Source organism: Tetrao urogallus, assembly GCF_951394365.1.
Source record: "Tetrao urogallus genome assembly, chromosome: 11".
In the NCBI taxonomy this organism is placed as follows: domain Eukaryota; kingdom Metazoa; phylum Chordata; class Aves; order Galliformes; family Phasianidae; genus Tetrao; species Tetrao urogallus.
Genome location: NC_136824.1, coordinates 13,570,099 through 13,688,889, shown reverse-complemented (window position 1 = coordinate 13,688,889; position 118,791 = coordinate 13,570,099). Strand labels below are relative to the sequence as shown.

At 39.0% G+C, this 118,791-nt stretch overlaps 3 protein-coding genes across 3 annotated transcripts; 2 read left to right on the top strand and 1 right to left on the bottom strand.

The window, feature by feature from the left end:
• Positions 1-14,955: 14,955 nt before the first annotated feature.
• SLTM (SAFB like transcription modulator) lies at positions 14,956-37,398 on the top strand (the record flags this gene model as incomplete). The annotated part of the gene is made up of 21 exons (XM_079541022.1): positions 14,956-15,150; positions 15,720-15,807; positions 21,731-21,804; positions 22,029-22,214; positions 22,645-22,692; positions 23,612-23,639; positions 25,003-25,471; positions 26,027-26,076; positions 28,055-28,173; positions 30,084-30,233; positions 30,322-30,431; positions 30,519-30,679; positions 31,013-31,104; positions 31,331-31,488; positions 32,480-32,654; positions 33,240-33,364; positions 34,378-34,545; positions 35,164-35,478; positions 35,922-36,063; positions 36,796-36,953; positions 37,290-37,398. 21 exons carry the CDS (start codon positions 14,956-14,958, stop codon positions 37,396-37,398), a joined length of 3,120 nt encoding a protein of 1,039 aa, XP_079397148.1.
• Positions 37,399-46,283: 8,885 nt separating this feature from the next.
• On the bottom strand, positions 46,284-74,999 carry MINDY2 (MINDY lysine 48 deubiquitinase 2; the record flags this gene model as incomplete). Its single annotated transcript, XM_079541032.1, has 9 exons — positions 46,284-46,403; positions 47,836-48,009; positions 49,222-49,395; positions 58,565-58,707; positions 60,837-60,939; positions 62,314-62,472; positions 65,690-65,754; positions 66,960-67,017; positions 74,391-74,999. The coding sequence occupies 9 exons, from the start codon at positions 74,997-74,999 to the stop codon at positions 46,284-46,286; spliced, it is 1,605 nt and encodes a 534-aa protein (XP_079397158.1).
• Positions 75,000-76,347: 1,348 nt separating this feature from the next.
• Positions 76,348-116,228, top strand: ADAM10 (ADAM metallopeptidase domain 10; the record flags this gene model as incomplete). The annotated part of the gene is made up of 16 exons (XM_079540865.1): positions 76,348-76,402; positions 87,219-87,369; positions 95,266-95,384; positions 96,348-96,506; positions 102,202-102,305; positions 103,663-103,812; positions 104,999-105,091; positions 105,644-105,827; positions 107,945-108,108; positions 109,656-109,839; positions 111,036-111,186; positions 112,877-113,060; positions 114,177-114,285; positions 114,594-114,814; positions 115,555-115,681; positions 116,134-116,228. 16 exons carry the CDS (start codon positions 76,348-76,350, stop codon positions 116,226-116,228), a joined length of 2,250 nt encoding a protein of 749 aa, XP_079396991.1.
• Between the last annotated feature and the right edge of the window lie 2,563 nt (positions 116,229-118,791).

Here is a 118,791-nt window from a genome sequence, read left to right as displayed (position 1 = left end):
ATTTTGAATTAAGACAGAACTAGCATTATTTGCATTGAACAGACGTTCTCATCATCAGCCAAAACACTATCAGTTTCACAAAGGAAATATCAATGTGTGTCTGTAAAAAGCTTGAATGATGTCTGCTTTACCAATGCATCAGTTTTACAGAAATTACATCATCTTTAGCTAGACAGCTCCAACGTTTCACCTTCAACCAAACTGTATTCTCAAGGCCTGCACCTTCCTCTGCAACTGTATATGGACAGCAAATACCTTGCACACAATTCAGTGTGATGAAACTGTGCTACAAAAATCAGTTGCTTAGAATTCATGATTATTTTCTGAAAAGGTAAAGGATAAAACAGGAGATATTTTGAGCCTTAGTATTTTGGGGTAATAAAAACCCTTTAGTTAATTACAGTTTCTCTTGCATATATCACATGTACCCCCTAATGGCTGGTAGCAGGCCACTTCCCCTCTGGGTCAAACTATCAGGCTGCCAGCACATAACAACATAAGCCTCAAAGACCATTTCCAAGAAAAATAAACAACTGTTCTACCAGAAAACTACTGAGAGACATCAGCAACAATAATGTCAGTAATGCATTCAGCTTCACCTGGCACCTCAGCCTTGTTTCAGAATTTGGTTCCCACTGGGATAACCCCCAAGCACTCTTTACAGCAAGAAATATCACTCTTTTGTTCCTCTGGTGAATAAGGCTATTGTAGACATTTGACACTTGCACTACTTCAGCAGCTCTTCATCACCGCCCACCTTGTTTGAATGAACATCTCCTGTGCTCTTCTGGCAGAAGTGTTACAAAAACTCTGAAACAGACTATGCAGCTGAACAAACTGAAAAACAAATCCCCCTACCAAATCAGACACCAACCTGATTCACTGCATGAGCATCCTGCCAGCAAAACCTGGCTGATGGCAGCCAGTGCTAACAAGACGGCTGCTGAAAGAAAAGAAACAAAACACAGAGAACTGAACCTTACATGGAAACAAGACGCCTTGGGCAGCACAGCTGGAATATCCACGAGGACACAAAAAAGCCTAAGTCAGCAACATGGTGGGTAGCACTGCATATTTACATCACTATCTTCTGCCTGAACCTCCAGATTAATTCTTCAGCATGCCGACATATGCTTACGTGTTGCCCATGTTTAAAGCTCATTTGTTTATATAGAAAGAATCAGTACAAGACTGGGACTGCAGAGTCAAACCAGCATGTCTGAGGTGGCTTCACAAAGCAACGCTGCCAGCAGCAGCAGTGAGCGAGGTGCTCCTAACATTCCTCAGAATGACTTACCTGTTTTTGCAATAGGTATAAATGGATGCGTTATTCCTGTCAGCCCATGCTCTCCTCAGAGCCATAAGCAACCAAATTCTTCAAGTGATGCACTCAGGAATAAACATCTTGCACAAGGTATACATGTGGAAGATGCAGTGCTAATATCTCAAGAAGCCACAAGTTTCACTGGATCTTTCTGCAGAGCAAGGATCCTGCAGGCTTCAGAACCCCAGTTGGAAAGATCCATTTGAATGTTCTCACCAGGAACCTTGCAAACATCTCCGTCAATTAGTGTGAGACCTATAACCTCTGTTCAATAAGAAAGCCTGCAGATGGTTATGCTTTCCATCAATAAATTGAAAGCTACTAAGAAATAAGTATTTTCAATGTCTAGGCGTAAGAAATATGCATATTACAAACAAGCCCAATGCCTCTACAAAGAATTTAAGACAAACTTGATGAAGAACTCAAAAAAAAAAAAAAAAAAAAAAAAAAAAGCAAGTAATTTGAACTCATTAAATTAAGATCATCTACTGTTCAACAATTACAAGATCCTATAAAAGCCTCCCACTAAAAGCAGCCTCGAGAAGCTTTTCCAGAAAGTAATAAGATGTAGTAAATGCTTCTCCTCCTTAATCAAAACATTTTCCTATTAGACAGTCAAGTATTCAAGGTGTAAGAGAAGCAGTATCTTCTTTTATGCCCCTGAAAGACTCGGACAGCTGTTAACAAAGCCATCTGAAAAACATAAATCTAAGTTTCTCTCTGAAGTGAATGACCTTCATTCACAGTCATCAAGTGTCCATGACTTATCTACTCATCTTGCAAAATAAAGGCTGCTGATATTAGCCACTTCAAGACATACAGCAAGAAAATTCATGCAGACTGGGACAGTTCCTCAAAGCTGCTGTATCAGTCAAAACTCAAGCACAAGTTGGAGATCTTCACAGCAGACAAAAGTTTATGATGACATACAAGCAAAATTTGAGTTATCACAGCAAGGTGTTTTGTCATGAAGAACTAATTTCACTAGTAGCCATTTAGAAGTACAACGGCACTGAAGCCAGCGCTATAAAAAAGTGAAACAGCTCATCACATATGAACTCAACCTTTTCTTGTAAACTTGATTAATGCATGTAATCTCTCATCATTTTGAAAATATGTTTTCACACAGGCAGTAAAATAGTCATCTTGTTTTACTTAATGAGAAATTACCTCCTTTTTACATGTTAAAAAGCACCTTGATCAACTCCCTCAAGGCTGGCTGCAGTAAGCACACCATGCTTTACACACATCCACCACCTCACAGAACGCTGGCCTATCTTCAGAACATGCCTCTTACACGACACCCAGTGATGGCTCTGCCTTGTCAGTGTCACACCTCAGCCCAGTTCACCGCAGAACATATCTGCCAAATAAACTATCCTCCTTAAAGCCAGCTTGATGGAAAGCAGAGAACAGATCTTCGTATACAGATGAGCAAGTTAGCAGTCGATTTCCTTGCCTTCTATTTCCTCTCCTCTCTGGTTACAGTCATTCCCTTCTGACTGTACGCACTCCCCACGCACTTACAAGCGATGCAGGTGTGTGGGGTTAAGCTTAGAGAACAGTGCAGCTCAAAGTCTTCTGAACATGACGGCTCTGGAGAGCACCAAGAGCCTGCAGAGCATCCTGCTATCATCACCTCTGACAGCATGCTGCAATTTCACTGCTGCAGGAATTCTCTGCTTACACCATTTGTATACCCACCTCAGTTGCCCGCGATTACAAAGCGACATCCGACAAGCAAAGTTATTTCACATTCTTTCAGAAAGGAAATTTCTATCAAGTCCTAACTTGTATTTTCTTTCAAGTTAACCAAACTTACCTTGTTAAAACTTCTAAAGTTAAATCCATTCCCTAAAACATGGCTTCTACGAGATTAACATTATTTTTACTATGATAAGCTAATATTGGTACCATCAACTTCATCAGGAAACTTCTCTGTTAACCCCTGATACATACACAGATCATTTTCTGTACACTGTTCCTATCCCAAACTTTAATGAACTGGCGAATGTAGAACAAGCCAGTAAATGGAAGTATAATACACATCGCATCTTGAAAAAACAGCAGCCATTCTTCTCCTATCATTAAAAATACACCTTTTTATTTTTTCAGCAAGGCTATTCCATCAGATGAATCAAGACACCAAAAAGTGGGTAAACAAAAAGCCTAGAATCTGTGCAAGATCTTGAGAAAAGCAAGATAACCTATGGGCTATTACTTCCCGTTCTCAAGGGCAGAGAGCCAAACCAGACTGATTCATGCATGACTCTGATGCAATGGGAGTTGACAGAGGACTTTTAGAGCCATTTGAGAAGCTGCACCCACAATGTAAGTCTATGAAAAACGAATCTCAGTGCTACTGTGCCCTGCTCCAATGAAAACAAAGAATTCCCTGGAGCAGCCCATGAAAAAGAAGCACCTATTAGCCTGGAAAGGGGAGTCATTCCCTATTCCCTCCTGCCTATCAAGTAGGAAAACAACACAAATGTAGTGTAGCAAGAGCACAAACATCCAATATTCAGTTCCACTGCCAGCAAAACAAGTGCAATCAGATTTCAAAACGTTATTGTGCTTTTGTTTCTTCATTTTAACCACATAATGTGGAACTCCATGCTTTAAAAATTTAAGAACTAGTTTTTAGTATGCTGTATTTTGACCTTCTACTCTTCACTCAAAAATAAAACAAGCAATTGAGAAAACAAATTAAAAAACAGATTGTTTAGGATCTATGCATCTTTACAAAACAGCAACAATCAGAAGGTAACCTGAATTTATGTTTGTTCTGATGCTATTGAGCACCAAACTGAAATTTTTATTCACAGGGCAATATTAAGTACTCCTAAAAACCACCTCCTTTTTCTTTTTCTTTCTTTCTTTCTTTTTTTTTTTTTTAATTATTATTATTTTATTTATTGCATCAACAGCAACACAGTTACTCGAGAATTCTCCAGACACTACTCTTCCCTTCTGCCCTTCAGGAAGGTTTATCAGACTCACACGCACAGCGTTAGTTAGCAACCACACGACAGCATTCTGGAGACAGGTTCCTGCCTGCAGCTTCCCAAGGATGCTCCCTTACACCCAGCCATGAAGACTCGGCCAACGCTTTGCAGTGCAGTGCTACAGTTACCTGCAGAGCAAGGCAGGCTGCTTACTCCAAGCAGCGAATTCCAGGAACCATTCCTGGCTCCACACTTCAAGTGAAACAATGTCATTTCAAGTACAAACTACTATTGATCTTTGCAAAGATGTCTCAAAGGCAAGTCAGACCACAGCAACTGCAACCAGCAGGAACCGGCCTCTGGACCTGCAAACTCCTTAATTTCATGGCTGACAAAGATTCCTCAGGGACCTCTCTAAGGGCTGTTTTCTCATACACAGCACAATTCAGATCAGTAAAAAAGTAATTTTGCAACAGAAACATCAAGCCGGCTATGAAACAGGCACAGGAAAGCTCTGTTATGCCACGTTACATAATTTACCTCTCAAACTTACCACCTTGGCCTCCCTTAGCTTTAATTTTAAAAGAGAGGGTACTGAAAGCATCTCGCTGTCTCTGACATCTTTAACAGAATCCAGCACAGGACAGCTACAGCACAGCAGCTCTTCCCAAGGACTGGATGTAGGGCCCGGTTCCAGCTGGAACACAGGGAATGCACGGAGCATGCGCAGCTGGAAGCATCTCAGCTAGATGAGCTGGCAGGCTACAACAATTCTGCACCGAGTCCTACCAATAACAAGTTCCCTCTCCTGCCATACACACAAGCTAGTCCCAGCCAGTTAAGGCACCCACAGAAATCCTAGCACCAATCAAGCGTCAGTAAAGCACCAGTGTGCACCTACCCGCTTGAGCAAGGAACCTGCTTGGCTCTGCACAAGAGATGCACGCAGTTGTACTGGACAAACAGTGTCCACAAGGCACATCCTTCAGTCTAGACATTTCTTCGCTCTGTCCTAGGCTTAAACTCAGTTAACTACACATAACACTGTATAAATCACAGTTTTAAGACAGACACATTATGATTTGGTAATCAGGAATGTTTCAGCTTCAGCAACTTCCAAGACAAACATAATTGCAATGAATTTGGGAACAAGGACTTGCAGTTTTATAAAAGAATGACAAAATAGGATTTTTTATTTTTTTTTTTTAACTGGAGCTTAAGATCTTAACCAGGAAGTCTGGTGAAAATCTGCCTTAGTCAATATTATGAGTATTTCCAAAGACAGTTAGAAAAACTCTGAATTACAAAGCCACCAAAAATTATTTGGAACATTCCTTTTTAGTCCCTCTGGCAGTTTTGACCTTTCAGGTACATGTACCTATTCTTAACATAGTATCATTTTGCAAACACTTTCCTGACAAAGCTTTCAGGAGCTAACTATGACACCATCTCTGCTCTTTGCAACTTCAGTTCACTAGCACATAACCTAGGCTGAGGCTGCATTTTGTTGGTTTAAACAAAAGCATGGCAGACTTAGCAGCTGATCACTGCTACTTGCAGTGATAAAACTTAGGGGACTATGACTAGAGATGATTATCCCACTCATATGCTGTGTATGTCTCTTATACTTCATTACTAAATGTACATTTTTAAAGCTTTTTACTTGACAGCAAACTACGATAAAACTGACCTCAAGGAGGCTGCGCATTAAATATAGCTTTAAATAACACCTGCTTATGCTGAATTCATCTCTCTGTACTATCCCCACTGTTAAGAAGTGAATTAAATTGTCCTGATTTTCCCTCACCCCAGTACTTTCCCCCCATGTATTCAAATGCCTGACACTTGAACCTGTGGAGTTCAGGAGCTGGGGTGAAGCACCCTTACCTGTACCTTCTCAAACAAATGGTTTTACTGTTGGAGAAAATATGAACAATTGAAACAAAAAATTATTGGTCTTGGCAAAATAAACATTATTGCAGCATGGACACCTCCAGTGAAAGACCCGTTGATACAACTGACCTGGTTACAAAAAATCTACAAAACAGTAATTTGCACAGGGAATGCTGTGAATCTTGTAAGATATATTCTTACTACATTTTACAAAGATGTGAAATATGAACAAATACTTTGAGCTGCTGGTCACCCTGTGCTCCCAACATAGTCACAACTGCAGCTCTAGCTGTGAGGGCTTCAATCTTCAATAAAAAGATGTTTCAACATACAGGACTTGAGGAGTTTTAAAACTGGAAGCTTAGTGTCATATATTTTTATTTAAGTAAAAGGAAAGAAAATAAATACACAGTCTTTCTGTCCTATTAATTCATGAGGAGGTCATGCTTTACTGTCTTCCCCCATCTTCCTCGAACTCACATCTTCCCCCATCAAACCTCGCACATCAACAAGAGATGATCTGAACTGGGAGTAACTTTGGCTAATAGCACTTCTTGGCCTCCATTAAGTCCCTCTAGCCAACAAAAGGGAGAATTAAATACATTTAATTTGCTGGAAAACTACTTGGATAGCAAAACCTGTATCTGTTTTTTTGTTTCTAGGAGTGACAAAAATATTCTAATTCTTTTTGTCAACAAAAACAGATCCAAAATAGTTCAATAGCCATAATTAATCTACCTTTGGAATTTTCCACTAGTTACAACAAAAACAACAGAAGTCTTGATCCAGCACCTGAAAGCCTAGTGTTTCTTTGTTAATTTGTAGTAGATATTCCCCAAGACATCATCAAGGCTCTCCGTGCCGAGCAGCCAGCTCTTCTATTTGTGTCACACACTGAAGTCATTGCATTAGAATTCAAAGAAGGTTCTACAACGGCAGCGAGCGCTCACCTTCTCCATAACAACTCCTTTAGGAGGAATACCTCAGCACGAGGGTGAATCGCACAGCTGAGGCTCCCAGCCTCCCTCATCGTTTCCCACAGCCACTGTGGGCTCTGGGAGCGCCGGCTCCATCCGACAGAGGGGAGACCTTGGGGGTGCCACAAGGTCGCTCCAATCCCCCACACGAAGCACCCAAACCAGCCTCTCGCTACCTGCGGCCCCGTTTCCACCTTACAAACCTTCACGCCTCCGCCGCTCCCGGCCCACAGATCCGGACGAGCAGCACGGCAGGCCAAATGCATCCGACGGGTTTTGGTTTTTCTTTAGGGGTTAAGCGGCAGAACACCAACTCGGCGGCCAAAACAAATGACGTTATAACAAACCCCACGGCACACGCAAAGAAAAGTCATTTCCGTCAGGGAAATATTCGTGACGGGCTTTCAAGGAGACGGAGCCCCGACGAGCGCCGGGGCGGCCGGCAGCGGAGCGGCGGTTCCCAGCGGCAGCGCAGCCCCGCGCTCCACAACAGCCGGGGTCTCCCGCCTCGCGCTGCCCCCACGCCCCGCAGCCCGCCCCGCAGCCCGCCCGAGCGCAGAGCGGCCCGCCGCAGGCAGAAGGCGGCCCGCAGCCCCCGCCGCCGTGCCCCGCGCCCCCGTACCTGAGCAGCGAGGCCGAGGAGGAAGAAGCGGCTGCCGCCGGCGCGCCGCTCGGGGCCGGAGGAGAGGAAACGGCCCCAACGGGCTCCGGAGAGTACCCGCGGCCCGGCACTGCCCGGAGCCCAGCGCTCGCACTCCGCCCGGCCCCGATGCCCCGCCGTACGGCGGGCGGCGTTCCGCTCTTGCGCGGCCCCCTCTGCCGCTCCCTCCCAAGGCGCAGCGCGACACTCGGCGCTGCTTTCCAGCAGTCCGCAAAGCGCAGCCTCGCGGCTTCCAGCCCCTCCTCCCGGCTTCCAGCCCCTCCTCCCCGTGTGCGCGGCGCCCCCTGCCGGCCGGAGGCGGCACCGCTCGGAGCCGGACGGCGCCCGGTCCGCCCCGCCGCGTTCCGCGGCGCTGAACGACGCTCGCGTCGTTACTGACGCCAAGGCGGTCACTGCGGAACGACGCAGCGGGACAGCGGGGCCTGAACGGCTTCTGGGAAGGATTTCCTCAACGCAGGAGCGGAAAAAACAACATGAAACTATGTCTCAAACAAGGAAGAAGGAGGTAAGGCAAGAGTCCAATAAGTGCCTCCTAGACAGCGCAGTTCGGCCGGCAGGCGGAGAGGAGCATTAGGGACAGCAAACAGCGGCTGGAAATGTCAGGGAGCGCAAAAGGTGCACGGCTGCGTAATCGGCACGGAAACAGCAAGTGCTGCGTCTGTGTGTAAGGGTGCGAGCGAGGGAGGAGCGCGCAGGTGAGGGCAGAGCAGAGCGGCTCCGGATGGGCTGCAGTTCTCAGTACAGCAGAAACGCAGATCAGCCAGCACTGCTTGCTGGGGTTGCCAGCAGGTTATTTGCTTTGCTCTTTTAGGCACACAAAACACGGCACGCTGCATCCCACCGGAGCTGAGTAAGCCCTCTGACACCGTGCCACGTCTGAAACAACCGCTGAAACTGGGGAGAATGGGGAACGGTGCAGAAATAGAGCATGAGTAACGCTGGGCAGAGCTGGGCTGTGCTCCGACGGCACGGCGCCCAAGGCTCAGTGCAGTCACCGCTCTTTGTTAATGAACATCGGAACTGACAGGCATTGAGAAAAATTCTGCTGGAAAAAAAACAGGAATCGAAATAATATGTGGTGAAACCTGAGTGAGCTTAAGGGGCAGAGTAATAGGAGCAAGGTCAAAAAGGCATGGAATTAAATATTCGGACTGAAGGTCTGGGTACACACTGGGTATTACCAGGCAAGATGGACAAGAATGTGAACGTCAACATGCTGTGCAGTCAAGATACTGAGCAACAGCCAGCAGTGTAATGCAGACATGGAAATACACAAACACCCTCAGTATTTCTCAGTCAAAAGATTTTGCACAGGGAGAGGAACAGTATAGCAAGGGGAAGAAAGCAATTTGGCTGATTGACTTTAAAAGAAAGGAGAGAAGGGAGCTGGCTAGAGCCTCCAAACAGCAAAGAAATCCACCAGCTGGTTTTGTTTGCTTACTGACTCCTCCTACTTAAACACTGCTTTGAACACTCACCAAAGATGGCACTGCCTAGCAGGGAGAAGTACAGAGCTGCTCTGTGCTCGCCAGCAGAGACATTCCTTCAGGGGAAAAAAAAAAAAAAAAAAGGAGAGAAAAAGATTGTCCTTTTCAGACTTGGTATCTGCAGAAACCCAAAGGTTAAACAGGTTAAATTGAGTCTTGCTCGATGTCTGAATGACTAATTCCAATTTCAGAACAGCTTGCAGCCTACACAGTTATCCATTTACACCAAGATCCTCAGCTACTTCTAACTGAACCACTTTGTGCACACCTCAGGACCAGGCAGAACTGAAGACAGAGACAAATCTTATCTAAGATCAAAATAATGCCAAAAGCAGGAGAGTGCACTTCACATTTTTGGGAGGGGGGGGAGGAGAAGGGGAGAGTAAGTAAACAAACATAAAAAAAAACAAACTAACCCCCTATACTGAGCTCAGCTTTAACAGCTCAGCCTTCCAGGTGGACACAGCTCTGCACAGAAGTGCTGCCTCAGTTTGCTCACAAATAAAGCTAGGCACAGCTTTTTCCCATGCAAACACCACCTTTTGGCACGCAGTCCCTTCCTGGCACTCAGAAAGAAATGTCCTTGCTCAGATCTGTGCTAAGTGTAAGTCTGGTCGTGTCCAGAGTGATATGAACAGCATATACTTCAGTTCACAAATACACAGAAATCATCCATCAAGGAGCTCAAAATCACTTGCAGTCAAGGAAGCAACCCAGCTGAAACAGCCCATTCATGACCCTTAGACCACCTGCAGCTGCATAGATTTAATATGCACCATAATAATGCAAATATTGAAGTGTTGCATCAATTTGTAGCTATGATTAATACTAATCAACTGAAGGCCTCTTGTGGTAATGTTGTGAGGATGAGAGAAAAAATAATCACACAAAATCTGTGGGATTCATATTCAGGTGATAAAAAAGGTTACAGCTCCCAGCAGCCCAGGTGAGGAGCTTACCAGTGAAAACCACAGACATGGGGATGATTGTAAAATCTGCATGAAAATTCATAATGTGAAAAATATCTAGTGGGAAACAAAAAAGAGACTGACGCACTTGCAGAGTCAAAAATAAAATTCTGCAGCTGGCTGTGAGACATTTTATGGGGATAAATAGAGGAATTAATGTGATTCAGCTTGGAGCTTTTGAAAGCTCTGGAAGATAACGTGCACCACTAGGAGCTGTTTGTATTTTAGACAGATGGAAATGTAAAGTATCCCATGTACCTGTCAACCTTAGATGCAGGAAGGCCCCTCTACTCACCCATTTCATGTTATCCAGCCCAATATGGCTTTGAAAGGTGAGATGCACTTCTGTGCAGCGCATTAGAACACATAATGTGACCAAATACATGGCTTTTAATTATGAATCAGCAGCTATTTTTAGGGCAATTAGATTTTAAACAAACAGAAGTACCTTGCACTCAAAGATCTGATTTTACACTAAGAAATTCAGTAGTCACTTCCTAGTGAGTTCATATATTTTCAAGCAGACACAGAAAGGAAAATATTGGCCTTTGATTTCTGAGTGGATTGTGTTCCTCTTCCCTTGCTTGTCAGTATGAACTGTAATGGGAGTGACTTAAGATCAAAAACTCACTCTTGAAGTCTTCTGACTGCTCATCATACAGTGCATCAATAATACATCAGAAAGAAAACTATACATCCGAAGTAGAAGAGCTATTTTTCTAGCAATTATGTGTATTAAATTAGCAGTGAGCCTTCATTTCAAAATGCACCTACTTGTCAGGTATCCACTGAAATACCTCAAATGGAATCATTCATTCTTGCCTTTCCCTCCCTCTTCCCCAGAAGACAGAAATAGTGCAGCCAACAATTTTTAAATGTAAGCTTGTTCAGAGGTTTAAATACAGACTGATACAAGAATTACTGAAAAGCAGAGTTTGAAATTGTGGCAATGTAGCACAGGAATCAGGAGATGGTGCCTTTCAAAGTAAAATGGACTCTTCCTGTTGATCTCAGTTAACTTACATCGCTCAAAAAAAGCTACATCCAAAAAGGAACTGAGTCACTGCATCATTTACTGCTGAAATAACTAGCTTTGATGAAGTTAGCAACAAACGCAGAATGCAAAATATTGCATTAGAGCTTCAGCTTTCTGAAGCAAACAAACAAAAGCCTGAAGCTGGAATGAAACCTTGCGTAACAAGATGGGCTTTTGAATGAACAGTGTGTTACACCGTATCTCCCCTCTCCACCTTTTCGTCAACCAACAAATTTTCTGAAAGGCATCCGGACAAACTGCAGCTGTGGGAAGAGAAAGCTGGGCAGAGACTGCTCAGCTCCAGGTGAGCACTCTGCCTGTGAGGCTGCCTTAAAGAAGGAAGCAAAGAGAGCGGCAGAAACTTCTGCTTGTCTTAAAAAAGTAACACTGTTTTTAGAGCCCAATCATTTGAACTGCACGGGACACCCCAAGTGCATTAAGCCATAGAAAATGCAAGAGCTGGCGTTTGGTTTTTCATTATGTTTCAGTGTGATGTAAGGAACTGATCAGTCAGCACTGCTGAAACTGAGATAATTTTCTATGCAGAACTACAAAGCCCATTAAAAAACACAATAAAAAAATCTAAGGGTGGTCACAACTCTCATGTGTCTCACATGTAAGACAGATAAAAATGAATTTACAGGAGCACAGTTTGGGAGTTTTATCATTGTTGCTATTTAAAAACCAACATCTGCAACAAACATTTCTCCTCTTTGAACAGATACTATTGTCTCTTAACCAAACTTGACCACAAACTTCAGAGCCTAACTGTACATAGCAATCTTCTCTTGAAACACCTACTGATTTTCAAAGAGACTGTAAAAAGACAGAGAGTATTTATACTTTTTTTTACAACCAACAAATCAGCCAACCCCAGGAAGTTAGAAACCAGCCAATATAGACTTAAATTCCTCAGCAAACTCAAATATACCTGATCATGAGAAGTATTTCTTGAAATAATATGAAAAATGCCAACCAACGTGATTTTTCATTGACAAATAAAACCAACTTTATTTTCAGTTATGTTATATGAATATGAATAAACTGAAGATCTCAGCTTTTATTAAGACTTTTGACATTCTGTTCCATCAACATTTTTATGAGGAAACTTCCTTTTATAAGCAACTTTATGAGGAAACTTCATCTGGATAGAAACCACATAAACCTGGTCCCAAACCTCTTGTACCCCGAGCATCGCTGCAAGTAGTTCAGCATCAAACCTGCAGTTTGTATCCCATAAAGACCCTCATATCTTTGCATAACAGCTTAGACATTGTAAATATAAACCCGCACCTAACACCATGTTTAGAGGTAACACAAACGGAGCAAAAGTCAACGATGAAGTCTGAAATCATCTCAAAAAATGTACACATGTAATAAACAGAAGTGCAAAGTTCTGCTCCTAGCAAGAAATAAACTGCAGAGAAAGTTCTGTAGTAAACGTTCAGGAAAGAAACCAACAGGTAGAGTGGATCATAAACTGCACGTGTTACGCCTTTGTGAGTTGAAAAAAGCACACAGCTCTCAGATGCACCATTGGAAGTGCTGTCACTAAGGCAATTTGAAGAATGGAGAAGAGCTGGGGGGGTGCAACAGAAAAAGGTCCTCTGTTCTGGAACTCTGATCAAAAAAAGAAAATAATGTGGATTTATACTCCAAAAATAAAGGAGTGAACAAAACAGTCATCACATAAGAACGCTGCAAAGCCAAAAGGAACTCTGTCCTTTAGAGTCAGAGTAAGAATGCAAAACTGCAGCAAAAGGGATTAAAATGAGGCATATGAAAAAGGATAGTTAAGGGCTAGACTAGACCGAGGAATTATTGGCATCCCTATTTAAGGCTTTAGGAACAGGTTAGACGAACATCAGTCAAGGCTGTTTTCCTAATAGCGTACCATGCCTCGAGGCAGGATAACTGAGACTATGTTTTAAGGTCACTGTTGGCTTTTTAAACTAACAGCTTTGACATCTGCGTGACATCAACAGACAAATGAAGAGGTTTAGGTGAGTAGAGATACTGCTGCAAAAGCAGGTGAGCACTGCAGGTGTTAACCTGCTGGTCATTCCCAGGACTGAGGACAGAACCGAAGCAGTGCGGTTTGTCTCTCCTGGTACAATGCTGCTGCAGGGGAGCTGGCAATCCTGGCTGAGATTGTGGTACATGGCTGAACTCAAAGCAGAACTGAAATAAAATTCGGACTTATTCATGTACTGTTTGAAAGTCACACGAACACGCACAAAATCTGTTTCTGTGGTCTAAAGTAAAACTAAAGAGCTCATCGGTTAACCTCACAGTCATTTCTGATAAATTAGAAGTTAGTGCAAGTGTTGTCACAGAGGACAGCATGAGCAAGAACATACACACATCTCCCACTTAAGACTGCTCTTTTTACTAAATCTTTACCATTCCAAGCTCCAGCAAGAGATGTTTAAAATACTCGCACAGTCACAGAATCATAGAAAGCCCTGGGTTGAAAAGGACCACAATGACCATCCAGTTCCAACCCCCTACTATGTGCAGGGTCGCCAACTAGCAGACCAGGCTGCCCAGAGCCACATCCACAACCTCCTTGAATGCCCTGAACGCCTCTAGGGATGCATCCACAACCTCCCGGGGCAACCTGTTCCAGCGCGTCATCAGCACAAATTCCGTTTTAGGCTTTAGCACATGCTTAACTTTTAAATGGATGGATGTCAGCCTTTGTTAAACGATATTACTGAAGTAATATAATGATAATGATAATACTGAAGGATTATGCACGCTCTGGAAACAGAGAAGATGAAGGCGTTACCAACCAGTCCGTTGGATTCCGGGCACCAAAAAAAAAAAAAAAAAAAAAAAAAAAAAAAAAGAAGTTCGTAACAGATTTATTAAGTGAAACGAACACATCCTTCCAGTTTTATCAGCACACAATTTCTGAATGAAGACAGCACAGAGGATCGCTGCGACAAAGCGAAAGGCACTCTGTTTACCGCGAGCGAGACCGATCGCCGCCGGACCCCGCGCTTCGCACGTCTCCACACCCCGACAAGCCGGGACACGGCGGAGCTCCGACCCAGCCCGGCACCGCGCGGCTAACAACCGCTCCGCTTTTGTCTCGGCGAACCCGGAACGCCGCTGGGGCCGAGCGCGGCGCTACGAGCGGGCGGACGCGCTGCGGCCCCGGCACGGCGGCCCGCGACCGCGAGCTCGAACCGACAGACGCACGCAGACGCCGCGCCGTCATCTGCTCCGGACCGAGGCTTCAAAACGCTCGGCGGAGCACGCAGCCCGGCTCCCGGAGGCGGACGCCCTCCCCGCCCGCTCGGCCCCGCCCTGCCTCGGCGCCCGGCCCCAAGCCTCCCGCCAGGCCTGGCCCAGCCCGCGCCGCCCCGGGGCACCTCATGGCTCCCAGCGCCGCTCCCTGAAGAAGCGAGGGCCCGGCCAGCGCCGAGCGCCGTCCCGTCCTCCTGGGCGGGCTCCGCGGGGCCGCACCGCGGCCCTCACCCCCGCCCGCCCGACCCGCCCGCCGCCAACCTCTCGCGGGGAGGTCCGGAGGCCAGGTGAGCCGCACCGCGCCTGCGCCGCGCCTCAGGTCGGCCGCGGCCTCCATCCGGGTACCGCGCGGCCCGGCAGGGCGGGGGGGTTTCATTGTGCGTGCGGCTCCGCGCTCAGTCGCTCTAAGATGGCCGCCGCCGCCTCGTCTCCCGCCGCCGCGGGGGCTCCCGGGGCGCCCACCGCTCCGGCGGCCGCGGCGCCGCCTCCCACTGAGAGCAAGAAGATCAGCGACCTGCGCGTCATCGACCTCAAGTCGGAGCTGAAGCGGCGCAACCTGGACGTCACCGGCGTGAAGACCGTGCTCATCTCCCGGCTCAAGCAGGTGAGAGCTCCGGCGGGCCCGGCCGAGCGGCGCGGCCCGGGCCGGGGGCAGCGCCGTGAGGGGGGCGGGGTTCTCCCGGCCCCGGTGAGGGGGGCGGGGCCGCTCCCGGTGCCGCTACTGCTGCCGGCGGAGGGCTGAGGGTCGTCCTGCCCGGCTCGGCCCTGCCCGCCCGGCGTCGGCACGCCCTGCCCGGCCGCGGGGAGCGGAGGCGTCAGGCGGGGCTCGGCCCGCGGCCTTGAGGCCCTCCCGGGCGGCTGCAGCTCGCTGCCTGCTGCCTGGCCCTTCGTGTCGCTGCGGCTGACCGGCGGCCCGGCGCAGTGATTCCCGAGAGAAACGTGCCGCTGCTCGATAAGTTGTCCTTCGGAATGTCACGCGAACGGCTTAAACAAACCGCTGTCACTGGCGTCAGTCTTTCCTCCCTCTCCCCCGGCTTTTGGTGGGAGGTTTAACGTGAAGTAAGACACTGCTTAGCTGAAAACGTAATGACTTGGCTCGCCCGTATCCTGAAGTGACAGCATCTTGCTTCCAAACGAACTCCATTAAGAACTGCCATTCTGTATCTTGTTCAGGCCATCGAAGAGGAGGGAGGTGATCCGGATAACATTGAAATAACTGTTTCTGCTGACACACCCACCAAGAAGCCAGCTAAAGGCAAAGGTGAATACCTGTTGATTAGATTTAAACAAGTTTTTGTTGCATGCAGCACCTTAAGAAAGAAGTAATGAACGGTGGCCTCACTTGTGCCTGTGCTTTACTGTTTGAGTTCTGTTGTACATAAATCCTCCGCACTTGCTTCCAGTCATGGTATTTCCTTCCTCATCATCTCTGTTTCCCCCATCACCACCTGTTGCACCAGCTTGCTTCCTTTTCCTGCAGCATGCTCTGTCTGTCTCCCTGTGTCACACATCTGCTTATCACTGAGGGTGTGGAATGCATTGGGCCTTGCAAAGTATAGGGGTGCTGTGTACGTATGGGATGTGTTGGTCAGGTGTTTTGTCATAAGGTGGTGGCTGTAGTCTTTGGAGCCCAGAGATTTGTGCCATGCTCGTTAACATTGTAAATGTTCTGTAAGATTTCTGGGGATGTGCCATAGAATGGGATCCTGAGCATGGAGTGTTCATGGGTGGGTGTCAGTGTAGTGGCTGAGAGCCTGTGCCAGGGCAAGGAGTGAGCTGGTGGGTTGCTCAGCTGTCAGACAGTACCTGGCCCATGTTAGTGGTGAGTGTGGAACAGTAGGTGGTCAGAGCTTAAGGAGGGCTGTGTGCTGTCACTTATCAACACGATTGTCACTGAAGGTTTATAATAGAGAGATTCATGAATATAATCAGAATGTTCAGTGTGATTTAAAATGTCATATTAAGAGACTTCTGTTCTTATGTTGTGAAAAATGATTATCTAGATTATAAACTGATATATTTGGCAGAGATTTTGTTGGCACTGTTTACTTATGCGTAACTATTTGTGTTTTGTGACCTTGAGTTTTGAGGGAGAGTTGTTTGTTTTCTGTTTCTGAGGGTGTCTGTAACCTGCCAAGTAAAACTGGGGAAGAAGGGAATGTCTGCTTTACACATAGTGTTCTTCACTGAACATATATATGCTATGAACATATATCTATGTTCATAGATACCTGCTTTGGAAATGGTTGACCTTATACCACTGTCACTCGTCTTAGGCTGGGTTCTGTGGTGGAAATGGTTATTGTTGTTTCTGTCTGGTGCTGTGAGAGGGCAGTTTAATAATAAAATGTCTCTATAGAGAGTTTGAGTGACATCCCAGCTGTGCTTCTGGCACACTAGAAAAGTGAAGGCAAATAAGCTGAGAATATGATTTCATTCTCTTCTGCGGCATTACTTTGTTCCTTACTCTAGGATGGTAACCAATGCTTAAGAAAACAACATGGAAGCTAAATAAGGACATACTTCCACAGTTTTTAATGTAGAGATCTGAATGGCAGTTCTGCTGTGATGAATGCTTTTCTAATCTGCTGCTTTTTATCCTCCTGGTCTCCAAACTAGACTGACAACGTTCTTGAACCGGCTTCTTGTGTAGTTGTACTGTTTTGCTTCCACAAAGATAGTTTGCCTGCTAGTGTTGCTGCTGCCTGAGCCAAGACTTCAGTGGCTGCTTGTTGCCACCTCTTCTGTGGAATTAAATTGTAAGGCTCATATGTATCACGTGTACAGCCTTAGTACAACTCAAAGCAAAACATGACCTTCATTAAGTTCTTATCTGCTCACTCTTGCAAACTCAAAACTTTCTCTTTACTTTTGGGAGTACAAAAGTCTAAGGAGCGTATTTTGTGCCAAAACAGAAAGGTTTATGCTTCATTAATCTTCCAAATTAAGAACAAGAAAAAAAATATCACTAATTGGTCGAGGGAAAATCTTTCAGGATCTCACTGGATTACTGCTGTTTTTTTCTGATCTGTACCTTTGAGCTGGAGAGAAATGCATTCTACCAAAGTCAGACTCTTTCTTTTCAGCTATGCATTCTTTGTATTAACTGCTGATTTTGATTTTGTCTTCTCTATCTGTTGTTATTTTTTTTTGTTAAAATATGTTGTTGATGGCCAGGACTTTTCCCCCCCCACCTGGAAATCTACCACTTGAAAAATACATTTCCTAACTAGTCACTAAGAAACTTTTGAAGGCATGTAGGAGATGCATGCTAAATTTTCTCTTAAAATGAAGTATCTTGATCCTCCTTAGGCTTGTATGTACTCTTGATTATGTGTAGTGTTGCATCCTTTACTGATTTTGCTCACAGATTGTTCCAAGCCTTGTGCTGATGTTTCACCTCCCAATAACTTGAGACTAGTTCTAGTGGGTTTGTAACTTCGATTATTTTACTGCTGCCTAGCAGTAAAATGAATGACATTATCAGTTCAGCAGGATTTTTTTTTGTTCACACTACTACTGCTGTACAAAGCAGAGTAGGAGGAGTATTGAATGTTTCTTGGAGTTAGAAAGAAAACAGAGCCTTAGAAAAGGTAAGAGAGTGGGAGTAATGGATAAATTTTCTCTCGGCAGACAGAGAGGTGAATAGGAGGAAAGGTTTCTCTGGGGGTGTGGGTTGGAAATCAGCTGTATCATCAATTTTAGATCTGAATGTCTTTTGTAGTCAAGAATTCTGCTGCAACTCTTAGGGTCTGTGGAAGAAGTGAGGTGGCTTTCTGAGCACTGTCTGTTAGGAAAACTCGATATGGAATATTGATATAGGCTGAACTGTTGAAGACTTGTCTGCAATACACTGTTAGGTAATTTTGGATATTCAGTCTCAGCTCCGTATGTAGAGGGCCACAAATGGGTAGGGCAAAGTTAAGCTACTGTAGCACTTGTAAATGGTAGAAAATAAACCACATATTGTTAAAACAATATTTTAAAAGATGTTCTAAATCTCCTACTTAGTTCTAAAGAGGATACCCATTCTCTGGGTAAATAGTCTGTTGCAATTTTATGGTGTGTATCCGTTGCCAGAAAAGTGATTGAGCACAGCTTACAAAGGAGTGCCATCATACCAAGGCAAATTACTGTTTGTGTTGTTAGCTCAGGAACCCACATTTGTGGTGAGTACTATTTACGCCACTGACATTTTCAGTAGCCACTGCTAGATAACCATACACAGGAGATGTTTCAGTTTGTTGACAGCTTGTATGAGTTGAGACTCACTGCGCCTGTTTTCAGAAGGCTCAGCTGTCAGGACAGTAGTTCTTAACATACCTTCCAGCCACGGTTATTTTCCTCTAAGTGAGACTGGTTCTGAGCACATTCACAAAGGTTGGTTTCTGAAGGACGCTTGTTACAATCTCACTTTGGCAGTCTGCAGTGAACCAACGGAGAGAAGTTTTGAATTTTAATGAATGCAGGTTTGGTTTTTTCTTTTTACTTTTTAGCAAGTCACCGTCACTGATGAGCCTGTGCCAACATCAGTCCTGTGAAGTAAGTAACTGATCAGGTCAAAGTAACCTGAAACGCAACTCTGTTACTGAAAGTAAACTTCCTACCTCCAGCCGCCAGTGCAGAGTGATGGGACGTAGTAGAGATAGCTGTGTCAGTTCTTTTTTATTCACTGTAAAGTTCACCTGCCAGATTTCCTCAGGCAAAACGAATGAATTTAAATAGTTTTCAAGATCATACATGCTAGCTGGTTGCTAAATGTCTGGCATCAGCTGTATGCGTTGGTACTTCTCCGTATGGTTAAGTGGGTTTGCACGCAGGAAGAACTTGGACCTGCGGGTTTAACAAACTGAAGAACTGAAATGAGAATGTTAAAGCAGAAAATAGATGGATGTGTCCTTGCAGTCTCTCCACTTTTTACTTTTATTGAGATTATCGGCAGCTATAGGTTATATTGTAGAATGGTGAAATATTAGTACAAAGTTTGGGATACTCTTTCTTCAGACATCAGCTGTGAAGCATATCAGAAACTATTCTTTGTCATGCCAGTCTGCATCTCTTTCTCTGGAAAGCTAGCTTTTCTCAGTATACCTGTGCTTCTGAGTTTTTTTGGCTTTGGTTTTGTTTTTTTTTTCCTCTGAAATCTCACAAATCTATTGAAATTTACTGCATTCCAGATTAAAAAAAAAAATGAGAATATTTTGTTGGTTTTCTCTATGCATTTAGATTGGAACTTTCTTATGTTTTGTAATCATAAACATAACTTCTGCCACGTGTCTTTTCCTGGAGACTACAGTATTTCTGAGCTGAAAACTGCAAAACAGTGTATGCATGCTGTCAGTGTTGCCTTTCAGTGAGAACAACTCATCTCATTTGCATCTTGAACTGATACAAATTTTCAACAGAATATAGCAACATTTCTTCCCAAAAGAGCTGTTTTCTAATTGAGCTGCTTAAAATTGTAACATAGGCTCCTGTTCAATAGAATGAATTGGACAAAAAGCCCTAAGAGGGGCATGTTTTGGTATGGAGGTGTCTGTATTTAGTGTTCTTTGGTCTTGTTTTTGTGAAGGTTTGAAGCTGGCAGCCATTGCTTGGACAGGTACGCTTCACAGGGTATGAGACAGGCTGGAGGGCTGGGCCCAGAGCTTGGAGTTAAATCCAACTGGTGACTGGTCACAACTGGTGTTACTCAGGGATCAGAGTTGGGGATGGCCCTATTTAATATCTTTATTGATGATCTGGATGAGAGGATTGAGTGCATCCTCAGTAAATCTGCAAATGATACCAAGCTGGGAGGACGTGTCAATCTGCCTGGCAGTAGGAGGCTCTGCAGCCAGCAGTGTGCCCAGGTGGCCAAGAAAGCCAATGGTATCCTGGCTTCTATTGCAGACAGTGCAGCCAGCAGGAGCTGGAGGTGATCATCCCACATACAGAGCAGCTCTGGTGAGGTCTCAAGATTTTAAGTAGCGTTTTCTGTTTTGGGTCCCTTCTTACAAGAAAGACATTGAGGCCCTGTGTCCAGAGAAGGGCAATGAAGCTGTGAGGGCTCTGGAGCGCAAGTGTTATGGGGAGCAGCTGAGGGAACTGTGATTGTTCAGTCAGGAGAAGAGAAGACTCAGGGGAGACATTATTGCTCTCTACAGCTCCTGTAAGGAAGTTGTGGTGAGGTAGGGTCAGCCTCTTCTCACAGATAATGGCAATAGGATGAGAAGTGATGGCCTTAAGTTGCACCTGAGGAGGTTCGGGTTGGATATTAGGAATAATTTCTTCTCAGGAGTGGTAAGGTATTGGCATGGGCTGCCCAGGAGGTGGTGGAGTCGTTGTCCCTGGAGATTTTCAAGAAGGGGGTTGATGTGGCACTGAGTGACGTGGTTTAATGGGCATGATGGCGATGGGCTGACAGTTGGGCTAGATGATCTTAAGGGTCTTTTCCAACTTTTATGATTCTGTGAAATGCAGTGGGTTCCAAAGGGCAATCTCTCTAGTTGTCATCTTCACTGAACCATCTTTAGTTGAAAAAAGCACGTGTACTGGAATTCTTCAGTGAAATGTGCCCTGTGTAAATTAGATGCATGACCCCATTTGTGCTGCTGATTATTCCCTGCAGTGATGAAAAGCTGTCAATAAAGGTGGCTTTGAGAACCTTCCAGACTTGCAGATAATCAAAACCATAGCTAGACGAAACCTTGAGCAACATGATTGTAACTTGGAAATTAGTGCTCTCTGCAGCTCTCTGGAGGTTGGGTGGCTAGACGATCGTCAGAAGTTCTTTTTAACTGAAGTTGCTCTGAGATGTTAGCTATCCTATAAAGACCAGTCTTTCCAAAATCTTAAGTTATAAGGTATACTTTAGCTCCAGGAATGCTAGATGTGTATACTTAATGTTCTCTTACATTTCATTGTAGCTAAAAGTACAGGACTTGATATTTTATCAAGTCACTAACTTGGATGTATCTTCTTGTTTATGAAACAGCATTAATTGTTCATACTCACTCATCTGACTTTTCTTCTCTCCTCATCTTAAAAAACACTAGACTTCAGGAGAGTTGAACAGTAGTGAACAGCTCAGATAAACTGGAGCACATAGAGAATAATAAAGTAATGCCCTACATGTAATCAGTATTGAAAGAAAGCACGCTATACGTAGCAGCTTTTGTCATTAGCCTGTCCTGTTTTGTCAGGTAAAAAGCAGGAGGCTGATGAATCAACTGGTGATGCTTCGGTTGAAGATGATTCCTTTGTCAAGGTAATGAAAGCATGTATTTTTTTTGTTTTGTTTTCAAAAATTGAAGTATATCCCAGTTTCTGTTTAAGTTCAGTGTTCGGTTTTAGTTAAAGCAAAAACAAACAAACAAACTTTGCAAATACACTGATTCTAATAGTGATTTTGGTGGTGGTTTGTTTTTGTGTTGTTTTTTTTTTTATTAACATATCCAATGACAACAGTAATGTCAAATATTTGTTGTTTGCTCCAAACAGGAAAGTGAATTGGAGACTCAAGATACAAGCGATCAAGATGGAAATGATGAAGTGAAGGACTTTAAAGAATCTGCTGAAGATGAGAACTTGAACTCTAAAGAACTCCCCTCTGCAGAAAAGAAAAAATACCTCAACGTGGAGCCAGCAGAGACAACAGAAGATGTAGAAAAGGATTCTGAAAATCAGGTACTGTGTATTTTAAGTGCATTGTTATCAGCAACATGTATTCATGGGAAGTCAGAACTAGTTTTTCCACTTCATCTTGCTTTCTTATCTCTAGAAGATAGTTGGGAAATCTTTTTCTTTCTGTTTTTATTTCTTGCTTTGTATGTGAATAGGCCTGAAATAAATGTGGTACTAATTGATAAAATTGTACCATAGTCCAAAATTGACTTCCCAGGTGATTCTTTTCCTTGTTATTAGTAATGACGTAGTTAGTCTGAACACTGAACTTGATTGGAGATGGAAGTCATGAAAAGTTCTCACTTTTCAAATGTATATTGATTTAGCTAAAATGTTTTGAGTTAACTGACTCTCTCAGCTCTGCTTGTTCTTTTTTTTTCAAGTGTCGTAAAGCAAATCTCTTGCTGAGCAAGTTCCTTTTATGTTATTATAGGAAAATGAAGGTCAAGACATGGAGGATTACACTTTTCCAAGTGTCCATGTGAGTTCCAAATAATTTCTAATTGTTTTGCACATAAGCTAACTTTAGACTGCCTTTTGTTTCAGCTTGAATCTTAGGATGTTTACTGTTTGTTCTCATCTTCATTGTGCTGCATTAACAGATCTTTTATTTATTTGTTTGTTTTTAATAGAGCAAATAATTGTGTCTTCCAAATAAGGCATCACATATAAATGCAAACTCCCATGTGTGATCTGGGACTATTCATTGCATAAACTTAACAAGGAATGTTTTCTAAACTGTCTTAAAGATGCTTTAGAAGGCTATGACAAATGATAACCTAGTATATACAGCTGTTAGGCATGGAACTTCTGGTTTAAATTGGAAATGTGTCTCTGGGGAATGTTATTGTTTTGTTTTGATTTTTTTAATGCTAACATTTGTAACATCTCTAAGCTCAGAAATACAGTCTGAGTTACATGGAACTGACATCTCAAAAAGGGACATCTCATACATCATGTCTTATTAGAGGGGTTAGATTTTGACAAGAATTTACTTATTGTGTTTCACCTTGAAATACTGAATGAAAAGTCTGAAATGAGGTAGGCCTCCTTCTCATAAGCTTTCAAAGCCAGTGATGGAGTACTTAATTTTCACTGAAAATAGTGCTTAGAAGTGTGACATCCATCTGTTCTAAATGCTATAGCAGGACAGGGGACAGTTTGATGTTGCAGCCAATTGTAGGTGTTGCAGACAGATACGAGTGAACTTTGGTACAAATTTTCAGTGATTTGACAAGGAAGGAACACAGTCTTAGTTTCTGTATCATATTTTCTTTGGAAGTAGTGTCTCACTTATTTAATTAGCCTTCATGTGATTGAAGTTTGATGGAAAATATGAATTGTTCTACCTTAAGTTCTAAAATAGAAGACATTTAGTCTTGACTTCCTTTTTCTTGCAGGATGGTGAAGATGAGGAAAATGAGAAAGGTATGTTTGAAGTTTAATATAGTTCAGAAGTCTTTAGCCTGGTAAGAGCAGGCAATTTTCTCTTGTAACATTTGGTCTCTTTACTAATCTTAGTCTTGTCTCCAGTATCAGTTGTTTCCTTATTAAGCTCAGCACCTGGAATCATTGCAGTCAATGGGTTTATCTCACTCTTAAGAGTTATTTTACTTTTAAGAGTTGATTACAGTACTTATCAGTTACTGTGGTGGATGTATAGTATAGTTGCAATACCATGAATCTTAAAAAATGAAAAACAAACACACAAAAAAAGCAACCATAGTATTCAAGGACTCTGATTCTAGTATACGGTAAGTCTTGATGCAAATGCTTCCAACTTGCACTGCAGTAACTGATGTTTAATTGAGTTGAAATGATACTCCCTTACACTGAACCTGAGCACCCAAAAATGTGTGGACCATCATATGCTTGGCTTACTGTCACTTGGAAATACCATTTGTATATGGAATGGTAAAACAAGTGTTTGGAAACCTGTGGAGTGGCTACCTTTATTTTAAAGCTGTACTCATTAGTGAAACTATGGAAGGAATATAATGCATTTGGGCAAACAGACTTTCTGGACAGAAGTCTTAAGGATTCTACGTACTGTGGACTAGAAAAGGACATGGAACATCACGTTACGCAAGATGGAATAAACACTGAAGTTACAGGATAAAACTACAGACTTCTTGTGTACGAGGGACCTACGACTGAAATACTTCCAGTGCAAGCCGAAGAACACCGTCTGAGGTGCCGGTGTAGGACTGAGATGGAAAATCTGTCCAGTGGATGAAGACTGAGAACCATCTGTCTACGAACTCTGGATTAAAGCTCACTCCTCTATTTTCTGCAGTAGCCTTGTAAGTTGACTGCCAAACAACAAGCTTGAAAAGGAAAAGCCAAAGATTACCAATGTGGAAGACTGACTGAAATTCTCCAAGACTGTAATACTTTTGGATTTGGGAAGGTTGGAAGTCTCAAAACCAGGAAGATCGAAAGCTGGATTAAACCAAACTGTGAGCATCCAAGGCAACTATTTTCTTATGACATGCTAAATCCTAAACTGGAAAATGGATACTTCTTATGAAGAACGGGTATCTCCAGGATGGAACCATATTCTGACTCCTAATATTTTGGTATTTGTCTCTAGGAAATGTGTTTTGCCATGAAGAATAAGTGATCCTGGGTAAAGGATTTATATTTGTGTTAATACACCTTGTGTTTTTTCCTAACCTTCCATCAGTGCTAATAACTGGCTTTGTATTTTCTAGGTCCTATTCTAGCATATGCATATGAAATTGTTTAAACTTCTTGTTTTGCCATATTTATTCCTGTTAAATCCTCTTAGATAAAGCAGGTTCTGGTGATGGTACACAAGAAGTATCTAAACCTCTTCCTTCAGAAGAAAGCCTAGCTGAGGCTGATCACACGGCTCACGAAGAGATGGAAGCTAACACGTCTGTGAAAGAAGCTGAGGATGATAACATATCGGTTACAATCCAGGCTGAAGATGCCATCACTCTGGATTTTGATGGTGATGACCTCCTAGAAACAGGTAAAAATGTGAAAATTACAGATTCTGAAGCAAGTAAGCCAAAGGATGGGCAGGATGCCATTTCACAGAGCCTGGAGAAGGAAAGCAAGGACTATGAGATGACTGAGAACCATAAAGATGGTAAGAAGGAAGACTGCGTGAAGGGTGATCCTGTCAAGAAGGAAGCCAGAGAAGGTTCAAAGAAAGCAGAATCTGGAGACAAAGAAAAGGATACTTTGAAGAAAGGTCCCTCGTCTACTGGGGCCTCTGGTCAAGCAAAGAGGTTTGTTTTTCTATGTCAGTTCTTTACGATACTGAGTGCCAGCATTCAATAAGATCACTCTACATTAAGGGGGTAGCAGCAAGAATCTTGTAATTAGTATCCTATGCTCCTGCCTATAGATTTTTTTTGACCGCCATAAGTTACTTTTTAAAATTCAAGATCTTCGTATAGACACTATGTCCTACTGATTGCATTGTCGAATTGTCAGCATTTATTTATTTTTTTTTTTCCAATTTGACAAGTTTTTTAAATGTCCTTGTGATGATGGTAATGAACAGCTATCAGTTCTAAGAACACAAAATGAAGTCAAGTCCCCGTCCTGAAATCTGGAGAAGATTGCCATATATCCACTGAATAGAGTTGTCAGAAAATCTAGATCTTCAGGCATCCTGGGGAAAATCAGTGCAAGAATCCATGAGGGAATCATTTGTTCAAATACACAGTCTAGCCTTTTTTTTATTTTTTGAAATGTTAACTTGTCTGTTAGTATAAAATGCAATGCTTAGCAAATTCTGTATTTTCAATTTTCTTCTGATTTTTAATTTGCTTCTCTAGCTCTACTAAGGAATCTAAAGAAAGCAAGACAACGTCGAAGGATGATAAAGGTAACTATTACAAGTTAGGGCAGCACTGTCTTGAAGTAAATGCCTTTCCCTTCGAGAACATCTTGCTATGTATTAAAATGGCTTATATGATTGAACTTGTCTGTAGTAAATTGTGCCAGGGGTGCAGTAGTCACCAGCTGTTTGTGTGTGTCCTTCTTATAATGTCAGATTTCTTATAAGATCAAAAATACCTATTCTGGGGACTCAGTGGAAATATATTCTTCTATTTCAAAATACTGTTGTGAGCAAACTCAACATCTCCTAGGTGTTTGTTTTGATAAGAAGGTATCATTGTCAGATATGCTTACTGTGACTGGACATCAGCCTAAAGGACTGATTGTATATACGCATAAAAATGCAAAAAAGCCACATGCATTTACTAAATGTAACACCAGTTAAATTATTTGTTCAGACCTCAATTCTTGCTCGGTTTTAAATAAAGTGAACTTTCAGCTGCAGTATAACACAGTTACATAGTTATACACAGTTATGTTAGCTGCAGCTAACATGCTGGCTAGCAAAATGGTGCATGTGGCTGTCAAGGCAGTAACGTTGGAAGCTCTTTGTATACCTTGGTGTTTCCTTCTGTTACCACAAAAACCAGTTTTACAATGAAAAATTCATATTGGAGCTCTGGTGTGCATTAATGTCGACAGTTATATGGATGCTTCAGAGCTGAGCAAATATATTCTTACAAGCTGATGTGCCTCCTTAATTTGCCTTTTTTGCTCTTTCCCAACAATCTTTACCAAATAATCTCTCGTATCACAAAGGATGAATGGAACTTCACATGAGAAATGAAGTTTTTAGGAGAAATTTGTGTGACAGACATAATTCAGTCATCTGTACATGCCTGTCTGCTCATGATAATTTTATATTTATGATGAATTAAAGAAATAGCAAATCTGTTTCCATGTAGCACTTACGACATCTGTAATAGTCACTGTCATAAGGCTGCCTTAAAAATATAATATGCAAAGCCAAGATAGTTGCTACTTAATGATAAACTTAGTATATCACAGTTTATCAAGATAATCCAGGATTATCAAGATAATCCTAGATGAAGATAGCTGAGGTTTTATTACCTTTTGCTCTTGGTCCATCTTGATGCATTGAAGAAGGAAAGCCAGCTGTTTCTGAGGGTGGTTAAACTACCTTTGAAATCTGCACACCATCAGAGTTTCCAGCTGTTTAACTGGAGCTCCTGTGCTTGTCCAGCCTGTACAACCAGCTATGTTTGAACAGAAGCAGTTCATACACCTAACAGCAAACAACAAGAAGCTGAACAAAACAGTACAAGAGATGTTGGGGATCTGTGTGTGACTCTTGGGTTCTTAGTTCTGAGTTGTTACAATAATGGCTAAAACATGTTTGTTTTTTCTTATGGATTTTTTTTTCTTTTTTCTATTTGTCCTTATTATTTTTCTTTATGCGCAAAATATCATTTGGTAAGCTACATCCAGCAGTGTGTTAAAAAGCTGCTCTGGATGGAGGGTGGCCACCAAGAAGCTGTGGAAGTAAACAGATTCTGGAGGCTAGGAAAAATGAGTTATGTTGAGGATTAACTGTCTCCTCCATTAACTCTTCAGTCATTGCTTTGGTAATTTGATTAGTGTAAAGACATAGTAACAAAAAGCAAATGTTGGGTGCGTTTCTAGATGGAAGTTACCAATAAGAACCAAAAGTTGAAGCTTAATAAACTCACCTAAATAAGAAGTAAAGCATGCCTAACAGAGTGTTGTATGATTTCCTAGCTCTGTCAAGTAAGCCAAGCTGTTGGTCTCATTACGTGGGTGAATGAATGAAATCTTATGGTGCATATTTTTTTTATATAGAAGTCTTTTCAAGAAAGGTAACCGGATAAACAGTTACTTAAAGGTAACAGGCTAAGTTTCTCTTGTCAGCAACAGTTTAGTTCAATATTCATTGAATCTTTGTCTCCTTAATTCTGTTGGCTGTTTTGCAAAACTTGTTTCAGGAAGTGGAAGCAGTGCTAGTGGTAGCAGTGGAAGTTCAACTAGAAACCTGTGGGTTAGCGGACTCTCTTCCAACACAAAAGCTGCTGACTTGAAAAATCTCTTTGGAAAATATGGAAAGGTATTTCACCTGGTGTGATATTGTGTGTTGTGTGTGCCTCCTCCCTCATAACCCCTTGTTGTGGTTTATCCCAGCAGGCAGCTAAACACCACGCTGGGATGGTTTTCTCACTCCCTCCACTCCCAATGAGAGAGAATCAGGGGAAAAAAGCCAACCCAAAACAACTACGTACAACTTGTGGGTTGAGATAAAAGCTATTTACTAAGAGAGAAGAAAGGAGGGGGGAGAGGGCAGGAAGAGTTACAGTTATTACTATATATACAAACCAAGTGATGCCCTGTGCATATCCTCACCTCCTGCCAACTGATGCCCAGCCAGTCCCCAAGCTGCAGCAGCTCTCAGACCAACCCCCCACTGTTTTCAGGCTTTTCCCACATGATGTCATATGGAGTATCCCTTTGGCCAGTTTAGGTCAGCTCTCCTGGTTCTGTCCCCTCCCAACTCCTTGTCTCCCTCAGCCTCTCTCACTGGCAGGACAGCATAAGGATCTGAGAAACTGAAATGGCCTTGGCTCTGTACAGCACTGCTCAGCAGCAACTGTAACCTGGTGTGTTATCAGCACTGTTTTTCTCCTAAAGCCAAAACACAGAATTCATACCATGCTGTAAAGGAGAAATTAGCTCTGTCCCAGCTGAAACCATGACACCCTTACTCTATGCAAATACAGAAATTGACTATCACTTCATTTAAACACAAATCTGAGATGAAATGTCTGACCATTATAACCTAAAAAAACCCGTGGTACATTCAGAACCTTAAGCTAGAATTTTTACTTACAGGAAGACCCATTACTTCATAAGTTGTTTTCCTTTTGAGGTAAGGTATAAATGGCACTAACATTGAGGTCAGGACTGATTTTAAGCCTTGAGATTTTTTTTTTTAGTCGGATAGCCATGGCTAAGTTCTTCTGCAGCAACTGTATCTAAGATTGAAAAACTTACTAAAAAAAAAAGTGTTCTAAGGGCTTCTTAGTGGGGGAAAAATAAGCCAAGATATATGACTGCTAACGTCTGCTCTTCTGGGGACTCTTCTGATGAAGTTTATTACAGACTGCTTAAACTAAGTCAGTTTTCCTGGATTTTGGGTTAGTATGGGAATTCTATGAATCTGATTTTTATAATAAATTAAGAAGGCAGTTTTATTTAATGACTGCATGAGTAGTGAAACGTAAGAGTCTGTTTTGTTAAAATTTCCAATTCTCTGCTTGTTTTTGCTTGATAAATGTTTAGCAGCTGTATGTACTTCTGTACCCACTTTTAAGTAAATGGGGAAACATGTAATGACTAAATGCCTGCAGGCTGCTAAATGATTGAATTAATGCACTATAAATTGCGTCAACCAATAAGACTTGCTCCTGTTGTTACTGAAATTCTAACAGGGAGCCACAACACAAAACTTCATGTTTTCTCAAGAGGCACATGTCTAAGAGTTGGTTACCAAAGCTGCTTGGTTGACACATTTGGTAGTTACCTTTTAAAGAACTTTTTGCCTCAAGGAATATTAGGCAGCAATTTACTATACCTTCTTGTGATTAATTGGCAGCGGCTGACCTGTTTCTTTTATGCATGTTCATCCATTATAGATGAAACATCAATTTTAGATCAGCATGAATTTTGATGGTGGTTCTCAAAAAAAAAAAAAAAAAAAGAGAGGTGAGGTAACATGTGTGAGGTTGTTACTGGCCAAAACATGACATACACTTTAATTTGCCATAATTTAAAAGTTGGGATAAAGGTTTTGAAAAGGTGTGGTTGTTTGCTTTACAAAACTTGTAGCGTTTTTCCTTCTAATAGGGTGAGGTTTTTGTTGTTGTTGTTCCCTATATACTAGGGTGAAAAGGTTATTGGCATATCATCTGTTCCTCACTAGAAATCTATTTCTAAAGACCTAATCTTCACCTGCTTACGTAGGTACTTGGTGCAAAGGTGGTCACAAACGCACGAAGTCCGGGGGCAAAATGTTACGGCATAGTAACCATGTCTTCTAGTACAGAAGTGGCCAGATGTATCGCCCACCTTCATCGGACAGAGCTGCACGGACAACAAATTTCTGTTGAGAAAGTAGGTTTAATAAGATGAAAAGCTCACCCAAATAGACCATCTTGGACAAAAATCTGTATTGACATATTTGCTTTTGAAAAAAATGTAGGTGAAAGGCGATCCCTCCAAAAAGGAGCTGAAGAAGGAAAGCGATGAGAAATCCAGCTCAAGTAGAAGCACAGGAGATAAGAAAACCACATCAAGTGATAAAACCAGCAAGTAAGAACATTCACATGTCTCCTAAAGTTGTGAAAATCCCTTAAGTTGAATTTCCTCACTGTGTTTGTGTGTTTCTCTCCTAACAAGAACACCGTCAACCAAAAAAGAAGAGAAGAAATCTGAAAAATCTGAAAAAAAAGAAAGTAAAGAAGCCAAGAAAACAGAAGGTAAAGATGAGAAGAGTGATAATGGAGCAAGTGGCCCTAATCAAGAATCCACTAAAAAAACTGAAGAAAAGAAAAGAATAAGTATGCAATATAGCCATGTTTCCTCCTTGTGAATCTGTGTCTGACTTGTTTGGGGGGCATGTTCTTGCTTTTAGTTGGAAGGAAAATAATTAACCACTGATTCATCTCTACAATCCAGCAATATCTATTGCTTCAGACCCAATGTGAAGTTCCATGCATCGTACTACTGCTTAGCTACAGAAATGTGCTGGCATGCTTCTGCTACCAGTAGCACTTCAGTGACATTTCTGAATCTCTAAGTCAATGAATATCTGTAATAAGCAAATGAAGACTCTGTTTGTTTTAAATCACTCTCCCCTCCCCCCCTTTTTTTTTTCCTTCTTTATTCCCTAGGTGGTAAAAGCCCAGGTCACGTTGTTGTTCTTGACCAAACAAAAGGAGACCAAGGCCACTCTAGGACAGTGAGAAGGGGAAGGTTTGAGAAAGTAAGTATCTGTTGATTTACTGGAATCCTTATGATTTGATGCTACCTTACACACATATCATTATTATTTTTTTCCTGATGAGTCTGTGAAGTATCATAAACTACTAAGCTTAGATAGAAGCTTTCTATGCTCAGTAGTTAATGGTATTTGAACGTAGCATCCAGAAATCTCCCTAAGTGAATGAGACTTCTGAAATAACCATTGTAATCTCTGTCTATAGCCACAGATATTGAGGAACAAAGAGCGTATTATTCAAGATAAAGTGAAATTCAGGGAATACAGGGGTAGAAAGGATATCTTGCCTTTTGAAAAGATGAAGGAACAGAGATTGCGAGAACACATGGTTCGATTGGAAAGAATACGACGAGCTGTTGAACTCCGAAGGTAGTAATTCAACTTTTTGCTAAAGGCTATTTTACACATTAATTGATCAGATACTTTATTTAGAAACCTAATTAGAATGTATTCCGTCAAACCTTTCACCCAGATGTTAAAGTCTGAGGTTGTGCCTAACAGTACCCTTATACAAATAAAATGACTCACAATTTTTTGTTTAATACTTCAAAAGCCATATGTGTATGTGCATAGCTTAGTGCTTGTTAGTGGGGGTGTGACTGCATGCTAGTTTGCTTTGCGAAAGACAAGAAGTTGAATAGGAGATGTGGTCAAAAATAGTAATTTTTAAGAGATCTATTACATGCCTTAATGATGAATTGAGCATAATACCCTCTTGTCTCTTACACAAAAGGACTAAATGGCTACTTTCTCTTATTCTGTTTGTTTTATGTGACAAAAAGTTTGCAGAGAATAGTCAAGTGACTTGTGCTTTTAATTGGATTTCCCACAACAAAGGAATTCCTATCAAGCATAGATCTTACAGGAGAAAATACCTTTCCTGCTTCCTGTAAGCTGTTCCATTGGAGGCGGGGATGAAGGAAACATACAAGAATACTATCTGTGCAAGTCAGAACAGTCATGTTTTTCTGTCTCATTTTTGGACAGAAAGTAATTAAAATTTTGTTAGTCTGAAGTGTGCAGCAGCTAGAAGTATTTTTAAGATCAAAACGGTATTATTTGCTAGGCTACTGTTGTTACCTGCCAGATAACAATGCAGCAGTATGAATCATGGAGGAAAAAAAAAAAAATCAGAATGATAATTTATAACTTAAATGTTTCAGTAGCTGTTGTCTACTTAAGTGGTTCTATAGAGTACAGTTTGGCTACTTAGGGCTAAAAGGAGTAGGCTTCTCTCAGTACTAGCCTTCTCACAAATAGTTTATGAATGTCTGTGCCTACAGTGATGTTAGTTTTAGAGGAGAAACTTCCAATTCAGTTTCTGCTACCTCTTTTTGTTGTTTTTATTGTCTTTCTTCAGGAGAAGAGAAATTGCTGAGAGGGAACGTCGGGAGAGAGAACGTATACGAATAATGCACGAACGAGAAGAATGCTTGCAGAGAGAAAGGGAACGATTAGAAATTGAAAGGCAAAAGCTAGAGAGGGAAAGGATGGAACGAGAGCGTTTGGAAAGAGAGCGTGTTCGTATTGAACAGGTATACTTACTTGTAGTCCAGACTATAATGCACTGTCAGTTGAGGACTGTAACTCACTTTGCACTTGGTATGAATTTCTCTTTGGCCGTCCACTCAGGCCTCAAAAGAACCACCCCAACAATAAATAGGCAACATTGCAAAACAGCAGCAGCAGTCTTTACCTTGTTTGACTAGTAATTTGATAGCAAGTTCTTGATACAGTAGTGTCTGTCAGAAACACTAATACTGAAGTTCAGTAGGTGACATTGCTTCTACTAGCTACTCTTAAATAATTTTACTAGCTTTTTCCTAGAGAACAGTGGTATAGCAAACTTAATGAGCTGTATTTCTGGGCAGTGAAGACATTAGTAACATGAGGAAGCACTTGGAGATTTTTATACCTAACAGATGCATTGTCTCTTCTTCAGAGAAATATTCCTTCATTCTCTTGAGTCTTGGATGCTATCCAAGCATGAATTGTATCAGACAGCCTTAAGTAGAAAACTGTCAAACGTTAGTTCTGTATACTTACTGAGTGTTTCATAGGAATCTCTAATTAGAGCTCTTGTGTCTGATGTGTTTCTTTACCCATCCCTTTCATGGTAGGAACGTCGAAAAGAAGCAGAGCGTATTGCTCGTGAAAGGGAGGAACTTCGTCGACAACAGCAACAGCTTCGCTATGAACAGGAAAAGAGGAACGCTTTGAAACGTCCACGTGATGTAGATCACAGGTAATCTAGTTCTGAAAGCGTTGTTTTAAAACCCTTACAAAGAGCTGGGAGCTGTTTGTGACTTGAAAATGTGGTTGTATCTGAAACAAGTCTAAACAGAAGAACTGAATTTCTGGTATTTATTTTTGACATCAGTGTATGTCAGGTGTGAAACGTGGTATCTGTATCAGAGAGCTTTGACATAGAAGCATCCCATTAATTAATTCTTACTGTACCAAAAGAATACAGTACAATTGAGTGCATTTGCTGAGAAAAGCTATTCTTCTGCCTTAACGGCCAAAATTTCCAGATTCTAATTCATTAAGAATTTACTTTCCTGATAAATTAATGGTTCAGAGGAGCCAGTGTGCTGGCTTTTTGTTTGTGCTGAAGTTGATGACTTGTACCACTGGCTGCTTGAGCCACCTGAATCAAAGCTCAGAAGTAGTTTCTATAATTGAGAAAATAGGTCTGAGATCTTAGCCATGAAGTTGACTTAAGGGAGGCACAATAGAAGGCAACTGTAAGTCTCATGCTAGAGACAATAGCAGAACACTGAAGTACATGAAAATGAAGCTGTCTTTATTCCCCACATGAAGTAACAGTGTCTTGCCTTCTCATCGTGAAGACTGCACCTGAGTGCTTCTGATGATCAAGGGGGTGATGCTTTCTGCACTGTTCCTTTCTGAGAAAGCTGTTTTGATTATTATTTTTTTATCTAGAAAGCTGCTGTTATTATTTATCCTGGAAGACTTTTGATGGCAGAATTTTGGTTGGATTCTTTTATACTGATGGTATCTAAAATCTAAGCTACAAAATACTGTTGATGGGTAGTCTAAAGAAACAAAAACACCAAAAACATTTTTCTTACATTTATCAATCTTACACAATCTTATTCCTTTAGAAGCTTTACAAGGGTTCAAATGCTTGCCTTTAAAGCAGACGACTGATGCATAATTGAAACTATTTTCTGTATTATTAGGCTGTGATTTGGATACATGTAATTGATGATGGGTCCTTTGTTTCTCTTAAAGGAGAGATGATCCTTACTGGAGTGAGAGTAAGAAGATGGCTCTTGATACAGATGCACGTTTTAGTCATAGTTCAGATTACAGCCGCCAGCCGAACAGATTTAATGATTTTGATCACAGAGAACGGGGGCGATATCCAGAAGGTTCTGTTCCATCGTCGTCTTTTGACAGGTAAGTTATGATAATGGGGCAGCAGGTATTGGACTGCCAACATCTTTAAATTTAGAATAGTTAAAGATGTCATTGTGCAGCAACAGAATTGTATCAGTGTCTAGAAATCACCTCAGGACTGGCCATTTATATGTTTTTTTTCCTGGAGATGTTACATTGCTGCATGGTGATCTTTTCATCATGTTACAGAAGAAATTTTGCAATTACTCTTCTTTTATACCTTGTCACAAATGGGTTCTCATGAATTAGACCTGTCCTGCTTGGTTAATTAATCTCCTTAAGAAGCAAGGCTAAATCTAGCATTCCCTGTGCTTCATACCAGGAAGGTAAAAAGGAGACCCTACAAGAGCTTCAATATTGTAGACGCCAAACTACACACAGAAAAATCCACTGAAAAATGTTCAGATGGATTTAGAACTCAAGCTTAAAATGCTAACTGTAAAGATAAATGTAATTCAGTGTGTAAGGATTCTTGCAATGTATACCATGTAAAAAGATGAATAGTATTTTTAAATATGATTATATGAGTAGTATCTCCTAACCTCTGAGCTTATATTTAAGGAGAAAAGGGAAGAATGGAAGACAAGCAAATGACTTTTTCCTGCTTTAACAACCTAGGCGAGAACGATTTGTAAATCAAGGTGAAGCAAAAAAGACTCGCCCAACAGCACGAAGAGAAGAACCAGGGTTTGAGAGATACCCAAAGAATTTCAGTGACTCCCGAAGAAATGAGCCGCCACCACCAAGAGGTGAACTTCGAGATACAGACAGACGGGAAGTGCGAGGAGACAGAGATGAAAGAAGAACAGTGATAATTCATGACAGACCTGAAATACCACACGGTCGACATCCAAGAGAGACTGGTTCAAATCCACCTAGGCAAACAAATTGGAAGAACGAGGGAAGCATAAGCACAGACAAACGTGATGGCAGGTAAACTTCCTGGATATACAACTAGTGAAAGTAGTGATTCTTGTAGAATTTATCCATGGTAATAATGCCTCAAGAACTGATGGGTAAAGAGAGAACAGTTTTCCTCCTAAAGACTAGCAAAGTCTCTTTCCAAAACAGTAGGAAAAACTTGATGATTACTCTGTCGCATATGCTAAACATCAGTAAACTCTATGCTGACACCTAGCAGTCTATTCTTATTCATGCATAGAGATATATAGGAAGGAGGCTTTTTATGTGAGAATGCTGATATAAACAAATACATGCAAACTTTTCAATATTTAGCGAGCCATGTAGATTTAAAACAATGTTTCCAAGAATCCAACTGCAAGTTGCTAGCAATATGGAGTTTTACAGGTCTGTTAGGTTTTGATATCTATTATATTATACTGAAACCACAATTTTGATAAAAGCAACTTTTACAGAGGTGAGAGGCCAGATCGGTCAGGAAGAGAAGTGTCTGGACATGTAAGAGGTGCACCTCCTGGCAGCCGAAGCAGCGCTTCTGGGTATGGAAGCAGGGAAGGAGAACGAGGAGTGATGGGAGAACGAGGTGGTGGAGGACAAGTAAGTAATTCTTTCTTTGTTTATGCACGAGGCAGGAAGAAACTGAGAAATAAAAAATCATGCTGGAAAAATCAGCTGACCACATAGCATCAGATAAATCATAACAAGCATTCTAACTAGCTTAAAACTGCTTGTTTCCCTTTTAAATAGTGTTTGTATTGCTTTTTTCCTTAATTAAGCTAAAGTGTCTGCAGAAAACATACCCAGTTCTTAAGTCTAGTTTCTTTCAGGTGGGTCAGAACAGCATGTGAATGAGTTGCTGATTAGGCTTTTCATAATGTGTTATGATAGTATTTTCAGGTTCTTAATCTGACACTGCATGTTATTTGCAGTGTTCTTCTTAGTGAGAAAACATTCTGTATGATTTGTCTTGAGAGCCAACAGCCTAAATTTTTCATGCTACTCTCAACTGAAGCATTTAACGTTTCTTTCTGCAGATACATGGAACATACTTATTTAGTTGTTATGTGCTTGGGGTAGAACTGGGAGTAAATTACAAGCTCATGAAACTTCACCCTTTGCACACTCATTACTGCAAAATAGTTCCATTTTGATATCTAGAGTTATTTTAACAAGACTTATTTTAAGATTTAGATGCTTATGGATTGAAAGCCCAAACTACTACATTTTAAGTAGTAATGCTGGAGAGTTCTGGGCTTAGCTTTCTTGAAAAACTCACATCATGTTGATGACGAAATAGGCCTTTCATTCTTAAAATAACTTTCTTGCTAGCACTACAATGAAGACAGACATGTTGTTGAACGGCACAGTCGTGAAACTGGACCAAGGAAAGAGTGGCATGGACCTAGTTCTCAAGGAAGTGGGTATCATGATGCAAGGAGAATGGGAGATGGCCGTGGAGGAAGTGGCATGATGTCTCCACACACGAGGTACAAAAATTGTTCCTTCCTTCGACTTCCCCACTGAGCTCCCAGTGTGCACATTATCCTTTAGAAGTGCAGTAGACTCAGTGTAGCAGCGAGGGCTTGCTGCTGTGCAACATGCAATCCGTCCTTAAATGCCAGAACTTGGCTCCACAGTTCTTGTTCTGCTAGTGCTGTTCAATTGCAAACTCAGAAGCTTCCTGTAAAGCCTCTTGTCTTGAATGGTTTGAAGATTCCTTTGAGACTTAACAGTTAAGTGAGATGAGAAGTATGGATGTTCTTATCTGTGCACCAAGAGTGTAGACTCTTTTGATAACACTTCTTTAACACCTTTGTTTCCAGTAACTCGTCACCAATAAATAGAGTTGTACAGATCACAGGGAATTCCATGCAGAGGGGCAGTGGCTCAGGATTTAAGCCATTTAAAGGTGGACCTCCACGAAGATTCTAAGATCTACAGCTGCTTGGTTTCAAGATAACTTATTGAAATTTCTTGTAAACTTTCTCTGATTAAAAACAGGAAATCTTGTCCAGAACTCCTGATTAAATTTTTTTAATTTAACATGCTTACTTTCCTCTCAATTTTGGAGGCATTTTAATAGTTACGTTGTAATTTTGGATAGTTTTTGTGTATCTTTGATAAGCATTTTCCCTGAGGCACTAGAGCTGTATAAAGACAAATTGGAACCAAAATATTTGTTAATCTTGTATAAAAGAATGGGTTGCAGCTGTGTGCTAGTTTGATTTACCAGCATTAGCTCTGTGGTGTCATGCTTTAAAGTTGGCTACTTCTCACAACATACACAGCTATAACCTCCGTTTTGAAGGTTGTCCAGGCTATTCTCTCTGCTTTCTAATTTGTAGAGAAATAAGATTGTTCTTTCATTACTGGGTATTATGTAACCTATTTTTGCAGAAGGTACTGTTACATTGAGTGCATTTATGTGTATTCTTGCAAATGTATTCTTTTGAAATAAACCTTCATATTCTGTATAGCTTCTATTAAGTCTTTGGAACCAGTCTTGGGGGAAAGAAGAAATAATGAAACTGACAAGTTGGCATGGCAAGTCAAAAACAATATTGACAAGCCCTTCTGAAGAACATGAATATTTAAAGCTCATTCAGTATTTATACATCTGAACACTGGATCTTGTAAAGAAAAAAAGTGTCTTTAAAGTAAAATTCAGATAAGGGCTAAAGCAGTTACTGGCTCAGACTGTCGTAAAAATATTTATCGAGTTTAAGGCAAGGGCGAGTAAGAACAGCCTGCTCTTGGCAATGCTGTTACTCATTTGGTGCGTGCAGGGACTGTTAAGCATCTGGAATGTTCCAGAAAACTGAAATAAAGTGAGTTACATTGTTTTCCTGTAAATAACCTTTCAGGAAAGGCGGGAGGGAATTGACTGGTGCAACAGTTTCTATAATTTATCTTTTATAAATATTCCTTATGTTTAAATAAAAAATGCTATATTAGCAAGTGTTTGGATATTTATCTAAAAAGTAATTTAATGCATCAATCTCAGTTCTTATTACTATTGGGTTTAAGACTTTTTACAGTAGATTATAAGTACAAGTTACTAAGCTAGAGAGTACTTGAAAATTATGCAATTTGACTGTAATATGTGCTTCAAAAGTGACAACACAAAATATGTAGCTACTGGAGGATGAGTTTGCAGTCACTGATGGATTGAATAAGAAATATGAAAGTTAAAGGCAAAGCCAGGCGAGCAGCACAGAAATAAAACTAGAGAGGTGAGTCTTCATCTTGCCTACAGTAGTCTAGACGTGCACTGAAGCCTCTACAGGCATAATGTTTCTTAGTGTTATTTTGCTTATTTATTTTAAAAACTGCATATGTGGATATGAACTGAACTGAAACTAAGTGAAAAATTAACTACAAACAAATAGGCTCAAACTTTGACTTTTGAAAGTATTTAGGTAAATTGAAGTCTGTCCTTCTGCACTGTGGCTTTTATTTGAATACTTCATCCAGCCTTGACTACTATGAATGAGTTTAAATACCTAAATGAAATTTATTTACAGATGATGATTTTCAGAAGGCTATTAATCAAAATAGATCTTATCAGGGTAAAGATTTTTTTAAACTATAGAGACATTCTTTAAAAAGTAACTTAGCAATATTGTTCTTGTGGTACAAAACAAAAGGGGAATTAAGTACAGAATTAAACTTTTCGAAGATTTAAGTGTTCAGAATTAACGATTTACAAGGAAAGTGTCCATTGCTTACCATAGTCTCTAAAAAATAAATACAACATAAACAATTAAGGCTTTGAAAATACAAAACAGGCAGTAGGTGATAGCATCGCAATACTGGGTAATGGTGCAGCATCAAAATGGAAAGGTTTTCCATCACATACTGGGGTATAAACGATAGTGTGTGAATGGATTTAGTTGTGTCATACTTGTAAAACACATCTTTACAACTTCAACCTTCTTCCCTTTTCCAGTGCATCGATAGTAGCTTCTGTATATTTCCTGTTAAACCAGACCATTTATATTACAGACAAGCTTTGAGCTCACAACTAAATCAGAAGTTTAAGACAGCTAAGCAATTGCACAGTTGCAGTAGGTCTACGCACAGCAGCTTGAACACAGGGATCTATTTCAAGATGGAAATCTAGTGCTTTTCTGAAGTAACTTTTGGCTTTGAATTACTTGGTTAAAACATAGTATCAAGACAACATGGTAAGAAAGTCAACGGTGGAGAATTCACCAATTCACAATTCACTTGAGTTTCATTCTTTTATAGGTTTTTAAAGAACATGGGCAAAGTCAAAGTATGTAAGAAACACGCAAATGCAAACATACTGCTGTAATTAGAGCATATAAAATGAATATGTAATTATTACAACTAGTCAGGATAAAAATGCAAATTGCTGAATTATAAGTAGTTTAAAAATTCCCAGGCAGGTTCACTGTGTCTGTAATAGTCTTTAAGACAACCAGCTAGTAAACTTTTGCAAGTGAAAGAAAAGTTTTATTTCCAAAAGCAGTAACTATTTTTTTTTCTGTAGTAAATAGAACTCCATTTTAAAGTCTACCACAGCTGTAACTGGCAAAAAAAAAAAAAAAAAAAAAAAGCAGAACATTTTATTTATTCACCTCATATAAAATCTGCTTTGAAGCTAAAGGACTCCACCAAAAGCCAGCTATAAACAAAAGCAGTAATTAACATAGAACAGCTCTTTTTGGCTGTAGTTAATCTGCCATAAAACAATAATGATGAAAAACCAACCTACAATTAAGAGAACAGTTGTTGCCTTGGCACTAAAATACTGAGGAGAAAATAAACTTTTCTTTGATATAGGCAGAGTACTGAATATGCACACTGAAAACACAAAGGGCAATTTGACAGTAGACTTACTTAAAAAAGTAGACTCTTGTTTACTCCAAGATTTCCCAATTGTAATTAATTGCATTACTGGCGTGCTTAAGCCTCCACTGAAACGCCATGGTTCAGTTTCTTCCTCATTCATTTCAGTATGAGGTTGGACTGGAGAGACAATCAAAAAATTTGGAGTGCTAGAAGTATTGAAATACTGCTCCTGAAGTTTAAAGGATCCAAAAACACATTCAGCCACCAGCAGTCACTGTAAGGTAGTTTTGAACTGTTAACTATAGCAACACACAATGATAACTAAAGTCGAAAAAACAGCCTTACGTATTTATAAATAAATCCGTTCCTAACTGTATTTCTAGAGCAAAGGCTTGTTACTGATGAAGCAATTTATCAATTCTAAAAGGTGATTGCAACATACATAAGTAAATACAACATTTTCATACAAAATTAAATTTCATAGTGTTTTCCCCCCTCAACATTATCATCCCTATAACTGTACTACAAAAGAAAAAACACTGTGTCAAATTTCATTACATTTCCTACTCAAAGTTTTTTTTATTGATTTCCCAAGACTAAAAATTCCAAAAAGAACAGTTTAAGGTCTTTTGAAAGTCTATTAAGAAAGCAGTCATCTAATTGTGTAGTTTGGTTTTTTTTCCCACAACAAAGAAGTGCACCTTTGGCATGGGCTGAAATATTCATGCTATCAGTCCAAATAATGAATTGCAGTATGGACAGTACAGTTAGATACTTGGATGTGACACATTGCATGGTGAAGCTCATACTGTCCTGTCTCCAGTAGCAATACAGTATTATTAGTGCTCCTTCATCCACCTCTCTGGATTCTGCTCAGGAGATCTCAGTTTGTGTGAGCTAAAGGCACTGTCTCACATCACTCGTAGATCACTTCCCTTGTTTAAGTGATGCATATTGTGAAATTCATAAACTGGACAGGACTTGAATTGAAAGGACATTCTCAATTAATTGAAATAAATGTAAAACTTGTGCAAGTTTCTATGCCCCTACCCAGCACCAAGATTTGGCTCGGTGTTTGGCTGTAGCGCAGTCAAATTCCACTCACTTTTGGCCTCAGTAAGGCTGTTAGCCACAGCACCAGCACCTACTTCCTTAGAAGTGTGACTCAATTAGTGACGTGAGCACTGACAGTGCCTTTTCATATTGTTACAAAATAGTTTGTTCAAAATAGTTTGTTGTTAGGTACACTGTTTAAGCTAAAACATGCTGAGTACTGTTGCTAAGCTGAATCATTCCCCCTATGCATTTCCCAAGCCTAGCGTCTTGTTCAAAGTTGTTCTTTGCTGCCATGTAGAAGCACACATGGTATTTTGACTTCTGAAGATAATTAGGTACTTCAATTTCTCAGAAAATAATGAATTGTTCATTGCAACCTTCAAGAGCAAAAGTAAAAGTATAAACCGGAACAGTAACGTTAAAGGCAGTAAAGAACTTAAAGCAAGTTCTCCAGAGGTAATTCTTCAGGTAAGAGAGCTCAAAGTGGCACAGCTGACAAAATCAAAATTCACCAGTAGGCAACAGACGTTTAATAAAAATTCTGAATCATCAGAGGGGTTGAACAGCTAGCCTTGGCCTAGAAACACTATGACAGTGAAGAGGAGATGAACTGGGACAGACATGGAGCAATTATGCTGGTCATTACTTAGGTGAGAAGATTTGGCCAGTCCATGCTGTACTACAGGTATTTATTATGCTACAGCAAAATTAGGGATGAATCCCTTCCCAATTTCAAGAAAATTACGTGGCACAGAGAACTTTATGTTCTAGTCACTTCACTCAATTTCCCCACCATGCTTCTTCATAGGAAGTGGTAACTGAGTGTCAATACATTGCTCTTCTACTGGACAACTACAAAAACAAGCTGTTAACAAGACGGAGCTATATAAAAACACAGTGAAAATTAACATCAAAGAGATTTCTGTGTAGGTGGATTTGGATGAGTGTTATTTATCTCACCAGATCATCCTCCTCAACATAACACTGCAACCAGTCTAGTGCTGAATATGCTTAACAGAAAATAAAGTAACTGCACAAAACAAAATACATACATTAATAAATTGACATTTGTTATCACTGGACTATGTGAACACATATCAGTGTCAGGTTTTTCTTGTTACCAAAGTCTTAGAGGATAGATGGAGAACTGTGAGCATTGCATTTCAACCAAACTAAAGGCTGTTATTTTTGCTTTTCTGCAATATGCTTTCTAGCAAGGACACTGCATCAATTAGCCTGCATTTGTTGAGTCATCTCTTTAAGACTTTAACCTCTCAGAGTCTGCTTCTGTATAAAATACAGTTCTTAATTCATTATGTTGTATTTAAAGATTTACATAGTATAAATTTCAGCTACTGCAGTAAGCATCCTGACAGTAAAAAAAAAAAATTGCTTTAGGCAATCAGTTACCTTTGGGTTATAGGACTATCATAGCAGGGAAAAAGGGTTCAGTTACAAGTATATCAGCTTCACATTTTACTGTGGTATTTCCTGCTGAATACACCAGAAGATGCAATTTCAAGAAGCTGAATTACCTTTTATTGCATAACTGGAAACTTTTTTCAAGAACTTGTGTATACAATTTTGAAGAAGTATTTGACAGTGATGTGAAATACCGAGTGTAGAGACTGACTATCAATCCAATGCAAGTGTATACAGAAGAGCATATGCTGCACTTTTAAACTCTCATGTCTGTGATGCACAAGAAGAGCTCTGTTAAGACAATTTGAATGCATTCTTTGTTATATTAAGTGGATTGCTTGCTACAAAAAAAATGGTTTTTGCATTGTATTTTCAGGAATGTTAATTTCTCTTGTTACAATCTTCACTTGGATCTGCTTTGTTGGGCCTCAGATTACATATTAATGTCACTTAAGAAAAGTGATAGATTTGAGCATTTATAAAGTGCCTTTTAGAACAACATTTAACACTGTGGCAGTGCTTGACTTTTTGCTAGTTTCAATACTTGTACTGAGCTTTATTACACAGCTGTAACATAACAAGAAGGAATTCTATGATTCTGTTTTCTGTGCTAGCTTTTATCTAGTGGAAAACAAGTTCTACTCTACTTTTATGACACTTTCATACACATTTTGTAGGTAGTTGTAGTGTGTACATGCTAAATTCTATAACAAAGTTAAAGTCTAAGTCAAGGATAACTTTTTTTGCCAGAACATGAGCTTTGAAAAAGAGCATAAGTGAAGTAAATAGAGCCGGAAGTACACAGCATCTTTGCTGGTGCTCCCTGCTTACTTTGTGATACTGCTTTCCAAGTTCACTACTACAGATAAGAGGTTCTGTTCAGCTTTTAATTCATCACATATTGTCTTATATACCAACTGTGACAGTTACTTTTGAAGTAGTTAGTCACAGTAGGTATTAATTAAGCTTCCAGATGCTTAAATTTTGGATGTTAACAAGCTCACCTTACTTATAACTTTTGCCACTAGCAAACTCAACCCATGCAGAACGATGCCCTAGATCTCAGGAGTTCTTTAGCTTTTCTCCAAAGCCTTGAGTCCTGTAAAGAAAACAGTGTATTAACAGAAAACTGTTTGAATAGCATCCCTGTCATCTCAAATAACCTGAAAACTTTACTCTTTTATTGAAAAAGAAACGGAATTACTGGGGAGTCCAGACTTACTTTGTGATGAACGATGACATTTAACTTTTCTTTCATTGTGACCAAATGGCACTGTGATCACTACAGTACATAAGGCTTCAGGCGCATCTGTCTGAAACTAGAAATACTACAAGAATTATTCTAATGCAAGCAAGTATTTCAGGCAAAAAGCATCTACGACAGCCACAATGCCTGTTCAAATCAAATTTGTTACAGAACTTAAAGTGGCAACACTGTACTGAAAATAAGAAGATAACAAACACTTAGCTTGACATATTTATTTTTCAAGGGTAATAAATAAATGTAAATACACAAATTTGGAAAAAAAATCTTAGTAACAGAATGTTTTTAAACAACATTCTGCCTTTAAGTCTTCATTACTGTCACTACTGAAATATTCTGTAATTTGCTTAATGTAGACAAGTCATTATGTTGGTGATCCTCCATCACACTAGTTTGTTTGAATAAGTTAAGCTGCTGCAAAGGAAAAAAAGTGGTCAACCTTTGCTTTGACGTAGAAATTTATCTAAACTGCATATATTATGTGTTAAAATGACTTTTCTGGGCATGACTTTACTAGAGAATATAGAGATTTTTTTTACATTTACAATTTACATATTAGAGACCTATCATTCATTACTTCATCTTTATAAAACAAAAATTATAACAAAATTGAAAAACAGAAAAGAAAAAAAAACATGGAATAAAAAAGTGGTAAAAACTGGCTCTTCATTTAATAAGACATTCTTCCTTTAGACATCTAATTTTCATTCTAGGATCATCTCAGCAGTTCTGCTTGAAATAGTTTTAAAGCAGCTTTTGTTGTCAACTTGTGTTTAGACAGCCTCTCTCTTACAGACATTATCCAAAGCCCTGCTGCAGGAATGTCATATCCCACCCAGCTACTTCAGCTGTCCCAGACTCGTGCAAGCAATTGGCTTGTCCAGGAGAAGCAGCTGTTTTCAAAAGTATCTACAAATTGTGAAATACAAATTTTATCAAAAAGGTTCAGCAAGAAGATAACTGTTACTGACTTAACGTAAGCGGAAGAGGAGTTGTGGTCCCCTCAAAATTCAGTGAGCATCCCATTCCTGTATTCTATAGATACCAGAAGATGCAACATCTTTGTTTGGTTCCCATAAATTAGAAAAACCTGGTTTCCAAAAATCCTAAATTAGCTATTTAAAACAAAATATTACACCTGGCCGCCTTCCCAAACTATCTCAAGAGATTAGCCTAGCTTTTCTCTCACCCTTCTTAAGTGTGCTTTGTAAGGATATATGATTTAGAAAACAAAGTATGTATTTAATTACATTACACTTGCTCAACTGTACAAGTGAACGTGTTAACGCCATGTTAAAGTTCAAGGTACTTCTGGAAAAAAAGGCAGATAGATAGTTATTTTAACTCTGCATTCTTAAACAGAATAAGGATTATTATGGACCTTCGTGCCCTCTCGCTGTTTACCTATCATATGGAGAGGTCAATAAATAAGTTCCTATCTGGTCCAGTTTACCTACAAGAGGAAAAAAATACTTAAAGGAAATGACCTATAAAATTACTTGTTTAACCCTGATAACATCTGAGTTGTCATAACCCAGTTTGTAATTGCAAGAAAAACAAACAATATTCATCTTGCTCATTAATAAATGCCCCATTTTTTAATAACAATTTTTGTATGTGATCAAGTCAAGTATTCTTGGGGCAAGAAAGCTGGCAAAGAGATGCAACAACAGCACTGACACAGTATAAATCTGGGTTCAAAAAACCAAAGATACTAGATCCAGAAGCAAAGATATCTGGACACATTGAGGAGGCAACACCCATCTGTTATTTGGGTGCTGATGTTGTGAAGACTATACCCAGCCTAAGATATAGTTTCATACCATGAAAGTAACACAAGATTCTGTTGTGCTAGTGTACATACTTTAAGAAAAGAGTCTTAAACAAAACCAGTTACCTTCTTTGTTTAGAGTGGAAGATAAAATAGCTTACTGATGTAATATGTAATGGATGTCACTATGACACAAAACTTGCCATAACTTGTGTTTTCAGCTACAAGGTGCAGTATTTCTTATGACTAACTCAAAGCACAGCCACATCCAACTGTGATTTGGAATTCCATCTCAAGCAGCATACACTATGACTTTGAAGAAAGTCTATATGATTGTAACAAAGTCACCCATCTTCTCCTGAAACGTGAACAAAATCTGTGGGGTAATCAGGCACAGGCGGCATGTAACGGGTTTGTCTTCCTTTGTACTCCTTGTTTTTGCTTCTGAGGACATGCACTTGGCTCCATGCTGTCATCCATTTACTGTTACAAGAGAACACAGCTATTCTTCTCTTTTTCTCTCTCTTTCTCTCGAGGCTCCTTACGTTTGCGTTCATTGCTCCCAGATTGCCTTCCACTTGCTGGAGAAGGAGCACCTTGCACCTGCTATGTAGAAAACAAACAAACAAACAGCATTCTGAATAAAACACGATGCTGTAATTATAGTTTGAACAGTTTCAAGTATTACACTTCCATGAACTTGAATGTAACTAAAACGCAAACAGCAGAACACAGATAGAAGGTCTTTCAGTATGAATTCTACAAAGCCCTCATGGAAGCTTATTTCTGAAAAACAAAATCAATTGAAAATACATTTAAAGTCCTGTGTGTCTCTTCTATTGTGCTTATATATTCAGATCAGTTCTTCTAATAATACAATTTAGAATCAAACATTTTATGGCACTTCAATATTTACTATACTGGAAAATTTTCCCCATTTCATTTATAAAAACATAATCTACATTTGAGAAGTTGTGGAGTCAAAATGCTGATTGATGACTAAATGTATTAATGCAGAGTTTTTTTTTTAGCCCATTTCCAGAAAGGACTGCAGAAGTTGGTGGGTGGTATACAACAAAACACAGCAGAAGTTTTGCTACTTCATTTAATTTAGCTACTATCCACTCACAGCTGCAAATGCCACTACATCCTGTTAAGGAGATTTTTTCTGCCATTCTGCAATCAGCAGAAGTGAATCTCTCCTTGGACCCCGTTCACATCTTACGAGCAACTACTACTACTGATATTAAAGCAATAAGCTTAATATAGCAGAAATAACAGATCTTTTAACTGTCAGAAATTCTCGTTGTGTGTTTAACAATTAGTGGCAACAGAGGGTTCTGAATTGGCACAGGCCATCCAAAGATTCTTCAGATTGCTTCTATATACAAATATGTAATGCATATATTTTGATACAAGAGTGTGTGTGTTAAGAAAGTCTCAATTAGTTAAGAAATCCCTGATTCCAGAACAACTTTAATATTGTCTCTTGCATTAAAGTTCAGTTATATGACAACTTATACGCTTGTGAATGACATTTTCCAAGCATTCTGAATGGAGCTGCTCATGGAGAGGGGGGCTGGGAAGGCATACTACTAGCAACCGTTAATTTCCTATTTTCAAACAGGACAGAATAAATTGACAAGGTGTCACAGACTAAAAATAGTAAAACCACAACCTTCCACAAGACAAAATGAAAACTATCATTGAAAAGCTTCTGCTTGAATACTGTTTTATAAATTGTGTATTTTTAATACAATCTTTGTAACCTAAAGTAGTAACGCATCCCATCATTTTAACTTAAACTGCATAAATGCAACTTTGATTTAGGTTAGAAATAAAGAATTTAATTAGCAGCAACTGCCATATCTGTGTGCATGGTCCTAAGTTCTAAAGGGCTCTTAACAAATACTGCATATAACGTGAACAGCATCAGTCCTAATCATCTGAGACATTTACAATGCAGATGTGTCTATATAAGTATGAAGTTAATACTCATTATAACTAGTGGTCATATTCTGTGATAATGCTTCCTTACCTGGACCTGAGCAGCTGCTTGCTCTTGTTCCTGATAGTACTGAGAAGCTCGCCTATCCTCCTCTTCTTGGAGCTTCTTTGCTAGCTCTAGATCGCTGATTCCTTCTGGTATCTGTTCCCAGTTAATCTCTTGATTTTGCTGCTCTTGTTGTAGAGACAAAGCCATCAGATAATCCTAAATAGTAAACCTGTATATTAATGCTTTTTCATATAGAAAAGAACCAAGTCATGTCAAGTAAATTTTTTAACAAGGGCAGCCATACAGTACCGTTCCCTTTACCCTAGCCATCTACAAATGAAGTTCTGTTTCAGAACCTGATTGTAATCTGAACTGCAGAAATGCTGGGGGAGGGGGAAGGAAGAATAAATACAGTTACTTTACAATTTTCCCCTCAGTGTTCCTATGTCTGAAAAAAAAAAAAAACAAAAACCACAACTGCTTTCAGGTTTAAATTCTTTTACCTTGACCACAGTAAAAGGACAGTGTTTAGCTCATGCTAGTTCTAGGTAGAAGTAGTGATTTGAATGCTGTCACAGATAGAGCAAATTACAAATAAGAACTCTGTGATTTGTGACCAATACATCATCTGTCCCCATTGGACTGAACAGTGTTGAGTGAGAATCAATAAGAAACACTGATTCCTAAACCAAGAAGAAAATAATCAAAAATCTTTTTGATATGTTCAAACAGACAGACAGCACTGACTACTCAAGATACTACTAGCCCTGTTACCTCTACTAGATTTATTCCACAAAAAGATGTACAGTGTTGGAGTCTTTTCAAAAGCATTTGCTTATTCACATCCATTTTAAAGTATTTGATAAAAATAACAGGGATTATTAATTCATTTTCCTTATTTAGAATATAAGATTTACAAGTGCTCTTGCTATGCATTTATGTGTTAGCACAAATAGGTCTTGTCTCAGACAGGACTTCCACAAACTACTACTTGTTAAAAACAATGATCACCATGTGCAACCTGCTATAGCTCTGACCTACATTCAGCAAAGCGGGCATCACAACACAAAGTTCACTTATGACAACGTACTGAAATGAATTTATTAGGCAGGCTTATAGTTTCAATACTTCTCCTGTTTCCATACTTAAGGCAGATGTGACATTTCTACTCAAAGTTGTTTGAAGAAAGGGATTCTCAAAGATTAAAAGCAGGTTTTCCAAACTATTCATGGTTGGTCCCAGTCCTCCTCTCCCCTGAAGTCACGAGAGTACTACAAAGCAGCACTTCTGAGAACCTCACTGTAGGTGTATAAGGCATTCTTTTCTAGTTCATAGGTTCATAACATGTATGGCTAGAAATACATGGTATTTACTATGTATAATCAGAAGAAAACAGAAAAATACAGTAGAGAGGCACAAATCCAGTACTTGATCTATTTGATCCTGCTGCCCTCTGTAGACAGTTTCAGGGTCTGAAGGAGGCCGTAGGTGGAACTCAGAGTCACAGAAATTTCCATCACCATCCACATTGTGCAAGCTTTCCCAGACAACTTTCTCTTCTGTGAGAAAACCTTGGTCTGTTACCAGCAGGTAAAGTTGACCCTAAGCAGAAAGATGGGAAAACATGTAAACCTACAGAAATGACTTTTCAGTGTGATAAATTAGCTAATAATTTTTGCTAATTATAACTGTTTCATTCCAGTAGAACATTAATTTTGATTTTTTTAGTGAAATATAAATTTAAATGGCTCCATATATAGCATTAAGAGACTAGATACTAGTATTCATTGCTAAAATAGCAACCATATTTAATTTCTGTATTACGTATCTTACATTTTTTTCCGCTATTACATTAATTTATACTGAATATTGAAATTCAATGTAAAGAAGCAAACATAACCCTTGTCAACTCCTTGGAAACACATCTGAGAAATAGGACTTGAGATTGACAATGTTGATTGTCCCAGGACACATCAAGTTAAATTTGAAAGGCGAGATCTGGAGACAAAGGTGATCTTTCCAAATAATCCAAGAGGCATTGGCTCAAAATGGCTTTATCTCAAAATGTGATTGTGTCTTACGATGATTTTTGTTTTGCTTTTTTAAATGCAAGCTGGGGTATAGTTCAATTGGGGGAAAAAAAAACGATTCTTGCTATCATTTGTCATCAACAACTGCTTTTGTTGGATTTTATCCTTTTCACAGTTCCACAAAGTGAAATTTCTCTATTAGTTTCGAAGTCTGAAATTATAAAATGGGCTGGTCTGGAAGTGAGATGCAATACTAACAAATCCAGAAGTTGAAGCAGAGGAAGGATGAAATACAAGCTTAGGTTGAAAGAATGGGAGAGGACTGAAATCAGATAGGAATTTCAAAAGCACATTTTGAGATACTGTGGCATGTTTGAGGGACAGCAAAGCAGCATGAAAAAAAAAACAAGTTAAAATTCAATTTAGTTGGATTTGAATCTAATCCTAATGCTTCTAAAGCTACATGTCAATGCAAGATTGTTATTACTGAGTATACAGCACACATGAAGATCAAAGTTTCCATTAACATTACCTAAAATATTCAAGTAAATATAGCTAATTGCAGTATTCTAGCTGCAAAAAAAACCAAACAAACAAAAAACAAAACACTTGATTGTGACATGCATGTAAGTTTGCTGTTTGTACTACAGCACCACACAGAGTAGATTAAAGATCGTGTCAAAAATGTACTGAAGCAAGAAAGGTGAAAAATGAAATCACCACCTCTGTTCAACGAGAACAGAACTATCCCACTGAGTTCTGCCAGGACACAAGAAAAACTGGATCTGAGATAAACATCTCCAGCCCCAGTAAGACTCTTCAAGCTTACAGCCATCTCTTCTGTAGCTGAAGAGTGCTACACAACAAACACATGGTTTGAAACCCCACACACAGCATCTGTTTTAGTATTATTACCTAATACCACAAGACATGCTTACACAGAAGGCCCGACAGAGCAGATTAAACGAAAAAAAAAACCACCACAAAGGGCACTATGAGATATGTTTTGGAATACTATATGATATAGCATATATAGATACATGAGCATATATGGATATTCTAAAGTTTTGGAAAGCACACGTAGGCTTACAGATAAAACTGTCAGTAACAATTCTGATCACACAGCACGATCCATTAAATCATCTTTCCCTTTGAAGCCAACACAAATTTGCTTCCTGATGTTTAACATCATCCAAAGAAATTGAAGAAAACTATTTCACACCACTTCCAGTTCGCACAGAACACCTATTTCACAGCATTCAATGTATGAAGTGCATAAAAGTAAGAAAATAAAGATGACAGAATCTAAGGTAAGTGTATTTGAGTCTTTAACGTTTTATTTTTATCAGTAAATTGATTCTAACAAAAACAGAAGAAAAAAATAGATCAACTTTTCCTTTAAAACATGATACTTTGAATGAATTTTTAAACAGTTCATAAACTGTTTTTTAATCATACTGAAATTGGAAAATGTTAAGACTTACAATAAGGAGTTGGGAGATCATGAAAGCTGAATTTTTCAAAAACTAATATTAAAATGTATTGTTGCCTTCATGGAATTAAAATCTACTACATTATTTAAAAATACCTTGAAGCTTTGAATAGAAAACAACTTGAATCTGAAATAAATTTTAATAGTCTTACCTTCTAAGTCTTCCTCAGCTGCAAAACTCAAACTGAACACTGATTTAAAAACTATTATATCTTAGGAATAAATTAAAAAAAAATAAAGATTTCACACAGCTCTCCAATGAAAGCCAATCAGCTTATTACATATCACCATGTTACCTAAGAACAAAACCATTACAATTCCAATACTAACTGCATTATTCAAAAACATGCTGCTTCACACTACCAAAAGGATGTCCACCAACACACAGACTCCCTCATACTTGTGAGGAGACAGAATACCTCATCCCGTTATCTGAATGAAAGCAATGGAAAGCACAGATCAGAGATCAACTCCTTCCCCATTTCTGATCTGTACTTCATATTAGGATCATTTTTAACGACATTGAAAAAAAAAAAAAAATCCAGCTTCCCAAGGCTGGCCCTGTTACTGCTCACATTCACATCACTTCTGATGACAACTGGAGAACTTCCAGTTTTATACAAGAAATAAGTCAGTTCTTTGTGCACTAGCTGCAATACAGCCACTCGTTTCTAAAGAAAATCAGTCTTCCCAGAACTTGATTTTTGTGCTCTTTCTATTCATAATAAGCATTATCTACAGACTTGCTACAGGCACTGTTTTAATGCCATGTGCGTTTCCTTCCCAATCCTAAATGCTTCATCAGCAAGTCCACTGAGGGCAGCTGTGATGCAGGAAAATATGTTTAGTCATAGACTGTTATACTGCCTGTACATTTCAGCTGTGCTACGTACGGACATGCACGGTGTCAGGAACCAGTCACCATTTTCCAGCACTTACTAGATGATGGATGAGATCAGTCTGACTGCATAGCTCTTCCTCAGCCTTGTGAAGTGCATAGAGAATAAAATGGCTACAAGACAGGAACATGCAACCAACATAACACCACCAAGCTTCATGCAACCAACAACACCAAGTTTTTGTGTCCAATTGTTTTACACTACACTTGTTTACTGAACAAGATTTCTGTGCTTTTCTGAGCTCTACTCAATATAAATACAAGGAGGAAAAGAGAAAAAGGGAGCACAGTCAGAGGATCAATAAGAATCATTAGCTAGAAGCATTTACAATGAACTTAAAAGTTAGGAAAGAGGCTCAAACAAACAAACAAACAAAGGTACAAAACAATGTTTCCTACCTAATAGATCATGGTCCTGATTATTTTGATTATTTGTTTTCTAGCCTGTAAAATCAACACAGAATGATCTGCACTCTGAGGTCATTCAATTCAGCTTGCGAACATACTCAAGTATGTTTGTCAAGTACACCATGCCCAGAAAACAATATAGTTTATGAACTAAGATTTTTATGAAGGTAGAAATATATTTAATTGCTTACCTCTAAAGTATTATTACTTTTAAGTGTTTTTTCACCTAAATCACAGGTGATTGTTTATAAACAATCTTATGGACTAATACTGTCCCCAAGGAGGTTAGTCCGTACTAACAACCACTGTCAACAAGAAATACAGCAAAAGAAAGCCTCAAATGCATAACTGTTCAGGTAAGCTTTGCCTACACTAACATTACAGACAATTAAACTATCTAACCTAAGAATCGAGACCCACGTATTGTAGACCAATGCCCAGATTTTATAGTTTCACATGTAAAAGGCTTAAATAAAGCAAAGGATAAAAAGATTACACTCCTGCATGTCTCTATCAATCTTCTGGTGTGCACAAAAAAAAAAAGAAAAAAGGTATTTGAAAGGCTTACATATGTAGGCTGCAGGTGTCACTGGTTGTTGTGAAACATCATTTTCTAGGTTAATTTCATGATCTAAAAAAGTGATTGAGATGAATGCTTTTAAACTACCTCTGAGGCCAATTACCATGTTTTCAGTGGTTTAGAAAGCTGAAAACGAAAGCCAAAGTGTATTAGCTTCATTCTCGCGGACTTCTGGATCAGAACCTTTGATTTTTACAAAGATGTTTTATGTTCATCTGCATGCATGGGTTGGTTGGTTTTTTTTTTTTGAGAATAACCTATCTGAATATTGTAACTGTTACTTTCTTTCTCTTTTTTTTTTTTTTTTTTGTAATAAACACCAATTGATTCAAACTGCGTAAAAAAGAATGTTTACTCAGAATAAAATCTGAACACTTACCATGAAAGGGACAGAATGTTAAAACCTGTTTTGAAAAAGCTATATTGCCCCTAGTATCCCAAACTCATGCCTTTTCCACAGGGAAAAAGTGAAGTTATTGGCATGAAATATATCTAGTACTTGAACAGAAGCCCACCTTGAGTTCTGAAACAGAAATCCAACATTTATAAACCTAGAGAGCATCACTGCAACATACATACTTGACAATCCAAACAGGCAAACTTCTTGTCACTTTTCAGTAAAGAAAACAGACAGATTGTATAATAGTCACATCAGTGGGAGAAGAGTTCCAACTGAACTAAGATATTCTTACCAAACTGATTCCCTCTTTACAGTCCTGTTTTTTCTTGATCTAGGGAATTATCATTTGATGTATTTATTATCTGTGCAATGAAAAGCAAAGGCAAAAAAAAATCACATCTTTAATTGTTGAAAGTGATTACTGTATAATCACAAGAGCTAAGACTATTAATATGCAATTAAATTGATAGGAAGTAGGTTAAGTGATTACTTGGGAAATGGACAAACAGCAAAAGGGATTAAGTATGTGATAACTGAAGTGCCATTAACAAACATCCACCATACTTTGACAGCAAACATATTAGAACTGCCACATTTGCTTTCATTTTATATGAAACAAACTTTAAAAAATATGCCAAATCTTCCTATTGACATCATCTCAATACCAAAACCTTTCCAAATTAAGGATGACAATTTCATATTGCATTATGCAATTTTTATTCACCTTTTGGAAAAGTAAAATTATAATTATCCAACACTATAATAAATAAACTAAAACTGAAGAAATGGACTGACACTGTGTTCTAAAATGCATTCAGTGAATCTTCAGTTACACTGTAATATCACCTCAGCAGCTTTTTAAGAGAATTGAAGCCTTAGAGGAAGATCATTTCTTCAAAATTATTCACATTAACTTCCAAAATTTAAAAAAAAAAAAAAAAAAAAAAAAGCATTGTTAAATGAGCTCTTTCCATTTAGCACTTACTCCCTGAATAAGGAATGAAAAGAAAGGTAAGTAAAAATCACTCCGTAATTATCTGCCTGCAGGTGAACATTTTAGAGCTGTCTATATATATTACACTGAACAGGAATATTTCAAAACACTAACAAATGTTTCTGAATTCAGTAACAGACCAAACTAGATAACCATTCTATTTTGCTTCTCTTCTTGTCTGCAAGTCAAGTATTCTTCTTAACACAACAGATCTTTTAAAAAGCATTCTAATACAACTAGTCACCTCCTGTTGCCTACCTGAGAGCCCAAATTACTGCCTTTATCCCCATATCTAGCAGAGAATCGCACTGTACAGACTGAAAAGCAGAGCATTAAGGAGCTTTTGCCTACAGTACGTAACAACACTGACACTACACCCATCTACACCAGGCATTCAGAATCATTCCGAATGTTGCTTTATGTTAGTAACAGCCACTTTATTTCTGATGTTGCAAGAAGTACTTCACAGTAATAAGAAAAAAAAACGGATTTGGAACCCATGCTGCTACTGTTAGCTTAGTAGCTGGAAAAAAATAAAATAAAATAAAAAAATTAAAAGGAAAGCCAGGCAGCAAGGAGTCACTCCCTTCCCCTTCCTTACGTGCAATGAATTCCTTCACTACACATGCAAAAATTTTGCTGCTGATAGGAACACTGGATGAAAAATAAGGAGATTATAAAATAATGTGTATTAGCTGGCCTAACAACCATACTAGTTGGGCACTAGTATGTCCAGTAGCTCCAAGAAGTTCTTGCCAATATCCAGTATCTTGTAACATAAAATATATATAATAATAATAATAAAGGCAGGAATTGAGAGCACTGGGATGTTTCTTCATATTTCCCTAAGTCATTTCAGTAACACAGCTCTCCAAAATAAGTAATCCAAGAATAAGATGAAGATCTTTGATCTGACACTGCAATGCCACTCTAAACTCAGAATTACTGGGTAAAGTATTGCCAGCATTAGTAAATCTGTTCTTAAATTGACAACGCATCACAGAACAATAAATGCTTTGTACTGAACATAGATGTTCAGATTATACAAGCTAGGGATGTCAGCAGTTTCCAACTCTCCCATTTCTGCATTAAAACATCCACAAAATAATTCCTTATTAGGGAATTACCTTACAATATGCACTTAGTGATAATAAATGTAAGACAGAACACATCAATTACCTCTAAAGCAAGCTCACTAGATCGGATGTGGAGAACATTAATGCAACTGAAAAAAAAAAAGGTACCGAACGCAGCCCCAGATAGAATACAAATTTCTCAATCACTGTCATTATCATCTATGTGATAACAACACAAATCAGAATTAAACTGATTTGTTCTCAGAAGTTTTACTCCTTTGTCTTTTCTGGCATATGTTGCATTTTCTCTTTTCCTGATTAATGGACTTCTCACCTTTATCCAGCTACTGCTGAAAATGCCAGAAACTGAAACAAAAGAAACCCCATTAAAACTTGCAGAGCTATCCATCTACTAAAAGCAAAGTGTAAAGAAACTGATAAATCTCAGCCCAGAGAACACTGCACCTAGCACTCATGAGCATCCTATGATCCAAAGTCTTCAGATAGCTAATCTTGGCTAAAAGCCCAAGTCTGTTTCTGACTTCCTAGTTAATCAAGAACATATACTCAATATAGCTACTGCAAATAACTACAAAACAAAGGAAAGGATACTGCTAACTTTTAAAAAATAGATGAATGAAGAACTTGTCTTTCTTAATAGTTTCCTGATATCTGATATGCAGTAACATACAGTGCAACAGATACAGAAGGAAAATTGAACGCTGACTGCAAGTGAGGTCATAATAACGGTTATGAAACACTTCTGACCCGTATTACAAAATTTCTAATTTCAGAGGCCTAAAATTTCTCAGAAAGGACAAGACAAAACCAATGACTTTACTGCTTCTAAGATGCTAAATTGTAGAACTAAAAAATAACACTCAACTTCAAACAACTGTACTTTGTAGGACCTGGGTTTAGCTTTTACAGTTAAAGTTCAGACAAACTTCTACTCGTTGTCTTAAGCTGTTCTGTATTAACAATATTACTTAAGAACAGAGCACATGAACTGCCATATTTTACTTCTTTAAGTAAAAATATCTCAACAGAAGTAAGCAGTTACAAGTATGAAGGTGATGAAGCACTAACTACACCCAAATTTTGACCTCTGTCCACATACTGGGTGCAGCAGAAGACAAGCAGTCCATCCTCTACAGAAAACTCTGTACTCATAATTCACAAGATTGAAGTGATCCACTGACCTTACTTAATATAAACAATACTTTAGTATTTTAAGTTTGCAATTACAGCACAGCAGTGAAGTGTTACAATTTCCAAGATTAAAATAATTTATCTGGAATATTTTCCAAATTAGAAAAAAGTTTCCTGCACTTCTACGTCCTATCTAGAGCCATAAAGTACACCTGTACTTCTATTGACATTTCTACTTCTATTTAGTCTTTTCCTCTTATGAAAAAAAAAAAAAAACACAAAACCTGTCATTTTTTCCATCAAGAAAGCAAATATAGAAATGACATATGGCCTCATGTAATAAAACTACTAGCAACTATTCCAAAAAGTAGATTTAGAAAATAAAGAGAAGCAATACAACAATGCCTCAAGCATTCTTCAAATGGGGTGGGGGGGGAAGGAAGAGAAGAAAGATAATTTTCCCAGTCTTATTACTTTAAAAATATAACTGCCTCAAACCACAGACACACTCTAAGCAGTTATTAGCAAACCAACTGTGTTACCTCCTTGTGGAGTTAATCCATTCTTCATCAGACATAAACTGAGCTAAAGCTCTGAATAAAATAATTATTCAAAATGCTAAGGATAAAAATACGACAGTCAAGGTTAACAGATGGGGGAGAAAAAAAAGGGCCGGTACTGACAAATGGAAAAGTACACTTCACATATGAGATATATGATGTTACAAAATAATAGGTAGTTTAAAAAAGTGGTCTCTAAAACATTTTTTCCCTCCAGTTATTAGCATTACATACAAGTGCAAACATCATGGAATTAATTTTATATTTCAATTAACTGTTACTAAGTAATTTCAACAGTTCTATAAAAAAGGTAAGAACTAATTATATTTCTGTTCGAGAGGAATGTCCAACCTACACGTTATTTGGTACTGTAAACCTAACAAATTCTACCTCAGAATATTTGAGTTTTTCAGTGAGAAGAGATTGATTAAACCTTAGGATGCAATTTGACTGAGGCCTTTTCTGCCTAACACTCATACAGAGATACAGAGAAATAAACTACCACTTTACAACAAAGTTCTGTCAGAACAAAGCCATTAAGAATTTGCCCATGGTAATTTGCCCAGGTAGATTTTCTGGCCCATGGAAGGAGTGTGAGAAACATGCACCACACAGCCACCTGCTTCCAGCACTCTGCAATACTCCTTTCCAATTCACACCATTTTGTGTTGGTCCAGTTTCAGATTTAATTGCATTCCTAAATAAGGGACCCAATACTACAGTTATCTGAACTTCTCCAGATATTTGGTATTTTGAGCACTAGGATACCTATAGAGCTATCCACCTTCCGGTCCAAACAGGAAACAAAATTTTTTGTCTTCAGAAACAAGAAATTAAACAAATCCATTAACTTTATCCTTGCCAATTACATAATGCAAATAAATTTAAACCACATAAGAAGTTTACATCATTCCACACAATTACAAAGGGAGTTAAAACAGGGAAGAAGCTGAACATTAAGGGAGACCTACAATAAGGTTTAAAATGATTGTAGACTCTGACACGCTAATCAATAAAACATAAGTGGTATTTGCTACAGATCTTACGTTCACCACAACCCATACTTACAATAATAACAAATTGGAATTTACTTGTATTTCACGACAAGGAAAAAAAAGCTTCGCTTTAAAATGTGAACATAAACCATAAAATACAAAAACCAATAAGAATGTGGAATATACCTTATATTTGGTCATGGTGCTAAAATGGTTGTTCCTGAAGAACACGCAGAGCTCTCCTTCCTGGACAGCTGAAGTCAACTCGCACAGCCCATGGTACGTCAGCTGCGTAGCCGTATTATTTAGGAATTGCTCAGCTACAAATCCTATAAAAGCAATACATTTGTGTGCCTATTACATATTCCTAAAAATACAGAAACCTGACAGTCCTCTTACTCCAGTTTATGCCAAGCAAGAAAAATATTTTTAATGTGTCATCACAGCAAAGAAAGAAAAAGCCTTACAAATTTGTTCCTCATTGTATTGTCTAACTAAAACTGAGTTAAAAACAAACTCCACTTTTAAAGCTCACTTGCTAAAGTATTTTACTTACTCTTCATTAAAACAGGACTTAAGGAGATATTCATCACAACACCATGCTGTTAACATGCAAAACATCATCTAATTTATTCCTCACAAGCGATCGTTAAATGCGATTACAAAATAAGGATGGGAGGTTGATGTAACAGGTTGACTGAAAACAATGGCTTAAAAAGTAAAGCAAAATACCACATTTACCCTAGCAAGTTTCAGTAATCCACATCCCCTTTCTTCTCAAGTACAGGCAGAAATTACATAGTAACAGAGAAAGAACCAAACATGAGAAATCAGAGCAACAGATGTGGATTGGAAGCATGGAAGGAAGCTATTGCCATTTAGTACCAAACTTCTCAAAGATGGGAGAATGTATTCTAGGCTGTATCAAAATTCTTAATGAAAACTGTTATTGAAAGAGACCAGACGTAGAATGTCAAAATATCAAACTCTTTTTATGCTCACCTATACATACTCAACTACCAAGTCCTCGTGTCCTTCTAAGCCATGTAAAGATTTTTAAGAACTTCAGACCAAGGCACCACTTCAGATCTCATTCACCAATATTTACGATTTATCAGTTGTTAACATCTGCCAAAATGCCTCCTTAACTACAAACCAGTCAGACCGGAAGACACTTGTTTGAAATTTATTTTATAAATGAATTAGTTCAGAAAACACCACCACAGTATTTATGTGACATATGACAACGTGCTCAATACACTTCTCAATAAACTACAGTAAACATGAACCTCTGCAAGGTAGAAACTCTCACACCTTGGGTATTTTCTCCACAGAACAGCAGCCAAACACATAACTTTACATGGCTCAACAATACCACATACTAGCCTTTGGCTTCAGCTGTGGCTTAGCCTAGAGACCCAGCATTATAACTGCTGGTAGTGGAACATAGGCACTGTACAATATATAAAAACATACATATATGTTTATACATATTATTTTTATATATATTATTTATTTATTATTTTATTATTAAATTTTATTATTTAATTATTTATTATTTTAATATATTTTATATATTTATATTATGTTTATATATATATATATATATATATATATATATATATATGGGTCTGCTATCAAGAAATATGAAAACAAAACAAAAACAAGGCCAAAAGTGAGAGGTTGAAAGGGTTGCTTTTTGTACGGTGCAGTTGTACAGTGCTGTAGGACTGCTAACTCTCTGCATTGATAAGCAAGCGGGCTCTGAATGTTGAGACTGCATTCACTGCTGTGCAACTAACAGCTGTAAAAGCAGCCAAAAGAAAATACTCCAAGAGCTGTCATTTGGATCACATGCCAAACAAGCAGAGAATTCCTCAAAAAAATCATGTCCTGCATCCTTTAACTATAAAGTGACAAAACACAAGGAAACTTTCTCTTTGATTTGTAAATATCTCCAATCACCTTGCTTACAGATTGATCTGAACAAAATAACAATACTATCTTCCCCAATCTCCTCCCTGCTTATTACCACACATCTAACAGAACACATTCAGAAGGAGAAAATGATTTGAAAGTTCCAAAGCCTTATTACTGTAAAGCACCAGTACATGTTTAGAAATGCTATATCCATGTCAAGTATCACTGAGATCTTCTTTATCATGTAGGAGATAATACGTAGCTAAGGTAAAATCTGATGCTATTCATAATACCTTTTCATAAAAGGAAGCTACCTCTATTTTTTAAAGGTATAATTCACAGCTCAAGAGAACGAGGTTGACTGTCGTTTCAGAAATTCCATCAGAGACATTGAGACAAGCACTGTGCTGTCTGCTTACACAGCAGACACCAAGCAGCTCACCACACCTGTATCACAGCATACCAGGAACCACACACACAATATGAAATGAAGTTTAGATAAAGTGGATAATCAGACGATAGAAAAAAAGTTACCCACCTTCACTAACCAGTTCACTGTTGTCAGACTGCTTACAAGAAATTATCTTCTCCACGAGCTGATTGTAACTGCAGTTACCAACTGCTTTTACTATGTCAGCAACCTGGAACAGGAGGAAACAGCATAAAAAACAAGAGAACTTACTCTTATAAAGAACAAAACTGCAAGCTGAGAGTAATATCTTGGGAGAAACAGTCTCAAACAATGGAGGATGTTAACCCCCTAACAACACTAGACCAAAAAGCTTTAGCCAAGGCTGTTAAATATTTTCCAACCTCAGATACCATTTAGAATCCAGAAAATAAAGCCCAGCATCAAAAGCTGTTGATAAGCAGGAAAGAGAAGAGTATGGGGTGCAATTTGTAATAGGAACGTTCTCTCTCAGTTACTTCTCCTTCCTGATGCTTAGTGCTCAAATTACAGAACCCCTAGAGACTAAGGTAACTATCACTGAATACACTTGATACACATCAATGTTGTTCTCTTTGCATCATACTTCCTTAGAAACAATGCCACACTAGAACAAACTCAATGAATATATAAGATTTTCTTAAAAAGCAGCCATCTTTTAGGCATCTCAATGGATCTTAACATAAAACATCATTAAAGTTCTTAATCCACAATTTAAAGAAATTCCAAAACTACTCTGTGTTTTTGGACTACAGCTATGATATATGATCCACTAAGGTATAAGTCACGCAGAATATATCAATATCAGGCAGCCCTGGACACAGCCCATTTGCCTACACTCATCTCTTCTTTATTTGCACTTCTACTCTAAATTAAGAGAAAGTTACTTTCCAGCAAAGAAGGATCAGGACAGATCAGAGAACAGCAGTTTTCAAGAACAAGGCACGAAGGGGGAAAAAAGCCCGAACAAACAGGAAAAGAAAATTGAGGCACCTTATTCCAGGCAAACACTTCAGTTTTACTATTTGCATGAGGTGAAAGATATCATTTCACTGCTTAGTTAAACAACACCTCAATACCATGAAAAATAAGTCTTCAAGATGTAGCTGCCCCTAACTGGTTTTAATGACCTCAGTTCTCAAAAACTGCGTTACCGGTAGATGTAAATCAAGAAAAGAAAAGAGGGAAGAAATCCTGCTTTCCTTTCAGGTGTTCTTTCATGAGCTTCCAAAAGCATTTGAGTGGCACACCCCAGGGCAACTCCCTTCATCCTTCAGAAGGATGCAATGAGTACAATGTATTTCAGCGTAGCACATTTTGAACCTATACAAAGTTGCTGTACTAAAAAAAAACAAAAAAACAAAACAAAAAAAAAAAACCAAAACAAAACAGCCACCATCTACATTCACTCCTCTGAGAAGTCATTTTTTTTCTGAACAGATTTTAAAACATCAATTACCGTATTCATTATTATTGCCTCCAGTGAAAATGCTGCAACATCTTCCCTCCCCCAAATAAAACGCGAATAACTTCTGTTTGATTATGGGAGGAAAAAACAAGAAGTTACCTGGGGATCCACTAACCATCCGTGGTACAAAGGGATGTCAAGAAGGTCAAACACTATGCATTCCGGTGTGTATTCAAACACTCGTACACCTGTAAACTTCACATTGACATCCAGACCTGTCTGTAACTTATGCAGAATCGCCATTGCATCGCTCATATTCTGACAGCAGAAAGAAAAGAAACACCAAATAGAGCTTTGTACACTTGGTGATTATGCATTAAGTCAATATTGCTAAAAAAAAAAAAAATTAGAAAAGGGGAAATTTGCTAGAGAACCACTTCAATGCATATTTGTGTTACTTGTGCCACTGAAAGTAATATCAGAATATCAGACAGTACATGAGGTGCTTGCAGAAGATTCAGAGGAACAGAGCAATTTTTGTTTGCTTGGTTTTGTAACATTTTGTTGCTTAAGAGGAATTCAGAATTGCAACAATGTTTTAAAAAAGAGCACAACAAAATGTAGAAGAAGAGACTGAAAAGAAAATGAAGACTAAAGTTTCACAGAGTCAACTCAATTATTATTATGGAGTTTCCTTTGTGTTATATTCCTTTATAAGACAGTTAACAAAAAGAAGCACAGTTAATGTAGTCATGAAGGGAAGAAAAATGGATGTGTATAACTGAGAACACAGGACAGGTTATGAAAGAAGTATTAAAGAGCTCGGTAGGCTAACACTGTAATCAGGGTATGGAGAGATGACATTTTATCACTTGGAAAGTACTTGCTGACTACAAAAAAAATGGAGTCTATTACACAATAACATAACCAATATGTTAATCTGAACACTCCTTTCTGCAGCACGTTAATGGACAAATTAATCGAGGAGAACGTAATTGGCAGTGTATGGCAGTCCTCACTATTTGTCCAAAATCTAAGAAGACTGCCTGTGCATCTTGTGACTTGGTATTCTAAAGAACATACCAATTAAAGCATACAACACTAATAGATTAACTGCCATCAGCAGCTCTAAATAATCCAATTTTAACAGATCTGCATTTATCAGAAAGATGAAAGTTGGTTATTCTTGAAGAAGTTTCAGACGTTCCTCCTTAGATGATGGAACCTTAAAACAAAAGGCGTGCATGAAAGCTGTAAGCAGACACACGTCAAACACCGCTGCCTACAGATCTCTGCACATTGCGCACACAGCAGCAAGGTTTCATTACAGCACAAAGCAGGAAATCCCATACTTGCCAACCTCAGCACTCACCAATTCCTCAGCTGGAGGAATTAAGCTACACTTGATGGTATGCAAGTTTTAATGTTTGGTTGGTTGTTTTTTGTTTTTTGTGGTTTTTGTTTTGGTTTGGTTTTTTACCAAAATTACAGTAGAACAAATTGGTTCTCAAGTAATATTTTAGATGCAACTCCTGAAAATTCCTCAAGTTTTTTAAAAAACAACAAGCATACAGTATCCACATTTGGAGAGTTTTCTATGAATCAGACAGACCTACTGCCTGAAGCACTGCTGTGTGAACTTTCTATTACCAGGAAGGCAGCAGCTCAGACTACTTGAGTACATCCTGTTGCATCCTTTTGTCAACTTTGCAATGTCACAAAATTTAGAACATAGCAAGTTTCCTAAGAAATTCTCAGGATCAGGCTCAGACTTACACTGTTGCTTGTATTATTATAACTGCAGACAAAAACATCTTACTTTAGAAGCATGATTAATGAGTAGAGACCAGGTATCAAGTGCTAAATCCCATCAGAGGCGTTTTGTAACAAACAATATTATTCTGATTGTTGTAGAACAGCAAGAGCCTATGGCAAACCAGCACCAGTCATTCACACACATCAGATCATACATCCACAGCAATTAGTTGCACTTATTTTGCAATGTTTACTTTATAAATAAAGCAAAAATACATCAAGCTGTCTGAAGAACTACACATTTCTCACTATAATTTGAACTGTACCATTTCAAAGTAACAGATTTCTAATAAATAAATGCAAATAAGTAAGGATAGAACTACACAACACCAGTGCATTGAGCAGCATTAAAACTTGATGCTTTACTGTTTTTAAGATCCATCTTTCATTTAAATACTTAGCTAATACTCTCAGGTACGCTGTTACTGGCAAGACAAATCACAGCTGCAACACAAAACAAAGCATCACAACATTATGCTAAAATTACCCTAAAATCTAGCCTTACAAATCCAAGCATCCCAAAAAATTTCTTGTATTTCTTTTAACTTGTAAGAAAAAAACACAACATTTGGGTAAAGAATATTTCCTGTTACGATGCGATAAACACAGAACTATGATTAATGCCAAGACATAGTTCCAATGCTTGTAAAACGTAATGATTTCATAAGACTTGCGGCCTAATTGGTTTCTTTTTCTCCTCTTATGCAGCATGACTTGTGCAACTAGAAAACACATATGAATGGGAACACTCCTAGAACAGTGGTTGTTTTTTAAAATTGCACAGTTGCACATTTACTGAACGTATCTGTGACATTTACTTAGTAAACTCATTTATTTGAGCAACTGAAAGCCATACAGGTTGTACTTTCATATATATTTTTCTTTAATGTATAATTTTCTTCAGCTCCTGGAAGTTGATTACTGCTATAATCTTTATCAGGAATACACGTAATCTTTTGTGGAGAGAAAAATAGCTAATTCAGTTATCACAAGCAGAATTCATGTCACTTGATACAAAGCATATATTGTATGATTCCAAAAACAATACATTCAATCTTCATTTTAATTTTAACTACCCCACGATACTTAGGTTGCTCCGAAAGTAATGCCTCCAATTTACTTCCAAGGAAACCATAACCAATACATAGAGCACAGTGACACTGCTTGACAAAGCAGACTCTCAGCTACAAAACACTTTTTCCAACAGTCAGCACCATTAGGTATGCATTTTCCAGCAGTGAACAAGAGCCTGCGTCCTGTGCTCACAGAAATCGGCAGCAGTGAGAAGAATATCGCTGTTTATTAATTGAATCAACCTCATGTTTCTCCATCACCACTTAAAAGCAGGTCTCTTGCTTTGTCTGTACCCTCAGTTACAGCCTAGCAGAGATCACAGAATGCAGCGTGCTGAAGAATGCAAAACAGAAAATTTCAAAGTTACACACAAGTGTTACACACTTTCATGTGTCTTTCTATATTGTTCTTCATCAAAGGAACAAGATTCTTATATTACACACACCGCAAGAAAAAAAAACACAACAATTTGTGTGTTGAGATTACAAATTTTTCTTCACTAATAGGAAATACTTATAACTAATACTCCACACCAAGCCTATAGAATTGGAAAAGTACTAACAATGGTTTGTAACAAACTGATAAACTTCAGGTGAGAAAAAAAGAAGCAGACACAAGCAGTTGTATTTTAGGAGTAGCTTCTTACCTGCTCATAATTTAGACGCTGAATTTCAGATATCTCTTTGGGTTTTGCATCAAGAATATAATCTCCTAAAAAAGGAAAAATAAAATCAAGCTTATTCAAGATTTCTGTGAATACTTATGACTGAAGCTAACTGATCATAAGTATTTTTTTCATTGAGTGAGATGCCACTGTTTTATGGCCTGGATTATAAGTATAGAGTAAAATACAAAAATATAAAATAATAGTAAGGATATATATTGACAATTACAATTCCAATGACAAGTGCAATTACTAAAACAGCATTCTATAATGACTTGACTAGCATCCCAGTCTCCTGATTATTCAGAAATTTACGTTCCCTCTGCGCCTTAAGTTAAAAATATAAATTCAAACCATTCACAAAAAGATATGGGATTGCATAATAAAATTTAACAAACACAAGCACTCATCCTGACCAACACTACAAAAATTTTGGCATATGTTTCCATACACTAGTAACTCTGAAAGGCTTGTATTCCACCTGTGCCTACAACATGAAGGTTATTAATCAGCTATGGAAGAATTATCAAACATGTTGACTCAACAGGAACCTCAAGAATTTGAGACAGTGATTCTGAAATTTGACTAAGATAATTCCACAAAGTAATATACGACTTCAAAACAAGACACTTAGAGATACATGTTTAGCCAACTATGATTATGCACTAAGTTCAGACAGCATTATTCTATCAATATAACTAGAGTGTTTAGACATGGGCAATGACAGTTCTTATTTAAAAAAAAAAAAAGCAAACATCTTTTTCTGCCATTGAAAGATTCAGTGATACATTTTTGAAAAGGCTACAAGGAGCTGCGGTGCATATAGTTTAAGAACTAAGGCAAATCCACTTTTAACACCTGGATCACTGTGGACTGCTGAAGTTACAGACTTGTCAGATGGAAACAGTTGCAGCTTTGCTTGCAGACTGAATCTGGTAATGGAATGATGCCCACAAAGGAGAGACCCAGTCACCATGACAACTAAATTCATTTTTCATGTTATTTTAATTGGGTCATACTACCAAGGATTAACATTACTGCTGACAGTTAAAGGCACAACTCCCTCCCTCACTCCACTCTACAGTTAAGTTTAGATTTACCAGCATGTTGGCATACTAATCTAAGTAGTTTTCTTGAAATATACATTCAAATAAAGCGGAGTAAAAATAGTCAGTAAAAAAAGTAAGAGTCCTAATACTCACTAATAAGCATAATATGCAACAGAAAGCAATTGTGAACACTGGTCACTAACCTAAATATTCCATCAGCTGTTCAGCCGTTATGATTTCCATCATTGGTGGCAGTTTAACCTGTGAAAGTAAAAGTACGTTGCCTGTAAGATTTCAAAACAACGCAATCTAGAACTTAAGAACGACTTTTTAGCCCGAAGCTTTCTGATCACATTTGGCTCACTGATTTTTAAAAGCATTAGCCTACTTGGACTTCATTAAATAACAGCTGTGAAAGAGAAGACAACACTTGAGTATTTGGAGGAACCATACACACACAACCCTTTCTTTCACTTGCAGGTCTGTGCACGGTGTTCCCTTCTCTCACCAAAGCCTCCCACCAGCAACCCCCTGACCTCATGGGAGTCTGCACTACTCGTGCTAGCTCAGCTAAAGCACCCAGGATGAACAGACAGAGAACTGTGATCACAATTTGTTAAGAAAGTCACTTCTTTATATCTCCTAAGTGGTCTTAACTTGAAAGTTTCCTATGAACAGACAAGAGGCTGCAGAGAACCTAGCAGCAGCAGTTGCTGGAACAGGAAAGACAACGCTCATGCAGATTTGAGAAAATGACCTCCCAGCCTTTCATCCCATGCTCACACATCAAGGGTTTGATTTCACTCCAACACGGAGGAGACCAAGACCACACAACTCGGTAGTTGAACCTTCCATTCTCCCCGATCCATTCCTGTCACCATCACTTGCTGGAACTAACCACTGTGACAGCAGCTCAGACCTTCTTAGATACTCATCTCATCCATCCAGCATCCTGGTTAAATGCTTTGGTTGCTCACCCCCATTTAGATATCTCCCTGCAATAAGAGCCCAAAAACACATAAAGCTGTGTATATCAATATCTGCAGGAGTAACATTAGAGTCTTCAGTCCTGATGTTTTGGGTTGTTTTGTTGTTTTTTATTTCCATTTAATTCCTCAGTATTTCATCTTCTCATCTTCTCCTCTACATCATACTACAGAAAGTCAAGCAAATCTGGAATTTCAAGTACTAGGAGCTCTTTCAAAAAGAAATTCCTCAACTCCAAGCACAGAACTTGCAAGCATCTGGGGAAGAAAGGAAATGAAAGGACAAACAGAGAAGGCAAGGGAATTAAAGATTAGGGGGTTATAAATTGTTAGTAAAGCAGGAAATTAGTGAACCATAACTTCACAAGAAAGAAGGCTTAATTAGTTCTGCTACTTGAAAAAAACTCAAGACGATATGAATTAAACAAGAAGAAAAATCAGTCATGCATTCATAGGCATACAAACTTTTGAAAACATCTTTTAAATGAGAAACAACTGACTGTAACTTACAAAATGCCTTAACCTCTTCCCCAAATATAGGAGAGTTTAACTAATCTTTGAACCTGCTCATAACATTCATTTTGAGTGTTCACATAAACAGAAAACATTGTGCCATGTTGATAAGAGGATTAAAGATTTAAAAAGCTGATTCTTACACACCCAGTTCTGAAGTGCAGCATTTAAGCCTGAGCAACCATCAGCTCTGCATGCTCTGGAGCCAGATAGAGCTGGGCTGGTTCACTGCTGCATGTCTAACAGCCCAGAACAGAAATACTTGAACCACCTACACCCAAAATGGTTCCAGGACTGTGAAAATTACAGCTACAATTAACTACAGTTGTATCTGCAGCACATGAAGAAAAACTAGCACACTACCTCAGCTATTAGTAGGATTAGCGTGATGATTTCTTCAGGACTGAGGTTAGCATTTTGTTTGACTGTTTTTTTTTAAACATAGATATCAACTTGGGGATTTCTGCTCCACACTGCTCTGAGGGACCTAGAAGCACACCTCCATTACCCACAGCAACTATAAAACATCATTACACAGTTTGCTGTTAAGTTCCACATATTTGTGGCATAAATATATTCATGTTTCATACTTCATTCATTAAATGAGATATTTGTATTATAAGTTTATAAATCTTGATTTTCTCTCAAACAGCAGTGGTCAGCAATTTCTTTTTTACTGAAGAACCAAATTAAAGTAATTTTACTCATGTCTGTACAATTTCCCATGGTCAGATGATTTAACAAGCTAAATCCCAACATTAACTGCTTAATTAAATGCTAAGCAAATCTTTCACAGCATAGTTTTAGACCTGCCATATTTCATGGGACCTCAATCAAACCTCTACAGTGGTCTAACAGGTTCCAACATGGTCAGAAGTACTTTGGAACAGAACTGATCTGATATACAGAAAACGTGACAATGCCAGCTGCTCAGTGCCTCACTGAACATTCTTAAGCTATAGGAAACATATCAAAGAGAAGAAAAAGGAAAAGATACCTCCAAACTGCAATGGAAATAGAAAAACCACATAGAGCCAGTCACTCTACACATTTATTAGTAGAAGAAAGCAACAATAGATAAATCTGTTGTACAAAATAATCTGAAGGACAGAAAATTTACCAATAGGCCCCAAAGCATCATTGCTAGAGTAGGAAAAAAGCACTTCCTCAGCTCCCACCCATTTCCCATACTTTTCTACTGCTGTTTCCTTGTCTTTCTTCCTAACACTAGCTAATTCTCTTTCTATTTTCCCTCCATTTCTTCAGAGTAAGAAACTAAATCTTCATTACCCAACTATGTGAGGTACAGATGAGTTACCTATGTAATTAAAAAGCAGTTGATAAATAAATTTTCATATTGAAGAGTTAGTTTGACAAAGCCTATATAGCTTCTGTGCATTAGACAATGACTGGAAAATTAAATTGTACCTTTAGATAATCTCCACTGTATACTCCAAGCTCTTCAAAAAGGCTTTAAAAATTAAGCAACATAGTCCTGTACTGAAACTAACACTTCCTAACAAGTTTGTGTTTGTGTATAGAAAAAGGGACCATAAAAATTTCTACTTATAGTTTCTAGTTATAGTTACACAGAATTACAGGAGTTGGAAGGGACCTTTGGGAATCACCCGGTCCATCCTGCTCACTAAACCACATTCCGCATAGTAGGTTAATGGGAAAGTAGCCAGGCACTTATTTGCTACTCCTGCAAATTCAGTGTTTGGGAAGAGGTAAGCACAGCTTCAACCCACCCCAGCAAAAGACGATTCATATTTCTTGCAAACACTCAGACTCATAGAATATCCTGGGTTGGAAGAGGCCCAAAAGGATTGAGTCCAGCTCCTGGCTCCACACAGGACCACTCACCTTTTGCCTTGCAGAGAAAGCTTCATAAACTTATCACGATTGCCTGATAGCTTTTGCTATCACCTGACAATTTTAGTATCTTCCTCCCCAATCAGGTTTTCTTCAGTCCCCCAGAACAGTCTTCCTACTCTAGAAAACACAATTATAGGGCCACTGATTTGTAAGCTCAGCTCATCTCACAGATGCAGGGAGGAAAGCTGCCAAGGCCTCTGCTGAGCACTCATCAGAAGCTCACTGGCATCTTGTGCTTGGAAGCTGAGTTCATACAAGCAATCTGTGCAAATTCTGGCCATCAGGAAGTTCAGCTCAATAAAAAGCAGATCACACATATAAGGCCAATGCCAGGCGTCAAACTAAGCACTACCACTGCAGACTCCAACAAACCAAATGGGTATCAGCAGGAGCATACTTCGCTGAGCTACTCTGAAAAGCAGGCCATTTTAGGAGAACCTCAAACAGAACATTTCCAGCAAGAAATTTTTTTACTCTACCTGTTCCTGCACCTCAGTTTGGATACATCTAAGCATAAGTGGTTATATAACGTTTACTTACGTAACTGTTAGTCATCTAAAGAGGCAGTTCATAGAGTTCTAAGTTACCAAATTTTAGAAGAACTATGTTCATGTAGGGAACATCATTCCCAAAACCTTCCTTTTCTTGGTAAGACTGTGATCTGCATAACTTTGAAAGATACTTTAACGATGTATACTACTGGAACTATTTTCCTACACAAAAACCTGTAACAAGAAGATATTCCACATGTACTTGCTTTCCAAGGCTTCAGTAATAATACTATTAATTCTATTTGTATTAAAATGTTTTCCCTTAGGCTTATTTTATATTCCAAAATGATGTGTCCTCTTTTCTCTGAATGTTTCAGGTAAGTATTTTCTGTGCACATCCCACCTCAGGAACACAGAGCAGAATTACACTGCACATTCACTAAGCTTTTAGCAACTGAAGATCACCACGCAGTAGATCTTAAGACGAACACAGAATCGCAGTTTAATGCAATTTCAGAAGGTACCAGAAAGCAACGAGTGGACTACACCTAACAAATACCACAAAAGCAAGCTCTGCACTGCAAAGTGGAAGCACATAGTTGGAGCCGTGAAGAAAAACTGCAAATCTGCAGACTGAAGTGAGCTGAAAGATGGTACTCAAAGCTGCTCTATACCAGAAAACCCTTTTTATTTCAATATTCTACTCCCATTTTCATTTCTATTGCAGAAGCCTATATTATTACCACACTACTTTGCACAACAGCTGCTTATCCAACTTTCTATCATATTGCTTTCGGTTAATTTTGATTCAGAGCATTTCTGTAACATTTCATTAATAACCCTTCAGCTCTATCTCCTAAGGGCTCCACAAGCAGTCTGCAGAGAGAAAAAAAAAGGTTCCATAATTTTAACATTTGGAAGTACAGCTTGCACAATCTGACACCACAGAGCTGTATGTCCAGACTCCCTTGGAAGCGGTGGATATGACAGGTAGCAATTTTACAGGTTTAGTTTCAAAAATCTGGTTCTATTAAAAGGTTATTGAAGAATCCCAATGTGTGCTACTACTTCAGAATTTCCAAAAACTCACTGTCAAATCTCACAGGTAAAAATATACAGGTGCTGTACACTCAAAGAAACAATTATTTTGAAGCGGTCTTTAAACTTACATCACGAAATGAGGATGTTAAATCTAATTTCAAAAATACCTCCCAAAGATACTTTACAGTTGAGTAGTTGCTAAGAATTTTGTTCACTTAATGATCAAGATCTTCAAATTCACTAGGAATATTTACTTTGAACGTGCAACACACTTACTTCAAGTAGAAGAGATCTTCCTACATCCAGTTATTGAGATAAGCAAAGTAATAAACTACCTATAGCCCTCAGTAAGAGAGACAGACAAAAAACTCTTCCAGAGGGCAAATGGAACACACAAACAGCAGATCACAAAGCTGTTAGCATGCAGAGGTAAGAACTTGAATTTTGTTGAGCTGAAACATCTGAAAAAGTGAGTTCTCAATATATCCAAGCATTTCACGTTTTTAAGGCACAAATGTTTCCATGATGATGGCTAAGACTATTAAGAAACAAATACCAATTTCAGTCCTAAACAAATTGACCACGTGCAGCTCAACACAAGCAATGTGAATTCAAATTTCACTACTGCACAAGCACAACTAGTACACACAGTGATGGATCTCAAAGTTATCACTCCCATTCTGGGATAAGTAAAGCACGTGATTGGACATTCTATTGGAAGTATTCATAAAAACCTAAGCACTAGTACTGTAATCATAATTTTTCAGCTCTGAGCACTCGCTCATATCATCTGAAGCCATATGAGACTTTTAGTCATCCTGTAGGAAAATACTAGAACTCCATTCTGATGGAGCTGTTGAATTAGGAAGGCTAGGGGCAAACACAGGGAAGAAGCACCAAGATGAAACTCTCTACCTTGCTATTCTCTATTCCAGCTTGATTTCCCGTCCTCCTTTTCACTACAGTCTTTTCCCACAGCCAAGTGGCTCCTCTCACGTGCCGCATGCTCTGGTAACCCTACTCTGCCTTTGCCTATTTCTATCTCCTGGTTTGCTCCCTCATTCCCAATTTACGATTACATGACCTGATCTAGTGTCCATTTTGGTTCAGGAGAAGCGAGAACAATGTGGAAGCCAATTGTCAGCCTTGGTGTATAACTGGCAACTGACAGTGATGCACAGGTGAGCTGTCAAAAAGCTTGCCTCCGCAAACCATGTCAGTGTGGTTCTTGACTGTAAACTAGGGAAAAGAAAGGACAATTTGGAGAGGCCCTAAATAAGGGAACCAATTATAAGCAGGGGTGATATACAACCAACTAATCAGAAAATCCCAAAGCGCATAAATAGTCATATAGTGGCAGCTCCACCTACAATGGTGACTTCCTGGCTGTTCGGAAGTCATATAAATTCTGCTGAGGTTTTACATAAACAGAATTATAGAAAACCCCTTCTATAATCCCAGCAACTAGAAATGTAAGAGCACTCCAACGAGGCTTTTTCATTTTGCTTACAAATTTTGATGGCACATTCATTCTTGCTAACATAGCATTTGATCAAAGCAGAACGTCAGATAAAGTTCTGGAACGGAAGGCAACAGAAGAAAGTAACTATATATTTATGGAAAGAAAGGAAGAACACTAAGGAACAAAACCTCTTAAAAATTAAGAGCAAACAACAAGGACGGTGATGTCCCATTTATGTCCTTTCATTAAATGAACACTTAAAAAGGTAAATCCTGGGACCAAACACATCTAAAACACCACCACCACAAAGAATGATGCTGAACCAGTTCTTCAAGGCCCTGCACTCACCTCTGTACATTAAAGAGGAAACGCACAAAGAAAATATTAAATACTGAAGTCTACAAAGATCTATCCATCCTCCTGAGGTAGGCAAAACTTGCAAAAGACAACAGTTTTGTGCCATCCACAGCTCCCCTGTACTGCTCTCAGAAAGGTCTTAATAGCTACATCACGTACCCACAGCATTCCTCCTGACCCACAAGCTGTTCTGCTCAGGAAAACGTACAGAGACAAAAAGCCCAAACTAACATTAACCTTCTGAAAGACTATCTCTGTGAAAAAATGCTTTCTTATTGGACAAAGGTCAAAATGAAAATACTATATTACCTGCTATATCTGTGAAAAGCCTCCAACCACTACGACACCTCATTTCCTTTCCTTTGATTCTACAAGAACAAATACTCCCACGAAGTTTCCCTATTCTGAGGTCTCATCACCTCACCAATTCTTCAGGGTTGCATTAGCAACAGTTCTTGAGACCCCACTTCCTTGTCTTGTAAGGCACACATCTGATGGTACTTCTTTTACATAAACATCAACAGCTATAATATACCTCATAGTCGAGTTCTCTATTTTAAAGATTTAGAATTTACACAGGATTTGCTCTAAGACCCCAGGAAGTCATATGCACAACGACTACCAGACCATAGGAACTCCCAGGCCCCAAAGCACAGCTCGATTCACTCATCACCACCCTGCCACACAACTCCACAGACGGATCCCTCTTACTCAGCAAGTTATTTGTGCAAATCCACGTTTTGCAAAAACCCGCATGTATTTTCCTTTAATATTAACCTAGTTTCCCAAAGCATCGCTTCAGTTTCCAGCGCTACCGACGCACAGAGCAGCAGCTCGCCCCGCAGCCAGCCCCCTCCCCGCAGCACACGGCCGCAGGTGCCCCGGCCCTCCGCGATGGCGCCGTACCTTCCAGGCCAGCAGCAGCACGTTCATGATGGCCAGCAAGGGGCAAGGGCCGTTCTCGTTCTGGGTGATGACGGGAGTGTTCTCCTCCTTCCAGCGCACCCACTTGATGTGGTACACCGACTGCCCCGGGAAGCGCTCCTTGGAGGCGGCGAGGAGCTGCGCGCCCGCGGCGGGCCTCTCCGCATCATGCCGCGGGGCCGGGCCCCCCGGGGCGGCCTCCACCGCCTCCTCGGCGTCGCTGTTGAGTTCGGAGCCGCTGGGGCAGCAGGAGTGCAGGTTGGAGAACGACTCCAGCGAGTCCAGGCTGCGGGACTCCTCCCCCGGGGGGCTGGCAGCCCCGCTGCTCCCGGAGCCGGCCCCCGCCGCCGCCCCAGGGCTCTCCGGGAGCGTCGGCCCCGCGCTCTCGGCGCCCCGCAGGGGAGACGCGTCCCGAGGGCCCGCGGGGGCCGGCGGAGGGGACGGGCTGCGTCGCCCACCGCCCTCCTCACCGGGCCCGTCCCGGCAGCCGTCGCCGGCCGCCGCCTCTCCCGGGAGGAGCCGCTCGGTGGCGCCCCCGCCGCCGCTCTTTAGCGGGCCCGGAGGCGGCGGGGGCTGCGCCGGGCTCTCCATGCCCGGACCGGCGGCCACCCGGCTGCTCCGCGCTCTATTGGCACAGCGGCGGCCGAATCTCCGCCGACGGATCCCGAGACGCCATGACAGCGGCGGCGGCTCCGCCCCGCCGGGGACGCGTGGGCGGGAGCGGGGAGCGGCCGCGGGTCACGGCGGGGCCCGGGGCGGGGGCGCCCCTAGGGCGGGGCCGCGGCCGCCGTGGGCCGGGCCGGGAGGAGGGCGGCGGAGGGAATCGAGGGGGCCGAGGGAAGGGCGCGCCGCCCCAGCACGAGGCCGGAAGGGGCGGCAGGAGGCGGGGCGGCCGGGCCCGCGGCTGTCCTGAAACACTGCACGGGCCGCGCCGGCTGTCTGAGGCGCAGGAGGCCACCTCGCCTCGTCCCGCCCCGCCCGTGCAGCCACGGCCCCGCGCCTGCGCAGAATGGGCGGCGCGCGGCGCCCTGCCCGGCGGGGCTGAGGTAGAGCAGGGCGTGGCCGGACGCTGTCCCGCACTGCCGGGTTTCGCTTTCTGTGGGGGTGTGGGAGCTGTTTTATTGCGGCTGTTAAGCGTCTCTTTCAATGGTGAGGGTGGCTGTAGTGAAGATGACGATTTCAGAGCTAACGCAGTCACACAGAATAACGGAGGTATTTTCTCCGCCCTATAGCTGCCCACGCCCTTTGGTCGCTCGCACAGTGTGAGCGCACTTTGGGGAGGGCTCGCCGTGCTCCCGTTCTCGCTGTTCTCACGCCTGGCTCCGAGGTCCGCTCGCCGCAGCGGGGTTTCTCACACGCAACTTTCCTGGGGAACCGAGAAACCGAGTTCCGTAGATCCGGTTTCATCACAAACTTCTCCCGCGTCGTGGGAAGGGCGGTTCTGAGGAGAGAAGCGGAACGGAGATGGAGTAGGGGAATCTTTAGGGCCACTCCCGACCTCCCCGCTCCGCTGCGGGCCACGCGCGTTCAGCGACGCCGCGCCGAACGCCGAGAGGCTTTCAGCGCCGCGCGGCGGAGGTGCGGCCCGGTCCTCCTCCCCCGCGGGGGGGCGCCCTGCGTCTTTAAGGCGGGCGGCGCTCTCGCTCTCGCTCCTGCTTGGCTCCGCCCCCCTTCGTGTCGTGTGGGACACGCCCAGAGCGGCGGTGGCGGCGGCCCCGCCGGTGGCGTCTCTCGGACTGGTGCGGGGAAGGAAGCGGCGCGGGGGAAGCGCCGGGTGCGGCTGCCGCTCGGTCCCAGAGATCCGCGGGCGGAAGCCGAGCGGCCCCCGGAGCGTGGGGACAAAGCGGCGGGAGGCGAGGAGCTCGCCCCTCCCTATCCCGGCGCCGGCCGGGGCGGATGCGTTGCGGGTAGGCGGCGGTGGGGCCTGGGCCCGGCGAAGATGGATCTGGCGAGGACGATAATCCTGCTGTGCTCCTGGGCGGCAGGCGCCGGAGGTGAGGGGTAGCCTGGCCCGCTCGGACCGCGGGGCCTCGGCTGGGACGCGGCCTTCCGCCTCCGCCTTTCTCCCTTTCCTTCCCTGGGGCGCCGGGCCCTCTCCCCGGGGCGGCGGGCCGCCCCCCCCCTCGGCTGGGCCCGCTCTGCTCATTCCGTCTCGGCGCTCCCCCTGCGGCTGGCCCGGTGCCCGAGCCCCGCTGCCGGCACGCGCTCCGGGAGGCCGAGGCGGCCGTCGCCTCCTTTCTTCGCTGCGCCGTTCTCCTTTCCCTCTCCCCGAGCTGCCGCGCTTCCCCCGGCGCTCCGCTTCCTCGGGACTTGGCGGTGCTGTGGGCCGCTTCCCTCCCGTCCGACTGCCTCCTTCCGCCTCGCCTTGGGGAGCAGCCTGCCGGGCCGGGCCGTGCGGGGTGACGGACGGAGGAAGCGGCCGTGCCCTCGGGACGCTGTGCCCGGCCCTAGGCCGGGGAAAACCTTGTTTCTGGGTTCTGACACAGAACGGGAAGTTTGGACGGGCTCCCGCTGCTGGTGCTTCTCGGCGTTCGGGAGCTGTGGGGTAACGTCCCGACCCGTTCTGATAGCCTGTAACCAAGGTCGAGACGCGATAGGAAATACTTTCGGTTTTTCACGCGATTAGATTAGTGAAGTAGATTTCGGGGCTGTTTCCTGCACAGGATGGGAGGAGCAGCTGCTTATAGGGTTTCTTGTTTGGTTTCCTCTGTTTGGCTTGGCACTTCTCTTTATCCCGGCTTTCTGTGTATCAGCATGTCGGTTTGTGAACAAAGAGTTGACGCTGAATCTTGGCTTCTGCACGTTATCATAAAGTAACATCAGAGCACAGGAGAAGTTCAGCAGGCTGTGCTTGTGGCAGTGAGGTGATGTGTGATAATGGGCAAAGTCGTCTGCAGGAGCACAACTCATCCCGTTATTTATGTTGTTAGAAACAAACAAAAGATTTTCTTCATGACTTTTTCCTTGTGACTCCTATTAAATTATTAAGAAAATTATTAGCATGCTTTTCAAGGCCTTCTTTTCTAAACTAAACTCCTGGCACTATTAATTCAGTGATTCATTAACAGTTGTGAGAGTTGTAGGCAGGCAAGTATGCTTCAAAGTTCACAGCATTTTAACTTGTCAGCTATGCTCTGCATATGTAGAAGTGACTTCATGAAATATATTTTGTTCTGGAAGTTTGCATTATAGTTATTTTCTTTGAGAAAACAATGGGCACCTTCAGTGTTCTTGGCATTAGGAAGTAATCCTTGTTTTAGTTGCATTCAGTGTTTAACAACACAGAGCAACCTTGAAACAGCTTGATAATGCTGGGTAGGAGCCTAGGAATGATGGCTGATCTGCATCTTGGCATAAAGCTTTCCTGGGGGAAGTTTATTGTGACTGTTGAATTGAAGTTCTTTTAATACTAGAAGTATCTATTAGCTTCTAATTATATTTCTATAATTTCTTAAGTACTGCAAGTTATTACTGAAAAACAGAGTTCTTCATTTAAAAGACCTTCTTCTGGGAGTGTTAATCCTGGGGAAAAAGAAAAACATCAGGTTCATTGTTGTTATCAGTGTCACTGTGAGAACAATTCAAACTGGGAACAAAGGATACCTGTGCTCAGTTGTGTATGGCTCCTCGTGTGCTCACTGGTTCTCCTCAAATCCTGAAGCTAAGTAATACAACTCTTTGAAGGTGTGTAGTTTGAAACCAGGCAGGTATTTGAAATATAGAATTTTCAAAATAAGTTCTTAGTCCATACCTTTTTCAATTGTTCATCCGTACATCTAGACTGTGTTGTGATAGGAACATTTTTCTGAGATACCCGAGCGTGTTGAATCCTTTCAGAATTACTTAAGGCTTTGTCTATATGCTCTTGTTTGTGCTCTGTTTTAACAGTCTTCAGTTAATGTTAAATAGCACTGGATTAACAGGACTTGTGGCAAGCTTAATTCACAGTTTGTGCATCGCAAAGTCAAGCTCTTAAAATATTAAGATACCGTATAACTTTTACTTGTGTACTGTTTTATTTGATGATTTATTTGAGGAGAAACATCAGAGTCATTTAATGCCTTAAAGAAACGTGTTTCAGTTAATTGGAAATCTGGAAGTCAAGTTAAAGAAACTCAGTCAAAAATGATCACTGTGTGAGTGAGGTGTACTGCAGTGTCTGTTATGTCTGTATAACCATCAGTTGGGGTTTATGGTTAGAACAGGAGTTACCAGCAGGTCAGTTGGACAGGACCTGAAGCACTTCCTTGATCACATTCTGATATTAGATAACTTTGGGGGCTGCTCTAGAAGTTTGTTTCTTTACTGTCACAACTTTCATAAAGCTGGAATCCCAGCTGGTCACTTTGAATACCATTTCAGTAATGTGAAAAGAAATAGGAGAAAGGTAGAATTTATCTTAAATAGATGCATATATCTTATGCTTCTAGTACATAGTGCTTGGAAATTTTAGGCTTGCGTAAAACAATATATGAAGTGAATCTCTGTTCTTCTTTGACACTCTCAGACTGTGTGTTCAGAGATCTGTTCTCTGGCTATGATCTGTAATTTTGACAGGTATGAACAAGTTCTTAGTTGGGGGCAATGTCCTTTGTGACTGTTTCATTGAACGCAACAAAAATGCATGCAAGTGTATTAAACAGTACATCACTGTAAATGGTGATGCTCTTTAAGGAATGGAAATAACTGTAAAACCTGTCTGAGGGTGATTTTTAGAAGTGTGGAAATAGTGCTAGGAAATGTGAAGAAAAGAGAGAATGAGACCCCAGAAGGCAAGAGTGGCCATGCTCTGGCCTGGCTGGTCAGATGCTGATATGATTGCAAATATATTTGAAAGATATTCTGATACGATATGCTCCTCTATGTTTTAGGACATTTGAGCTTTTGTGTTTCAGTGCCTTGTGCTGCTGGATATTGAACAGTCTATTTCCTGCTGTGCACATGAGAAATTCTTTTCTGAACACATGAGGGAGTTGTGGGAAGGCGTTTATAAACTGTCAGCATCTGAGTGGTTAAGTCTGCATCCTTGCTATAGATGGAGAAGAACACCAGCCTTCATTAAAATGGCTTTCAGCCTTTAGCACGTATCTGGGATTTACAATTAAAGCACTTGAGATTTTATATGGCTGCATGAGATGGTATCTGGTAAAGGCAGCTGTCAAGTTATTTCAGAAATGCCCGTGGCGATTAAAATTGAATAAGATCAGGTGTATATATAGTAGTTTTGAAATATTGCCACCCAAGAACCTACGGCTGCAGTGTATTATTGCTTTTAAAAGGATCTGAAGGTTCAGTGATGCAATAAGAAGGCGCCACTCTATTGAGCTTCTTACTGAGCTGGTGCCTGGTGGTCTTTCCCTGGTCATGCACTTCCACTGCTCCTCCTTTGCTCCCTCTGCTGTTTGATGGCATGAGGAGCCAATTCAGCCTGCTAACTGAAGTGGAAGAAATGACTACTTTCTTGCCAGACGTTTAACCTTGCTGGTTTATGGTGCAGGAACAGGTTCAGGAAGAGCATAGGAATGGGGGAGAAGGAGGGTAAAAATGAAGCAGACATCAGTTACTCTAGTGATACAGTGCTGACTATGCCTTAAATGTGAGTTTTGAGTGAATCACTTTTGGTCATTCGCTTCACCAAAAACTGTCTTGAGCAAAAGAAAGTACATTTTTCAGTCCAGTCAGTTTTAGTGCCAGCTCAAGGGAGGGGCAAAAATGAGATAGATGAAAAAGAGCAGCAGGACCTGCCCTTCTGCTAGCAGTTGTGAAACCGCAGCCCAGATTAATTGCTCGGTGAAATTCTGGTTGGGAAACAGATAGTGGGGTTACTGGCTTTTGATGCACTTCAGCACAGAAGTACTGAGTTTGAATGCTACGTACATTTCTTAATGCTAGTTACATATAAAGGGTATGTTTTTAAAGAGACAAACTATACATTTAAAAAACTTGGAAAAGTGCAACTTCATTAAAATTACAATAAATATTGTCTTAAGGATATTTATCACAAGCTGAAACTTCGAGTCTGTGAATCAGTGATGATGCTTGCAATAAAGAGTTGTCTAGCAAGTTAGCTTACCCACTGCACAGTGTCTAGCAATATTTTGGGTTTTTTTTCCACTAACAATCTTGAATTGCAGTTGAACTATTTGCTATTGTTGTGCAAATCTTAATCTGTTTGTCTTGACTTCACCTTTTAGAATAGTGCATGCTTGATTTATCCACATACTTTATAGACAGTTACCATCTTCTACTATGATGCAGAGAAACTGTTCACGTTGCTGATTTTCAGTACTGTGAGTTTCTATGTGTATTTCCTCCATAATCTTTGCGGGTACTGAGGTTGGTCTGACAAGTGTAGATCTCCAGGTCCTCCTTTGAGACAGGATGACACTTGTCTGCCAGTTGTCAGGAACCTCCCTCTATCTCAAAGACTTTTCAAAGCTGGTAGTCCCTGAATCACATCAGTCAGCTTCCTCAACGCTCTTGGATGCAGCCCGCCTGGTCTCATGGATTTCAGGATGTCCATTACCTTCCTTGCTTTACTCCCACAGACTGCAGAGGTTTCTCTAGAGGGGAAAGAATTCTTAGTGGGCTGGGGGGAAGGCGAGAGCACAATTAATGAACATCAAGTTGTTCAGCATTGACCACCAGATAACGGTTATATATAGCTGCTCAAAGTGTGCCAAGAGGCTTACAGCTAAAATCCTTTGTGTAATGTGTGGAGCTTAGGTAGAAGGTGAGAAAGTACATCTCAGGCCTGTCCAAGTGGGGTCTGTGGCTGCTCAGCAAGTAAGACAACTGTAGATTCCTGGAGCTCTCTATTGGTGCTGAAGCACTCTAGATGCATACACACAAGTCTTCAGCATGGACTATCACCTTGAGATGTGTAGGCAGAACCTTTGGATGTTTTGGCCAATCTTGTTTAAATTAAGTCCTTCCTTTCATTTAATTCTGATTCCAGGAATATAAAGCTTTGTTCTTGGAGGATTTTTCTCTTGGGGAATACAACATTTAATTTACCAAGTCCATGGAAGGCTGAACTGTCCAGTTTGAAGGCTGTTCCATTGGTATCTGTATCCTAAAGTGCTGCTGTCCTCTAGCTTAGCAGTTTCCCAAAGTATAACATTGGCTTATTGCATTATAGTGCCTGGAAAGGCGGTGTGCTGTCTTTGATGTTCAGCTGATGCAACACGTGACACTTGTAGAACAGCTGTTTTAAGCTTCGTCTGGTTTTTCATGCTTCAGTATTTCCTGCTGCAGGCTGGTTGCCAGCTTTTTTTCGTAGATATGTCTTGGAGTCCCCATTCCAAAACAACAGTTTTTTCAGTGACAGCAAGGTAGTCACAGGATCTCATCACAGTTCTGTATCTGTGTGTGTGCCATTGTAACCGGTTGTTGGGCTGCACTGCTCTCAGATTCTTCTTCCTTCTCAGTGCAGAATCCTGTAGCTACAGAAACTGTAGCTAGTGGAGGTACCTGCCTTGTGCACCTCTGTGAGAGGCACCTAGTGGGTGTCTGAAGGTGTACTTGCAGTTCTGTGGGGGTGCTGTTAGTATGTGGTCTGGAACACAGAACCTGGCAAGAGTATTTGGAGACATCCTTGCACCAGTATGTATGCTGTATTGGAAATAAAAATTGTTTTTTCCATCTCAGCAAACTGCTATTGGCATCTGTCTCAACCCAGTCAGGTTGAGGTTCTTGGTGTTCTGAAATTCCCTTGGGCTAAATTAAGGTGAAAATGTGCCAAACAATTGGTTAATTGTTTGTATCTTGCTGCAATATTTAGCACAAGACATGGAGTAGGTATGTATTTATCTATACCTTATTGCCAGTAAGTTATGATGATATGTCTAGCATTACATTCTAATATAACCTGAAAAGGGAGACAGAAGGGAGAGGAAGACATAAAAAAGAGATCAGATAGAGAAGGAAAATACAAATTTGTTGGTTTCAGCATGGCCTCTGTCAGACAGTGTTCAGATGGCAGGTGCGCAGCTGACCTTTGAGTAGTATTCCTTTTTATTTATTGCAAAAAGGGGAGTTTTGCATATGTGTCTGTAGTTTGTATGTACGATGGGAGTAGGTGAGATTCAGCATTTGCGCACGTATGGAAGGGAGAATGGTGGCACCAACCCTTTCTTCCAATGGATTTGGTCATAGAGACTGTCCCTTACCAGGTCGGTAATTGCAGGGATGGCTGTCCATCCTCCAAGGTGCTCCACACCCTGTTCAGCAAACACTTGGAGTTCCCTGTTCCAACTGCAAACCAAGTACTCCATTTCCATTCCTTCTTTGCACATAAGCAGCGCTCCAGTGCTTGAGACACTGAAAAACAGTGCTGGAGTTTTTCCATGGCACTTTGCAGCACATCATGGAAGGTTTTTTTATCTTAAGAAAATTTATTTTTTACAGAAGTTGAGTTACTTATTAAGCTCCCTTTGTGAAGAAGAAAATTATTTTTGTTTTGTAAATGGTTTTATTAAAAGGTTATGTATTGGTTAGAGACTTTGGTTGCTACAGCAGTGGTAGCACTTTGCTTGTTTCTGCAAATGAAAGTTAACATATATGTTGAAGTTTTCCATTCTACTCTGACTGAAGTCCATCTTCAGGAAAGCTCTGAAATGACGTATGTTCCAGGTGGGATGCAGCTGCTAGGGAAGTGTTTGTGTCAAGTGCTGGTTGTGAGGGTCCTTAAAACATAAGGGCTTGGGTAGCTTTGGTGTTTGTTACAGTTCTGAGGAAAGGGAAAAGAAATAGCACTGCTTCCTTTTGTGATCACAGGGAGCGTGTAACTTCACTTTGGCAGAAGGAATTGCTTTTTGATTTCTGAAGGATTTAACTTCAGCATAACACAGAGCATGTTGCAAGGCTTTTTATTATGAGAAGTCTTTTGCTGTCTTATTACAGCATGAAGCATTTTAAAACTATTCTTTGCATGACTCGGCTTAGCTTTCCACCTGCTCACAAGATCTGAAACAGGTGCGCAGCATCGTTGGATCTTTAGTAAGTTGTTATGCTTGAACACTTATTTCTGGGTGTCTGAAGCTTTTTAAAGAGTACCTTGCCTAACTGAGAAAAATGGCCCAAAGCAATGTAATGGATACATTCATAGTATTTTCCTACTGCAGAAAAGTGGAAGATAAGTTGTTGAATAGTCTTGGGATTAGAGAACACAGAAGTCTGCATGTTCTGCAGCATACTAGCTCCTTTGTTTTGATGAAGTTTTAGAGTTATTTGTCGTATTCTAGCCTGCATTTCTTTCAAAATTAAAGCTTCAGTTTAACTGGCACCAGTTAATTCTGAAGTTTTTCTTTAATGCTGGTATCTGGAATGGAAATCATATACTGGCAGTCAGGTAATTACAAGAATTGTTTAAAGTCGGTACGTTCATCAGTCTGATAAAACAACTGGACCCAGGCTAATGGTGGTTTGTTTATTGTAGCTCTTTTGCACAAGGAGGTGTTCGTGCTTCCTTGTGTGGGGGTGTGCCCACACCGGTTAGAGAAACACAGGCGTGGGCAACTTTCTTCACCCTCAGCATTCTTCATGCTCGCTGCTGAAGCTTTGCATTTATTTTGTCTCTTATTTAGAATTAATGCAGACATGCTTAAATCACTAATTTTGTGAATGTTAAAGGCACCTGAGAAGCCTCTGTAAAACCGAGTAAGAATTGGCTTGTATTTGGAGACCGAGAGGAAATTAGAATGAAGTTTTGTTATTGGACTGCATTTGTCAAAGGCAGCATTTGCCTGCAGTACTCAGAGTAAATTTTAATGCATTTATCTGCCATGTATCATTACCTGAATTTTAAAGAGAGATGGCAGTATCATCTTGTGCATGTTGCTACTGAGTGCAAGTGATGAGCCTGTGAGTGTTAATTTATTTAGTCATTTTCTGTATCGCTTATTGAGGTGTGTGGAGGTGAGACATCAATCACTTGGAAAGGAACAGGAGCACTGAGAAATTTATTGTATTAATTTAAAGAAGACCTCACAACAATAAATACATGGAAAGGTAGATTTGTACTTTTGCTTCTGAAATTGTGGTGTTAGAACAATAACTTTTTTCCTTGTGAAAATGTAACTATTTGCTGTATATTACTGAGGCAAAGCTTGAGAAGGCTGAAGCGTAAACTAAAGAATGTCTGTTTCTCTGTAAGTAGGAGGTTGAGGAAGGAAGGCTTTGAAGCTCGGTTTGGAGCCAGGAACAATGGAGCAAATGTGTACAGAACAACATTCTGTGTGAAAAATAACAAATAGAAAATGGAGAAGGAAAAAAAAAAAAAAGAAAAGGAAAAAAAAAAAAGAAAAGAAAAAGAAAAAGCTTTGTGCAACTCTGAAAGAGAAAGTGATGCCTGACATACCACCGATTTGTGGGCGCCCAGACTTCAGAACACAGTGCTAGATACTGCTGTGCGAAGTAGGTGCTATGATATTTAAGCAATTCTTGTATTTCTCCATGTGGAAAAAGTAAGGATTCCAGGCTCAACCTGGAATTGGAAATCATTCTGCTTGTGTTCTGCGTTCTAATTTTATGTTGTTAGTGTAAGATTCTGTTTTTGTGCTGTAGCATTCAGCAGAGACTATTCAGAGTTTGTATCAGCTTAATCTTTTCACTTTTCATAAGTGAAGTACAAATGACCTTTGGTATCTTTTTGTGGAAGGCCATGTGCTCAGCTAGTCAAAGTGAGGCTGGTGCATTTGGTGCACTCTGTCACCTTGTGACTTCTCTGATCACAAAAAGGATGGGAATGATGACCTTCAGCAAAAAGGCAGTTTTCCAAAACACTTGTTCATGTTTTGGAATGTGCTGCAGCAAAGGGGTTGTGCGGGGAAGAACTCATGGAGATTTTTACTGAACACTGACAGTTGTAAATGCTGCTTCTAGAAATAAATTGACAGTGTATTGATTTTTGCATAACCACTGGAGTTGGTGCTTGCCCTTGGGTGATGCGATCCCCAGAGTAGTTTCTGTGATGGTAATGAATAGCTCCTCTTCAAGAACAGTTGCTTCTTTGGATCAGCTCTTTGGGGAGCTGATGATGCAGAGGCATTCTGCGAGCCTGTTTCAGACCCGGTGGATGTTTGCATGCTGGTATTCTGAATATCAAAACGTGCAATTACTCTGAATTTTTGTAACATTCTGCTTTGTTTGATATGTTTAATTCCTTCCAGCTTAATGTTTAGTACAGTAAGAAACATATATGACTTGTCATATATAATCTGACTTAGAAACCAGATCCACCGAAGTGACTTGCTCTTGAAAATGGTAGATTGCAGGTATCTAAGTAATTCCTCATGATTGTACATTTAAAATGCTCAAACTATTTAAAAATGTTTTCACCAAACAAAAATAATCTTGTATGTGCTACCTGTACTTCAGGGTGGTTTGCTCCCGTGTTGCAATCTTTTTGTCCTCCATGTTATGTTCTACTGCTTCAACTTTGTTTTTTGTTCTTTTGATCACAATGGATCAGTTAATGAATCAGTTTCTCTTAATTCTCTACACAAAGTCTGTGTTTACTTTTGGCAAGTAGATGCAATGTTTTTCAGGTAGTTCACTGATGGCATCTGATTTGGGAGTGCAGTAAATCTTCTTGTGAAGAGTGTCTGGAGGATGTGCATACAGGGGATGGGGCCCAGGGGGTTGTTGAGATATGAAAATATACTTCTCATTAAATGAGTGCTCTGCTCTCCATTTACTGTGTGTGTTTCTATGATCATGTGGGCTCTGTTAACTGTTAAGAACATGAATCCTGGATGGAAACTGTATCAATTAGGGAGAGCTGACCAAAATCTGAACTATCTTGAAGTCAATAATATGTATAGTGGCTCCTTGCCTGGAGGAAAATAGTAGCCTGTTAGCTTTTTCCTTGATCCTGCTCTTGTGATTACCAGCCAGCCGGTAGGCTGTTTGGTAGGCATCTGAGCAAATCTCAGCAGTCTATCTGACAGGTGTCTGGGCAGCACAAGAAGTTTTCTATGGTGTTATTGACCTACTAATGCTAACCTTGGTGTGAAAAATACTGTGTTGAAGTAAAAATACCTGGTGTTTAGTGGAAATACAAGGCTGATAGCATCATCCTTTATGAGCACGTTTCTAGATCTGCAAACAGCTCTCAAATGCTAGTGCCTGTGATCTGTTCTGTATCTCTCTTCCACCATGAGGATGGGAGGACAAGAATAGTTTTCCACTTCTGTCATTCATTCTTAAGTAAATCAGAAATAATATCTTAGAAGGAAATATTCAAAATAGACTGAACTGAACCTTTAACAAAACTCTCCCACATGATGGAACATTCCATGTTATACAAATATTGTATTTCTGGATGGTATGATTTGCTATTAATTTTACTTGATGATCTGGCACGTGGAATGTATACCTTTTGAGCAAGTACTTCAGTGTGCCGTGAGAGCAGAGTGCAAATGGATGTATGGTTCTTTTAGGGAAACAGAAGGAAGATGTGAAGCTGTTGAACTTGGTGTGTTTGGGTGTGAAGCACATCTCATGCATAGCATTCCTACTGACAGTTACGTAGTTTGCATTGTGGAGTAATTTTGATTGAAATGAAAGCGGAAGGAGTCCACCTCTGCACTATAACTGCAAGTGTTTATTCGGTCTGTGGAACCAGAGTAGAATGAATCTGAAGTATACAAGGAACTGAAAAAGATAACTAAAATGCATGTGGAGTGAAAATTGGGTTCTCATTGCCAGCTGCTGTGCTCCAAGATATCGCACCTCATAGTGTGGTTGTAACGTTAGTAAATTCTTAGGCATGCTAACCTGCTAACCTTTACTTCTTTCTCTTTTCAGGCCAGTATGGAAACCCTCTAAATAAATACATTAGACATTATGAAGGATTATCTTACGATGTGGATTTGTTACACCAAAAACACCAGCGTGCCAAAAGAGCAGTATCGCATGAAGATCAGTTCTTGCACCTTGACTTTCATGCTCATGGAAGGTTAGTGATGTTTCTAAAAGGTATTTGCTTTAAACAATTTAGTCTTATGTTTTGTTTTTTTTTTAATTATAGTGATATATAAATGCTGAAATACAGTTGTTCATGTCTGAGAGAATATACTAAAATGCAGTATTGGCAGTTTATAGCAAGTGTTTGCTCTGGTGTCCAGTGTAAACGTCAAATTGCTGCTTGTAATCAGTCGTTCAAACCTGTGCTTGTAACTGTTAACGGACTTCAAAGATTCAGTAAGTAGAACTGGGAACAGAATTTCATCAGATTCTGACTTTATTGTGCAGCCATGGCATATTTGTTTACAAAAACTGTGCTGAACTTTGAGCGAATTTGGTTTACTTGAGGAAATGCACAGTTTCAAATTGCATTCCAAACCACAGATTTGGCCATGGAGTGTTCTGTTTCATGTGTAGTGAAATGGCGTTTTTCTGTGTAGCTTAGCAATTATTTGACATGGAGAAAACATAATTGCTGTTACAAGATTGCTTAGCTATACATTTAATTTCTGATTGAAACTTCTTCAAATAGTGAAGTTAGATAGTCAGTGTGAGTAGTGGAAGTATTATTTGTGGATTTCATTTAGAAAGTGTTGCTTCCTACTTTTTTTTATAATTGAGAAGAAAGAGAAAGTAAGTTAAACTATTTCTGTCTTTGCTTTTCTGCTGACTGCATCCTGTGCAACACCATTATTTTAATATTTTTTTAGGAATGTGTAACACCCTTGCTTGTCTAATTATTTAAATTACAAAGGAAATAACTAATGCTTGATAAATATTTGTTATCCTTATCTAGAAACACAGGGAACTTGACAGAGCAAAGGTAATACCACATCTTTTGAATGTGTTTGGAATGTTAATTTGAGTAAATATTCTCCTTCTGCACTAGCTTGTAATTTCTTCAAGGACTGAAGTGTTGCTATTGGCTGTATATGGCACAATGATTGAATTTCAGTGCACGTTCCCAAAAGGCAAGCATTAGGGTTGTGTTTGCAACTGCTTTAGAATAGCAACCAAAGTCCTAAATTTGAAATCCTGTCCTTAAATCCATGTTTTTGGGTGTGTTCTTAGTCCAATGAATTTTATTATTTGGTGGATAGTCACGCTGTTGATAACTCTGCCTTATCTTCACAGGCAATCAGTAGCCTTTCCAGCTAAATTCTTCTTATAATATAGGTCTTTGTTTTGAGTTGGCTTCTGATGAAATGGTTGCCTTATGGAGATAGGAAACAATGCAGAAGCTGTCTGAGTATCTACTGCAGTTCACTGCTGGAAGTAGCAAATGGAGCTAGCTGGACCACAAATGTTTTTATGTTCATCATTGTTCTCAAACATTGTTTGAGAAAACTTTCCTTATTTAATCTCCATCTGAAAATCAGAGTATATGGTTTAAAAACAATCTTTTCAAAATTCTTATTGTTGGAGGATCTAGAATAAAACTGTCAGATTTAATGCCTGAATTCAAACAAACCAGCTGCTATTAGATGCTAAAATACTAGCTCCATATGGCACTTTAGATCCCTGAAAGTAGGCTATGAATTCTTCTGAATTATCAACTGTGTACTGTAGATGAGTTGGCATTGTTGCTTCAAGAATGGTGCAAAATGTGCTTATTCCTGAAAGGCCTGAAGTAAGTAGGAATTCTTAAAACAATAAGGTCTTGTAGTTCATGTTGTTTTAAAGCAGTAGTTGTGTATCTCACACATGCCATTTTACATTGAATGTTTTAGTGTGAATTAATTTAAGGCCCTTTGGGCCTGAGGAAGATTCACACAAAATTAGTGAATGCAGTGTTAGCATTATCCTGGGGGGGAAAAAAGGTGCGTAAATGGAGTAAGCAATGCTTATGGCACTAGGCTGCAATACAGTGAAAGAATTTAAGGTGATCTAACTTCATTTTGTATGTCAAGGTAATGTCAGCAATTCCAAAAATTTTGTTGGAACATGACTAAAATTGAAAGGATGTATTTGCCTTTGTATGCTCAGTCTTGGTTGACTAAACCAAATGTATACTAAATGCATGCTTACTGTCTTTCACTTACTGAGTATAGCAGAACAATATCTTTTTCAGTATAGGCATTTGCAGTATATTGCAGAATATCTTGAACTGAGCTCCCATCAACTGCAGATGTCAAAAATATGCTGGATAATTCACTATTAGAAATTACATTTTGAGGACAGAACTTGAAAACCTTGCCTGATGTCAGATGATCTCTGAGCTTTAGAAAATAAGAATTCCTGACACTCAGAAGAATGAAGAAACTACCTCTATGCAGTATTTATCTGTGCTGTCAGCCCTTCTAATAACTTGCACTTTTTTTTCCCCTGGTTTGTCCTCTGAGTCACCAATCTGCAGCCACTTTGTCCCATCCCTGTTGGCTCTGATTGGTCAGGTTGCCTATGCAACATGAGTGAGTGAACAAGTAGAATTTTTCAAGCAGTACTTAAACACATAATAACGTTTTATTTCTAAGTTAAAGGTACACCAAGAGCTTTTTTCAGCTGTTTTGCAATTTAATTACCACTTTTCATAGTGTGTTTTTTTTTTTAACCTAAAATTGTATTTAAAAGAAAAAAAAAAGTTGTAAGTTGTGAAGTTCCAAGCTGCTACTGGAACATCTGGTCTCTACATAGTACTTATAATAACTGTTACTGGAAGTGCTTGCAATATACCTGCACCATCACTTCTTTGTAAGCAGTAGAGATAAAAAGGCCCTTCATATGGTTACGCTTGGAAATACTTTTTTAGTTGTTCAGTACTGTTGGATTGTTTCTATAAAATCTGGAAAACGTGGACTTCAAGAGTAAAAATTCTTCTCTGTGTTTAAATTTGTGCTTAGAAGTCATTGCAGCTAATTCCAGGGTTTTTTAGCTCCACGGATTCAAGTCTTAAAAATCAGCTCCATAGGAATAAAATGCCATACAGACTGAGGCTATGTCGGTTATGCAACTGGAACAACCTGTTCTTTAGGCTTCACCTGAGATAGTTTATCTGGACTCAGAAGTTCTTCTGCTGTTTCAGCTGCTGACCATCATCCGCGATTGTTCTTCATAAATGCTTGTAGGGGCTTGCTGTGTGATATGAGCTGTGCTGTTTCTGCTGTAACCATTTGACTTTTTTATTCTCTGTTCTACAGTAATTTGTTATCCATTTTATTGCCCTTCATTATTCAGAGATAACAAGTTTGTTCTTTAATAAGATAGTTATTGGCTGAGCAGGTTATAAAAATAAAGGGAACTGCCCGAAAGGAGCTGCTTAGTTTGGCTTTTTTTTGTCCACCTGGTTTTTAATTGTTAGAACCTGGCACAGCATGTATGTTGTCAACCTTATAAATAGAGGTGGGAAGGTTATTTTGGATAAACAGGAAACCAGGTGACACAGAATTTGCATTTACTACTAAAAGTTTTTACTGGGGGGGGGGGGGGGGGAGAAGAGTTTATTTTCAACCCTGGGTAAAGATTAATCTGCTCTTAAAAACAGAATACTGTACTCTTCAGGACAGAGAAATCATTGACCTAAGTTATAAGAGTGTAAACTAAACATGTAGCTACATGTTAACTGACTTGAATGGTTTCTGTTATCTGAGCTGGCTTATGTGTTGACAGCTATGTATATGAAGAATAATCAGTGGCAAATTGTCTAAAATGAGGGCTGCATTTCCTTAGAATGTTATCTTCTGGAATAACAAGCTTAGCAGGTCTGTCTTCTGGAGATCTGGAAAGAAATGAGTGGCAATCAGAAATGCTGCTATAAAGGCATTAACCACAGACCTTAGCTGTGAGGTTGGGATTGCTCCCTATTTTTATGCTATAGATACTGATGTACATTTTTAATATAAATACTTACCAAAGGACAGTTCCCTCTGTCCGCATCTGGATGGCTAATAGAACGATAAGTGCAGAGATTCCATCACCTGCTGTTTCAGATATTTTCTTTAGGACAGCTTGGGAGTTGTCAATTGATGGTGATGGAATACATTGTGTGGGTTTAATAGTAAATGGGAACAGCGTAAAATAAATGTCCTCAAGAGTAGATACAGCTTATGAGTGGGAAAAGAAAAGAAAAGAAAAGAAAAGAAAAGAAAAGAAAAGAAAAGAAAAGAAAAGAAAAGAAAAGAAAAGAAAAGAAAAGAAAAGAAAAGAAAAGAAAAGAAAAGAAAAGAAAAGAAAAGAAAAGAAAAGCACCTAGTTTCCTTTTTTCAAGCTGCTGATTATATCTTTCTTCATTAGTTTTGGAAAGCAATATGCTGGCTTTCTACCAGTGTCCTAATATATCAAATGTTTCATCATGGCAGAATCACTGACCTTAGAAGGTAACTCATAATCAAAACAAATGGAATAATAGATCAAGCATTAATTCTTACATGTCTACCTTTTATATTCTTCTTGTCAAATGCTGTCAACACGTGCACATAGCCTTCTTAAAGAAATTTATTAATAAAAAAACCCTGCTTTCTCTGTGATTAGAGCACAGAATTGAAATAACTGGAGCCCATGGGAAACTCATGTTTTTTAACTAAATATGACACTGTCAGCTATTTTTCTGCAGTTATCACTGTGTGCTTGTGAGTCTGATAGTCTCCCTGTGGTAAACTAAGGGAACATCAGAGTCTGTTTCCTGATAGTCTCAAGGTACTGCAATTAATGAGTAAGGCATGGCAAAATGTAGCTTTTAACAAAGTTGATTATAGAACAGTGTTAACAACTCTACCAAAAATTTCAGCTTCCATTGAAGAAGCAGCCATGCAGTAACTAAAGAATGCCTTGTTACTCTATCAGTTACCAGGTGTATGCAAGACAGAAGCAGCAACAGGAAAGGTCAAGTCGTGCTCTTAATTAGTTTATTTCTATCCTAGACAGTCCTACTACTGTGAAATGTCTTATGCAAGTTAGTAGATGTGGAAAAAGCATTATTTTTTCTGGGAATAATTACCTTCTGTCTGGTATCTCACTGGCCTAGGGAATACTAGGCTACAGTGTTCGGGGTGCTAACACAGAGAACTCTATGTACACAATAGAAATGGGAGCTACAAAAAACCCCACAAACACCTTCTGATGCCTCTTACTTATTCCACTGTGGCTAGTTTTGGAAACCAAGTTGATTAATGGTGTGGAGGAATCAGTGGTTCTTCTCTGGGACCTCCTCTCTATGGAAGAATTCATCAAGTTATGGATGTAGACAGGGAAAGAAAACTGAGACTTGTTCTCTTCCTTATCATTTTGAGAGGGATAGAGATTAGTTTACAGAAACCTTAATAAAGAGGAACAGCTAGTGACTTTGAAGAAATTCACAGTAAAATTTAAGTAAGCTTCTGTATCAGATAAGATACTGAAATGGATTTTCTGTAGGGTCTTTGGAGATCTCTTACTGACAGATGGGAAACGTTACTGGAGTTGATGGATGCATTCTTGATATTGTCTTTGAAAGAATGATGAGCTGGATTTTTGGGGGGTTCATGCCATACATTTGTTTGATGCAGTCATTACAATTTGGAGTTTCCCCAGCTATAAACTGGCATCTTCTTTCAGTGTAATTAATTTAATTGTAATCTGTAAGAAGCGTACTGGCTATTAGAAATAGCAATTTCTCCTGTATCTTTTTGATTGAGTTTTTTTTTTTTTTTTTTTTTTTTTTTGTAGTGGTATTCATTTAAACATAACAGCAAAGAAACCTTTTTGCACTTTGCTATTTTTTTTTCTTTTTTCTGGAGGCATACTGTGTTCACCAGAAAATGCCATCTTTGGTGCTCTTGGTGGGATTACTGTTCCAGCTCACCGCCGGCACACAACTATAGACTTATTCCAGAACAAAGTCTCTATCAGATATTAGGGAATGGAGGAGAGCTGTTCTAAAGTGTTGAAGATCTCTGGTCTTTTAATTTCAGTTCAGACATCCTTGAAGAGAGTCTGATCCTTAGTAACTATGGGGGATTTGGTCTCAGAGAAAACTTAAACTGAAGTGCATTTCAAACCTTTTGAAGTTACTGAGCAGGGTGTTACAAAGTGAGCGAAACTTGGTGATGTACTTGAGTGAAATTTGAGTTCTTATTGCTAGTCTTAATTTTGTCTGCCTGTTCATTTCCAATTTCTGTTTTGAAGAACCGTGCAGTATGGTTTAGCCTTTTGTTGCTTTTTTTCCCCTCTCCTAGAAAAATGCACTGCCAGAAAAATTCTGGCCTGGGATGCCTTCTGGGATGCTCATGCATGTTATTTTGTCATCTTCATGATCTGTCAGCAAAAAAAAAAGCATTTCAGAGATAGTAGAGACATTACTTAGTGGAAAATTATTTTAAGTCTGTAGGTGATAATATAACAGTAGCTGTCTGCTGTAGGCCTTGCTAAGTGGGTGTGAATTGCTTTTACCTGTTTGCATTCTTCAGTGAATGATTCTAATATTCAAATGCATCTGTAGTGAATCATTTCTTCATTTTAACAGGAGAATCTGCCCAGTTACATTACATCCATGTTGGGACTCTGATATGGGCACTGGCAGTCCTGGCTGTAAGCCTGAGCATCTCAAGGAGTGCTGAAGTAATCTTCCACATCTGCTAGCCGCATCTCAGAATTTCCTAACCTTGTGGGAGATGCTCTCCTTTGGTGGTGTGTTAGTGGTGAAGCTTCTTGGAAGTTTCATTTTCACTGTGACAGCAATAATAGATAGAGGTAGTTTGATTGTGAAGCAGTGTTTGCATTGTGGAATAGTCAGCATGAGTCACCAAGGAGCCCATACCATCTTTCAAGTATAGGCATGGCTTTTTCTTTATCTACAATATTGTGTTTTAATATACAGTTCTGAAATATTTATTACTGTAGTGTCATTATAATGTGCAAATGAAAATGGAAGATATATTTTGAGTATGTTTCAGATGCATTAAAAAGTTACTTTATTTCTTTTGTTATGAATGTTTGGGTTTCAGGTATAACAGTAATTAACTTCCTTACATTTTGTTTACATTTTATGTAGGTTGCTCTGAAAGTAATGCCTCTTATTTATTTCCATGGAAACTCCAACAGCTAGAAAAAGCAGAATAACACTAGTTGATAGAATAAATTCTCAGCTACGAAACACTCTTCTGACAGAACCACCATCATTAGCTGTGTGTTTTTGCCAACAGTGTACACGAGCCTGCATGCTGTGCTCATGGGAATCTGCACCAGCGCAGGTGACCCACTGTTGCCTCTGCTGAAGTGTGCCATCTGCTGCCTCACCGTGCTGACATCCACTGCTTTGTTTCCATACACATTCAGCAAGTGTCAGTGAATGTCAGTGGGTGCCATGTTTTCTGCATAGTGGAATTGAGTTTCTCACCTTCGCTTCATCCACACTTCCATGTCAGAGGCCATTTTGTCAGACTGCCCTTCTGCTGCCATCTGTTGTATGGCAACAAAATGGAGTGGAATATTGGTAGCAGCGTTCAGCCTCTACTGCCATACCACCAACATCTGCCCTGAAGTTGTGGGCCAACACAGTAAAACAGGAGTGTTCCTTTTGGGGCAGTGCTGGTACTTAAATATTGGCAATGGAAATAAAATATACTGATAATTCTTGTTTGTTCTGCTTCTCAGTTGTCTGATGGTAAAAATTTCCCTTTAGTTACCTCTGTGTCTGTCTGGAGGAACAGAGCAAATCAAAGTCAGCATTTTAGATTTGAAGCCCAGTGTTCTTAAATCTTGTAGATTTAACTACTTTTATCAAAAGCATCAAAATAGTCTTGCTTGAGTGAATCTTTCTAGGCTGTAATCTAATTCTTGTACAGTATAAATATTTTATATAGATAAAATTCACAAATTCTGTAAATCTGCCTGTGTGAAAACATTGATTAGAAGTACTTTGTGCTTTTGTAGTTGAGGCTTAAAGACAGTTTACTATCTCTTTTTTTCATTTTAGACAATTCAACCTTCGAATGAAGAGAGATACATCTCTTTTTAGTGAGGATTTTAAAGTAGAAACATCAAACCAAGTAATTGATTATGATACCTCCCATATTTACACTGGACACATTTATGGTAAGTACTGCACTTTAAAATGAATTAAAGTGCAAAACATTGTAAAACATGGTTTTAATAGTACGTATGCGTACAAGTGTATATCCATATTGTTAGGTTATCTTCATTATTAAACTTCAATAATGCATCTAAATAAAATTCCCTGCACTTTTATTCTCTGACAAGGCATACTGAAATGATTATTTTTACCCAATACTTAACTGTACGTCCATAGAAATTGAAATTCAGCTCTGTTTGTGAACTTGTATTGGACTTTTTCTATAAACAATATTTATATATTTAAAAAGTTGCATTCAAAAAATAAATAAAGCAAAATTAGGTACTGTTCTTAGTTAAAGGAATTGAAGGGTTGTGAATGTCTCAAACATGTATTCAATCCATCCCACATTTAAACATAAGTACAGTTTTAAGAAAGCTATGTTTGAAAAGAAAATGAATGCCTTGAAACAGATATTTTCCTGTGAAAGCTTTCAGAATTCAGTGTACACTCAGTGTTTTTTTATAGTTGCATGAATAGATGTATAAAAATAGCACTTGAATATCAGATTAAATGCTGTATGTCTGACACCCTTAAGATACGGAGTTCAGTTCTCCGCTGCATGCCTCTTAAACTTGTCCTTTATGCATCTGATCCGTGCTGAAGACTTCAAAGTTGTTAAACAGAGGAACTATGATTTTGGGACAACTGCATTTCTTACTGCTGAATACTCTTAGTCTTTAAAAGTTCAGACACAATTTTCTCTAAGAATGTCTTACTCCTGTCATACAGTATATTACTATTTTATAGTTCATAGGTTTTAAGAAGTTGGAAACTGCTTCACAGTCAGGATTATTATGCCTTTATTATTCCTTGGCACTGTCTGGTTAACACCTTGCATAGAGTGTATGCTTGAAGTTTGCATGGTACTGAATGCCTTTAGCAGGGTTGGTTGGTTTTTTAAAGGCACTTTCTGTCATTAACAGGTGAGCAGGGAAGTTTTAGCCATGGGTCTGTTATTGATGGAAGATTTGAAGGATTCATCCAAACTCACAGTGGGACCTTTTATATTGAGCCAGCAGAGAGATACATTAAGGACAGAACTCTACCGTTCCACTCTGTCATCTATCATGAAGATGATATCAGTGAGTACTTCATTTTTGTGCTACAGATGAAATAATTTTTTTTCTATTAAATTTTTCTACCAAAAGCTGTAAGCCACTTGTAAGCATCAAGTGAGACTTCAGCTTGCACGTCACAGAGTGAATCGTGCTGTCCTGGAGTGATTCATATCAAGTTATTTTGTGAAAGAGATTTTTGACAAGCCTAAGTCCTTATTCTGCCATTTTAAGAAATTCTTAATAGTCAGGTTTAAGTGCATAAGCAGTGTATCTTCTGCAGTGGATGCATTTCTTTTTGTTGTTGTTTTGAAAAATGCCTTCTTAAAATGTCCTGTCCCGATTGCTCTTTCCTAGGACCTGAAAAAGAAAGGGTAATTTAAGTTCAAGTCACTATGCACTTAAAAAACAACTAATAAAGGTGATGCTTGTGAAAAATAAAAGCTTCACCTGTGTGTGTATGGGTTCAGAGGTCTTCAGATAGCTCATTAGAAGATGCAGTATATGTCCTGCTTTAAAAAGCTCTGCTGGGAGTTGAAGCTGATGGAAACATACGGGGAATACTACTTGAGTAGTATGGCCCCATTAGCCTAGCTTTGAATGCTAATGCACAGAAAGACAATAAAATACCATGGAAACCTTATTATGATCTCAGAACTGATGTATCAGATTTCTGCACTCTAGCTACCTTTGCATATATGATGTGTCTTCAGCTGGTACAAGTTACATAGTATAGAGTTTTTCAATGAAAGCAGTTACTGATTTGGTGTACATTTTGAACACCACATGTTTTCTGACTACCTAAATGTGCATCTCCCTGCTACTTACAAGACTTGTAATTGGGAATGAAGTAACAAGTGGGCAACTAAGAATGCTATCATCTCTGATAGCAGCTAGCGAAAGAAACCAAACTGTACTTTGTGGGAGCAAATAATTTTATTTATGAAAATGACTGTCTTGTAGAAGTGATGTCTGTTGTGAATGGATTACTTGAAAGCTGGAAAAGCTAATAATGAACTTGGTTCTTATTATTTTATTAAAGTGGATGGAACAGGAAATATGTAATTTTGTTTATTTAGATGGTAGTACACTGCCTCACTATTTTTTTTTTGCCCTTGAATCTAGTGTTATCAAAGCCTTCAGTTAGGAATGAAATCAGATTGTCAGAGATGTCTCTGTCTATTCCAAAGAATCACACTTAAGGAGCAGCATAATAGGGCTTCCGTATCACCAAAAGAATGGGCATTGCTGCTTGCTCAGCTTGGTTGGAAGTAGCCCATCGTGCAGCTAATTCTAAGCAGTGCTGTTGGAAAATGTGCTACTCTGATTAGTTGTTGTGGGTGCGGAGTCAGATGTGCAAGTCTTCTGATTGTACAGCTTGGTATGTTTTGCTTTGGTATCCCAGACACCTCTGTGATTGCTGTGGTCTGAAGCACCTGAAGTGTACAGCTGCTTCTTTTGCTTTCTGAATAGTGCTTTTGAGAATACATTTTTATGCCTTTCATAAGAGCTATTTTAAGACTTTACAGTAGCTTTAAAAATGAAGGCAAATGCTCTGATCTGTTACTGTATTAACTTGAGCTAGCTCTTGTGAAATAGAGGCAAACTTTTAATATCTTACACAGGACAAAGGCAACAAAAATACTCACATTACTAATCCGGGAGAAAGGGGGAGGGGGTGGAATCTTTGCTTTTATTTGGGATATTTTTTGGTCAGGAGCATTTTAGCCTTTTGAAACAATATGCTTTTTAGTGCCTTTCAGAAATCACAATGCAACATATGATTAGCATCTCAATGAGGTCTTATTCAGTAGTTAAACAAAAGGGTTTTTTGTAAATGGGGATTATATTGTCAACTTTATAAGGCAGCTTTTGTCTATGTTACAGTGGATATGGTGGAAGGCAGCCTTCTATTCATGACTTGAAACACAACTTGAATGATTTCAGTATCTAAACCACTCCTGATCAAACAGTTTTATAATCTAGTGCAAGAAAGATGCAAACTGCTATTTTCATTAAAATGTTTTGGAGGCTGCTTTCTTTAACAGTTAAGGTTTCACTGGGACTTCTTTTTCTGTAATTAAATCCTGTATGCTGTAAATGTATCCCTGAGTTCATGCTGTAAAATACAAAACTGGTTGCATATTTCCTCAAATCAGCAGTAGACAGGAAAGCCCGTTCAGAACTTCAGGGAAATGAAGTTTGTCATTTAATTCTCTGTTTAATTCTGTGTGGTCTTGGAGGAACTCCACAACTGAGAACAGAAAGTAAAAGATTTTGAAGTTCTGCGTCGAGTCTGCTGAACTAACTGTCCATTGCAGATTGTGTATTGTTTGAGAACCTGGTTTGTTTGGGCTTTTTTCATATCGTGGCCAATATGATAATGAAGGTTTACTTGGCAGTTTTCACGGGATCTGTGTGACAGACTGCCTATTAAAAAACAACAACTCAACAGCAAGCCTTAATACAGATTTCCCTGTCTGCTTAAATTTGATCTTTTGTTCTGACACTATTGCTCTTGCTAGTGTTGGTCAGACCTTGTGGCTGTTGTAGGTCTGAATTTTCATCATTTTCAAGGAAATCTTGGTGTCATGTCCTTGCCCCAGACCTGGTACCTTGCCCTAAACCTAGTATCCATTACGTACTTAACCTGAATACTCCACAGGTTGTACTGTTTGCTGACAGATAGAAGCTGAAAATGTGATCAGGAGTCCTTTATGTCATTTATGTCAGGTAGTGCCCTTTTTTTTTTTTTTTTTTTTTTTTAAATAAAAATTGTTTCAATTCATTTGAGAATCTGTAGTTGTATGTATCATTAGTAACTTAAATCTTTCTGCCATTTAGTTAAATAAGAATGAAATTTAAAAATCTTGCCCTTGGTTTTAGTACTATTATTACTGTCATCTCAACGTTGTGTCAGAATGTACCAAAATAGCGATTGGAAAACCAAAAACTTTTAACAACAGGGAGGAAGAGAAATGAAGTTTTTGTTCTATCTCAGGATTTTCTTTAGTTAGAGAACTGATCCTCTATTTCAGTTATGCCTTTACTGGTGGAAAGTAGGCTGCTTGTGTTTTTCAGTTGAACGTGACTGGAAGCAGCCCTTCTGATGGTAAAGCATGTGTTTTCTCATGATCCATTTTCAGGGCTGTGGTGTAGGGGTAAGCCAAGGCTGTACTTCCCAAAGCCATTAAAAGCACCGCAAGAGCGTGGGTCAGACTTCTGTCTCCCAGTCATCTGACACAGTGTAGTTCCTGTCTAGCTTCTTCAGCAAGGAACTTCTGCAGGGGATGGTGGAAATAACACGTCTTGGAAGATGAACAGAGAACAGTGCCTTTCCAGTTCAGGAGTAACTCAGCATTGAAATAAGAAAGCTTTGTGTGCAACTTTTTTTGTAAACAAGACTTGCTCCCAAACTCTAAATAACCTTACCTCCTCTTTTTAGCAGAGAGGATTCAAATCTGTCATTTGAGTTTGTTTTTCCCAGCACATACAAAACCTTGGCAATTGCTCTTGCAGAATGTTTAATGTACACTTATTAAAATAATTTTAATGGTTATACTTTTGAAATGTTTCTTACCAGATACGACTTTTTGAGGTGGGAAATATTTCTTTGAATTGCAGCCGGTCAGTAGTGGCAATGTGTTAAGGTATTTCCTGACTTCTTTGGGAAACAAGATGCAGCAGGAAGACTACTTAGCTTGTGTAATTCACTGGGAGCAATTTTTTCTAGTACTGTTCTGTCAGCTGTCAATGCCAGAGAGTATGAATAGAAGTGTGCTGATAACATAAAATGGCATTTTATGCTGATACAAAATATGCTGTATGGTCATTTTTCCATGTGATTTCTGTGGATTCCTGGAGATGCCACTTGGAAGAGTTGCTTTGAAACTATGGTGGATTTGCACAGGTGAAGTGTGCTGGCAGCAAGGCAGTATTGTCCCTAACTCTAAGTCCTGTCCTTGTGTAATAGGCATTGTATAACATGCCCTTAGTGCAGGGATAAACGGTGATGTGAAAGCAGGCAATGAAAGTATAGTTAGATTAAATGCTGGAGAATTTATTTTGAAATGAGAATAGAGATGGGAAGGGTCATATCTGTAATGCTTTGCTCTTGATAGCTCCAGTCCAGCGATAGCAGCCAGGGTACCCAAAGGTGCAGATCTCAGCAGTGACCAAGCAGTGCTGTTTGTTGGGATAGCAAGGCCAACGTTACACCAAATAGTTACTCAAATTCATGCAGGAATGAGGTGGCTTGTAGTAAGCATTCTGTCTCTCTTGGTTTCTCTGGCCTTGTGCTAGGACTAGCCGTACTGGGAGGAATGTCGTGAGACCACAGTTATAAAACAGTACTCATGTGCTGTTAGAATTGGAAACATGGGAAGCTAATACGAAGAAAATATAAGAAAATAAACAAACTCATCTGAATAACTGTAATTCGTGACTGCTTGTGTAAAATAGTGAAAGGACAAGTTATTTAGTAAGCGTAGGATTTTTTTTTACAGTATTACTGTAGTTGTCCCTCTGAAGATACATGTTTCTTTTAATTTAAACTGTAATCCTTATTAGAATCAAAACTTGGGTGGAAATTGCCTTCCATGCAAAATCGAGATTTTGCTAACAACGTCTTTGGCAAACAGAAGTAAAAAGAAAAAGGCATAAAGTTTAGTGAAGAAAAAGTGATTTTGTTTTGTATTAGGGTAGCTTGTATAAAAATCAGACTTTAAATACACTTTGAACTACAGTACTGTACTTGGACATCTTTATGAAAGATAAAGTTGATTTGCTAGTATGGTAATGAAGAACGTGCAGCTGCAAGGTTTTAGTTGCTCTTAAGCTGCAATGTTAAGCATGCTTATTAAATCAGGCTATTTCCTGCTGAGCGAAGTTTGTAATTGCTGCAAATATTTTGTGCCTGGAAAAGGATCCAGTTTTCAAAAAATGTTAACTACGTTTTGTTTCACCTAATTTATCATTAACCAGCTTTAGACAGCCACATGATTTCTTTCAACACTTGTAAAAGCCTGGTTGGGGGGAATAAAGATTGGAAGAGTACTTTATTTGTTAGTTAATTTGTCCTTTCAGGGTTATCATTGGGTCTAATGAATACAGTCTTTCAATATTTTTGACTACAAACCTATCTTGAGTTATTTTAACAGAACTCTAGTGCCTTTAGCTGCATGACAAGGATACAGTATTTAAATTTGTTTCATATTCCTCACATTTTAATGATTGAAGTGTGAAATTTAGAGCTTGGTTATATATTGATAAAATAAAACTAACCTTGTCTTGTCCAAACTATCTTTGATATATTTGATTCCAAATAATAATTCACCGTTGAGTTCCATTTCCTTAGTCTTGCTATTGGTTCAAGTGAGCCTGTAAAGATGCCCAAATAATAACTCTTGTTCTTACATCATACATTGTTCACTTCCTATTTTCTTTTGATATCCATAAGAAAACAATTTTAAGAAGCAGTCATAGTATTTTTGGTTTGTTAGGCTTTAGACTGTATCTTAGTCAAAACGATGAATGGAAAAAAGCTGCTCCTTAGATCTTAGAATGCTTCCTTCAGAAACTGTGAGCTTATTAGTTAAATACAAACTGAAAAAGTTGCTGTGATAAAGCTATATTTATTATATTATTTATATTTGAAAATATTTTATATTTTGACACGTGTGCATTTGAGTTTGAAACCTCAGCCTGGCTTTCCTCTTTGTAGAATATCCTCATAAATATGGACCACAAGGAGGATGTGCAGATCATTCAGTATTTGAAAGAATGCAGAAGTACCAGATGACTGGTATAGAAGAACCCACAACAGAGGTACTACGCAGGTTATAATCAATTATCCTGATTAGAAATTAGTGTAATAGTCTCTTGTTTCTTTACATGATTCCTTTCCTACTTCTGGTCACTGGTGTCATTCCTCTGTGTTGCAAGGAACTACACGAAAATGTCTAACCTGAAATATTCTAGTTGTTTCTTAAAATAATGTTTCCAGGTTCTTTTTCTTACTGCTTCCTCTGTTATGATATGTAGCTCCTCGTCTTGATGAGTCCCATGTGGTCTCAGATTTTTTAGAAATTTCAGATGGATTTTTTAATTAAGCTTGTGAAGAGGAATTGCAGTTGAGAAGGAAGTTTCAAGGTCACTTGATCTGAAATTAGTATATTTGTCCTTGAGGAGCAGGAGTTTTCATATTTTTTGTGGGCCACTCTTGTAGTGTGAGTGCTTCCAGTGATAAACGCCCATACGAGTAGGAGGGTCTTAGCAGTGCTGCAACTTTGAAGGTTGCCTGTAATAAGAGGTCAGTGGTCTAAGGAAGCATCTTGCTTACCTTTTTAAAGTCTTAGTTCTATGTTTGCCTTCAGTGTTGCACAACTTGTCACGAAATTGGGCATTTTTTTCAACAGTTTCCAACACTAAATTGAGTTCATTTTAGTTTTAACTGTGTTCTGAACATTTTGAACTTTTGCCATCATTTTGTGATGTTCAAGATATGCTAACATAATGATGCACGATGGTTAGTAAAATAGCATCAGCAATTTCAAGTATATTTAAATTGTAACTTCAGATGTTGAAGACATAATCGACAGTGCGATGCAGTTCAGTGCTAGTGGAAGTAATGTGCTTTCCCAGAAATGTGCTCCTAAAAATTTTGTAGTGTGTTATCGGGCCAGCGAATGCCATAACACAGGTGTTAGCACATGCAGCTCTAAGTAATGGGCTTTATTTTGACTTTGTACTTCTGTTTGCTGAGGTAACCAAGTTAATGACAATATGAAGTAACCTGTGTTAGTGAGGATGCATTTAAATCCCACGGCAGTATTTTTTTTTAGTCTGCAAACAGTTTTTTCATCTTCAAAAAGAATTATGAAAAAGAAAAGTTTGCGAGATCACGTGGATGAGAAAAATGTATTTCAAATTGACTGCCTTGTGTAATAAAAAAGCAAAAATGCTTGGAAGGATTTGGCTGAGTCATTAAGACAGATGATGTACTTGAAGACTGCTCATAGCGTATACTCAGTTTAAATCAACTTTCATGAAACATTGTAAATCGAAGGAAACTAATGAAAATCTGTTCATGTTAGTAGTGTGTGTTTAGAAAAGAAACTATTGCTATGTTAAGATCGTCTATTACATCTGTGAACTATTGCATTTGTTTCCCATGTGTGTGCAGAAGCCTTCTGAAGAGCCTGACAGCAATGGTCCTCAGCTTTTAAGAAAAAAACGTGCCACTCAAGCTGAAAAAAATACTTGTCAGCTATATATTCAGACTGATCATCTGTTCTATAAGCACTATGGAACAAGGGAGGCTGTAATTGCACAGGTATTTCTAAGCCCTTTGTTTAAACAATCAGCTTTTATTTTGATTATTTCTGACTAATTTTAATTAAATGAGCAGTAATATACGCAATTAAGTTTCATTTGTTCCGTCACCCTGTCTTTGTTACAGGCACTCTGGCATTACTGATGCATTATTTCACTAAAAGTACTCAGTATGCTGGTGAAAAAGGTCACAGACACTTATGCTTACTTTAGTTAATAATTACAACTGCTGTTTGTTGAATAACCTAAACAAGGCTTGTCTGATTTTTATTTTATGTTTTTACTTCTTTTCTCTCCTCTCTTACTTAGACAAATACCTCCTGAAGACTTTTGTTCTGTTTGACAGCCTGCCAGGCTTTTCTGTTAACACTCATTTAGTCTTCTGTTTGAAATTTTAGCTCAAACTACTTTGAGTTAATAGCACTGAGTTCTGTTCCTGTATTGTGTCGTATAATGGAAGGTCAGAAAAGCAGTGGTAACTAGAGGCAGATGCTTTTCATTTGTCAGTATAGCAGTAATTGGAAAACATTTTTTGTTCACCATTTATTGCTAAAAAATATATGTAGCTCCTTAATTATACTTCTCTTGAAGTAGAAAATTGCACTGCTGTTTACAAATGTGTCTTGCACTGTTTGTTCATTACACTATACATCTGTAATTGAGTTGAGTCACGTTCTCCAAAGCTCTGAAGTCGCCTTCAAGATCAGGACCTCAGTGAGTTAGTGTTTCTATTCTATCGGAAAAGGTAATTGATAAGGGGTTTTTTTGTTTTTTTTTTCAGATCTGTTTTTCTACCAAAATTAAAAGAGTAATGCTCTAAATGTTTTTTTCCCCCCCAAAAAAAGAAAGTACAATTTTAATTATAGTACCACTTATAGTAACAGTGAGCTGAATGAGTATCATAAATAGTTGCCTGAATTTCTAGTTAACATAATTGTGTAAAAATAAAGGACTGCTAAAGATTTTGCTTTCACTGGTCGTGTTAATGTTGGAAATAAATCACTTCATAACCTCATATGTACAATGTTTGCCATCAGTGTTTGCTTTTAAAAGGCCTGTTAGGAATTACGCTGTGTACTAATGCGTATGTATAACAAAGTATAGGCTGTGCAGTTGCTGTTATTTAAGATGATCTATGGTGTACTGCACAGATCTTTGAACTGCAGGTGTTTTGTTTTGTTTGACAGATATCCAGCCATGTTAAAGCAATTGACACAATTTACCGCTCAACAGATTTCTCAGGAATCCGTAACATCAGCTTTATGGTGAAGCGAATAAGAGTAAGTAAGACTGGAAATACTTGCAGCTTCAGTTGCATTGCGTGTTAAAAAGACCTGTGGTGTTTTCAGGTCTGTTCACCTGTTACTGTTTACTGTCAGTGTTTAATATTGGGTGTCTTTGTTTGCTAATGACTTGCTACCCCCTTCGTTTGATTTTGATGTGCGTTGTCAGAAGCATGCTATGTCACTGTGAAGGTGTAGTCAGCTCACACCAAATCTACTTCTTACGTTTCATATATATGTGTTTTAGTTATGTGTGTGTGTGTGTATATGTGTATATATATATATATAATAAGAGGATAATTATAAACTTGCAGGTGTTGATCAAATGGAATAACAAATAAGGAGGATTTACTAGACAAATGTAATTCTTTACTTTTAGAACTTGTTTTTCCAAGCATTGGAATTGTAATATGTCATTACCTGTAAATCTTCAGCAACATCTTTAACCGTAACGTAACAAGATATTGACAGCAATAAGCCTCTTGGCTGATACTTACAAATTCAATTACAATGAATCACTTATAACAGTTTGTTTCAATTCACTTTTAGATTAACACAACTGTAGATGAGAAGGACTCTTCAAACCCCTTCAGATTTCCTAACATTGGCGTGGAAAAGTTTCTGGAACTGAACTCAGAACAGAATCATGATGATTATTGCTTGGCCTATGTATTTACAGACCGTGATTTTGATGATGGAGTCCTTGGTCTGGCTTGGGTTGGAGCCCCTTCAGGTAATTGAATCCAAACCTTCAACACTGTGATATTAAGGAAGCACTGTAGGTAGGTTCAAAGAAGAAAAGTAGGAACTTTCCCATAAGCTGACAGGAAGCAGACTTTTCATAACCAGCATTTCACAATTTTGGTTTCATATGTTGTTTTTTTATAATAGAAGCAGGATATCTCACTTCAGCGAGTCTTGTTGTCTTCCTGATGAGCAATACCTCAGCAATAAGGAAGAGCACATTTCTTTCAGTTGACAGAGGTGACATTGGATGGCATTTTATTTATGACAGATACAGATGACCAGTAAAGTGACAAAGGAGGCAGAAGCATTCCTGCTGCATGCAGGCAGAGAGCTCAGAACTATGCAGTTTTCATTTTCAGTAGAATAACACTGCAGGAACTTTAGGTTTTGTAAGTAAGACTGGAAATATTTCTGATACATAAGTAAAACCAGGGATATCTTGTTCTGGGAGTTAACAGAGTAATCGTGTAAGTGTTCTTGATCTGCTGCCTGTAGTTTCCATCTAGTCATGTATTTTGGGTCTTAGTATCTCTTGCTGTGTTAAAAACTGTATATAAAACAATGATTTTCATGTGTGCTGCATCTTGATGTTTTCCTGGGACATATTAGTTTTATAAATTAATATGGTTGAAAGTTGTTACTCTTTTCAATTCAAAGAAATAAAAATTCTTTAGTTATAGCTCAGCACAAATTCAAAATTGTGTAAACTTCCACAAAAATTGAGAGCAGTCAGTCTTTTTCTATAGCTTAATTCTTGATTGCATGGCAGTTACTGAAGGGAGAAAAATAACAGGTCTGTGAGAGTTTGCAAAAGACTGGATACTTCCATGAGAATATTATGAAGAGCTACAAATGGTATTTGAGTAACGGTGGAAGAAACATTATAGCAACATCTCACTAAGGTTTTAAATTATAACCTTCCTTTTTCTGCTGCTATACTTTCTTCTGAAACAAGTTAGCTAAAGAGTACTGGATTTGTGTGAAAAGTTTTGTGCTGTGACATCTGCTTTTCACTTCAGGAGAGTAAAATGCTCAAATGAGCATTCATAAAGTGTTCATAGTGGAGTAAGTATGTTAAGAGAACATGTGAGCAGTAATTCTAGTGATTGTGGAAGAGTCATAGGATGCATGAAACGCAAGTTACCTTGTAAATAGGAAACTGGGTCTATGATGATTAATCTAGTGCATACAATAGACAAGCATTGGGTGCATTGGAATATGAATTCTGTAAGCCCTTTTTCCAAAAAGAAGATTTAACTGGCAGAAAACCAAGTTGTTTTGAGAGATTTTCAGATTTTCGTTCTTAATGCATGTACTGACATTGGGTAAATGGGATATTTCCCAAAAATAAAATTTTACTTCAGAAAGCAAGGGAAATCCTTGGGGAATGTTTTCTTGACACTGTTTTTTAGGAGTAGAACAGCTGAATTTTAGAATGTTCACAGAATCTCAGAACAAACCTCAGTTACATAAAAATTTGAAGTCAAATAATAATTTCAAGACTTTTTGAAATGAAGCGTGATGCTCTTGAATATTGACCTTCCAAACAAGTCTGATTATCTCACACATCAAAATCATTTTCAGCTCTAGATTTTACAGTGAAGAGAAGGAATTACTTCTGCTGACAAGGACACGTTGCTAATCTTTGGTATTTTTTCAGTAAATGTTTTTGCTGTGACAGAAGATCTTCCATGACTGTACTGTTCATTTTTTAATTTTATTTTTTTTTTTTAACTTAGTAAAATCCAAATGAGATGTAGATTGAGTCTACCTGTGTTGGACATTGCCTACTACTTATCAGGTTCTACAGCTATGATAAAACCAGGGCTCGTACATGCACTGAAAAGCCCAAAATAGATCTTGCTTAATAGCTATTCTAAAAAACCTAATTTCTTGCGTGAATGAACTCAGTCAGTGCTGAGAGCATTAGCATGGATAAACTTAATCTCCTTTCAAAGTTTGGATTAGTATTAATTACACAGACCTACTCCTGGTTTGTGAGGATCCATTGAGGTAGCAAGCTGTTTCTTGTTCCAGGTATCAGATGAAAGTGACAGAGCGCTTCTTTTCTAGAGTGATCTTTATATTTTTGCCTAAATACAGGGAGCTCTGGTGGAATATGTGAAAAGAGCAAACTGTATTCTGATGGTAAGAAGAAGTCTTTGAACACTGGAATCATCACTGTTCAGAACTACGGCTCTCATGTTCCTCCCAAGGTTTCGCATATCACTTTTGCTCATGAGGTTGGACATAACTTTGGCTCACCTGTGAGTATTGCTTTTGATCTGCTGCTTTCAATCACTTTGAAAGGCATCACTTCTGGGTGGAGTTTTTGTCACTAATTATAAATAAGTAAAATATGATCATGAGTGCATGGCTGTTGTGTACAAAAAGCAGGTTGCAGAAGTAAGTCTTCTTTCTACAATATTGTGATTGTAATATCTTTCTTTTACAATGTTGGTGGAAGGGTTGGTTTTGTGGATTCTTTCTACTAGGTCAGTGTCTTATAAAGAAACTTTTTCCTAAAACTTTGTTTTTTACTGGAGACTACAGTCACCTAAGTCCTTTAGATGTATTTAGTTTTATACCACAGCAGAGGAAGAATCAATGCAGAATGAAGATGATGCTTTATTCAACAAGAAAACAAAACTGTCTCCTTTTCTCATTCAATTATTTATACTTAGATTATTACTAAAAAGAAGAAAAATGTGAAGAGTATTGAGATACCTACAATGACATTTTAGAACAAAATTCTTCCTTCTGGAAGTTTAGGTAGTTAGATTTGCTTGTGACAAACCAAAAGCATGAGGCTGTTTTGGCTTTGCTGAAAATGAAAATAATTGGGTGGGGTGTTTTTAGTTTTTATTAAAACTGATGTAAGTTTTCTTCTCTGGAAAGTAAAATGAAATTAAGATGACAGAAATGAGTTCCTCAGAAGCAGATGCTTGCATATGAATACTTCATGTGCCTTGAGAAAAGTCACTAACACAACTGCTTTGAGTAGGAACGAATATTTCAATTACAGTTGAAAATATGAGCATGTGAAACTGAAAAACTAGTCTCACTGAGTGAAATATCTCTTGGACTAGCTTGGAAGGTCGTTCTTTCAATTTCTCTATGACTTCTGTTTTGATTCAACAAAAGATGTAAAAGTGAACATTTGATTGTTCCAAACTGTAATAATTAATTCTCATGAGTGTGTTAAATGTAGTGTTCACCTACTTTTGGAAGCATAAATTGTATTCCTGGAAAGTTGTGTGTGTCAGAACAGCATTGAACTTCATCTTACTCTTCGCAGTTCATCTTTTTGTCAGTGTAAAGGCTAGTGTGCCAATCTGTGATGCATCATACTGGATATTAGACTTGTCACTAAAGACAGAAACAGATTTCTGCTCTATTCTAAAGTTCTCTTTGCTTCTTCCTCAAACCAAGAAAAAAGATGGGCTGCTGTTTCAGTTATCTCCTTCAGCTTTTCTTCCACCCAGTTCTTCACCTTTTTATGATCATAAATCAGTCTCTTCAGAAGATGGAATTTTTTTTGTCAGTGTTCATTCTAGGACACGAATTTCCGGTATATGTTCTCAAAAATTCAAATCAATTAGCTTGAAAAACCAGATGCTTGTTACGGTTGTCAATGTAAACTTTGTTTTCCTTATGTTCTGAGAAGCAGTAAGGAATAAAGTAGCATTTTATGATTAACAAAGCCAAGTTTCAGTTTTGTAAAGCTACCAAATCCAGATGTCTCATGCATACATAGAAAAACAAGAAGAGAGAGCTGTCTTAATAGAAACACTTTAACTGTTTTGTTTTGCAGCATGATTCTGGGATGGAGTGTACTCCAGGGGAGTCCAAGAACTTGGGACAGAAAGAAAATGGGAATTACATCATGTATGCAAGAGCAACATCTGGGGACAAACTTAATAACAACAAGTTCTCACTCTGTAGTATTCGAAATATCAGCCAAGTTCTTGAGAAAAAGAGAAATAACTGCTTTGTTGGTACGTATACAGTCATCCTGAAAGCAGAACAGATAAGTTGTTAATTAGAATTTGTCTTGATGCTTTTTGTTTTGCTAATCACTTTCCTGGAAGATTCAGTTGAATTTGAGGTGTGTGTGAACTTGAGTGTTCTGTCAAGTTCTGAACTCCCCAGTGCATGAAAGATGTACTGGATGAACTGGAGACAATCCAGCAAAGGTCCACAAAGATGGTTAAGAGATTGAAGTGTATGACATGTGAGGAGAGGCTGAGAGCCTGGAGACTTTATCTGGAGAAAAGAAGGCTGTGAGGGGTGCTCCTGTCTGTCTGTATGCATCCCTAACAGGGTAGGTAACAGGGAGTGAAGGAAACAGAGCCAGACTTCTCTTAGTGGCACCCAATGAAAGGGCAGGAAAAAGTGATACAAATATAAACAGGATTTTCCATGTTTTAATGTGATGGTTTGTTTTTTTGTGTGTGTATGGCTTTGTCTTGCTTGTACTGTGAGGGTGATTGAACACAGGAGCTGATTGCCCAGGAGGCTGTAGAGTCAGTCCTTAGAGATACTCCAATCTGTCTGGATGAAGCCCTTGGGAACCTACTGCATTTGACCTTGCTCTGAGTGGAATACTGGACAATACTGTCTCCAGAGATGCCTTCCTACTTTGTCTGTTTCCTGATTGTTGGTGTTGTTCTGTGAGCATCGTGGTCAAATGCTAGAGAAATGCTAAAGGCTGCAGCCTCTCTGTTCTGTGAACTTGATGTAATAATTTTGTAGCTCTCTTCCCTCTGAAGTCTATGTGTGATCTCTTAGAAATTTGGTGAGATTGTACAGCAAGTAGCTTTGGGTCTAGGAGTGAAGTGTTTCATCTCAGTATCATCAGCTTTTGCTTTAAGGTTGTCAGACTCTACGAAAGGGAAAAGATCCTATTGCACTGGAGGCTTAGCATAAAACTTTGTTCTTAGCACTCTAGACTTCTTATCTATGCAAGAAACTCCCATTGTTATCAGAAGAAACCTTATACCAAGAAGCTTAAATTGTACGAATGACTAATCTGAGCAGTGAGCAAGTAGTGCAGGTTGATTTACTAGTGTGTGAAGTCCAGCATGAAGAGGTGCTTTCAGTCTCATCCAGGTGAATGCTTTCGCAAGTCAGTATTTCCTTATTTGTGCATTCTTTGTACTGCTTTTTACAAAAATGTACTGGTGTTTTTCAGAGTCTGGTCAACCTATCTGTGGTAATGGACTGGTAGAAGAAGGAGAGCAGTGTGATTGTGGGTACAGCGACCAGTGTAAAGATGAATGCTGTTACGATGCAAACCAATCAGATGATAAAAAATGCAAGCTAAAACCAGGCAAATCCTGCAGGTATTGTACTTATCTGTTATAGTATACTTGTAAATAAAATACTTTATGCAGGAGTGTGAAGTTCATCAGCACAAGTATGGTGTGCAATTCTTGGTGCTACACTGTAGCTTGCTTGTCTTGTTATTCAGATGACTATTCAGTGACATACTAAGTTTATGACTAGAGAATTTTATCAATGCTGGTAGTGCAGAAGAATGTGTTGAAATTTGATAATCTTTGTCTGAAATTTGTTGTGCAGAAGTCTGCAAAAGCTGTGTGGTTTGGAAAAAACAAGGCTGAGATGCTGTTACCATAATAGGGTACAAGAAAGCATTTGTTGCCCAAATAATAATAGAAGGATATTTGAAATTAGGTCTTAGTGCCATTTCTACAGTATTGCTTAACCAGAAGATGTTCTAAGAATATAAATTACTGGCTGTTTTTACCTTTTTACACCTGTCCTACAAATTATACTTGTAAATTTCTAGTATCTTGACAGTGTTGTACACACAATGATTTATAAGAGCAGGTTTTAAAGACTTAAATGCTGTGGTGTAATATAAGACTAGTTGTGCCTCATTGTTACATAACTTAAAACATATGTTACGTTTTTGCCTCATCTAAAAACATGAGTGGATTTTCTTCACATGAAAGACATGAACTTTTGTACCTTTCTAGAGACAGCACAAATTTTAACATCTGGTTAGCCAAGGATCATTACTGTTAAAACTCTAAAACAGCTCAGCTTTTTGATACAAGATACAAGGTTTTGTTCTAATTAAACTTTTCTGCCAAATTATCCTTATCATCCTGTGAGTGGAATTAGAAGTAGCATCTGCTGTGAACATGCATTTGGTTCTGTAGATGTGGTAGAAGAATAGCTTTCTATGAACTTGTGGTTGCAGTGACTTTGCCTTTTTTTCTTCTTACGAATTTCTGTCATTTCTGTGGGAGAGAAAGGAAAAGCCTTCCATTATTTTGATTTATCATTGGTTTCTGAGGTTTTGTTTTGTATCATGCTGACAGTGAAGTGCTGACATATGTACTTCAGTACAGCTTCAGGAAGCAGTGGCTGTTTCCTGTGATTGTGTCACATATACTAGGATGATGCACTGCTGTACCTCACTGTAAGAGGCTCAGCTGCCTTCATGTCTGTGCCAAAAAGGAGCCTAAATGTTTAGGACGAATGAGTGCAGCTATGTGGTTCCTTTGGAAAATGTTGTATGTAAACTGACTGACTGCTGATACAAGTTCTCCTGATCTGTCCCCCTTCTCTTTTATTTGTTTAGAGAATGTAAATGGTCTTTTGTGCAGAAAGTTTAAAAAAAAACTTCTTATGGATGTTAAATCAGAGAGAAAGATATCTTGACTTTTTAATGAAACTGATACTGTGAAGCTAGTCAGTTATTCCTGAACTAATTTTTTCACTTGCTGATTTAATGTTTTGTATATATAAACCTTGAAACGCTGTTGGTCTGTATTTATTTTAACATAAGATGCACTTGTAGTATTTTTCTAACATGTTGCAAATAGTTTAATTGCTCCAGTGGCTGATAAATACCTTGTTACCTCAAGGGAGGAAAAACAACTTTCAATTTACATTTTACTTGGCACAGATGAGAAATGTGCTTGACAAGGTTTTGAGATGAGTATTTCTTCTGGAGATGTTTGCACTTTCTCCTTTATATTCATATTTCCTCCTTTTTTCTAGCCCTAGTCAAGGCCCGTGCTGTACTGCGCAGTGCAACTTCAAGTTGAAGACTGATAAGTGCCGAAATGATTCGGACTGTGCGAGGGAGGGGATGTGCAATGGTTTCAGTGCTCTCTGTCCAGCCTCCCAGCCTAAACAAAACTTCACAGAATGCAACAGGCGTACACAAGTTTGCATCAAAGGGGTATGTTTCTGTGACTGCGTGCAACTCTGCAGTTGTTTATTGCAAAGCAGCATGCTATGAAGTGATGCAGTTTCCATTCTTAATGAGGAACAGTGTGATAATCACCTTTCAATAGAAATATTGTACTTCTAGTTTTCAGTCAAGATAACTGTGAAGGTACAACAGAGATTAAGATGCTAACAATATCAGGTTAGTTGTAGGACTTGAGGAGGTTCGATTTAAAGTTTGTTATGAAAATCAGGTGTATGAAAACGCATTTTACCTCCCATGCTACACTTCTCTTGAGTCTTGGTCTGGTAATTTTGTTGCCTTTGTTATGCTGTACATGCTGAACTTGGCAAATATACAGTTCCTCCTCCTGTGTGCAGGGACATGAAATTATGCTGAACCACCTGTAGTTTCCTAGGTGATACAGTCTGTGATGGTTGCTAATAAAAGCTGTTGAAAGTCTTTCATAAGTTGATCTATGTTTACTTGAAATGAGAAGTAAGCAGAAGTCATCCTTGTAAGAGCTGTAACTGATGTTGCTCTAGCTTGCCATTTTCACAGTCTGGTTTTTAATAAAATAAGTTTGTAACTGTTTTAGCTAAAAAAACCTGAGAATCTAGAGGAATAGTCTTTATGCAGGTACTGGATTTTGAAGCGAATTTATAATAAACAGAGGCTTTTGTATTTGAATTTGAAGATCCACCCTACAGTGGAATTAAAAATGGAGTCTTTCAGCCACTTTCATTTTCTGAGAGGAACTATTTTTGAAGATATGCTTTTGATTTATTTTTCTAATTATGATTGTAAGTAATCATATTTCAGTGTGAATTGCAGTTTGTTCCAGTGCTATGAAGCTTTTGCACAGTTCACTAAAATCAGATAGTATTTTAGTTTTTATTAAAAAAAAAAAAAAAGTCTATCACCCTTAGAAATTCTCAGATAAGCCTGTAGCTCTGAAATTGGATAGTTATTATCATTCTTTATTATATAAGGTTTGGAAAAAATTCAAACTATTTATTCTATTTTTTAGCGTCTTTCTAAGTTGGCAGTTATGCTTTCAGCTTTTAAAACCTAGTATTTCCCTAGTGACAGTGTGTTTAAAGTGAAATTGGTTTTTGTCTCCAACAGCAATGTACTGGCTCTATCTGTGAGAAGTATGACCTGGAGGAATGTACATGTGCTAGCTCAGATGGCAAGGACGATAGAGAATTGTGTCATGTCTGCTGCATGAGAAAAAGTAAGATTTGTCTGGATTGTGTAAGCATGAATTTACCAGTAGATAGGAGGAATTTTGTGACAGTTTTTTAAATAGTTTTTCTTAGTTTGAGATCATACTGTTTTTTTTATTTCAGGTACACATTGTGTTATATTTTGTTTTTTTTTTTTTTTAGAAAGTACGCAATGCATTTTGTTATTTCACAGATAATATTAACGTGAAATTCATTAAAAATAGATGCCTTAAACAATGGAGTGCTAACACATTCATGCACATGCGTTTTAATACGACAACAATTAGAATTGATCTGATTTGTATTCACTTTTCAGTGGACCCGGACACTTGTGCCAGTACAGGTTCCAGCCGCTGGGAGAAACACTTTGCTCGTAAAACTATTACGTTGCAACCAGGATCTCCTTGCAACGATTTCAGAGGCTACTGTGATGTGTTCATGAGATGTCGGCTGGTAGATGCTGATGGCCCTCTCGCTCGGTTAAAGAAAGCGATTTTTAATCCTGAGCTGTATGAAAATATTGCAGAATGGATTGTGGTAAGTATTTTTATTTTACTGGTCTAATAAGAAGTATTGTTGTTAATCAGTGTTTGCAGCTGCTAAGTAGCACAGTCAGTACTTCAGCATTCTTTGAAGTATCGTCAGTCATTGTTTTCCCTAGTATTTCTATAAGCACCTTGACTGCTGCAAATGTCTTGACAGACGGAGTCAGTGCAAGGAAAGGAAGTAGAAAATAGTTCATGTTGACACTTCAGTTCACACCGTTACATTCTGTGTTAATGTTCGTATTTCAACTTGTTGAGTTTTCATTAACTCTTAATATTTGAATGTTTTGCTTTCGTTTAAGGAAGTGAGTATGTCGACCTCCAGTAATTCTTACTGCTATTACATTAGATCATGCTTCAGTAGTAATAGACTGGTGGGGGAAGCTCAAAGAAAGTATCATAAAACTGCACAGTCAACTTTGAGTAGGTTTTTGAGTTTTAGGCTTATATAGCTGTATTGTAGTGCAAGTGTCTCAAATACTTTTCTGATGATATTATGAATCTTAAGGAGTTATTTCTTGTGTGTGTGTGTGTGTGTAAGTACTTCAAATCAGTTTTCCTTTCAAACATTAGGGTTTCTTAAGTAATGTTTCCAGTTAGTTTCTGGATGACTTTTAAAATGCAATAGAAAGCCATACACAGTGTGTAATCATGTCTATGCATGCCTCCCTTGAATGCAAAGATTAAAAAAAAAAAAAAAAACAAAGAAAAAACTTCTTTTAATGTTTTTAGGCTCATTGGTGGGCAGTATTGCTTATGGGAATTGCCCTGATCATGTTAATGGCTGGTTTCATTAAGATATGCAGTGTTCATACTCCAAGCAGTAATCCAAAGTTGCCTCCTCATAAACCACTTCCAGGTAAGCAGATAAATATTTTATCCTCTATTTTTTTCTGAAGGGAGAATTTCTGGTATCCCAGTCTGTAGTCTACTGCCTGGTGCTACAAAACTTGAGATGGAATTCGTGCCATGGGAACAATTGATAAAAATAGAACTCTTTCCTTATTTCCCTATAATATAATATGCATAACAAAAGAAAGACTTTGAAAAGGCTTTCTGTCTCAGACTTGCTTTTATTTTATATTCCATACTACATATCATAAGAATTGGACTGTTAAAGGAACTACTACTGAGATAAGAAAAAGTACTCTATGAATGCTGTATGTGTTTAATCATGTATTTAAAACGTTGCAGTTCTAAGTCTGAAGCTTTTCAAAAAAGTCGTTACGTTTATCTTTTATTGGCTGGGCAACTTTTCTGGAAGTCTTTTCTTTTGCACTTGTATTAATAATGTGCCTTTCTTTGAAACAGGCACTTTAAAAAGGAGGAGACCGCCACAAACTGCTCAGCCACCGCAGCGACAAAGGCCCCGAGAGAGCTATCAGATGGGACATATGAGACATTGACTGCAGCTTTTTGCCTTGGTTCTTCCTAGTGCCTACAATGGGAAAACTCACTCCAAAGAAAAACCTAATAAATCGTTGTCCCCAGTCTAACTCTCAACAATTGAAGAAAAAAAAAAAAGCATGATTTGCCCTCAAAACAAGTGGGAATGGTGAATTTTTTGACGAATGAATCTTCCAGCTCAAAAAGAAGAAAAGCGTTTTTCTTGCATACTTTTAATTTAGTGGCACAAAATCCTAGAGCATCATGGTTCTTTCTCCCTCCTGTGCTCTTCATTGCTGCATTTTCTTCACTTGCAGGCAAATATGGCTGTAGTAAAACTTTTATTCAAGAATTGAAAAAATATATATTTTTCAACTGCCAGACAAGGCTAGGAAGCTAGACCACCTCAGCATTGGAGACATGACTTGCCAATGTATATACGTTGTTATATGCAGACATGTATTTCTAACGTACACCCGTACTTGTGTGCAATTGTAAACAAGAGAATTGCAATATGGATGTTTCTTTGTATTATAAAACTTTTCCGCTATTAATGAAGAAATTACTGTTTAATTGACATACTCAGGATAACAGAGGATGATGGTGTGTAATGGTCAAGGATCCTGTGATGCTTTACACAGCAATTTTGAATCAAACTTTTTATCATGATCAAAGTTGTTTCAAGCACTCATTTTATCTTTTCTCAAACAGCTGCTAAGACATAGCATACAAGATTGAATGGTCTTTTAGAGATACAGCAGGTGTTGTGCAAACTTTGCAAATACCAGAATGTTTCAAATTTTTTATATAACGTCTGATGTCTTGTAGCTCAGCATAAATGTTTTTAATTTGTCTGATTGTTCAGTTAAATAACGAATAGTTAGATGAAATCTTTCCATGCTTTAGTAGAAAATTCTGCCTGTTTTTCAACTTGTTTTAAAAATTGCAACCAGTTTATTTGGGATGTTCAATTTTCCTTTGTTGTGATGAGTTCGTGATTCTGAGGGATGAGGAAAGAAATGGAAGCAGTGGTTTGTTTTCTTTTTTAATTTATCGGATATTTGAGTAACTTTTCAGCAAGATGCTGTTGGTTGATAACCACTAAAGTAGTGATTCGCCCAGCTTGTTGTGGCAGAGTTAAAACTGTAGTTAGGACTACCAACTTTCCCAGCCATTTTCTAACAGTAGTGAAGTTCAACAGCACAATGTCCCATTCCAAAGTTTTTATTACGAATGTAAATAATTGGCATTTTTAAAAGTGAAAACAAAAGATTTCTTAAGGTGCTTACTGCTATGCAGGAGATGAAAGGAGGGCATTACAAGCTGTTTAAGCTTTTGATATATTTATTGCTTGTTTTCCAAAAGCACCGAGCTAATTAGAGGCGTAAATGGCTATGATTTTCCTGGCTTTGCTTAGGAGAAAACTTACTAAGGTTGGACAGGCTTCCTTTGTTTGTTTTGGGTTTTGTTTTTTCTTTTTTTTTTTTTTTTTTTTTTTTTTGTTTCTTAAGAGTATAAGGTTTACACAATCATTCTCATAATGTGACGCAAGCCAGCAAGGCCAAAAATATTACTGAATATAATGGGATCTCTTCCTTGTAAACTTGTACAGTATGTGGTGACTTTTTCAAAATACAGCTTTTTGTACATGGTTTAGAGACAAATTTTGTACATGAAACCCTGGTCCAATAGACTATATAAATAATTCTAAATGATCTTAACTAGATAGAAGTGTATGTAGTTGCTTTTAAATCATTTTAAATACGTTTGTTTTAAGACTGTGCAAAGATTGGAAGTGGGTTTGCATTTCTAAAATGGTGACTTTTCTTCAGCAAGAGTTCTTAGTAACTTCTTGGGTGTGGTAGACTTTGGAACATGTACATTTTTTGCCTGTAATGTTATCCTGTGGTAGGATTTCGGCAGACAAACGCTGCCCTATTTTATTTTGAGTCTAAGTTAAATGTTTTCTGAAAAGAGAAATGTGCACTGAACTCTCCACTGCAAGTCAAGATGTGGTAAATCAAAAAGAAAGTTCAAGGCAATGGAATACTACTGTCAATTTCATGTCCACTGTGTTTTATACAGTATCTTTTTTGTTCACTTTGGAAATTTTTACTAAAATTGCAAAAAAAAAAAATAAAAATAAAAATGAAGTATTGTGCAAAGATATGTAAGGTTTTTTGAAACTTGAAATGCATTAATAAATAGACTTGATGAAATCAGCTTTTGAAGATCTATTTACTTTTTAAACCATGAAGGCAAAAAGGAATATGCAGACTTTTTTTTTGCTTTTGCTGTGAATGGGCAGTTGCACTGAGAGGCAGTTGCACTACCTGTATACTCTCCAAGTGCATCTCTATTCACATCTCATGGGTAAATGCAAGAGTAAATATTCTTGTGTTATTTAAGGAAAATCTCTAAAAATGTCTGTCTTCATTGCTGTGATCACGCAAGTGACTTAAAGCTATCTCTTTTTCATCTTTGATGTAGAAACTAATTACTCTTGGGTTATTCAAGCACGGAATTATAGCTAGCAAATGATTGTAAAATAAATTTATTTTTGGAGAGGAATACCCCAATTAA